General features: G+C 40.1%; 4 protein-coding genes across 10 annotated transcripts in view; 2 read left to right on the forward strand and 2 right to left on the reverse strand.

The window, feature by feature from the left end:
* Window positions 1-18,393, forward strand: part of LOC126392684 (myocyte-specific enhancer factor 2A-like) — a 56,277-nt gene extending 37,884 nt beyond the window's left edge. For all 5 annotated transcript variants that reach the window (XM_050048266.1, XM_050048241.1, XM_050048250.1 and 2 more), the window contains 7 exons: window positions 6,796-6,930; window positions 7,282-7,480; window positions 8,048-8,101; window positions 9,855-10,024; window positions 15,225-15,351; window positions 16,123-16,225; window positions 17,321-18,393. In XM_050048266.1, the coding sequence (XP_049904223.1) occupies window positions 6,796-6,930; window positions 7,282-7,480; window positions 8,048-8,101; window positions 9,855-10,024; window positions 15,225-15,351; window positions 16,123-16,225; window positions 17,321-17,642 (1,110 nt within the window). In that variant the 3' untranslated portion in view covers window positions 17,643-18,393. The remainder of the gene's footprint in view (window positions 1-6,795; window positions 6,931-7,281; window positions 7,481-8,047; window positions 8,102-9,854; window positions 10,025-15,224; window positions 15,352-16,122; window positions 16,226-17,320) is intronic.
* Window positions 18,394-21,808: 3,415 nt separating this feature from the next.
* LOC126392656 (multiple C2 and transmembrane domain-containing protein 2-like) lies at window positions 21,809-67,457 on the forward strand. 2 transcript variants are annotated; one of them, XM_050048185.1, is made up of 23 exons: window positions 21,809-21,934; window positions 32,615-33,179; window positions 37,410-37,463; window positions 40,465-40,582; window positions 43,390-43,532; window positions 43,897-43,973; window positions 45,642-45,756; window positions 45,925-45,957; window positions 48,491-48,661; window positions 49,886-50,016; window positions 50,565-50,751; window positions 53,201-53,294; window positions 53,397-53,499; window positions 53,638-53,740; window positions 53,930-54,031; window positions 54,145-54,219; window positions 55,484-55,603; window positions 59,388-59,501; window positions 62,312-62,353; window positions 64,400-64,509; window positions 64,791-64,900; window positions 65,407-65,504; window positions 66,580-67,457. In XM_050048185.1, exons 2-23 carry the CDS (start codon window positions 32,664-32,666, stop codon window positions 66,625-66,627), a joined length of 2,664 nt encoding a protein of 887 aa, XP_049904142.1. In that variant the 5' UTR covers window positions 21,809-21,934; window positions 32,615-32,663; the 3' UTR covers window positions 66,628-67,457. The 2 variants fall into 2 exon arrangements, with proteins under 2 accessions (XP_049904142.1, XP_049904152.1); XM_050048195.1 differs by lacking the exon at window positions 45,925-45,957.
* Window positions 67,458-72,106: 4,649 nt separating this feature from the next.
* Window positions 72,107-73,112, reverse strand: LOC126392735 (high choriolytic enzyme 2-like). The gene has a single exon (XM_050048334.1). The coding sequence runs from the start codon at window positions 73,037-73,039 to the stop codon at window positions 72,254-72,256; it is 786 nt and encodes a 261-aa protein (XP_049904291.1). The 5' UTR covers window positions 73,040-73,112; the 3' UTR covers window positions 72,107-72,253.
* A 22,078-nt stretch (window positions 73,113-95,190) lies between these two features.
* Window positions 95,191-102,438, reverse strand: LOC126392711 (COUP transcription factor 2-like). 2 transcript variants are annotated; one of them, XM_050048285.1, is made up of 3 exons: window positions 101,343-102,438; window positions 99,662-100,186; window positions 95,191-97,305 (listed from the first exon to the last, which is right to left on the reverse strand). In XM_050048285.1, exons 1-3 carry the CDS (start codon window positions 101,869-101,871, stop codon window positions 97,031-97,033), a joined length of 1,329 nt encoding a protein of 442 aa, XP_049904242.1. In that variant the 5' UTR covers window positions 101,872-102,438; the 3' UTR covers window positions 95,191-97,030. The 2 variants fall into 2 exon arrangements, with proteins under 2 accessions (XP_049904242.1, XP_049904251.1); XM_050048294.1 differs by having other exon boundaries at window positions 95,238-97,305; window positions 101,376-102,438.
* Between the last annotated feature and the right edge of the window lie 12,514 nt (window positions 102,439-114,952).

The following is a 114,952-nucleotide window of genomic DNA, read 5'->3' on the forward strand; positions in this document are numbered from 1 at the left end:
TAATCCCACTGACAGATTACTTTTGTCATAATAATGAGACAGGTTTGTGTGCAGCAGAGTTGAGTTTCTGCAACAACAGAGCAGCCGTCCAAGGTATGCAATGCAGTCATTTCAGCCTGCAGAGCCCAGAGATAAATGAGAACCATAACAGAAAGTGAAAACTACAATACACTGAAACCTGACACTGTGGCACACAGCAGAGCGGTTTACTTGGTTTAGGTCGAGTATGATAGGATGGTTCATAAAAAAACAATCTGTAGAAACAGAGTGGTCTTTGAGCGTGTGTGAGCTGCCACAGATGTGTCAAATTGCATCTTTAAAATGTACAACCTTTCCTATTCTTAGCCCATAGGGCAATCACCCAACTGGAAAAGACTCTCTCCAGGGAAAAAGGGAGGCCTTATTTTATCTTTGATGCAGCCCCAACAGCAACAAGACATCACCCTCACACGTTAAGATGCTTAACGTTGCAGCTCGTGCCTCATGGTGGCAATCATCCACATGCCTTTAGAGATCCACTAAAGCCGACTCTGACATTTGAGATGATAAGAAGACACACACTCTCAGATCCTCTAACAGACACTTTAAGATAGTCGTCAGTGCCCAGACATGATGTAGTGGTTTAAACCAGTGTCTGTGGAGCCACTTATAGCCTGGTGGGCCTTGGACCAAATCCTACCAGACCCTCCTCTGCTGGGTTGACTCGATGTCCATCTTTGCCCTCACACTGTCCCACTGTCCATCCTCTGACGGAAACAACTTCTGTCAAAGGAGCTGGGATGCCCTTGTATTTAAAGATAAACTGTTAATCTACCTGAAAATGGTGTGAAACATTAAAAGAAACTGGAGCGATCACATGATTGGTAACAGCTGTCCTCCTCCCTCCCCTTTGGTTGCTTGTAAGGTCAAGCAGAGTTTACACCTGAATCAGAGAAAGATTGTAGAGTAACAAACTCCTGATGCTGAGCAGAAAAAAAAACTTTCCATCTGTGGTAATTTGGCTCATTTCTCCTCACATCATTAATTATGATTGCTGAGTCATTATGTGAGGAATATGATTGCTGGAACACTGTGTTTTGCTCTGGAGCTGTGTCAACTTACTGTAATATTTACGATGTTCTTGCAGGTATTTTATGATCGCAATCAGACAGCCACATTGTGATCACTCCTGCATCTGTTTCTGTTGTAGCAGAGCGTGTGCCTCAGTTTATTTTCACATGACAGGCATAAATTTTAGCCCCTGTAAGAAGGGATGAATATTTAATCTTACTACAGCACCTCTTGTTTACACAGACACATTCCAGCTTCGGCAGACTTTGTGTGATTTCTCAGTACAGGTTATGTACTTCCCTGCTATAAACTTGTTGTGGTAGAACGGGTACTTGATAATGCAGTGCTTTAATGTAGCAGGAGCAGGGCCTTTGCTCTCACTAACCGTTACTGAAATAAGTATTGAATATTAAACAGCACAACCTTATTAGTTTATTGGAACACCACATTCTTGTGTCTGTGCTGAATTGCCATTGACATTTGATGCTGGAAAAGTATGCACAGTATGATCATTGTTGATGATAGAGCTTAAGTGTGTGTTTTGTATGGTCCTTTCAAACTGTAAAAAAAGTATTTTTTTCATTACTGAGTCTTAGAGAGTGTTACAATGAACTGATTGGTAGTCAGATGTCACTGTGACCTTGCATCTGTCTCATTCTCATGAATGCAATATCTCAAAAAGACCTTGAGGGAAAAGAAAAACTCCTGAATGCCTGGATCCTAAGTTATGAAAGAAAAAAGGTGAGCACACATTAGCAGGTGGTGGGCTAGTGGCTAGTCTGCGACATGCCAAACAGTAGGAGAAACACTGATTTACAACGTGAAACTGCTTTATTAAGTGTTTTAAGTGGTTTTAATCACCAGGTCTGTTTGCTCTAGGGAGGGAGAGACCTTTGCGGATAATTCGGCTTTCGATAAAAAATCTCCTGAACAATAAAATGGAAGGAATTCTAGCCTGGTTAAGTTTCAGCTGGTTGCAATTGCTAGATGCCACTAAATCCCCTCTAAATCCGGCTGAATCTTACACACTATTCTTTTAAATCACTGATGGATCAGTCCTTTGCCACCTGTCAACAAACTGCTGGCACTGCTATATGTAAACTCACACAATGTATCATCCCATAATTAGACAAAATGGCAGAACTGTCAAAGAGTCCACCAAACAAACTGCCAGCTTCAGGGAAAGCTTGTCCTGAGCTGACCAAGCCAAACACTGCGTGTGTCTCAATTTTAACTGGCCAGCTTGATGTTTACTGGAGTGTGGAAATAACCAGCCATTGAATTGAGCGTGTGACTTCTCTAATTGGTCACCACTTGCTAAAATGTAGTTTCAGGCCTGTGGTGAAAATAGACTTGCGAGTGTGTGTTTAAAGCTCCTAATAACTACCAGTGTCTGGGAATGCCGAGGACATGTGGTGGACAGACAGTCAGCTGGCTGCTGTGTTGGTCTGTCCTTTTCATGCTATGACGTGTAATGTAATGAGGAGCAGAGATGAGATGATGGATAACAGAGAAGTGATGTCATCTCACAGGCTCGCATGATGCCGGTATGATTTGATTCTCTTACAGTGACTCCTGTACCGAAGTCCAGGTGCTGTAAATTAACATCCATCAATTCATCCGTCCCGTTTCTAAACCTAATTATCTAAACCCAGTCTTTCTAAACCACCTCAACAATGCCAAGTCCTTGCTTGGCTTCATGGTTATTTACAATGGGAATTACATATGTTTTTTTCATATGATGCAATTTGAATATTTGAAATGTGCCATCATAAAATGTCAGTTTGTTTAGTTTAGTTTATTTGTTATGGACGTCATGTTGGCATTAGAATTGTACATTTATGCAGACGAACCAGATGCACTTTGTTTAGTGTTTGTAATGAAATGTGAATTTGCAACACCTGTCCCTAGGAGGCTTTTGAAAAAATGAAATACTTAAAAGAAAATACATGCACAAATAAACACACACAGAAATACATCCACACAAAATATAAATACAGGTATTTCATTTAAAGCTTTTGCTGTATGAATGTGCATTCCTCTCTTTGCTAAAGCTGCTGTAATCGATATTTTTATATCAACAATGGGTCACATAACTTTGTGTGATGTGATAGGTGTAGCTTGTAGTGACGAACTCACTGAGAATTATCAGCCTTCATGGAGCATTCGGTGTCTTTTAGCTCATTGTTACTGTTTTGGTTCACTCTCATCAGGCTGATTTCCTGTCTTTCCAGCAAAAAAGCTCTTAAAAACCCCACTGTACACTACCTGCTCAGCACCAAGAGATAAACAGACAAAATAAGCAAGAAGCTTGTGACCATAGTGGTGCATTTAGCAGCTGAGGAGTCAGATATTTCCCTCAGGAGCCGGCAGAGACAAAACCAAGTTAAAAGGAGAGTAAAAATAGGACTAACATTCATCAAGTGGACAGTAACACAGCCCCCAAAAGAATGCTGATGCTGCATTGTATTTCCCGGATGTGTAAATAGGTACCTGCTTGCTAACAAGTTTGTCATAGCACCTTAAAAAGTGATAATATGTCAGTGTTGTGCTTATTGTGCTACCCTCAAGTGGCCAAAAAATCTGCTCATGCAAGTTCAAATGTTGTTAACTGCCTAACACAGTACCCAAATCTGTAAGTGATGCTTCCATGCTCAAAAACTGACGAGCTCACACCTTTTAGAAGCATGTAATGTGCTTTGCGTTGTACAGCAGCTTTTATGATCCCAGTATGTTACAACAGGAGTTAGAAATCATGAAACCAAAAGCAAGATGTTGATGCAGTGATGTAAAAATGTTATGACAGAAAGTGACTAGCTGTTCACTTTCGTCAAAACCACTGTGGTGTGAAGTTCCACATACATTTGGTATCATTAGCAGAGAGATTTCTGACTATATTAACATCATTTGTTTCAGTTCCACAATATGTGTGTGTGTAATAGTTGTTTATGGTACTTGGAAACAGTGCGCACAACTCAAAATCTCAAGATAATGCTGGGTGCACAGTTGCGAATAGCCATCACAACTTAATTTTAATTTTTCCTTTACCCTAAGCCTAACCTAAATATAATGCTAACTTTAGCTGATGTTGAGATCAGATTCTGCCTTCCTCAAACAGCGTTTTCTTTACCAGCACTACGTGTCTGCAGAGCTGTGGATATTTGCCCCAGCTGTGTTGCTGACAGAAATATGATCCTCCACAGATTTGTTTGTGCTAATGAATCTCATTTGATGGCTACATCTTTGGTCATGCTCGGGGATGCATAAACAGCCAACTTTTTGCCTTTTATTTCCCTGTCTATCCACCCTACACCACTATAAACAACCAACCAAACCCAAAGTTGTTACAGGCTCGCTATAAAAAATATCTGCTTACTCCAGTCCGTAGTGTTTAAAAGGCTGCTGTGAATATAGATGAGTAGGTCTGTGATGTGGAGCAGCATCTCTCTAGAGGAAGACTACTGTTAATATGTGCACTACTCAGACCAGCTTTGTGTCTGTCACGCTGCTTTAAAGCTCATAAAGGCAAACAAACTGTCAGACACCGGAGAGAAGAATATTATATCCTCTATCAGCACATGATGTTCGGCTAAAGTATGAATGCAGTGGCTCAGCTACTGCACATGCAAAACATAAATGCATTTTTCAAAGTAGACACCAACTGAATTTGTGGAGGCCATTATTATTGTGATTCACAAAATACTGAATATGACTGACCCCACATCAGCAGCTCCCAGAGAATAATCAATAAGTAGTTCAGTGTCTTGCTTAAAAGCATTTAACCATTTGAACTTGTATATATAAATTTAACTGTACATCACACCAGCAAATCAGTCTACATACTGTGCTGGTACAGTTAGCTAGAGAGAAAATTCACTCCTCATAGCAGACTGAGTAAGAGGTCCTACATTTAATGAATTTATTCCCCCCCCCCACTAGTTTGTAGCCAAGACTGTTTATGAGCAATTTGCAAATGCATATCTTGTAAAACCCACAAATGTATTATACTAAAGGGCAATTCACTCATACCAGGCACATAGTCGTCTAACAATGAAAAGACTCTGAGTAGACATAAAGAGTCTACAGTCATGCTAGCGGCTCTGTTAGGTTGTACTTAAGGTCGGCAGTGCTTTGAGCTAAACACTAAAGTTAGCATGCTAACATGCTCACAACAACAGTTTTACCGTTTATAATTTATAATAGTTTAATAGTATAATGATAGTTTGATAATAATTTAGCGTGTTTGGCATGCCAACATTTGCTAATCAACACCAATCACAACATTTTGAGCTGGTGATGATGTTAGATAAAAAGTTAGGGGATGCAGTTTATCTTGTGGGGAACATGAATGTCTAAATCATGTTTCATCTCAGTCCATCCATTAGTTGTGGAGACAATTTGCTTGAAACCACAAATGTCAACGACATGGTGGCACTAGAGGTAAGGTAAGGGGATCACCAAAGTCAATAGGATGCATCATCTGGGAACCATGAATGTCTGTAACAAGATGTTTGCCAGTCCATTCAGTGTAGAGATGTGTCACTGAATAAGTGAAGTGTTTGACCTCCTGGTGACGCTACATAAAAAGACGGGATTACTAAAGACATTAGGGTGTGTCCTCTGTGGACCACGAATGCTTTAAAGTCATTAGCAGCTCAGGGACTGTCAAACTTCACAGACTGACTGACTGAGGAACTGACAGACAGACATGTTATTCCTAGAACCATGTTGCTATGTGGCTTAAATTGTATAACTACTGTGCTTTGTTTTCTAGATTGCTAACTCTATTTTGCAAACGTTTGGTTTATGACTGTAGCCTGTGAGCTGTCAGTCAGTCAGATGGGAACAGCTGGTAAAACATCCTGCCTTAGAAGTCCTTGTAAATATTTTTCTAGACAAAACATAAATAATATGTAATGAACCACACTAACAACTTTTGTTTAATGCTGCTGCAAAGTGATTAATGTGTTAAAGGCATTTTACGACAGGGTAAATCTATGTTTTTTCACTGTCCTACTGTATTGAGAATCACAGTAAAGAACTCAGCAGGATGTCATTTACAGACGTGCAAAAATGTAAACATGGCCTCAGGGTTTGGGAAGTGTCTTCATACTGTGCGAGCCTCTCGAGAATCAGATCTGGTTTCTAGTCTTGTTAGTGGTTGGTTGTCCTTCCTGCTCTTAAACCACATATTAGATAGGGAGCAACCAGAACCATGCACATCCTGTGTTCTGCAATGCCTCAGCTTGTGACATTGACAAATGTTATTATATAGTAATACTGGATATGTTTTAAGTTTAAACCGATCAGCTCGACTCTATTTAAATTTGTGAAGTGCTTATTTTGTTTTTATCTCTATTTCTGTGTAACGTGTTAGAAAAAACACTGAACCCATGTGTGTCAAAGCTGCATTTTGTTTCTGTAAACTCTACTGCACTTTAGACATTGTGGTCTGTGATAAAGAACTTCTCCATCAGGATGAATTCATACAGAATTAAAATAAGATATGTAAATCATTTTTAACAAACTGGTTTGCTGTGATTTATGAAGTTCTCTCTGCTCTCAGTAGTCGGCTCACCACTGTCTCTTGGGGAGATGTGGCTTTATAATGAATGTCAACTACAGGCCACTGGAAGCTGTGCCAGAGAGCTCTTGATGTTGGTACAATTTCCACTGTTTTTTTTTTAACCAGTGTTTTTAATCACTATTTCTAATGCCTCTCCCCTGTCTGTATTTCATACACAGGCCCTGAACAAGAAGGAGCACAGAGGCTGTGACAGTCCTGACGCTGACGCCTCCTACGTCCTCACCCCCAGTACTGAGGAGAAATACAAGAAGATAAATGAAGAGTTTGACAACATGATGAAGAGTCATAAAATGGTAAGCTGAACTGTAGTGGCTGATGCAGATCAAAGCCTTGTTTGATAATATCAGAAGTCTGTTAAGAGACTGCAACCCATCAGCATCTTCCCTTCTGGCTCTAAATCCTATTGGTTTTGACTGGGATTCCTCTTCCACTTTGTTTTTGTTTCCACGGCACAAAATGTGCGTCAGTTAGTTGGTGATCATATACTTACCCTATGTGGTGAGGTACCTGGTTAAAAAAACACCGAAATATAGAACACAGACAGGCAAAATAAAAGACAAATCAGATTGTTGCTAATCTATTGTGCTCTTGTATTGATCCAACTCATGCTGACATGTCTCTGTCTTCTGTCACTTCCTCTGCAGCCCACCGGTCTTCCACAGCAGAACTTCATGCATGGCAGCATGTCGTACAGCCCCGGTGCAGGAGGAGGAGGAGCGACCTCCCAAGCTTTAGCTGCAGCCACAGCAGCTCTGGCTGACAGTGGGATCCTCTCCTCACCTCACACACACCTCCACAGAAACGTTAACCCTCCACAAAGACCTCCCAGCACTGGAAACACAGGTGTGTGTGCTTAATATTCCAGGGGAGTAACTAAACGCATTGTGCACACTGAGCTGATGAAACTCAATCATAGGAAACACAACAATTTGTGCATGTAAATTTAGAGGTTTACTTTTTGTCTGGATGGTCCTGTGTGAAAACAACACAGGAGGCACATAGGACTGAATAAGTTCCCACAGAAGGAAAAGAAAAGAAACAGGAAGAACTACTGACCAGCAGATGCGGTTTTAAAATTGCCAACCTTCTCTAGAGAATAAACCCTGTCATAATGGGGCTGATGTCTACATTTAGTGTGCAGTCTTGCTTTCTCTGTGATGTGTCCCTGTTTGTTTGTAACTGCATATACTATATGTGTGAAGACATTAGAGATGACACAGGTGATGACGATTTGGAAAGACCAGCAAACAAATTCTGATGTCCATCAAAACCAGATATGTTGTACACATGTCAGTGGCTACAGAAAACAAACTGGTGGAAAATAAATCAAATAACAATCTGTGTGTGTGTGTGTGTGTGTGTGTGTGTGTGTGTGTGTGTGTGTGTGTGTGTGTGTGTGTTTATCCCCAGGTGGCCTACAGGGCAGTTCTGATATGGCTATGCAGAATGGGTCTGGACCAGTTGGTATGTATTTCCCAGGCGTCACACAGACACACCCTGACAAAACTGATCCCTCGAGCAGTACAATTGTCATAAGTACTGAAATGAGTGAAATTAACTCAATGTGGACAAAGGAAACAATTAACATTTAACACTTAACAGCAACTTTTTTTCAAAATTGTCTACAAGAACGTGTAACAATTTCATTTATGGCTTTGTAGTTTATCTTTGGAAAATTACTGAACTGAACAATGAAAGTTTGTCTATCGTGGCAAAAAGAAAAATGTTCTAAGCACGTAAGCATTTGTCTTAATACAATATATCATTAACAGTTATGATTATTCTCTAACCTTTTTACTATGGTTGCCTCAGAACATTGTCACCTAGGAAGTTAAGTTCATATTCTTTTTGATCCTTGTCAGAATCCTTATCTCTCCTCTCCTCTCCTCTCCTCTCCTCTCCTCTCCTCTCCTCTCCTCACTCTGTTCCCAGCATCCTCCCTGATGGGGGGTTTACCTGCTATAACCTCTCTCTCTTACCCTCCGTCTCTCAACCCAGTAGAATGCCTGACAGTTACCGAAATGTTTATCTGAGATCATCTAGCAGAACAAAAAAAATCATGACAAAACATTTGTAAGCCTGTGAGCATTTACTATACCATTTTAATATTAATGGGGTTTTTTTCTATTTATAGAGGAACTAAAACTTGAGGAAACGTAAAAATAGCTGTAATGACATAAACGGTCACAAAAAAAAATCCCTGTTGTGTTCATGTCTTATCAATGAGTTCAACCCACATGTACAGTTGTGCGTTAGCAGCTCAGGGTGCAGGCTGAGCACACATTTATTTTTCTGTCCCTAACTTCCTACATTATCCCTGTGCAAATTAAGAAAATTTCACACACAACAAATCCTTGCAAATTCTGTGAGCTTAAGTAAACAAAGAGGAATGCACACTGAGCCGCACCCACAGTATACATATCCTCCCAAGAGGGAGAGAGTCACACTTTGCTCAATATTTGCAATCTGCTGTTCAGATGACTGTGATTGCAGGTTGGTCATGATCCCCACTTTGGAAACCGCTAATCTAGAGGGTCTGCTCTGTACATTTAGCATAGTTTCAACCAAACACATGAGCAAGCTGATGTACTGCAGGACATTCTGTGACTACTTAACATCCGAACATTTGAATGGTTTCAGCTTCAGCGCTAGTGGAGGCATCTGTCTTATTCATCGAGTCTGGATGCACCTCAGTGTCATTTGTTACTGGTTTATGTCAGCTGTATTACATATACTGTTGGATCTTAAATCCTCATCACAAACTGTCCTCCTTGCAAACTATCCTGCCTGTCATCTTCGTGCTCTCCCTCCCAGAACAGCATGTCTCGTAAGAACACTGCCATTATGTAATGTCAAGAGCAAGAAAAGATCAATTATTCATGATTATCTCCTGTATAATATATAGTTGTACTTTCCCCATTCTCCATTCAGAGCCTGGTGGTGGATTTAATCTAACACATGGGACTGTAAACTCCCCATGTTTTTAACACATATCCAAAGCTTTGAATATTCTTAAATTTAGATTTATTGTACTTTACACTGAAAAGACTGTAAGAGGCTCTGAAAACATCCCAGCAAAATGTTTGTATGAAAAGGTCGCACATACTTAACATACTTCACTGACAGTCAACCTGTCAGTCAATTCTTAAGGGAATGGTGGTATTTACTCACCATCACATCTCACATATCCTTGTCATTTCTTTGTTTCTGTGTTCAGTGAACGGTTTTGTGGGCTCACCTGGTGGAGGCAGCATGGGAAAGATCATACCACCCAAATCTCCTCCTCCTCCTCCTCTTCCACCAACTGGGAACAGCCTGGGCCCTTCAAGCCGCAAGACAGACCTCCGAGTGGTCATCCCTCAGTCCAAAGGAATGATGCAAACACTGGTAAGTGTGTGTGTGTGGTATCTGTTTAGGGCCTTAACACAAGTCCTCACAAACATAAACAGGAATGAACAATGTCCTCTATTTTTTTGGCACTTGTTTTAAAGAATCACTCTGTTTAAGGCTGGTTGATAGTACAGTCATACTTAAAACTGCCGTATTTGATTTGTGGCCACTAGGGGGCAGTAATGAAAATTAGCCGATAGATTCACAGCTGCCAGCTTATAACCATGTCTAGATTGTTGTGCTTTTCAAAGGGTTGCACTTCCAAGCTGCTTATATACGACTCTGTAGGAACACATGCCTTAAAGGGACAGTTCCTTCTACGCAGTGATTCGGTTGATGGGTGTAATTCAGTAGAAAGAAAATAGTTTCTAAATTAAACGGCTCACAGCAAGGTCTATGGATTATCTTGAGTAAGCGGGTCATTTTTGGAAAGAGACATTACTGTTGAGTTTTTTAGAATATATGTTTTTGGCATTTTGAGCACCACAAGCCGAGTGCCATCTTTTTCCGTTATATTTGCAAGAAGGCAGACATCTCTACGACTGATACCTCCAACACTCTGCAACTCACACCAAAACTATCTATGCTGATTAATAGCCCGACAGGTTAGAGAAAAAAATATGTATTTATGATTTTGAGGTGAACTGTCCCTTTAAACCTTTCAGCACCTGAGTCTGAGGTTGATCAGGAACCAAGATGGAACACAATGTTTTTTTAAGCCTGGGGGATGTTGGACACAGACGAGAACAGGGTAAATAAATGATGCAGATTACCACAGAGTTGGTCAGCAACTTTTCAGAACAATTGGTTCGACACCATCTGGACCAGATGGTTGGTGAGTGTGCAAATGAAATCATTGTTCTCTTAAAGAGGACTGGATCTCTCTGTTCCTCACATCAATATTGGCAAAGAATTGCTCGCCTGTTTTCAGAAAGAATTGACTTCAAGGCATGAGTTGTCAGTGCCATAACCAGTAATCCTCCTCCTCATCCATAGTGCCTTTCAGTGGAGTCTGCAGTCTCTCACTTTTCATTGTGAACAGTTTTGTTTACATCCAATGTTTCTCACCCCCAATGCATTATGTGCATCCTAAAGGCCTCACAAACAGATGCATGCATTTTATATTTTTTAATTTTAATTTAATTTTTTAATTTTTTATATACTTTATTAATCCCCGAGGGGAAATTCAATTTTTCACTCTGTTTGTCAATTACACACAGGTCCGAACACACACATGCACAAACTGGACCTATACATACACTAAGTGGAGAGATGTCAGAGTGGGCTGCCCATGACAGGCGCTCCGAGCGGTTGGGGGGTTCGGTGCCTTGCTCAGGGGCACCTCGGCAGTGCCCAGGAGGTGAACTGGCACCTCTCCAGCTACCAGTCCACGCTCCATATTTTGGTCCGGACGGGGACTTGAACAGGCGACCCTCCGGTTCCCAACCCAAGTCCCTATGGACTGAGCTACTGCCTGAAACACATACATACATGAAACGACCCCATTTTGGCTGCTTAGAGTCTTGGTCTCATCTTTTATTGGTGTGTTGCTCCCTTTTACTGCACTTTACCGCCACTAACTGACAATATGTATATCATGAGCCAATGCCTTTGGGGTTATAAGACAGGATCCAAACAATTTAGGAACCTGTTCATCAAAATGTTGTTGTGATCGGAAGCTCCTCTAGAAATCACTGTGATTATCCATTTCTTCTGTCCATATACAATTCTGTCCCTACTGGAAAGCTGTGTTTTTACTTTTAATTTCAGTATTTAATTGTTGTTATTAGGTAAACACATTTTTTATCCTAGAAATCTACATGACTGATGTGACTTGATATGCTGCTCACAGCACCAAATAGCAGCCTGTTGTCCATAACATTGGACTGATAACTGCTACACATTAGCACAGACGACATCCTCTATTTTATAACCCTGGCGTTTAAAAGAAAGCAAAGTTTGAGGTCACACCTGGTAATCACATCACTTGTGTATTATCTTTTATATGTTTGAGAACTTCAGGTACCGTCTCAATAGCTCTTGCTAGCATTTGCAAAGAGACTATAAAAATCTGTATTGTTTGTGTGCTGTTTTTCTTTACACACAACGGCTCTCATTTAGGAAACAAGTATACGAAAGAAAACTGGGTGTATGGTCATTTCCACGCTAAGCTTGGCATTTATCAGTGTGAATGTGAGCGGAGGCTGCGATCAAATCTCACGTCAGGTTCCAACTCATGTACTTGCAGTGCAGCACAGCAAACGTGGCTGAGTAGGAGAATTGTTTTTGGCCCATATTCTGACTGGCATCCAAGTTTTTGCAGCTATAGATTCATCACTTTAAAAAGTGTAGACTAGCCTATAAGAAAATATAATGCTTTGTAAAAGCCTACAGTGACACGCAACTCACAGCTCACAAATTATCTTCTTGGCCGTATTACACCTCTCCATGATGTTAACTCTTAGGGTGAGGTGTCTGAACCCAGAACATATTGGGGGCTGAACATGTAAATAGCGATTGTTTACAGCTGCCTCAGTTATCAATGCCCAATCATTCCTATGCTGCTATCAGCGAGATAAGAATGTTTCATGTATCCATGAGATTTTGCCAGATTGAATTTCTCTATCTTAAAGAACCTTATAAAGTAAAATGATGCATTTCAGAGAAAGACAAACGATTCCAGTAATTTCCAGCACCTCGAGAACTAAAATGTGGAAATAATATGCTGTTGCATTCTACTCACATCTCAAATTGTGGCACAAATAAACCCTCAAAAAGTGCACTGTGCAAGACGTTTCAATGATTAGATGTATGAAATCTAACAGCGTGGTCATGTTTTGGTGAAGTGACTCTCTGCTCTGTGTAGAAGGAGTCTTCAGTCTCTCTTCCTTCAGCTTGTACATTCAGCAGCTGTGCTGGGTTATTGAAGTTATTGATTTGCCCTTAACTCCCTTACTGTTGCCCTTCCCTCCCACACTGTGCTCAAACATGATGTAACGATTAGCAAACAGAAAGTTTTTTTTCTTCTTCTTCTTCTTCTTTACTATGGTGACCAAACAGCTCCTTTACTCCTCTGGCAGTGGGATGCAGGGGATTTTCACATCTTGCAGTGATCCATCAGTAAAAGGACAGCATTTCTTATTCCTCCTGCTATCTGCTGTTAACAGCAGTCAGAAATGGATTGCAAATTTAAAGTGCTTTATAGGTTACCGTTGAAGCCTTTTGTTAAGACTCATTTAGGGATAGTTGTGAGAGTTAGAAGTAAAGTGTGACTATATTTCAAGTGTAGAAATCGTAAATGAATACACGCCATTTCATCCCACATGTGACAGTCACACTGCCTCTACAGCACTGAGTCAAATGTGATCATGCATTTGTCAATCAAATAACTTTGTCATCATGCGCAGTTAAAGATGAGCATGGTCTTTTTCAGTGGTGTGAGAGTGTTAAACACCAGTTTTTATGGGCTGACAGTGGCGTGCAGCTGAAACATGCAACAACACCATAAACAACAGCATGCTAATCTTTCCACCATGTTTAAAGCAACAGAAGAGGGCGGTAGCTGCGCAGATGATGACATGTCTCTGAGTTGCGGTCAGACAGCAACTCCTCTGATCATTTTCAAACTGCCTTTCACTTCATTCTCTATGATATGTGTGTGTGGGTGTACTGTATTTGTTTGTACAGTGTGCTTTATGTATTGCTTTGCACAAACAAACAAAAACACATCTTTTAGTTTTTATTTCTTTTATTGGATCATTGTGTTTCTTTCAAACAACATCCATAAAGAACTGAGCAAGTTTGCTTTTCTTCACTGCCCGGACTGCATGTGTTAATCATCATCATTAACAGTGTTAGCTCAAACTTGACTTCTCCACCACGGCATCTGTCACTCATAGTGACAGGGAAACCACAGACAACACATGGAAAGAGGAAGGAAGCTCTGGGTTGGCTTTCTGTTTTTGAGCACATTAGTTTTAGGCATGTATCAGTAACACTGTTTGTATGTGTGTACGTGCGCGTGTGCTTTCGGAATGACTTCATTCAGGGTGATGTCATTGCTGACATTATCAGGTTGGAACGGCAACAGCCCAGAGAGGAACAACACCGAACTTCTAATGACTGTTAGAAATGTGTCAAGTTAAACAGCCACCAGTTTTGATTACAGCAGCTTCACCAGTCAGACATGAAGTGTGCCAAACCAATTTGGTTTCTATCTTAATGTGAGACTGTGACTGATTAAGAATGAATTGCCTGCTGGTATTTAGTGGTTCTTTGATTAATTGGTTAAAACACTCAATCAAGTAAATTAGCACTGAGGTTGCAGCAGTAGGCCTGATTACAATTCCTTAATGAGACTGCTACCAGTCGAAATGCAAAACACTCAATGTGGCAAATCAGCTCAAAACTGAGTCAAGCAATTTAGGAGATGAGATAGTTTTTAGATGATATAAGGATTTGCATTTTAAGAAATGTTTTACAAGCAAGGCTCTCTGTGTTTGAAATACAGAGTAATTAATCTATCACAGATGGATTTACAGGGTTACGCACTTAACGGAAGACACCGGCAGGTTGATGAATGTTTGATTGACTTTTAGTTAAGCAAAATGTTCAACATCCATCAACAGGCTTATGCGTTGTTCAGTGTTTTCTTGAGCAGGACGCTGACACCCAGCAAGATCAGACACACTCTCTGGAAGTTGGAGGCATTTTAGGAAATGTAGTTAATTATGAAATAAAAGTAGATGTTGCAGGTTCATGAAAAGTGGACACACCAGCAGGTACATTTTTGATCATGCGTAGAATACAGAGTAAGTGTTTGAGATTTAAATTTTTGAAGGAAAATAGTTTTCAGTCGCTGTTGAAAGACACTATGAAAAAATCAGTTTATACTGACATCATGTGGTTGAAATGGGGCATCACAAGCAGCAGTGTGTCACCCAGCGTACAGTGTAACTGCATAGTCAGTAGTAGTATTAGTAATTTCTGTTCCCGTCCTTATTGAAATTTCCTAAAATGATGCACATAAAGGGAATAGATAACAATAAGGAATTAAACAAACAAATGGCTGAAGGTTAAAGCTGAAGCTTATTATTATTACTACCCTTTTCATATAGCATATTCTAATAGGCAACCCTTTCACCCCTATAATGGAAAAACTTAATGACTATGTATGTGTTTTCTTTTGTATTTTCAGAGTAACCAGAGGCTGAGCAGCAATCAGTCCAGCCAGCCTCTGTCCACCCCGGTGGTCTCCATCACCACACCCAGTCTGCCTCACCAGAGTCTGGTCTACTCCGGCATCACTTCTGCCTACAACAACGGTACCTGATGATTATGAGAATTTGAATTGTGTTGCTGTCAGCAGCATAGCCCCTGAGGACCAGAGGACATTGAAATACTGCTATTTTTCTTTATGTATTGGGCTACATTATTATTTTTGTGCTGTTAAGTTTCAAATGGGAGACCAGGAGAACCAGAATAACACACAATATCTGCCCTGTTACCCAAAGAACCCTGCAGGGCTGTGAGATCAGGTGGTTCAGACATTAAGCTACATATGGAAAGCAGCTCTTTGGGCATTTTGGTAGGGTTAGATTAGCTATGTCTGTGTTTTCAATTGACACAAAGATATATAGATGCATATAAAGATAATCTGTATCTTTAAATATGACGATTTTTATCCAGAATGATTGTCAAATGCCAAAATTCATATATCTTCAGTGTGTCACTCTTCCTAAAGTAGAGGAGCCTCTTTGGGCCATCAAAGGACACTAAAACTAAGCATGAGTGAAAGTCAAAGAGTTTCAGGTGGTTGAGTATTGCTGTAAAATATATTGTGATATATTGTGATTTATTACCTTTTTTCAGCTGCAAATTATGTCTGGACTGAAAAAGCAATTGATTATAATATTCTAGTATGCTACCTAAAGTTTAATTTGTATTTGAATATTAATAATTTGTATAATAAAAAAATCTATACTTGGCACTGTGTGACGACACGATATAGCCACACAAAAATATCGCAAGACTATGCTGTATCAATTTTTTCCCCCACCCCTATTTATGCTACATGTTGTCTCTCTCTTTGTCAGATTACTCCCTGAACAGCGCGGACCTGTCGGGCTTCAGCTCCCCTGCAGGCCCCTCTTTGGGCTCCATGGCAGCATGGCAGCAACACCAGCTGAGCTCTCTGGGGTCAGTAACTCACACAGTTCACCTTTCTCTTTAGACAGTTTGTTAACACAGTTTTGGTAGTTGACCAAGTGTAGTAATGATAAGTTAAAAATTACCTCCAAAAACAGGTAGAGTAGTAATGTATACAAGAGATGTACAATGTAACTTTTCCTGAGCAGTGGCCACTGTGGCCACAAGTGACAATTATGGGATAATGATGGTTAGTGATAAAACATAGTGAAACAGTAGCACAAGTAGATAAGAGTTGTAGAATCAGGAGTGTCCTTTATACAGCAATGCCGATCTTTATATGGCTAATTTAGATATTGTTAGTCACCATAGATCACTGCTGGTCATACCAGTGAGCAGTAGCTGGAAAACCTGAGTGTGACTTGAGCAAACTATGCTCTCTTATGAGTTCAGCTTCTCATTTGTAGGAGGAAAATACGTTATCTCTTCTTTAAAAAAGGTACATGGTGCCACATTTAAGTCCGTAATTTAAAATGTTACTTTAAGTAAACACATGTATCTCAGCTAAATATACTTAGAGTATCTAAAGTAGAAATGTACTAATGCAAAACAATGCCTCCTGCGAGTGTTTTACTCTTATAAATTACATTATTAGATTATTTTTGCTCATGCATTCATGTGTTAATAAGCATTTTATTGTTTTAGTTGGTCAAGATGGAGCTAATTTTAACTGATGTATGCACTGTTGCTGTATGTTGTTTAATTTATTAAAATATTTAATATTCTATAAGCTTATTTCATGTTTTATTTGCAAAACCTTTCATTTCTACATACTTTTAACTGTTGTTGTTACATAAATGGAGTTAAAAGTAAACTATTTGTCTCTTAATTGTAGTGAAGTTGAAAAATAAAGTAGTGCAAAATAAAATAGCATAAAATAAAAAAGCTCAAGCAAAGTACAAGTACCTCAAATTTGTGCATAAGGTGCAGCACTTGGGTAAATGCAGATATGTTCCACCACAGGACAAGTTTCAGTATCAGCCAGCCTTCCCTGTCTACAGATGTGTTAGTTTCACCACTAGGTGGCACCTTCACTCCACCATCTCAGCCTTAAACATTCCTCCTTTTCTGTCGCTCCATCTGAAGGTCAGGGAGCTCCAATCTCTCCATCAACACCAACCACAACATCAACATCAAAGCTGAGCCCATCTCCCCACCCCGCGACCACCTCAGCCAATCAGGGTATGTGACCCAGGCTCATGCCCCTCCTCATCCTCACTCATCCACCAGAGCAGAGATGGGGAGGTCTCCCGCAGACAGCGTCAGCTCCTCCTGCAGCTCCCATGAGGGTGGCAGCGACCGGGAGGAGCAGCAGCGGTTGGACTTCCACACACTCCCTCTGAGTCGCTCAGAGGGCAGGGAGAGCCCGACGGTCAAACGAATGCGAATGGGAAGCTGGGTGACATAGAGCCTACAGTCATGTGACGACACAGCACCAGGGCAAACACAGGAAGGACACTGTTATGCAAATGAAAAGTGGATTTTAATTGATGTGTTTTGTTATTTTTATTAAGTTATCTTTGTTTTTGTTTTTATTTGGTGGTCAAATTTTTCAGAAGCAAAATTAGTCTGAAAATTCTGGAAGTGCCAGAATCATTTCAATATCTTTCAGAAAGTATTCAGTGGTACTTAAGTCATAACATGCCGTCCTTTTAAAATATATAACTCATTTAAACATCACAGACTGATAGTGTGGGTCCAATTGCAGTACAATCTGTCATTTTCTTATCCAGTGGGACGCAGTACTGCAAACAGAGGAATCACAAAAGGAGAGATAAATATTGTCTGTCAGTCTCGTGGCTTCATGACTTTGGTAGTAAAGCAGTGAAAGTCCTTCTGGATGTCTCCCATTGGTTGTCACCCAATTCATTTCTGATCTACTCAGGGTTTGAAACATCAACGAGTCCAACATGAAAGCAATACTCCCTCCACATCACCCCTGTTACTCCTCTTTATAAAAACACTTATTTATATCAGCCAAAGCAGTATGCTGTTTTTATGTTTGTGTGTGTTTTTATATTGTGCACAGAATAAGACAATATTTCATTTAGATTGAAAACTCAAAGCCATGGACACTTGTTCTGTATGTACTACCAAAATATGTTGTTATTGTTTTGTATATACTATCTTTAATATATATCACTTTTGGTGTAACTCTACATTGTTGATCTGTCTCTTGTGTCTGCCAGGGTGAAATATGACACCTCCACCAGATCTGACAAAAGTATATTTTTGTGGACGATTGCCACATTTACAAGGCATTGTCCTTTCCCGTCTCATCAAGTGTCTGTTGGATACATTTGTTCTGTGAAGTACACCATGCTGCATTATGTGGAAACTGGTCTCCAAAAATATACGGAAAGGTTAATGTAGTCTAGAATTTTTTGAGGAGCTGCATGCAACATTCAGAGTGTATCTATAGTTGGGTTTCCATTTGAATGTAGTACAAATTTTAACAGATTTTTCAGAAAATCTGCAAAAGAAATTGCAAATTTATGTGCTTTTTGGTTCATCAAAATAAGCAGTGGGTGGTGCTAATGCTACAGTCAGGTGCTACTGCAGAAGAGCACCAGTCAAACTTCAAATGAAGGAAAACAATGCATGTGTAATACATAAACGTGTTAAAAGCCATCCGGATACGAAGATTCATTGCACTTAGTTGCATTTACCTTCTGTCAGTTCACCAACTTTTCTACTTCCCCAAGTGTAAAAACTTTATTGTGATATTTCTAAAAGAATTTTCTGAAATTTTGGCATTTCCGTTCATGTTTTTTTTTTTCTGCATAAAAAGGGATGAAATGGATGGATATGCACCTGACTGCCTGCACATGGCTCTCAGCATGGAGGTGGCTGAGCTGGCAGCTAGCAGCTAACAGTGCTATCACGACAGCCCACAGAGCAGCCCCTATTACAACATACAGAGATAGCGTGACTTACTTCTCTGCTCAGGACGTCATTACTCCACTACAATCTTTATATAGCAAATAGTGGTTCACTCCTATATTTAATACCCTGAATGCTGCTTACAGAACCTTCAATGAACAAAATCAATCAAGCTTTTATTGCTTTACAAACTGAAAAGACAAACATGCCAATAGATAGTAAACTGTCTGATTTTGTCTGACAGCCTCAGCGGGGCCAAATCCAGCCAAACTGATAAGATGAGAGATGAAATCTGCTTTATTAATGGCAAATATTGTGTGTTTGATTGTGCATTTATACATAAGGTCACTTCCTCTAGTGTGTATTTAAAAGGCACAATTGAAGGAACTAAACTTAAAGATGCAAACAGAATGAAATATGAGCAGAAGTTCATACCATGATGAATGTTTACAGGGTTATGATGTATTTCTGCTTTTATGACGTTAAGGCATTGTTACTATAAAAATTATGTACACATTAGTCATAACTAACCACAGATGAGCATGGTGTACAGAAATGTGTAAATGCACACAACACAGATGCTTTTGTCATACAGACCGATGCACATCAGGATGACAGTGGATCAGTTTAAACTCATAAAAGGAGAGTTAACGAGTTTCCTGAGGTTATTAGAGAAGGGAATTTACTGAATGGTTATGTGACTGAGAACTTCATGGTTAACGCTGAGAAAATGGAACGCATGGGTAAGTACAAGGCGGCATGTGGTGAGGGGTGCAAAAGCTGCAAGTAACCACAGTGTCTCCACTGAATGATCGTGTGGATGGGAAGAAAATTATCTGAGACAGAGAGACTGACAGCTGAGAGAGAGTTTTGCAACACATTTCTGGTGTACTTTTTTCTTAACAGAAGAGAGAAAACAAATCTTGGGTTGATAAATGATTACGGTGTGGAAAAGACTATCATCACAATACGTAAAAAGCAACGGAGCATTTCAATGATACCTTAAAAACAAAGGTGTCTGGAATCTGGATGGCGACCACACATGGAAAATGTGGCAAATACAGTTGTGCAAACCACAACTGTGTTGAAGTCATGGTACTTGGTTCATAGGAATGCAAAAATGAGACATGAAAGGGGAAAAAAAACAGTGTCAATTTGGCTGCTTAGAGCACAGGAAGGGTGGACTTTGATAACATCAGTATGTACTAGATTGGATTGTTGTGATTGTTAGACTACAATAGCCTGCTGCAAACAGACAGGAACTATGTAGTTCACTGAGGATGTAGTGAGTACACTAAATCTTCATAAAGCAGACCTGGCTTAAACCATGTGTGTTAAAGAACTGGAACAAGAATTGAATTACTACAACCCATCAGGAGGTAAGATATGAATCAAGGGGAGGAAGTCGGGGATCTAGAGCAGACGGCTGTTTGATGTGAGAGGTGTCGTGTATCACCTGTTGTGGCGAAACAGCTGATATTATCTGCCACGTAAAATATGATCTACTGTGTGAAAAGATAATAGTGTGTAGAGGTTACATGTGAGTCGAGCCTTAAAGCAGCTCCATTGATGAAATTAAGTCCTACACCAGGCTATGTTTTTGATACCATCTCACGTCATTTACAAATTTGGAGCTTTGGTCAGTAGATAAGAGCAACAGGATTACACTACCTCAGATAAAAAGAAAGCCATGAACACCAAGGCCTCACTCACTGAGTACACTGAGGTGGAGAACTGGGGGGTGGAGGGATTACATGTACCAAGGTTAATGGGTATGATAAGGCAAAACAGCTGTTTGAGAAAAGGATTAGGTTTATGTGAGCCACAAAAGACTGCTCTAGAAATACGTCCAACAAATATTTATTTATTTATTTAATTTAGATTGATGGTGGACATATCAGTAAGAACAACTGACTTACGATTCAGTTTTACATGCACACAGCTAAAGTTCACGGTAAACTCATACAGTAGTATGTATAGTTACACAATTTACTCCTTTTACATGAACATAAAACTACTTTGTTTTACATCTGCTCAGTCCCAAATGTGTGACATCACCCAACCATTTTTCCCACCTAAATTGAAGTAAAGTCATTTGGGGAAAGTGTCTTTAATTTGAGTAATCTTTTAGTTACTAGAAATGAGAGCAATCAAATTACTCAAAACACAACATAGGGTTCGATTTGCTATGGGATTTTTTGCCTCATGCTCCAAACACTTATACAATGCTTCCATCTCAGTCAAGTTAGCTGGAGTTATAGCTTACCGGAAACCATACATTTTACTTTCAAAATAAACTACAGCAAGGAGCGTTGAATAAACCAAATTTGTATTAAACTTACCATAAATATTGCCATAATATTATTATAATATCAAACTGATGATAACGTCTGAAAGGCTTATCCTGTTCAGGCTATTTGACGGCTAAAACTACGCCGTCTAAAGTATAACCAGCTTGCACGTTGCACTCGTAGATATGTAAATGCATTTCAAAAGTGTGTTAAAATGCTTAATTTTTCCTATTTACTATTATCTCTCTATTTTCTATTCTTTCTTTTGGTGTCTTTTGGCTCACGCGCTCGCGGGCAGGGCTTTTATTTTGAAAGTGTTAATCTAACAGAGGTTGTGTGTGGCTTGATATTTGATGTCCACACACATACACACACACACACACACACACACACTGAGGAGGAAGTCCGTGAGAACCTCACACTACGGTCGATGTTCTGAGCGAGTAGTCGTTCTTCTGGCCCCAGTGTCGAGCAGAAATGACGTGAACTGTGGAAACTCGTCGGGGGTTGTTAACAGCGGAAAAAGGTAAAACCTCACTCGTTATTGTCTTTTCTAGGGAAGAAGCAGAAAGGTACCAAGTTCAGTTAGCCTACCTGTTTGGGTCGGTGAGGTGGGGCTGGTAAGGTGAGCCCCCTCTTCCTGTCTGGAAACATTTCCTCTGGCGGACAGGTGAGAAGTGGCAGCGGCCTGGAGTCTAACATTTATATTTAAATTCATATGTATGGAAAGAGGCTGAGGTCAAACTCTGTGCTGGTAATACTTTTTTTCTGTAACACACAGACTTGCATGTCTTGTGCAGCAGCATTTAAAAAAGTTTTCATGTCGACAAGAGGCTGTCGTCAATGATATCAAACAAAACTGTTTCAGTAAGAATGCAGTCTTGGCCACCTACCTGTACAACACACTGGACGCAAAGAGGTGTTGCTACTGTGAAGCTGGGTGTCATTTTTTCTCTCCGTAACTCGTTGATCAATATGTGCTACATGCCGAATGAAAGAGCAACCCAATCGACTCGTCTGTGGTTTTGAGATTGAATATTATGATTTATGTTTTCCAATATGCAGAGAATATTATCTTATTTGCATTATTTTTAAATGGAGATTGGTCTGGTCTTTTCTTAGAGAGCGGCGGGTCACTGTAAAGCAATGCTGATGCAGTGTGTGGATGGCGTCGACGGGACTAATTTTTTGAGAGATACTATTATAAATATCATAATTTAAAGAGTCCACTGTCACTAACTCCGGATGCATTGAAACCTGTTTGAGGTTATTTCTACCTAAAGGGTATTTCCCCACAGAAATTCCAGCATCTCAGTGACCCAGGGGTCTTGCTAATGTTGTCCCAGCGTGCAAAAGCTTGTAACCACTAAACGGACAGCCATTAAGTTTGCAGTTCACTGGACCTGTAGATTTTTCACTGATGCATGGGTTATTTTAATGTTTATTGTGTGTTTTCTGCAGTAATTTCATTGTGTTCCATATCAAAGTGTAGAAACCACAAACTGTGAAATAGTTTCAGGAAATAGCTTCATGTCTAGCTCTGACAAGACAGAGCTGTGATGCTGTTGCTCAACTCAGCACACTGACTGGGTAAAAAAAACATTAAATGCCTCAGAAGACTGTTACCATTTTATTTTTATATGATTATTAGGCATTTGCTATCAGGATGAGAATTCACACAGAGGTAATTTCAAAATTGTACTAGCGCCTTTATTATCTATCTGTTTGGGCCAGACAAAATCATGGCTTGTTTATCTTTAGATCTCTAAAATCAGTCCTGTCAGGAGTGCTTTCATGTGTAAAAACAGATTAACCTCCTTTTTTAAAACACAACCTTTTGTTATTTGTCCTCTCTCAGGCGTTTTGTGAAAACACTGTCTTCGTTTATTCAAATGGAGGTGAAGTCATTTGGGAAGGAAAGTAGAAATACAGTAGAAGTGCATGGTTTTCTTACAGTCATCAGTATAGTTCATGTATCAGCTTGTTCCAGCACCTGTAATAACAGCGGCTGAGGCTCATTGCATACAGAATCTCACCATTTCCCCACTCATAGCTGTCTGATTTGTGGCAATGCAATCCCAAGTGTGTAGAGCTGGAACGATTAATCGATTTACTGTCAACAATTAAATTAATCACCAACTAGTTTGATAATCAAGTAATCGTTTTGATTAATTTTTAAAGAAAAAAAGTCAAAATTCTCTGATTCCAGCATCTTAAATATGAAGATTTTCTGGTTTCTTTACTCCTCTATGACAGTAAAATAAATATCTTTGGGCTGTGCACAAAACAAAACAGTTGAGGCTGTCATTGGCTCCATATGTATTTCTTATATTTGATGACGTTTCTGCTTTTGGGCCTTCTTCAAGATCGACAAACATCTTGAGGGAGGACCAAAGGCCAAAACATCATCGAAATAAAAGAAATACATATGGAGCCAGAGTGTGCGACACTTGTTTTCTGCAATCAAGTCTATTGCCAGTGATCAGCACCTCATTATAATTTTTGGCATGCATTACTTTTCTGTTTTAAATTTCTCGTTAATCATCTTGGTCATTTCGTGTGTCCTTTATACATTCTTTCATCCCTTATCATGTTAGGTTCACAGCCATGTTTGATAAACGCTGAGACCTTTGACATCTGCCGTGTCGGCTGCTTGTTCATGGTGATGTAGGAGTCCAGTGTGGTTTAATTCTGGCCATCTCACTGAATTTCTCTTTGCGTAAGAGAGTCAGATAAACTGAAATGTGATGCAAGTGAGGTTAGTGAGACGGGTGTCTGGACAAGGTTGTCTGGATGGATGGATGCTTTGTCATTGTTACCTTGAACTGGGCTGGCATTGCGTTACAGCCTTCACGTTTCCACAGATAGGGCTGGTGTTAGAAGTGAACTGTGAAAGAGACGTAATTTGCCATTTAAACTCAAACTTGAAATCAACATTTAATAAAAATGTAGTTCTCCCCGTTGAGAAAGTGGAATGTTGGCTGGTCTGACCGTATCTGTCCAGCTGTGGAGTCTGTGTATTCAAACTCTATCTGTTTAGTCCAGGTTAAGTCTGACTGACCCCTCTGGCTTGACTGCAGTTCGGATGAATGTCATGGCACCCTCAGCTGTGTGGCCACCTGGTTGTATATCTCAGTTACACGATTACACCCGCACCCTGTTTATCAGCGGTGGCCCGTTTTTTTGGACCACACCAACAGTAAACACACATTATTAGCTGAACTCATTTTATAGTCAAAGCAGACAGTCACGTTCAGTGACGCTTCAGTAGTAGGCTACTGTTAGTACACATGGTCGTTCTGGGCATTTTGTGCTCTGATGATGCTCTCTGCCTATCCTTGTAGTTAGTACAGGATGCGCTGGTTATTGGCACTATTCACCAGTAAAGACTGCAGTGTACAGAGCATAACTAAGATCCACCTCAGCACTACAGTTTTGATCCTAGTCTCAGTAATGTAGATGTTGGCTAGAGCTGACTATGCAGTAGGCATGCAAAATTAATTGGCTAAAACAGCTGCTAAATACCTCCAATACAAAAAAACGTTTTCTTCATGTTGCTTAGTTGCTTGACTTTTACATAGTCTTTCAGGGGTCGTAGACATATTCACTTCTACTGACCTTTGACCTCATTTCTGCAGGTTGCTTATAAAGTTGTTGGTCCTGGAAAGGTGACTGTAAGATGCTCTGACACAAGTGTAAGTTGTAAAACACTCTGCCAATACAATTCAGTGACGAGAGAGATGCATGCTATTAGACCTGTAGGCGGTGAAACAGGTTTGACTTCTGTGACCAGTAATAATGGTTGATTAATGACATTCCAGTTTCCTGTTTTCTAAGTGGAACTACAGCATGGTGCTCCCTTTAGGGCTCCTTTTTCTGATAACCGAGTCACCGTTCAATTGGGCTGAAATATTCATGCAGTCATGATTTTAGTGTCAGTTATTAGAAGAAGTAACAGAAGCATCGTCTATATTTAGAGGATCTGGAATAGTTTGGTGCAGTGGTGTAGTGGTTAGCATTGTCGCCTCACAGCAAGGGGGTTCCTGGTTCGAACTCAGGGTGGTGTGCAGAGTTTGCATGTTCTCCCGGTGTAAGAGTGGGTTTTCTCCGAGTTCTCCGGCTTCCTCCCAAAAACATGCAGGTTAATTGGTGATTCTAAATTGCCCGTAGGTGTGAATGTGAGTGTGAATGGTTGTCTGTCTATATGTGTCAGGCCTGTGGTAGTCTGGCGACCTGTCCAGGGTGCACCTTGCCTCTCGCCCAGTGTCAGCGGTGATAGGCTCCAGCCCCCCCGCGACTCTAACAGGATAAGTGGTTATGGAAGATGAATGAATGAATACTTAATCTTTATTTTAACAGGTAATCTCATTGAGACATGGAGTCTCATTCTCAAGAGAGACCTGGTCAAGTAGGGAGTGATAAGATAAAAATCTCAAACAACTGTGTGCTCCAGACATCATCACCTTAGATGCCGTCTGAACTGACTGCTATTTAACATTGTCAAAATCTAATGAAAGTTTCAACAGAAAATGACTTACTGAATACAGAAAGATGTGTATGGTGTTTTAGAGCCAGTGGATCTGACCTGCATTAATAAGCCACAAACACCTCACTGACATATTAAAATCTTCTAAAACTGAAATAGCAACAGCCACCTCCACCTAAAGGAAACTGGTATTTTTTAAAACTGGACCCTGTTTATGTGTCTGAGTGACTAATGGGGACAACAGTTTCAGAAACTGGTCCAGTATTGAGAGCGTGCTGCAGCAGGCAGCCATGAAACAGGCTGTAGCGTAACTACTCGGAGTAATTACGCTACATCAGTCAACTAAAAGTGCTTGTTTTTGCAACTGACAGACTCAGATTGTTTAATATAAGTGTTTGACAACATTATGGAAAGGACCCTACAGAGAATGTAACCAAATCTCGCTCAAGGAGAAGTCTCGTTCTGAATTTTTGCGAGGGGTGACTCATTGCAGCAAAAACAATGGTGGAGATGTCAGTGACAGTTGGAGAGAGGAGTGCTGGGAGGGGTTTGTTGTGTTGTAGTACAGAAAGTATAGCATAGTGTTATCTGAAATATTTCCAACATCAAGTTTTTGCTGATTTTGACAATGCTGAAAAGGTCTCTGAGAGTTCAGAATGAGACAGGTTGGACACCATAACAAACAGCCTGGATCAGAAAAAGGTAAAGAAAAATGTTTTACTTCTAACCCTAACCATCACTTATGATAACAATCTGAGCATGTCAGTGGTAAAAACAAGTACACTGAGTGGTGGTAAACTGATGGTGCCACATGCTTTGGGTGGACACGTTGCAGCCTGTTTTGCGGACGCTGGCTGCTGCTCTCTTTCTCAACACTGGAACACTTTAAAAAATGATTGTGTCCATAAGTTGCTTTGACACAAAACAAGAGAAAAAGGCACACAGGTTGAAAAATAATAAAATTACACCTTAAAACACAGTTATTTGATCCATTGTTAATATAAAAACATTGATCAGGGCAGCTTTTATAACAGCTATTTGTAGATTTTGACCATTTCCAACTCCAGTGGCAGTTTCAGAAAGAGACCGGTGGACAGAATGCCCTCTGTTAGAGTCAAATCCTTAAGACGTCAGTGGATCACAAAAGTAGATGAAGGGAATATGGAGAAATACAGAGCTCTGGAGCTGCAGGGGACTGTTAGTATTTATATACACCTCCCTTACCTGTGTTGTTGATCAGGAGTTGGATATGGATGAAATCAATAAATCAGACCTCAGCTATAATCTGTGCAAGTGTAAAGAAAGGTTTACCCGCTAATATATTACTCTGTGTACTACCTATGACAGGGATATTGAACTTGCATTGCATGGGGGGCCACTTTCGCAAAATGACAGGAGGCCAGGGGCCGGATGGGGCAGCCCTGTACAGCTCGTTTGAGGCATAGACCAGACCTCTGTCAGGGAGTCCAGGGTGTCCTCTCCTGCCACTTTATTTTATAAACAAGCTCTATTTTGATGCATTTTTTATGCATTCTGGCACTTTATTTATATTACAAGTGCAAAAAAACCCAGTAGGAATCATTTTATTTTTGTTGTCAAATAGAAAATGGTTGGGGGGGGCAGATTTGGCCTGCGCGCTGTAAGTTAAGTATCGCTGACCTCCAAGCCCAGTGAATTTCTTTTCTTTTTATATGATGGATGGGGTTAGCTTGTCACCCCCATTCATATTGGATTCGATAACTTTATGTAACCACCACTGTGTTTAAGATGAGTCATTGAAAAGTAGTTTGTAGCAGTAATAGGAACGAGATATTCTGATTTAAAAATACTAAAAAATATATTTTGAGATGTGGACATTGAAAAAAAAATTAATTTCACTGTGACTTAAAAGTTTTAGTCAACTCAAACCTTAACAATTTATAACTATTTCGACACAGCAAATCTGTTGAAACACTAATGGACCGGATCATGACAAAACTGTATACTTTATATAAAGGATTCGTCTCAGTCAGTCGTCACTTGAATAAATAGACAGATCCGCTGTCAGGCCGCTGTCAGACCTCTGCCTGCTGTCTCTCTCACCCTTTCAGTCATCCACCATCTAATCCTTGTATTTGGGTCAGGCTAGAGAATTCTGAATCCAGGATATCTGAGTCATTAGTTTACTCATTCTCTTCAAACTAGATATGGAGATAAGTGGTTGTAGACTAATTCCTGGCAAAACAGCTTTGGCCCTCCTCTTGCCTTAACTGTTCATTCTGAAATCCCTTTTGGGAAAAAAAAAAAATTGTGAAAACTTTGATTACCTGCTGTTATTGTTGATGTACTTTTTTTTTTTTATCAGTGTCTGACATTAGATGTTGCATTTAAAATGCTTTGACGCTAATTTCCAAGCTGTATTTTCATTTTCACTTCAGGGATGCACAATTAGTTATAATATTGTTGGAATCACAACATGGCAAGGTGAGATATCCAAAGTAAGCTTTAGTAAAAGGGAAGATGTGTCACAACATACCATTATAAATGAAATATTGTGGTGCTACAGAGATGCCCCGGCCTACAAATCATATTCCAGGTGCAAGGGAAAGTCTCTGTGGTACAGACCAGCTAAACATTTTTCACATCACTTTTATACAATTTTTTCAGTGAAGAAGAAATGCAGAACTCACCATTCCCATCAAAATTGCAACTCATATTGCAGTTGCGATATCTGTCAAAATAACCACAATATAGATAAATATTTTGCATGGCGTGCAGCCCTTTTATACTTCCTAACATCTGTCATCTTTTCTGTGGGTTCTGTAAACACTGATTCTTGTCTTATTCTTTCATCTGTCTCCTCCCCCTGTCTTCCTCCACTTCCTCCTACCAGCTGATAACATGGCAGGTCACTGGTCGCAGTTAATGACAGTACAAAGTATGAGGCCAGTAAGAGGCTTATGGGGCTGCTGCTGTACAAAATCAGGTTTTGTCAGAAGCAGCAGCGGGGCAGGTACTGTGCTGTTTGTATTACAGAGATCATTTAGAGAGATGACAGCTTAAAGCATTAATGACGCAGCACAATATGAACCGACTGCTTTGTCTTCCTCCCTGCTGTTTGTTCACTTCATTTTAAATGGTGATAGAGATGTTTTACATAATGAGAGTGACTCTACAGTGGGTAAACTGGATGACTGATGGATGACTCACCTAAACACACACACACACACACACACACACACACACACACATTTTAACTAACAAGCCATGAATGACATTGTGAAACTGCACGCCAAGGATGACATTCGACGAAAAACACACCATGTTTTTATTGATAATCACATTAGGCAAACCTCCAAAAGGTGGAGTGAATACCTGTACAGTGTAACACAAAGCAATTCAGTGGCATTACACAAAATACTTCCTCCATCACCCGGAGTCAGAGGTAGTGTTGTCAAAAATATCGCTTGATCAATACATATCAATTCTGATTATTTGAAAATGTTTCACTACTCATTTTTTGCAGTCTCATGACACACTAGTCAGAGATGTCAGAAGACACAAGTTTGTACTGTGATGTATTGTTGTATTTACTTTTATCCACCACTTTCATGCATAAAATGAAAGGAATACTTCACAGGAACACACAGCAACATAATGTAGAGACGCAACAATTAGATGATTAATCAATTAATCATTGACAGAAAATGATTCTCCAAATATTTTGATAATTGAATAACCATTTTAGTAATTTTTTAAGCAAAGAAGCCAACACTTTGCCGGTTTCATGCCACCTGTTTGTGAGAATTTGCAGCTTTTCATTGTCATACATGAAAATAATCGTGAGTGTCTTTGGATTTTTGGACTTTTTGGACACCGAACATGCCATATGAAGATGTCACCGTGGGCCCTTGGAAATTTCACTATTTTCTGACATTTTATCGACAAAATGATTAATCGAGAAAGTAATCGGCAGATCAGTCAGTATTGAAAATAACCGTTTGTTGTAGGCCTGATGTTCTGTTGCTTTAACCTGTGCCTTTAACCTGTGTGTCCCCGACTTAATTCTGGGATAAGGTTCATGTCTAGAGAGAAACGTTCTCATGTGGCCAATGAAGCAACAGTGACATTTTAAACTGGGTCTAAATAGCCCTCAGTATGCACACAGTTATTAAGCCCCACATCATATATTTGTTATGCACTGTGCTGACAGTGCATAACAAAAAGGAAGTGTCCTGTTCTTCCTCCAAATGTTTTATTTTATTGGGGTTCGTAGTGACTACTTTGAATTAAGGCACAGGCTTTATTGCATAAACAATTCAACATACTGTAATGCACAGCTTTAGTGTGAACACCACTAATAAATCAAGTCTGAAATTTAGGCAACAAAATAAATTTACATCAACCGCAATTCTCAAAATCTCATTGTCTTCTTGACTGATGCAGTGGAAAGATTTTAAGAGAAAATAGGTAGAGTTTACATTGTTTACGCAAAGGTCACCAATTTTCCTCGATACTCAAGTGTATGAAAGTAATTTCTTATGAGAGGAAGGGTGGGGAAGAAAACAATTAGCAGTGTTATTGTATCATACACACATTCTCCCATTCATGTTCACCTTGCAGTTTCTGCATAATTACAGTATGTGAATCGCACACAACACATGCCAAACTTGTTGTTTAGGGCGTTTTAGGGCGTGATAAATCTGCTGGATGATGTCATTACTTTTTGATTGATTGTAGGCAGCAGGGCCATGTCTATGTAGTGTGTAGATTTTGTGGCTGGTCTAATATTGGAGGAGTAATCTTCCATGAGGTTACGTACAGCTGGAAGAAAAAACATTTAGAGTCAAGTGTGAAAGATGCAACTGATTCTGGCATTTGCTGTCAAGATGTTGTCCTGTGTATATGTAGATATGTGGCTCACAGTAAGAATACATAGGAAAAATTTTCAACTGAACCCGACTGTTCTGGTTGAAAGACTTCTCTAAACACCAGACCATAATTTAGCCTCCTTGCTGTACTGTATGTTCTCTCTTGCTTATATGTCAGAAAGCTTATAGAGTCATGTTCAAACAGAAGCATCGCTGAGTCATGTGTTCTTTAATCTGAGACATTTCGACATGTCACAGTAGGAAAAGTACAAGTGTAAATAATTAGACTGATGATTGAATTCTAGCTGTTTCCTGGTGTTGTGCACGCTGGCTCACTTTCAAAACTACCTGCGCACTTGAATAGAACAGACACATTGTACATATAATGTGAAGCAGCCGTGCTTTTCCTTTCGTCAAAATGTCTGCTATGAAAACGAGTCTGTGTGTGAAAATATTTAATTATGTAAATTCTTATGGATTAGATCCAATTACATTAAAACAGGCATTAAGTACAATGTGTCCCAGCTCCACATGCTGTAATCTGGTGGTTGCAGGTTGTTGCATGCAATTTGTTTTTTCCTGATAAGAACTCACAGTTAGGTTTTTAAGATAATATAAAATAAAGTTGGAAGAGAACCAATTTCCTGCTAAAATCTGCTGACATTTGACTCGGACGAAAGATTTATTATTTAATGATTATCTTGTGTAACAATAGATAATCATTAGTCTCCTGACGACTGTTTACATTGATGCTTGCTAAAGATTTTTTCTTTTCTTTCTTCCTGACTTCCGTCTTTGCCGTTTTGTTTCTATTCCAAGAGCTGATAATGTGTTGTCTATACGCAATGGTCTCTGACATCACAGTATTTAGGCCTCTGTTCCTGAAGTGTGGTGTTGATTGCTTCAACAATGAGATATTTTCTGTAAATACACTGTCAGTGTAGGTATTCCAGTAAAGGTCAGCACTGTGCATTACTGAGGGTGATTGTGGTTACACATAGTGATGACTGTATGTCTTAGGGATGACTCAATAACAAAAAAAAAAGGACTTAAATGAAATTGATATATTTCTGGAAAATGCATTTGCTTTCTTGGTTGGATACTGTGCACATGTTTCTACACTAAATATGAACCCTCAGCCAACAGGTTGTAGTTATCTTACCAGGGGGAGACAGCTAGCCTGACTCCTATGGCAACCTAAAGCTGAAAAATTAACACGTCTCATTTGTTCCATCCATAAATACTGAAGTGTAAACGTGACACCTTGTTGTTTTATAGTGGGGTATTATTTCATGGCTAAGGGTATTGACAGGCAACAAGCAGAGATTCCAGGAAGTCACTACACCTAGGCAAGAATAGTCCTGCACACATGCCCTCAAGACACAACTTGTTGTTTTTACACTTTGGTTCTTTTTTTATGGATTACACAAACGAAGTATAACTTGTTAATTCTTGTTAATCTTTGGACAAAGCCAGGCTAGCTGCCTCTAGTCCTCATGCTAAGCTAAGCTAACTGGCTGCTGGCTGTAGCATCACATTTAACAGATTAATGAATTCATTTCTCAAACTATTGATGTCAGTTACTTTCAAATCAGTTTCCTCATTTGTTTTATGTCTCTCATTCCATGGAGGATAATTATTTGAGGGCTGATCGAGACCTGATGGAGCTTTATTGTATGTACTTAACAGTTCCTATCAGTTACTTGTGGCCAACAGAGGAATATTTTAGTCAGATTGAGAGTTTCTCAGCCAGTAGTGAATGTCTGGAATTGTAAAAATGCTGAGGCAGGCATTGATGAATTGCAGTTTTATGTGATAGCTGAAGATAGATATGACAGTTACTGATTCCTCTCTGTTTGTTTTACTGTAGCTGTCGGTGATGTCCAGATCTTAGACAAAGACTGAAACTCCCTCCCATCATGGACTCCAAGAAGCCGGGCATGTTGCAGCATCTCCGCCAGAAGATGCTGCCACACCTCCGGCGAGGCAAGACAAGCCCAAGAAAGCACCTCGTTCAGCTGGAACACAGCATGGACCACCGGATGAGCTCCTCTGTTCCCGACATGAGGGACATGAGGCAGGAGTACCCTCAGGTCTCCTACAAAACGCACCTCCAACAGTACAACTCTCCCAGCTACAGCAGCCCCTCCACACCACTTGTCAAACCTGCTGGAGGCCTAGGAGGAGGTAGGAGTGGCCTGGTGATGGGTGTAGTGGGTGGAGGAGCTGGGAGGAGTGTGCCTGCAGACTGCACGGACTGGGCTTCCTCTCAGGAGTCATTCAACAGTCTCTGCGAGGAGGAGGACAAGAGCTCTCTGGAGACAAACTACAGGCCTGTCGGGGGCATGGAGCCTGAGGAGCTAGCCCTGCCCGAGATGATGACCGTCTACAGCCCAGACCCTCCCTCTGTGGAGGTGTCCCAGGACAGCTCACAGGTACAGACACTGCATTTGAAATGTTAAAGCAGTATAAAAAAGAAAGGATCAGTTCTCCAGACAAAAACAAAGGTCTTTACAATGTATAAATGGTTTAACTACTTGGGTGGTAGCATTCAGAGAGAGATATTTGTTTCCAATTATTACAGTGGATTAATGTTTCATTTTTTATTTAAGTTTTTTGTACAACCATTAACAATTAGCATGACAGTAGAATACGCTTGTATTTTGTTCCCCTGTGACACACAGGTAATGCGATAAGGTACGTCTGCCTGGTTTTTGTACATTGGTGGTGTGAGGTGTATTTGCACAGGATGTACAAAGTTTAACTTGGAGGAGCTGGGTGAAGATAAGCAGTCCTTTCAAAATAAATAGTCTCCAGCAGCACTGAGCAAATGCTGTTTGAGTTTTTATACTACCAGTGCATGAGATTGAATGACTCATATTTCACAGCATGGGTGCCAAACTGGCATGTTCACATTTAGAATGTGGTACACCTTGATTTTTCACTGACAACATTTAGAGCAAACCTTTCTTCTTCCAAGACAAAGAAAGGTTGTTCAAGATGTGATGACCTGTTGCTATTTATTTATATTATTAATTTGCCAGCCATGAGGTTTAAAATCGGCAGGAATCAATAGTTTATGTCTGAAATGTTTTCATTGCTAAGGATTTGTAATTTGTCCAGAGTTCCCAGATTCTGGAAAAGTAATTTGGTAATTTCTAGGTTCTGTTTACTTTTTTTTATATACTCCAAGTGTGTCGCCAAACCTGTAAATGTTTACATATGACAAGGCATGACAAAAATGTCTGTCACAGTGTAAATATTGCAGTATTTGACGGGAGGGGGGGTTGGTAAATGTCTGGCATGTTGTTTTTGTTATCTGATAGTTAACAAACCACACCTGGTGTCAGGTAGGTACTCAGCTGACCTGTCAATCATGTTTGCTACTTCACACTGTAACAGGAGTTGAATAAGCTTGGCTTGCTAAATTTTGCAGCCATCAGGAATTTGTATATATCCCCGATTTAATCAACCACTATGACTGAGCAGTTATATGATATACACTTACTTTTTGCTTTTTCAGTGTTGCCTTGCATGATTTCTGAATTCTGTCTTTATCTGTGTTACACTGGAGACTCTTTGAGTATTAATTTCCTCAAATGTATTGTCTGGATTCTTTTACTAGTCATGCAGTTATTGGCTCCTCATAGTCACTAGATGGACTAAGGCATGAACAATTATTGCCACACAGAGACATCCTGTATGTTAATCAGGTGATTTCGTTGAGATCAAGATCTCTTTTGCACAAGAGGCCTGAGTACAGCAGAAAGAAAAATGAACATAGTCGGACAAACAGAGGCACAGATACAAACAAAACACTGCAGATGAATCGGTTACCAGTTTAATGGGAAACAGCTGTAAAAGTCCAAACGTTTAGTAGGCCTATTAACTGGACACAGGTGCAGGTGCAGCCTGCAACGTGGCTTTGTTTTGCTATTCCCTTGTTTACAAAGTAGGCGTGCAGCAGGTGAACCCAGTGATGCCACTGGTCCCCTGTTGTCATATGCAGTGACACAAACACTGGAGCGAGCATTTCAAAGACAGGCTATGTTAAATGCGGATGTACATTTAATATTGTTTTCATATGTTTACATAGGCTGAAGTATTAGCTGTGTTAATATTTTAACGTTATGCAAACTGCTTATTTGCTAATTTTATTTGTAGTTTTAAAAGCTCATTTTTACAGTACCATGATAATACTGATCACAATACTGGTCACAACATGATATGAAATATTCAGATCATTTCTTCTTTACGAACACATATCATCATAGCATCAGAGGCAATCGCAGTCATCACTAAATTGGTGTGAAGACATGCATCAAGGGCAGGCTCACAGATATCCTTCCTTGACTTCTCCTCTTGACATGTAAACTGGACAAGATTATATGGTTCAAAATGATGTTGGTAGTGTTTGCCTTAAATTATGGGTAGTGCAAAGTTCACACACTGAGTATCAACATCAACTTTTTATATGATTTATTCACATTTTTAATTCATAATTTTGCATTTTTATATAGGACTCAGGTCATTTCAAGACATTTCCACACAGTTAGTATTATAAGTAGCTGCATTACCTGGTAGTTAAGTTCTGTGTGCCTTATTTTCTAAAGCTGATTGTTACATTAAACTGCTTTAGGATTTCATTCCTGTTGGACCAATACTGGCATTTAACTGTTGCGCTATAAGGTGGCTGACTTTAGGCATCACAGCAGTCTATATTTCCCAAGTTATTAGGCAAAATTGGACACAGAGACTTAAGTACTACGGCACTCAGGGTCTGTATACTGTACCTTCATGATATAGTCTTGCCCTCGTTTACATGCAGAACAAAGTCTAGAGACATCAGTGAAATCATAATCTGACAGTCTTGCCATTTCATCATGTTTGCCACTAACATTTGCCAAAGTTCTTAGCTCAGTAAATACCTTGTTCACTGGATAATACTATGAACAAAGGTAAACAGTAGTCCCATGTCATAGATTCCAACCAGTCACTGTCAGAGCGACTGCTTCCTCTTTGGATGAAAGTGCTGAGTTGCCGTGTGCCCTCACTGTTCAGTTCAGGATGGCAGAGCTCTCCTTACTGGAGAAAATCTTTGAAGAATAATTTTAGATTTGGATTTTCTTTCTCTAGCAGTGCCTTTTTCTTATTTCAAATATTTTTGCCTAGTTTCTCCTCCTAGGGTTTAAATGAGACTGAGTGTGGCCAGAGTGCAGTAGGATAGGTGAGTGACATATTGGTCACACTGGTTTGCAACAGATGAAATTGGCTAAACCAAATATGTCGCCAAACAATAACAGCAAATAGTGAATGTTGTTTTATGACTTTGCACCAGCACCACACCCTTGATGGTCTGAGATATCATGCCATTTGGAAGGCAACAGAAAGCTCTGGATTGACTGCCATGAAGTTGGTACAACATTCATGCCCCCCTCTGGTTATCCCTTAGCTTTTCATCTTGCATCATCATCAGGTCAAAATATTTATGATTTCAATACTTTTCTTTAGATGTAGATTTGCTTGCCCCGGCGGCATATTTGTTTTCACAGCCAGTACACATACAGATATGAAAACATGTAGATAGCAACCAAGTACCTTTTTAAAACGATTGACAATCTTATCAGCCTCAGCTGCAAGTGTTAACATGCTAACATAACATGATAAACTAAGATGGTTAAAATGGTGAACATTATATCTGCTGTTATTGTTATTGTGCATGTTTGCATCACATTCTCATTGTGAGCATGTTGGCAAAGCTGACATTAGCATGTCGCACCACTGTGCCTGCAGCCCCAAAGAGCTGCTAGCTGCTGGTTGTAGACTCTTTTCAGTCCTGTCAAGATCAGTTTTAAGGTCGTCACTCGTCATTATTTTAGCTTAGAAATGTACTTACATAGCGTGCATTCCTAAATTACATTTTGTTAAAACAATTCAATACAAGCAGTGTTTTTGCAGCATAGGAATACTGCAGTTCAATGGATTTAACTTAATGTAACATACACACTAGATGTATTGTACACAACATAAAATCAACAGGATTTATCAGGTTTATTTTTGCCCCGAGACCCCAGAACATGGTCTCTTGAACTCTGTGAGAATTTCAGATACTCATGACTACAAACAGGAAAATCACCATTCTTGTCTTCATTCCTGAAACACTGATTTTTTGCACATGCAAATTTTTTTCTCCCTCCAAAACAACAACAACAACAACAACAAAAAACGGATACACTTTCTCCTAATCATATGACCAGTCACCGAGGAATAATTCTGTACCTTTTTTTGCTTTTTCAACACTACATTCTCTGAAGCAACATGAATATTGTTCCTTAGGGCAAAAAGCTCAGTCCCTTGTGGTTTCTTTGAACTGAACCACGTGGCAGAAAGAGAGCAGAAAAGCAAATTCCCTTTTTCTTCATCCCTGTGTTCTTTGGTGTAATGCTGCTCAGTCCCCAGGATACAGGAATTTTTAATAAATGCTCAGAGGATTTGTGCTGGTGGTAGAAAAGCCAAAGAGAGAGTTCAGTTCCTGAACCTTCAACTGATCAGCAGACTGAAACTTTCCTCTTTCATCAGTGGGGACTTTACTTTTTTTCAAAATCCTCTTCATATATTAGGCTACATGACAGATTCATGAAATGTATTTGTCTTTGTCTTCGCAGTATAACAATCATGATTTCAGTGGTCAAGGCTTCAAAGACGGGGGCAACCAAAATGTAAGTGCTGCTATCCAATTTGCATGTTGATTCTGTGTTGTTGAACTGATGTCATTTTACTTTTACTAAGGATTTATTCCACAAATGATAATATGCTGAGTGAATTGGTTGTTTGATCTTGAGCTACATCTCTGTGGTTAAAGGACTGTTTCTGTCAAGTGGCTGTGGTCGTGTTTTTTGTTAAGTATCGTGCCAACGGCAGCATTGTGCTTTGGCTGACACACACTCGTGTCAAAGTTTAATTCCAGATTATTGTGTTGTGTTCAGGTCATGATGGGACAGTAGGCAGTGTGTGGTTAAGCGCTCAGTGTGTGTGTCATCCTGGCTTTTGTGGCCGGGCAGGGTTTGGATGCTGAGCTGGGTGATTCCAGGCGCCCGGGGTTTTATTCTCTGAAAGATGCTTGGTTTGGTGGAGAGGCTTAAGAGTGATTAAATAATCCATTGCGTGGACAGGAAGCATAGACTGCATACATCTGTGTACAGCCTTCCATAGAGTGTGCTTTTTATATTGTATCCAAAACAATATTAAAAACATGGTCAAAACAGAACTAAAAGGTGCACAATACTGTGTAATAGACATAATGCAACAGGTGAATTCCAGAATGTGAAGAAAATGTCACTTTGAAATGAATAAGTGAAAGCAGAACAAAACAGCACAGCTTCAATCAGATGTCACAGTGTTGTAAAAAAGTCACGTAACAGCTTTTCTTTATAGGAACAGCTTGTGTAGCGAGGGACATTGTGGACACAACTAAGGCTGTACCGAATGTCTTTAAATTCAAAGCTTGTGTTGAGGTTTTTCAATAAAGCTTCAAATGTGTGTCATATTTAGGGCTGTCCTCAACTAAAGAACATCTTGGTTGAATTTCTACCTACTCTTCAACCAGTTAAATGGTCTCTGGGGGAAAAATTCTCATTATCTCTAGGTTAACTACTTCAGTCACAGCGCACTCAGTGCATTCCTCCTGGTACTGTTAAATGTCCACCAAAGCGTTGTTTTGTTTTATTTCACAGGGCTCAATATTAACACTTGTCCAGGGCAAGTAAAATCTGTGTTCAGGCAAGTGGAATGCCTCAAGTGAAAAATAAATGTGATGTCCACTTCAATATTTTCTGAAAATATACTGTGCACTGTAGCGCTTTTCCACCTGAGCTGTCTAACCAGTAACAAATGTATAGGACACACTGGACACTGTAGATGTTAATTTGGGGTTAACAATCATACAGTCATATACAACATAGCAGTATTAACATTAAACATCTCTGTAACGCTGCATGCGACTTCCTCATTAGCCATCCTGCCGCTCCAACAAGGGCTCCATTGTAATCCAGCCTTGAACTGCTGTGTCTTTTTGGAGACTTAGTCAAATAAATCCATAGTGATAAACAACACAAACAACTGTTGTCAGGATAAAAGAAAATAAACAATTATCTGAACAATGAGAATTTGGTCTGACAAGATCAAATCGACCAACCGACCAGAATGTGACAGCCCTTAGTCATATTTATGATGTCATCACCTTTAAAAAAAACCCACACAAAATCTTCAAATCCTCAGTTTAAATAAGGTGATTTTTTTTTTTAGTCTTTTTTTTTTTTTTTTTCTTCAAATAAAAATCCTCTAATAAATAAATTCAATGGTGCTGTTACATTGCCCTGTTACTACAGGTGTGTGCCTCTCTTTGTGTGCAGCACACAGGAGAGCAAGCTGTTTTTTGACCATGATGAAAATGTTTTTGAAAGGTTAAGCATAAAAAAATTGACTGAAGCAAAATATTTCATCAGAAAAGAATGTGAACCAAACAAACGTGGTTACTTTTATCTTTATCTTTTTTTTTTTTTTAAATAAATTTTGTCTTTTGGACTTCACAGCACTCTGGAGTTATTGGGAATGTTTAGATAACATGAGTCACAAAGAATCCTACACAGCCACCACTGAAATCTAATTCTACAAATCCTAATAATACTAATGATATTGATGTAGCCTAATCTTCATCGGCAACTGTGCAGAAATACCTTGTTTAACACTATGAATAGACATAAAAAAGCTGTGCAGCATTTGAATGTTGATTTAGAATTCAAATGTCAACGTTATGAATGAAGCTTTGAAGCTTTAAAGTATTTGGTACAGCCGTACAGACAACACAGTTAGTCTGACATTACTGTTATTCTGAAAATACAATAATTAGAGCTGTCACTATGTGCTTAAACCCTGAATGACAAAATACAAAAAATATGATGACACTAGTCCAAAAAGTCTAAACTTGAACTTATCATATTAGATCATTTGGAAATGAAGTATGAATACTTGTAGAGAAAATTAAGGAAACTTAGAGCTATTTCCCCGTTGGACTGGATATGAATCTCAATACTTTGCTTTACTGAGGAAGTCAGTCAAGATATTGGCCTGTTCACTAGCAATATCAAGACTGTCTCTAAAAATCTGGGTATCCTGTTTGAGCGTTTGAACTTTAGATGATATAGCAGAGATGTTGAGCCCCTGTTCCACCAGCCCCTGTTCCACAGTTGGATCATCTGCTCAAGGCCTCCTATCTGCTCCCTGTTTCTATTTTAAATCCAGATGTGACCGTGCTTTTGCCTTCCATATTTCACCAGAAGTGCTGAATCTCTCTGTATGTCATTAGTTTTGTTCATTTTAGTAATGTAACTCTTGTCTATGTGCTATCCACATGTATATATATGTATGTTTGTGTGTATATATGTGTACTTGAATATTTATGTGTGTTTCCTGCCTAAATGTGAAGCACTTTGTAACTCTATGTTTTAAAAAGTGCTATTTAAATATATTATTATTGTTTTAAAATCCCAACCAAAATGTGTCTGTAAACTGTCAAAAGCTGTGAGGCACCAAAAGCTTTGGTTTTTAGAATCTGTACTGACACCCGGGTAGCTTTGCTCAGAAAGTATAGACGTAATCAGATTAAATCTACCAGTTGTGATGACATAAATAATGATAATGTAATGGTGTGTTTGTGTTCAGTCTGAGATGGGCAACGAGGGCTTGAGGGTGTCAGAGAGCATCAGTGATCTTCCCAGGTCCTACCTGCTCACCATCAACCTGAAGGAAGGATGTAACCTTGTCATCAGGGACCGCTGTGGTAAGAAGACCTTTCTCTTACTGCTGCTACCACTACTGTACCACCATTAACACTATCAGTAACACTACCACTATAATAGTTGCATCATCTGTGTGTATGATGATGATGATGTTGCATAACAAGGAAATGCAAAAGGGACACACATTATTTTACATATGACAAACAATGTGTACAGCAGTTCGGTCTTTGTGTATTCATGTTCTTTAATGTTGTTTGCAGAAGGTGAGTTCTGCAGCTCAGAGCTATGGGGTAGTATGAATCAACACAGTGCAGGTAGATTCATAAGATGTTTGTAGTCTGATATAAAGCAAACAACACTAAATCAACAGGATCTTAAGCAACCACAGTAACATGAAACCTAACAGGTCAGAGCAAGGAAGCTGGGCCAATACAGGAGCAAATCATCCTTTAGCACATTAGGAAACACAATGAGAAGGTATATTTATTTTCTTACTTTACCCTTCTGTCCTCAATCTGAAAATGTTTGGCGAGAACTTCATCACTTTAACTTCCCTGCTACTTGATCAGCCCTTTTCTTTTAAATACAGTAAACACTGGTGCTGTCATATTGGTCTTATTCATATATTCCTGTTACTTCTGACACACTGTTTAACAGTTTGTCACCTGTGTCATCATTTGTGACACCCATGTGCTTATCTTTCCAAGTGAGTAAGTGCTACTACTGTTTTCATTTACTCCTCCTGTTCTCACACTCATGTTGTAACCACTGCTTGTATGTGTCTTATTCTTTTTCAATTCAAAATCTTGAGTTCTGTTTCACTTCTGAAATACAGAGATTATTTAGTAGACGTATTAAATCTCATCTTTCCAGTTTGGTTTCCTAAACTTATGAAACTTCAAAGACAGTTGGAACCTACCAGAAAACCTGTGTCCTTCTATGCCAGTGCGTGTTTTCACTTGCATTGGCCTCAGTTTGTGTGTGTGTGTGTTTAGCCTTAGCTGGTTAATGATGACCAGGAGTGTCTGTTTGATTACACACAGGACAGCCGAACCTCAGGTTGGCTGTGAAGCTCCTGCAACAGCCGGGGCAAGATTCCTCACAGCATATTAGAACCTGTCTGAGCCGCACCCAGCATTCATTACAGCAGGCCTTTCACTCTAGGCTTGTGTCTGGATTATTTTTCTCTTCTCGTGTGTGGCTTTGTATTTACATAACCAGACTCTGGGTAAAAACAATGCAGAATATAAAGGGGAGGATCGAGCTGTAGGAGGATTTAGTTTCTCCCGCATTATTGTTAAGAGCATAAGGTCTTTTAAAAGCAGTGCGTGAACAGCTTTTATTTTTTCTGTTTGATCAGCTTATATACACTGCATGCGTGGCTGTTTGCTGAGGGATAACTCTGGTTTGTTGTGTATTATCTTTGTTATGCAGTGCTTGTATTGTAACAGCAAAACCATACAGAACCAGGCATGATCATAGGACGTGAATGCAAAGGAGTATACATTGGTGGTCCACAATCTTTGTTTGGTGACCTGCTGCCCTCAGCTGGTCTATTGACAGCATTGCTAGAGGGCACAGAGTGTACTTTCTAAAAATGATTTAACAGAGCAGCATCAAATGTGACATGTAAAAGTATAAAAACACCCTAAATGAAACCTAATAATTAAAAAAATGAATGTTGATGTGAATCCAGGCACTTTCATCTTCACCTGTTGTTGTATCTACACGTGACACATAAGATACTAATAAACACACAAAGTTTTTAGCAGTTTTCACAAGAAGCTGGAAGCCGAAATCTGATTGGCTACCAATTCAGGAAGTTGTGGTCCTGTCAGTTGGGGAGGAAAGAAACCACATCCTCCGTACAAACACATGAGAGATGACATTACAAGTAGATCGGTCCACCCTTTAACTGGAAACCAATACACGTCCCTAGAAGTTAAGAAACAAGGTGTAACGGCTATTTAGAAACCCGGTGTGGACATTAGATGCAGAGTCATTTCAGTGTCATTTATTTCAGGCAGTCACGAGTGACGAGTCAATGCTGCTTTTGAAAGACAGCAAAAGAAGGAGTGGTGTACTCATGTCTGTCGAACTATGAATTTCAGAAGTCAAACCAATGTCCTTTCACAGCTCTGAGGAACTGTTTTATGGCTTATAAATTAAAACAAAACCTTTGGGGCGTCGGTGGCTTAGTGGGTAGAGCAGGCGCCCCATGTACAAGGCTGTTGCAGCAGCGGCCCGGGTTCAAGTCTGGCCTGTGGCCCTTTGCTGCATGTCATCCCCCCTCTCTCTCTCCCCCCTTCAAACTTACCTGTCCTGTCCATTAAAGGCAAAATGCCCTAAAAAATATCTTTAAAAACAAATCCATCAAAATCATAATATAGTATATTAATTAACTTGATTCATACAACAAAGTTATTATGTTCTTCCCATGGTTGAAACAGGAATAGAATCAGACAATTCAAGCAATTCAAATTAAAATGGAAACAGAGTACCCAAAAGTCATATATAAATAAAACCAATAACAATAAAAAGATGTGCTTGCATTAAAAAAAAGTGTTTTGAGACAATATAAAGTATGTCGCTGACTTTGCAAGCTTCATATCGCTAAATTCTCTCAGATAATAAAATTATAAAATCCTTAAGCCCAATTTTCAGTTTAATTTAAATGCTGCTTTGTCAGTGGTAAAAACTTTCTCCATCAACAGCTATGTGTCCTGGTGAGGTGTCATTTAGCAAGACAATAACCCCACTACCAGTCTGATCAGTGTGACGAATACCAGCAAATAGTATGAGTGAATAATCTGAACTGCATTGTTTTTTCTTTTATATCATTTTTCAGGTACCAGCGACCCTTATGTGAAATTTAAATTGGAGGGGAAAACATTCTACAAAAGCAAAGTGGTTTATAAAGACCTCAACCCCAAATGGAATGAGACCTTCTCCCTCCCTGTGAAGGATCTGAGCCAGAAGCTGTACATCAAGGTAACCTACCTTCACTTTTTACAACATATGTGCATTAATCTGTGAAAAAAGTTCGTTATTTTACCATAGGAGAGTATTACTGTTGTGTTTACAGCAAGAGCCCTGTAGTAAAGGTGTTAAATATGTTAGTCATGTGGTCAGTCAGAGCTTCTTTATAATACACTGTTTTTGGTGTTTCACAGGTTGGTGAGATTTTTTGCAATGAACAGTGCTTTGGGGGATTACAGTGATTGCATGTCAGGTGGTGCTGCCCCAGAGCCATGCACATAGGGGAAGTCTACTTTGAAGCAATATATCACTGTTACAATAACTGTCCCATGATGCTGTCTGTAATAACACTGCCTTGGTGTTTGATGTGACACAGGTATATGACCGTGATCTGACAACTGATGACTTCATGGGCTCTGCCAGTGTCACACTGAGTGATCTGGAGCTGGACAAGTGAGTGTCTCAGCAAGAGTATGATGGTAACTGATGGGTGTAGTATGTGCTGGAAGCAGATGGAGTGTTCACTGTTAAGGTGAAGCTTTTTAACTGTCACTGGATCCTTGAGAGTTAAAAAAAACTATTTTGATAATCTGTCAGCCTTATATATATTTTTTATATTTTTCATTTTTATATATTTTTTTATATTTTTCATTTTATAATTTTTTAAATTGTGACAGTGGTGTGGACTGAATGGTACAGTATGCAGCTGAAACATAAGCTTTCAGTGCTCTCTGGTGGACAAATGATAGAATGGAGACATTAGTGTTAAAAATGCACTCCTTTTTAATTTGTCAAATATAACCTCAAGCATATCTTTGGCATTTGTGTACTGCAATTGGCTGACACACACACTAACTATATTTCTGCAATAAGCTTTTATCGGCTAATATATCACCCTAGTGAGATCAAGAGCCAAACTCAGGTGTCCCTTGGAGTATAATCGGTTTTTTTTGGAGCAAATTTTAAGTTAACAGTTGAGGTTCCCTTTAAAAGGAACTGGTTGTCTGCTTGCAACCCTTTGTCACACATTACGTTACGTCTATGTTTGGTGGCCATTTCAATTAGAGATTCAGATTGGTTTATTTCAGCTTAAAGATGTAAAATTATCCAGTATTTCACAAGCAAAAAGCAAAGATTAAATAAAGTCTGATAAACTTATTTGCAGCAAAAATGTGCTTTTTTCCTTTCTGGTCTTGTTTATCATCTTGAAACTCTTCTGATCTATCTTGTGACACCTGGTGGAGGTCCCGACACTTGGTTGAGAACCACTGTAGTAAACTATTAATCATGCTTAGTAGTGGGGATTCTTTTCTCTACTTTTAGTATGCATAGTGTGTGCTCAAGAGTATTGCATAAACTGTTAGGGGCTGTTATATGAATGGTTTCCCTTGTGTATTTTCATTAAACCTGAGTGACATATTTTTCAAATAGCAGACTGCATTACAGTACACCATGTCCCCCTTTTCCCTCTTTCCAAAAGTCCAGCTCAATTCTTAATCAGACCATTAATGCACAATCCACCTCTTTAAGTCCATACATTGAATTACCATGTTATTGTACAGTAAACAGCACAGATGCACAATCTAATACAACAGAATGCAATAAAAGCATGGCTAAATGGTTTGTGGAGCTTATTTCGTTCATTTTTGTGTTTTAACTCAACTCTTTGGTAGTTTTGGTGACCTCTCTATTGCAAGCAAATACAAAATTAACACGTGCTGCAGCCTTTAAAATGACCTTTGAGTAGATCCGTGTCAGCAAAACTGAACCTGTTGAACTACATAATGGTAGCTTGTGTTGCAGTGTTGTTGTATATGATTTTGTTTGAACTATGCTTGACAAACTGGTTACTCCGTGTATATTTTAGAAAACTAATGTCCCTGCTTCCACTGCTTACATTAACCACGAAACCCACATCTGTACCAGTGCAGCAACTACTCCCTGTCCAACAGTAGAACACTGCTGGTTACTTTCTTCTCTCTGGTTGATGTTGTGCTGCATAGTGAAACCACATAGTGTTGCATTTTGGGTCTGAATAACCACCACGGGACATGATTGCCCATCTCTGATCTAGATCTGTTGAGCTTCAACTGAAGCTGAAATCTGCTTACTTTTTTTCAGGGTCAATGAGATGTCTTTGCCCCTGGACGATCCAAACAGCCTGGAGGAGGACATGGGGTTGGTTCTGGTGGAACTGAGTCTGTCTCTCAGAAATGGAGACAACAAGAGAGGCAACGTATGGCAGGCCCCCAGCTATATGCACTGCATGTTATCTTGCAGAAGGGATACTTGTTGTGGATTGTATTTATTGCACATGTATGGTTTCACTGAATGTTTCTCTCTATGCCCTACTAACCACAGTGTCGTTTTGTTTTGCTGCTAACATGCATGCTCCTGTCGGCAGCGGTGGCCCCAAAAAAGAAAACGAAGTATTAGGGTAAGGCATGGCGGAGGGAATGCACCGGACAGTCATTAAATTACATTTACTTTGTTTGATTTATACTCTGCAGATATCTGCTGAATGTTAAAGGGAGACCTCATCACATCAAGGATGAACTAGTAAAATGTAGAAAGAGAAACATAGAGCTTCCACTCAGGGTCTAAAATTGTGAGTCAGTGTTAACATGCCGTCATGCTGAGGGTTTGGTCTCCCGCAGTACAGTTCAAAATGGTCAGATTGGTACCACAAGTTGCAGTGATGTTGACCACTGGTGTCCGCTGGTTAACCAACAGTTTATTAAAATAGATATTTTGGTAGTTACCTGTATTTAAGTTGATCAGAATAGTTATAGTCTCTTTGCACAAGAGGGCAGCAAATCACCATGTTTTGTGATGACATTGTGTGTCTTTTGTAGCAAATGAAATCTGATAATTGTCTTTAGTAATTCTAAGATTACAATTTAGATTCATTAACAGTCACTTAGGGTTTAGGTATACCTACAGTACTGAGTAGAACCACTTCTTGACTCCAAAACAACATGAAGTACCTTATTATTAAGTACATTTCTTCATTACTTCAGAGTTGCCCTTTTACACAACACTGTTGCACTGTTGCAACACTTTAGCTCACAGAAGTCTGATGATATTCTTTGGTTTTTTTCTTATTGTCAACAAATCCCATGAAAAGGCCAATACCTGCCTGTCTATGAGTACTTCGAAATGGGCATTACACACAGTCCTGCTCCTGCTCATACTTTTATAGGAAGTTATGTTGAATTTTAGGCAGACTAAGTTTCTATTGCTAAAAAGTGCCATATATGGAAGAATAGTCACGTGTGAATACAGGCTTCTGTTTTAGATGCAACGATGAAACAAATGACTTTGACTGTGGGGGGAAAAGTTCAACTTGTCAACATTACAAACAAACAAATTTGTAAACTGATTCAGCTGACAAAGAACCAGATGAACCTGAACTAACAGATAAGATCAGATTATTAATATAATCAGATAAAACACAAACTGCAAAGAATTTTGTTCAGCTTACTGTGATAAAGCTTTTAAACATCACATTTTCATTATTAAACTGACATATAACTGTATAGTATCTTAATTACTCAATATAAAAGCTGACTAAAAATGGTAACCATGTACTCAGTTTTGGAAACCAAAAGCTAATGCCTGGTTACCAGCCTGGCAACCACTTTTAAAAGTTAGTGTTGAGCCATGTCAAAGCTAAAAGCAGTATCTATTAAAAGTTTGTTAACATTAGCTGCCACAATCTACTGATCATACCAGACCAAATCAGGTTGGAGCAGATAAACCCCTGAGTTTATTGAATACATCAAGGCTGTGTTTTTATTTATTTATTTATTTTTCCTTACAATCTAAATTTTTCATTTAGAAGAAGATTATTTTTTTCAAAGTTAGTGTCACTTTAAAGAAATGAAACAATATAGGTGTGAACTTTTCTAAGAATGTACGTTGTCAGTCAACCAGTGGGCGCAGGGCAGAGTACCACAGGGAGGGTAGGGGAATAGGACATTTTTGAGACAGATTAACACATTATTGGTTTTGTTGTAGTCATGGGATTTTTTTGACAATTAAAGAAAGAAAGAATATTTGCAGCTTTATCCATGAAATGAGTCTGGTGGTTGTGTTCTCCTCACCGATGTGGTGTTTTCACCCACAGAGCAGCTGCTGAATGCATGTTTTTTTTATTGCTCATCATGCTTATTGTCTGTACACTCGTTTCTCTGTAGTGCATGAATCTGTGAATCTGAGGATGGCAGCTCTTTCTGTGATGCTGGAACCACCACATCCTACATCTGTGTACAGTCCAGTATGGTTTATAGATCGAGTTGCAGCCACATGACTCTGTCTTAGTTGTACCTAATAAAGTGGCAACAGAGTGCATGTTCGCCTGCTACTTCAAATGGTAATTGTACTCTGCCAAGCACATTCAGTGCTAATTGATATATAATTTTCCGCCCATGCGTGTGGCAGAACAGATTCAGACAGGACGTCACTGTCAGCTTGATCTTCATGAATTGAATCTGGGTTAAATGTATCTCCCTACAGTGTCTTCATGTAAGCCCAACTAATTATCTTAGAATATGGCCTCCTATTATATATAGAAGAGAGAGACGCTGCTCTGCATTGTAGCCACTGCAGGCTTTACCTAATCTCTCTGTAAAATGAAGGGTACAATATCCATTCTCTTTTCACTGGAGAAGCGAGATAACGTTGTCTCACTCAGCTGTCTTCCAACGGTGCTTGTTGTAAAAGCACTGATTTGGAGTGTGATGCTATCTCATTTAAGCTTTGTGGTTTATAGGTTACAATTTGTAAGTAGAATCTGGTTTGTGTGTTGTTTCCATTCTTTGCATGTATGCATGCATTGTTGTTAAAGAGACCATGGGTTGGTAGATATGTAAAATGAATTTGCTTTGGTTTAAGTATTAGATATCCTGCACTTTTTCTATTTGTATTCTAAATCTCTTTCCCCTTTGTTTCAAATCCCTCTCCTGCAGTCGGGAGGCTATACTCAGAACCTTCGTCTGTCAGAGACACTGAGGAAGAATCAGCTGTGGACTTCTGTTGTGTCTGTGACTCTGGTCGGGGGTGAAGAGCTGCCGCTGGACTCTCTGGGAGGTCAGCTCTTTGTTCGCTTCAGACTTGGAGAGCAGAGATACAAAAGCAAGGTACTGGAAGGAGGACTTTTCATCTCCTCCTCTTGGATTGTCCTTATTGTTCTTACACAGTCTCTATTCCTCTTACCCACCCCTGCTCCTTTTTACCACTCTTTCCTTCTCCTCACAGAACAGACTTGCTCTGCTCATTGTCTCTTCTTCCCCTCCAATCCTGAGCATTTTTCTTTATGATTTAACCTCTCCTTCCCTAAACTCATCTTTTCTTTTCTTGTCATTTCCCCTTTCCTTTTGTGAATGTGTGATTATGCTAGTCTGAAAATGTATTTGGTTACTAAATGCAAAGTGAGTGTGATGTTTTGACTGAAGCATTAGACATGTTTATTATAAACAAGATGTTTTTTTATTTGTGTAACTGTAGGTGTGACGGTATGCATTTCAAGTGGTCAGTCATCACATATATATTGTGTATTTAATCACAATGTATTTAATTTTGCATTCACATTTACCATACTGATAGTGTTTAAAATGACTTATTATTAATACTAAATGGTAGAATAATCTGTCCAAAAGTGCTTAACAGCCCTCTGCTCAGTGATGTGGTCACAGAGCATGTCTCAGAGACAGAGCAATAGAATAAGACGAGATGGATTTTTGGTGTGTGACATGAAAAGCTCTAATCACTGCTCATCCTGGCAGCTGGATGATGTCTGGCAGTGATGCTCACTTTCTTGCGCTGCTGGAGCTGCGGCTACTGTCACTGATGATTATCTTGCTGTTCTGCAACATCATCCATTACACATCAAAGCTACATGCTAATGAGCAGCATCACGCCTTTTTCTTTTCTTATATCAATACAGGTTCAAATTGACAGTAATTACTTTTTATGCCTTCATGTGTGATGGGAATTTCCTGATGCTGATTTTTGCAGCTGCTTAAGAACCAAACACACTAATCTGTTAGAAAAACAAACTCACAGATGTGGTTAAAAAATCTGGACTTACTGCAACTGGTTATTTTTCTGAATAAGAGGTTCTAGATGAACCTTTACAGCTGGAGAACTGCAGACAAAGTTATGCTTTTCTGACATTTGACCAACGTAGAATTGACTTTTACTGCATGTAAACATGATTTATAGGGGAAATTAGGGTATCAGCATTTTCTGACTCTCTCATCTGAACTTTAATGGCTCCTCTCAGCATTTAATGTACATACATGTGAATTTGAAAAAAAAAACAAAAAAACATGTATATTTCATGGTCTGTCCTCATTTCTTAGAATCACTGCAAAGTGCCCAACCCTCAGTGGAGAGAGAGGTTCACCTTTAACCAGTTCATAGACAGGCCAGACATCCTGGAGGTGGAGCTCTGGTCCAAGGAAGGACGAAGGAGCGAGGAGTGTTTGGGAGCGTAAGTCTGCTTTCAGAACCTGTGTGTCTGTGTGCTTATGTGCTCAACCTACAAAGCCAGTACGGGAACAGTCTCAAAACTAATGATGTGATTTGCCTGCTGCAAAGCACCTAAACCTTGAGAATAGAAAAAAACAACTGACTGAGTTGTATTTTTAATAAGAGAATTGACATTTCCAGAGCAGCTGCCTTGATTTTCCACTTGACAATGTGGAAGCAGAGACCAATGTCAGCCCAGTGAGTAGTGTGTTTGTCCAGTCAGTTTAAGAAATGGTTCATTAGACATAATGTTGTTCCCAAGCAAATGCCTACTGAGCCTTAACATACAGCAATGAAAAATGTGAAATAAAGTAGGCTAGTGCTGTAAGGACATGATGTACAGGTATGTTTACCCTGTGAATGTGGCTGTCTGCACATGTGTAAACTTGCTTTTATGACCATACATGTCTGAACATGATGTATGTATATTTTTCATGTTTGCATGGCTACAACTATACCTGCATGTGCTGCAGTACATGAAGGCCTGTGTACGTGTGTTTGTGTGCACAGGTGTGAAGTTGACCTGTCCAGGATACCTTTCAATGAGAGGCAGCTGTTCACACACACCCTGGACCAGGGGAGAGGACGCTTGGTCTTCCTTCTCACTCTAAACACATGCAGCGGCGTCTCCATCTCTGACCTGTGTGCTGCACCACTCGATGAACCCCATGAACAACAGCACCAGCTGGACAACTATGTCAGTACCTGTACTGCTGTTACATTCTATCTGTGCTGAATGGTTGCATCAGTTCACCACCTCCAGTCCAGTCCAAGTGTCTGTTTATCTGACACTTTTATTGGATTGTTATAAGTAAAATCTTTTACTGGATTTTGAAATATAAAAGCAGCGTGAGAAGGAAAGATCAACTGAGCTCTAGAGAATCTGGGTCAGTCTAAAGCTAAGCTACTAAGAATGAAGAGAATATAAGGTAGTGTCTGAGATTATAAACATTCATTTCAAACTTAGTTATAGTCTGAAGCTTATAAAACATGCCTATATATTAGAGGGTTAAAAGTTAGTCAGTCGGTCGGTCGGTTAGTCAGTTAGTCAGTTAGTCAGTTAGTCAGTCAGTTAGTTAGTTAGTTAGGTCCAAACTGTTCTTGCAGTACTTTCTGTGTTGAAAGGCCAAGAGGTGGCAGTATCTGCCAGGTAATGTGCTGGAAGTCAGTAACAAAGACATCTGCTTTATTAGAGTGCTGAAGCTTTTGACATCTAGTTTTTGACATTAGCTAGGCGGCCATGTAGTGAGAAGGTCTGTAAGTGTAACCTTAAAGGAACAGTTCACCCCAAAAAACAAAAATACATATTTTTCCTCTTACCTGTAGTGCTATTTATCAATCTAGATTGTTTTGGTGTGAGTTGCAGAGTGTTGGGGATATCAGCCACAGAGATGTCTGCCTTCTCTCCAATATGATGAAACTAGATGGCACAAAATTGAAAAACAGCAATGTCTCTTTCCAGAAATCATGATCCAGTTACTCAAAATAATCCTCAGACCTTGTTGTGAGCAGTTTCATGGAGAAACTATTTTCTTTGTACCAAACTACATCTGCCAACTGTTTCACCACACAGAAGAAAGTGTGCATCTGCTCCTAGCTCACCTAGCATCACTGAGCTAGCTAATGCTACAGCTCAGCTGAGGAGGACAAGTATGTACACTTCCTTCTCAGTGTTGATACAGTTGTTAGGTGTAGTTTGGTGGAAAGAAAACGGTTCCACCATGACACTGCTCACAAGGTCTGTGGATTATCTTGAGTAACTGGGTCATGTTTATTGGAAAGAGACATTGCTTTTGAGATTTTCAAATTTTGTTTTTTGATGCTTTAAGCGCCACAAACGAGTACCATCCAGTTCCATTATACTGGAGAGAAGGCAGCTATCTCTATGGCTGATATCTCACACTTGGCAACTACCAGAACAATCTAGACTGATAAACAGCTCTACAGGTAATAGGAAAATTATATTTTTGAATTTGGGGTGAACGATTCCTTTAAGATATAGCTACGTTGCCATGAGAAAGTAGACACATCGTAAAGCAAAAAGATCCAACGTGAACCCTTCTGGGTTACTCGGTGATGTACAGAGAATAGATATTTAGCACTCAGCTGAAGATATCAGCCCATTACATTCTGCCTTAAATATTCATCAAAAGCTGCACTTAAAGTGCAATGCCTGTTTTTTAAGTGTACATTTATTAACTAAAATCCATGCATACTTTACCATCAACCATTTTCCAAGCATGACATAGGCATGTAGATATCAAATCCAGTTAAATCAGACCCGTCTGGCGGCGTCTGGTTGCAGGTCATGCCAAAAAGTATGACTTTAAATTGGCAGTGACTTGAAACATCATGGTAATACAGTTGAAGGCAAGGGCTGTTTTGAGAGTATATCTTGGTGCATTGAAGTTCTCATGGAAAATAATGACGTGAGATTTCTGAGTCAGGCGCTAAAGAAAAACCTCTCTGCTCCAGAATGAAGAAAGTCACCTTAATCACTCCCTGTCTTCATCGAGTATGTGTTTTCTGACCGGACATAGTGTGCAGCAGTCATTTCCCGGCACACTGTTTTTTTTCCAACAACATACTGTAGCTTGCAAAAGCCCTACTGCTTCCAAAAATGTATTTCATTGTTCTTACAACTTTTACGATACCTCGACAAAACTCTTTTCTTTTGTCAATAGTGGTAAAGAGCGCCACCTTTTGGCACTGAGGTGGTGAACATCTGCCTGTACAGCAAGTCTGTTGTTAATGCTGTGGATTTATTATAAAATATGCAAATAATATGGATGACATGGCTAATTTACACATATTTATAGGCAGTATGAACATGTTATGTTTTTATGATGTGGAAAATTGGGCTTAAGAACACATAATTAGAGTTTTTATATACATAGATATTTTATTCTTGTTTTTTTTTTGTATCCCCCCAAAAATTTCTATATTAATGAGATAGAGCATTTGAACATTTTTGCTATGTTTTCTGATCACTGCATTTGAATTTAAAGAAAATCTGGCTCATGTATCTTGATACATTAAAAAAATTAGAGGATTATGCAGGCTTGGTGGCAGTAGGTGCTCTTTCTCTGAGTGTTGTCATATTTAACCGTACCCACACCCTCATGCTACCCGTCTGTCCCCCACAGAGTTTGAGAAAATCCCTGAAAAACCTCCGTGATGTTGGTTTCCTTCAAATTAAAGTTGTCAAGGCAGCAGATTTGCTGGCTGCTGATTTAAACGGTGCGTCACACATTTGGATTTAAGTTCATTCTTTGTTCTGTTGTTCCATCAAAAGGGACAAAGGGAGCCCAGTGTGAAAGTGTTTTCTGTTGTGTTCTGCAGGCAAGAGTGATCCCTTCTGTGTGTTGGAAGTGGGGAACGACAGACTGCAGACCCACACAGTCTACAAGAGCCTCAACCCAGAGTGGAACAAAGTCTTCACATTGTCAGTTTGAGTCTTTTTTTCCAAGCACATTTTCTCATTAATACTATGTGATGTATTGATGCTGTATGTTGGGACATAATGCTGTAGTGTCTCTGCTGATTTGTGAGGAGTATCTGACCTCCTTGTTTGTCCCTGCAGCCCTGTCAAAGACATTCATGATGTTCTGGTGGTGACAATCTTTGATGAGGATGGAGACAAGGCGCCAGACTTCCTGGGAAAAGTTGCCATTCCGCTGCTCTCGGTACACACTACCTCACTAACAGTCCGTCATGCAGACAATACGCTCATCTATTTACACTCTGCGTCTAAATTAAAGTGAAGAGGGCAATAACACTCGAGCGCGTTGAAGACTTGCTAAGATGTAATCGAGCATGACTGATGGTCAGGTTCGTGGATGAGTTCAACACCTGATGCCCTTTCTGTCCCGCAGATCCGCAGGGGACAGCAGATCACCTTCCCACTGAAGAAAGAGGACTTAGGTGGGATGTCGAAGGGGAACATCACTCTGGAGCTGGAGGTTATTTTTAACCCTGTGAGTAAAAGTTCAGCCTGTAATGAGGACATGAGTGCATGATGGCCATGAAAGACAGGCCTGATTCTGTCTGCTTCTCACCGCTTCATGACTTTTTCTTTTCTGTAAATCAGGTAAGAGCGAGTATAAGAACCTTCCAACCAAGGGAGAGAAGATTCATGGAGGATAATCCCAAATTTTCCAAAAAGGTTTGACCCAGCTCTGATGAATTTACTGAACAATATGGAGTCTGAAAGTCATTTTGCATTGAGCCAAAAAAAAAATAAAAAATGTTGCACACAGTACATGTAGATTTTAAATGATTAATTCTTTCATCCAAGGCAGCATGTGCTAACACACAAAATCTAGAGTACTGCTTTATTAGTGCTGAATCCATTTGTAGATAAATAAATTTTCTGCAGATTTGCTGCTTTATTTTCTTTTACGAAAGCAAACTGAATATGTTTGGGTTTTAGACTGTTTGTTGGACAAAACAAGAAATTTTAAGATGTTAGATGTGAGAAAATTGTGAAAATTTGTAGCTTTTCTAAATTGTTTATTATTATTTATTAAAAAAATAATAATAATAATAATTTTTAAAAAAAAAATCTGCCCATATTTTTTTTTTAAATAAAAAATATGGGCAGATTTATTGACAATGAAAATNATATTTTTTTTTTTAAATAAAAAATATGGGCAGATTTATTGACAATGAAAATGATTGGTTGCAGCCCTAAACACCGTAGCATTAAACGTTACAAGCAACCAGCAGTAAAGAGGGCAAGGGTCAGAGGTCACTGCACTTTGGACAGTGTTTTTGTGACGCTTGGGGTAATTGATTTTTTTTTTTAAAGGCAGAAGACCAGTTGTACAAATGTTATATGTTTACTGTCAATTAGCTCTTTATAAACCAAACATGTTGATCATTATTACATATATACTATATCTCAAAACCAGCGCCTGCGAAAGCAGAGACTTTCCTTTGCCTGAATTAGTTGAATTCAGCTTTAATTGACCCCAACTGTGACTGAGTTCTTGTCCACTGTTCTGCTACATTAGTTTGATATACAGTGTGCAAGACAGGGTGCCTGACTGTCTGTACTTCCCACAAAGACTCATTGTTGTCAGACAATACATTGCTCACTAACGCCGAAATTGGCTTACACACTGAGGACCGGGGTTGTAATTTGCAGGTTTTCCTTCAGATTTAACGTTGAAAATCTTGTTTGACAAAATCAGGTCAGAATACTGAATTCTTTTGCCCCCTGACCACAATGGCTCAAGCATGAACCTACCAGCTACTCTGACTATTACACCAGCCAACTGGATGTTTCCTGTTTAGTATGAATACATTACTCATAAAATTAAACCTGTACACAATAAAAACATCATTAGGAGCTTTTTTATCTATATTTTAAGCATAACTACTGTAATATTTATATGTTTTGCATGTTTATAATCTGTATCTTTCAGGTTCTGGCCAGGAACGTGATGCGTGTTCAGACACTGTACAGGGCTATCATGTCGACTCTGCAGTACATCAAAAGCTGCTTCCAGTGGGAGAGCACTCAGAGGAGCCTGCTAGCCTTCCTGGTGAAGTGCTTTAACTGCTTATCAACACACTATCTGCATTTCCCTCTGTTTTCCCTCCAAGCTGCGGAAGACAACCGCAGTCTGGCTATCCCCTACTTGAACTCTCCCAGCGAGATTCTTAATCAATGCGGTGTTGGGCTCAGCAGAAATGCAGGCTTGGCCCTGTCTCTGTATTGGAGTGGACTCTCTCTGTGTTGTGTGTCTCGTGGATGCAGAGTTAAGCCTCAGCTGGAGAGAGTAGAGTCCCAGTGGAGTCGAGATAGAGTCTATTTTTGTTCTACTTCCCTGACAACTCATTAACCCTCTGTCCAATCTGTGCTCGGTTTGATTTAGACCCCATTATGCAGACAGAAGTCCAATTAAAAGGCTCTTCAGAGATAAGGCTTATTCTCCATCCTCCCATTGTTGAGTACAAGTGTTAAGCAAGTGTGAAGACAGAAACACGGGAGAAGCCTCTCAGCACTTGTCTTTAAACTGCAAAGTGGAGTGGGTGCTGATCTTTCTGACATTATTCTCTCCCAGATCTCGCTCGATTGAAATGGCATACAGCAAGTTGTGCATTAACTATGCAGGCAATCAAGGTCATGGAAAGTTCTTTTTGTTTTTGCGGCGCACGCCCTGTAGATGGCACTAAAGTTTTGCTCAGCATCTAAAGACTTTCCTAAAAGACTTGCTAAGAGATACTGTACGCCGGCCAATAGTACAGTTTGTTCAATTTGCTGTGAAAAATGGGAGCTGCAACAGAGAGCTGTTATCTGAACACAAGCCACTATTAAGCTCTGAGTCGTGCTTCTAGTTTTGTAATTTCAGACCACTTGGACATGTAGAAACTGTGTCGTCCAGCATGGGGTCAGGGGTCAGTGTGTTTATATCAGAAAGTGGTTGCAATAGAAATATTTACAGCACAGTCAATGCACAGCTACTCACATTGGATCATAAATGCCTAAGAATACACCCCCCTCCCCTTTTATATATCAATTTAATTATTGGGGATAATATTGTTGTTTTGCCTGACAGATCAGACACACACACTCAAGCACTAATCATACAAGCATGAACAAGCGCACAATGTACACACTCATCCTCCCACTGTATCTCAGCGTTTGAAAGACAGTACCATCTGTACTCATGTTTTCACACTAACGCTCCCTGCCATTTCAAGCCTCAGTGAGAAGGAATAAATGCCTGTTTAATACAGCCACATGAGAGAAATGAATCAAAGCTTCACTCTGCATGACAGAGTGACAAACTACCTGCAACATCTGCCGGTTGTCAGACACCTTCCTGCAGAGTGCTGTAGTCAGTGCAGCGTAGTTTAAATGTATGGGTTATCCCAGTGAGAAGCCTAAATCCTGGCAGTGTTAGTGCCTTGCTCTACTCATTGAACCCTAGCAGGTCACATACAGAAGCCACTCTACTTTATTTGTAAGAGGTGGTGAGAGGTGCTGTTGAGATTTTATTTTTTATGATTTGCTCTTTTCTTTTGAAATATAACATCAGTATTGTAAATCATAAAATTTTTAGTTTCCCATTCCACCTGTCTCAAACATAGAAACAAGGGGGCTCACCCATGGGCAAAATCTTCAGACATTTAGGGGGTTCAACAACAACAACAACAATATACATATATATATATATATATATATATATATTCACTGTTTACAGTCTGTTAAGGTTCAAGTAATTGCCTATGTTGCTCCTTTTGGTATCCCAATGCACACACACCTGACACTGTCTTTATATTAAGATGTTTTGTACAAACAACAAACACTAAGTATTTCTCTGTATTTTCAGTATTACCTCTTTAACCAGCAGCTACGTGTGGATGTTCAGTAAAACAAATACACACACACACACACACACACACATACACACACAGTAGAACGAGTCATGCATCGCAGACAGTGTGTGCTCCTGTGCACAGAATTGCCGCCCATGAGCTTGTGTGCGTTTTGACGATGAAGGTGGTTGGTTCACAATGATACAAATCAACTACACACCCAGTTTTCAAAAGCCAATTGACAGTATGAAACTCAAATCATTTTCCAGCTTCATAAACTGAAAAACACTGACCAGATGTGTTCATCAGCAACAGTAACACACCGGTTTATATTCAACATGTGCATCAGAGATGCAGCGATATAAACAGACAAAGTTTTGTGACTGTGCATGGCCAAAACGTTGGCTGACACCAACATGATGCAGGAGGAGTTCAGTGACCATCCAGTGTGTTTAGAGTCAGTTAAACCCTGAAGATTGAGGGAAGAAAATGACCTTTTGGAGGCATTTGATGACTGGTGATTACAAGTATTGAGGAGAAAACATTTCCATAATTCATATATGAGGGGGACATAACCCCAATTAAAAGCACTATTGCTCAGTTCAACACGCTCAGCCTTACTTGGCCCAGTATGACCAGTAGCTTGTGCAGGCTAATGTTTATAAACTTTGTGTAGATATTATGGTTCACTGACTTTATGACTTTTGACTTATCCACTTTTAGTATTATCCCATAATTATCCGTAATAATCAGTAGCTGCTGCTGAGCAAAAGTTATCCAGTCCAGCTTTAATACAACGAATGTTGTCAATGATGTCAGTGATTTCTGTGCTCTTGGGTTACTGCTGTGCCATGCAAACCCTTCCCTGAGCATTAGTGTGGAAATCCTGCTGCATTCTGAAAATGTGTTACCCTCCAGTTCAGTAGCTCTCCCAACATTAGGTAGCTTTTCTTTCTTTATTCTTTTTTTCTTTTTTGTCTCTGATCTGGATTGTATTTCCAGAGCGCTTTTTGCTGTCGAAGACTATGTAATGCCTCTCAAGCTGAAATGGGCTGCAATTATCACAATCTTTATGGGCTGGGTATACGTTTCCACCAAAGCGTGACTTGGCTCTCCCCCTGTCCCGGCTCTTGCAGTCATTACAAAGTCCTCTCTAATAAAACATAACCCTTTCAGTGAGGAACTGGTTTCATCTCCTCTCCCAGGCCCTGTTTTGGCTTGTGATAACACAGACAAGAGTATGCTTGGCTTTTTGCACATTAAAGCTGACGGAGGTGGTGGTGGTGCAGGGGGGTGGGTGGGGGGATGGGATCTGCCATCTTTTATGTCAGTTGGTGCCTCAGAGGAGAGTGATGTCTTTACCAGATGTTCACTTCTATTTTTATTAGCATATAAAAACCTGTAAACCCTTCCCCACGCCTTGTGGCTCGCTGCCATTTTGGCCGGCGCTGCCTCTCCAACAGGATTATTTTATCGTTCCATTTAGCCGTGCAATTGAGACATCACAAGCCATATTTCTTTATCCTCTTATCCCTTTTACCTGAGCCACGCACAGGTGGAATGTCCATCACAAGTGCCATTATGGATGCTAATGACATATTCACACACGGACTCCCTGTGGCTGCAGTGAATCGCGTGGTCGGCTTTAATGTACACAAGAGAAGAGACGCAGATCAATTAGACTTATGTGGTTAATGTCAATGCATATACAGGGGGTGGAGGGAGAGTCAGGTCCAGCTGAGCAGAGTGGCCGCCCTGCACAGCGTATGCAGAATAACCGCACATAGGAAGCAAGCCTTTGATAGTGGCAGGGTAGCCTTCATCAGCTTGACCACAGCTAATTAAATCAATAGCCGAATGGATCAACCTTTAGCTAGCAGGGATTCAGGAACTATTGAAAATGTCTTTGGATGTGACTTAATGAAGAGCAGTTTGTTTCATATTCTCACCCCCCCTTGCGTCTGACCCCACAGATATCTGACCTGTGTGCCCTTCTGCCTGCAGGTGTTTGTGGTGACAGTGTGGTACTGGGAGTTTTACATGCTGCCATTCTTCCTGGTCCTGCTTATCTCATGGAACTACCTCCAGATCCGGTCCGGTCGGGTCAGTCAGGACCTGGTGAGTCCAGAGTAGCTCCGTCATCCTCGTTCATCTTCTTCTCCTTCAGCCAAATGACCTCCTGGCTCCCGTTCACACTGTTTTTTTTGTTTTTTTTTTGTGCAAAAACAGCTCCCTCAACCACATTTTGTGCTCTTAATTAAAAGATGGTTTGTTTCCATAGCAACCAGCTGCACCTAGCTACATAATAATAAAATAACACATAATACATAAGCATAGAAAACTGACTGAATAGACTAATGCAACATATTATTATAGCCTAAGCTAATTTGCAGTGTTTGTCCCTTTCTAACACTGCTCTCTGTGTTCTTTTTTTTTCCAGTCGGCTTCTTGTTATTTTTCCGAAACCTTCCTCTTCTTCTGTAATTGGTCTGTTGGCCTCCTCTCGTTGTGACTGGTCAAATTAGACAAAGTTTTTAGCACTCTGCTCTGAAAAGGTCACAATTCACAGTGTTATTTTTCCACTGCGTCCACGCTTAGTTTCTCAGATAAAAGGCTGTGTATCTTGTCTGTGCTCAGTGAGGAGTATCAGCTGTATTTACTGTATACGCTTCAACACAGACTACAGGTTACAGCAAATTACATACACAGAGCACTGTCCAGACAATAATGTGCTTTATTATATATTAAAACCAGTGAAATATGTGCTGATATACAACCATGCAGCTAAAGATTATTTTTTATTATTGAGTAATCTGCTTATTATTTTTATACTTATTAATAATTGTTCAGTCTCTGGTGGTCATAAATTGTGGAAAATAGCTGGTCACTAGTTTCCAGAGCCCAAGCTGACATTCTCTTAATTTATTTTTTTTCCTGTTTTTAATCTAACAGTTTAAAACACAAAGATATTACAAAAGAGGAGTAAGCCACTCGGGCTTTCCTCAGGCACACTACGCACCGAGACAAGGAATAATATTAAAAAGCCTTTATTTTAATCGGGCATGTCAGAGATTAAAATATATACGTCCAAATGCCAAAAACGCAGACCGGTTTCGACCAACAGGTCTTCTTCAGGGTGTTCAAAGGCTTTTTAATATTATTCCTTGTCTTGGTGCGTAGTGTGCCTGAAGAAAGCCCAAGTGGCTTACTCCTCTTTTGAACAGTTAATATTTTACTTCAAGAGCACCTCGCGTTTACCTGGAGTTTACCTGAGAGCACCCGGTAATTTTTCTTCTTTTTATGGCTACAAAGATATTACATTTCCAATTATTTAAGATAATGATAAATAACTGAAGCAATTAATCTATTTAAATAGTTGCCTGTTAATTTTGCCAATCCACTAATCAGTTAATTGACTTGTCATGTCAACTCAACAACAGTGTTAATGAATTTACTGTACAGGCATTACTACAGAATATTGCACCAAACTATTTACAATAACAAACAGATCCATCATGTAACACTAAAATCATCTTACACCCGTGACAGATAATGGGAGAAGAAAGCTGATGCTCATGTTAAAGGAATACGTTGCCCACTCAAAATGACCATTTGTATGTCTATTACTCTGCCCACGTTATGTCAAATTCATGTAGAAATCTTCTCACATGCCTCCATGGTGAACGAAGAATCCAAAAACAGAAAAATTCTTGGTGGATTGAAGTAAAAGGGCACTACGTTTAACAATAGCAAAACTATATCAAGACAGCCGTTTACAAACTCATACACAACTTGTGCAGTATAATCCAAGTCTCATTTATCCAGTCGTGTGCTCAGTACTTCCAAAAAACAAGCATTTTTGCTAAAACTTTACTTGCCCAAGCGCTTTACTCGTATGTGGAAGTGTTTTTAAATCATAAGGTTTCAGCGAAAATGCACGTTTCCGAAATACTGAGCATACAACTTTATAAATGACACTTGAGTTATATTGCACAAGTTTGTAAACAGATATTTAATATAGTTTTGCTGTTGTTAAACGCAGTCCCCTTTCACTCCAGCTCTTCAAGAATGCTCACCATTTTTGGATTCTTTGTTCACTGTGGAAGCATCCGAGAAAAAGCTTTCTTCACAAATTTAAGGGTATCACAGGGTGAGTAATTGACATACAAATTATAATTTTTTGGGTTAAGTATTCCTTTAATAACTAAATGGTCAACAGAGTTAAATTTGTGAGATATTATTTATCAAGAGTTTAACGCTGTGCTCACAGTGATGAAGCAGATTAGCCAACAACCTATCAAGTGTAATCAGATTTTGATTTAAATGTTGCTCCATCCAGATTGGTGCACAGAAAAAGTGTAACATCACCTTTTTTCACTACAAGTTTGACCCACTTTAAACCAGAGCAAACAAAAATGAGAGAAAGATCTTTCATATGAAACAACCTAAACTGTTTGAACTTTTGAAAAATGTGCGTTCATGTAGGATGAACATTACTCACAGCTGGAGTCAGGTTGAAACAAAAAGTGTTCTCAAGGCCGAAACTCAAGCTGAAAATGCTTAATCGTCAATAGAGCTGAGGGGAACTGCTGAGTCTGGTTATTATCCAACTCTTTTCATAAACAAGTAATCATGTAATTGATGGCAAATATTGATTAATGCCACTTTAATATATTCTGGTGTAGAGTGTGAGTTGTCTCACCTTCAGTTGCCTTGGTTTCTTGTGAACGAAGCGAACATGGCCCGTCAGTCAGCTGTCCTGCACTGCTGAGTGTTTTTGGAGGCTGACCTCAGGGTCACCGCTGATCCCTGCACTTTGTCAGATGACGACTCCATGTGCACACTGGAGTTAATACGAGAGTCGAAATGAGACGAAGTTTATATTGTAGAAAATCTCAACTCTATAACACAGTTCTCTTTTTTTCCAGGACAGTATGGATTTGGCAGATGAGGAGGAGGATGAGGAGAAGGTATGTACCTGTGGTTTTTTGTTTGCAGTTCTTTGTTGACAAAGCTTCTGTATTTCTATATGCTGATGAATAGAAAAGATGTTAGCTTTATTTTTACATGTTGACAAAGGTATCCGTCTATGATCTATCATTTAATGTCGTTAAGCTCTTTATTCAGGACTAAATCTTCCGATGCATTTTGATTCCTGCCAACCACGAGTTGCATTTCTTTTTTTTAAACTTACCAAAAGACATTTGGGCTTAATGAAGACCTCACCAACCCGTTTCCACATGTCACAACACATTCATATGCTAATAGAGGGGCGGGGGAAAAGGTTCTGCTGCATTTGGGAAAGTCCCTGAGCTTAACACACCATATAATACCATCAATATGGAACTAATGACAGCACTTAGACATGCTTTTTCAAAGCTCATTTTAGAAGTTGGCGTTGAAAGTGTTACAATGCTTTTAGGCAATGAAATATTCCTCCAGAATGACAGCAGTTTATTGTAGATGTTTTGAATGGTCTGCTGCGGCACCATGTAAAGTGGTTCTCATACTGGTTTTAGTGGGAATATGACCCTAAAATGGCTGAAGTGGTTTAGTGCAATGAGGGGGGTTTGATGGATATTTGACTGAGGTGAAAGTAAATTGTCTTACATGTGGGTTTTGAGACTGATAAGTCACTGTGCATGTGGAACATCCCAGGTTTCATCCCCTTTTCCCAGGCTCATCCCCAATGTCTGGGTGGAACTGAGCCAGCAATCCTTCGCTGTGTTTCTGAGCAAAGCACTCGTATATCACAGAGATCACATAGTGACAAAGACCATGGCTTTGGCCAGTAAACAGTCCCCTGATAACCACCACCCCACCAACACCGGCTCCTCTCTTCAGTCCTCTAACCCTCCCTCAGCCTCCCTGTGTTTGATGTGGACATGTGGCCGTGTCTCTGTCTGAAGTCTGGCTCTCACTCCAGAGATCTTCAGAGAGTCTGGTCTTCTCTGTTTACTTTAAAGCCAGCCTTCCCTCCTGGGATCTGGACGAGCCTGAGAAAGAGCCTCGTCTCTTTCATAATGTAAAGTCCAGTCCCATTCTGAAGAGCTCGCACTTTAAAAAGCCACTTTCAAACCTGCTTGTTTAGTATCTACCTTTATTTTTGCATTTTGCAGATGCAGAGTGGCGGTGAATGAGTCTGATTCAGTGTTCCGGTGTCTTTCTTAGTGACATTTTGATAGACATTATTATTAAGTCAGGTAGGGATGAAATCTGTGGCCTTGAGAATGCGATACGTCGGACCACATAAAGCTGTTAAAGCTTTGTTACTGTATAATTGAGCTGACAAAGCACCCCCCATCTTTTGATTTTTTTTTAATCCATTTTTTTTCTTTGTTAAGCAAACTAAAATTAAGATATTCATGATATTCAGATTTAGTCTACTTCAGAAGAGCTCTGTTTTAATTAATCATGTAATAAATAATACTTTAACCTTTTTTATTTTCAGCAGTTTACTTTTTTTTCTTTAGCCTTTCTTTAACCAGGAAACATTTTGTGATATATATAATCTAATTTAGAAAGTCAGGTTGAAACTGTTTACACAAAACCACATCATAACACATATACACATACAGCTCAATAAACCTTGGCCAAAACATCTTTGTAAAACACTTTAATGTAAATTAACAAATTACAAATTATTTGGTTTTTTTTTAATTATTTGTGCTTGTATTGGAGTTTCACCTCCTTTTCAGCCATGGATTTAATCAGTGTTATTTGATGCTGATAGTAATTTCAGGAGTAATTTAATGAGCTGCATGTCTGACAGTCTGTCACTATGTATTATAGCAAACACCTCTTTCAACCAGCACAAACTTTTTGTTTGATTCACGAAGGCAGTCTTTTCTTTCATAAATGTGCACTTGTGTTGAAATTCTAATATAATTAGCTGCTGAAAATGATCCACTTTCCTCTCAATTAAATTCCGCACTAGTACAAACCATCATGAGTTAACACACCCTTCTGAACCGTATGAAGACTTTGTGTCTTGTTTGTTCTGTTTTCTGCTGTAGGAGTCGGAGAGAAAAGGGCTGATGGAGAAAATCCACATGGTCCAAGACACCATCATCACCCTTCAGAACCTGTTGGAGGAGATCGCCTGTTTTGGGGAGAGGATTAAAAAGTAAGAACTGAAGATCCATTGTCAATTACAGCTCAGTGTGTTTGTATTTCAGCCAGAGGCATCTCAAATGTGTATGATTGCAGTATGAAATGGATAAGACTGTCATGAAATATCTGAAATTGTCTTGTCCCGTAATTAACCAGTAAAAAAAATCTGCATTAGAGTGGCCTCACATACATTTTCATTACCTCAACAAGCACTGTATTTTATGACCTGTCAGTGAATTAATCTGATACATTCTTCCTCGATACTTACTGATATTTATGATCTTAACTTGGCAGCACTTTCAACTGGTCAGTGCCGTTCCTGTCTGGCCTGGCATTCCTGATCTTTGTCATCGCAACCATCCTTACATACTACATCCCAATACGCTACGTGGTTTTAATATGGGGTGAGTCTCAAGCACTGTTTACTGTGTCATCTGTTTTGTGTTGATGCCTGTTTGCCTTTATTTTAGCTGAGTACCGAACTAGTCTTAATTTGCCGTGATAGTAAAAATTCTCCTTCCTCTTTCCTGTTATTTTCATTTATTTCCATTTGATCTTTCTATTATTCATAAGATTTACAAGGTTGCAGGAGTATTTGCTTTTTATATTTTCTGGCTGCTGAGAGTTCTTCCCCATTATCTTTTTAACATTAATGTGCTGTATGAATTGAAGCGTATCTTATTCTTAAAAAGTCAAGGTTATTGTCTGAATGACTAGAGTGTACAACACTGCAAGTCTTCCAGCCTATAAAGTGAAAGTAAAAGAAGAAAAAGCCACATACTGTTGTACTCGCAGCAATAGTTCTTGGACAGCGAGAGTCTCCTCTGCAGGTATTTGTTTGTGTGGAAACAAAGAGCGCAGCCACAAGAGACTAGTGTTAATGATATGTTGGTGTGAATTTCTGTTTTAGGTATCAATAAATTCACCAAGAAATTACGGAACCCGTACAGCATTGACAACAATGAAGTGCTTGATTTCCTGTCGAGGGTGCCTTCAGATGTGCAGAAGGTAAGCCCCACTGGATCAGCCGGCCAGGAAGCCCAAAATCCCAGAGCCCGCTTGCTTTGCATTTTACTACAACAACTCCCAGGCATTCTTCCCTCTTGTCTGTATAATTAGCTTCATCTGTATAATTATGAAGCCCTGTATAATTTCTGTTGTGTTTTGGTCATGATACATCCCTGGTGGAGGTCTGCTGTTTAGCTGCTTTGCAGGGCAGGCTGTTCCCAGGCTGAGATAGGAGACGCTGCTGCTGCTGGTGTCTCCTGCATGAACCCCCTGACCTCAGCAAGAGCAAAACATCAGTCTGAACACATACATCAACCAAAAAGAAACAAAATAAGTTTGAGCTAAGGCTGGGCGACACAATGTTTTTGACCAAATATCTTTGGAGTTGACTATTGGTGCTTTCACCAAATATTTACACAATGAGATTTATGATAAGTTATCATCAGTAATGTGAATAACATGACAAACATTACTATCATTTTAATAGAAAAAAAAAAAAAAACTTAGTGATAATACTCTTTTGACAAAAGTTATAAGGGTTGCAGTATTTTGCAGTGATGGCCCAAAATGGCTACCTTATGTCCTTAAACCAGACACCTTTAAAAGGTTAAGCTTTTCACAAGAAATCTACTGGCTTCGCTCTTTTTTCCCTGTCTCTCCTCTTCCCTGTGTGTCCCCTCTCCTTCCTTTATTTCCTCTCTGTCTTCTCTGTTTTTACCCACCGTATCTCTCTTTCTCTGTCCTTTTGTCTCTAAGCTGTTTGACCCCATTTGCCTCCTCCCTCTCCTTCTGCGATGCCCCTGGGCCTCTGGGTTTAGTGACGGTGACTCTCTCTAGTTTCTCAGCTGACCACTGCTGTTTTGTCTGTACCACAACCACAGTCAACCTGCTCAGTCGCTGTAGTCCTTGGTCATACGCTTCGTCTGTGAAAATGTTTATTTTAAATGGTGGTTGAATGGTCTCATAAAAGCACTACGAGATGGACAAAGCGTAAGCGTAATGTGTCAGTGGTGAAAGGTCTAATAGCTTCACATGTATGTTTCTCTGACTCTAATGTGACTCTTTTTTCCTGCAGGTTCAGTACAGTGAGATGAGAGGCAGCAAGAAGAAGAAACTCTTGTAGGCTTCCTACTTAGAAACTGTTTCCAGAGGAAATGCTTGTCTCGGGGTGCGTGGTAGGTTTGAATCTTAAGTTGCTGTGGTGATTCACAGCTCGGCACCGCTCACATCAACCAGCACCTTTCAACCAAAGACGTCCATACTGAGGACCCCACACTGGAGGAGTTTGTGAAATTATTTCCAGTGATTGTAGGTGTTTTATTGTATGTACAGTTTATTCTTTAAGATAATCAATCAGAAGCTGTTTGTTTCATATTTCCTGGCTGCTGGTTGTGTCCTAAAACCAGCTGAGATGTCACTTTGTATTATATTGAATGTATATGCTTGGTTTGTAATATTTGTGTGTATATTTTTACATAATTTACATTGATAGATGTGCAGACTCCAAAATGGATTATAAACCATTTCAAAAAAATAACAAAATTGTTGCTGGGATGACAGTAAAGTACATCAGTCAAAAGACATTATAAGACACTTTTTCAAAATTGAGCCTCTTGTATGTCCACATACAGCAACATAAGTAAGTAGCAAATATTCTGCATCATATCCCTTTGTTTCTTACATTTAAGATATACAGAGTGATGTTCATACAATATTGACTGATTTTACTTCAACGTGCGGACTTATTTTTATATGCAAATATGAGTGCCTGCATTATGTGTTTATTCATCCTACATAGAGGATGCCCTGTACTCTGTTATGTTTTACTCTTTGCTTGTGAATGGGATGGGGCCAGATCTGTACACACTTTATTTATTAATGACAATCAGTGATGAAGACTTTGTGTCTCATTTCTAACAGCAATAAATGCACACAATCACAGTTTAGTATATATTCTGCCTCTCTGTCTCAGCTCTGTGCTGCGTCTCTTTGAATTCCCCTGCATTCATCCTCTCCGTGCTCCCGTGCTGCAGGATTGTGGGCGTCTAACAGCACAGTTTGCAAGCCCCCCTCTCTTCATTAGGCTTTCATGAAGCGAGGCGAAGCTGTGCGAGACCTCACCGGCACCCGGGCTCCCCGCTGTGTTGATGGCCCTTGGGCGTCGCCATGAGCAGGAGGACCTCAGCGACCTCCTCTCAGCTGCTGTGACGGGATGCCTGCAGCCAGCATCCTATCAAGCACAGCAGCCACACAAACCTCTGGTACTGGGCTGCACGCCGCTCAGGAGCAGGAGGAGGATTTTAAAACCAGCCACAAGCAACAACAGCCGCACCAATTTAGGGATTGGAGAATTGGAATAGCTAAGATGTTGGCGTTCAGAGTAATACCCCGGGATTTATGGCTTTTAAGTCAGAGCGCGTGGGCTCGAAGTCAGCAGCCTCTTAAATGAGAAATGAGTCAAATTAGAGGAAAAGTGCTTTAATGAAATACAATAAGAAATCCCATAATTTTGGTGTCAAATGCTAAACAACTGTGTTGCATCTGAAAGTATTTGATGATTGACCAGATTAGATACTTCAGATGTCGGCATTTGGAGTGTAATTGATGTCTGTTAACACTGGATTGTTTGAGAAATAATAATAACACCTCCTCTAAAGAAGTAATCTATAACTGCTCCATACAACATACACATCATATCCTACACAATGCTGCACCATAGAAAATAATTTGATGATTTGTCCAATTGTCTTGAGGACAGAGGGTGTGGAGAATGTGGCAGATGATGACCTGTATATCTCTTCATCTAGTTATAATGTTGACTTAGGTATTCAATATTAATAACCCGCTGTCAAGGACACTGGAAGGACATCTCAATTTGACACTTATAGGCTCAGCATGAATATGTATAGGCAGCGAGACGCTTCAAAATTACCAAGTAAAATCACGGTTCACACGTGGGGACTAATGTGATGTGGCACACGCATTCTGATGAGCCACAAATACAGCGGCTGATCGGTCTCAAAAGACTTGTTATAACTCAATATCGGACCTGAGAACACTCAGCTGTGTCTGACTCAGTGTGTGTGTCTGTGTGTCTGTGTGTGTGCAGTCAGAGGCACTGCATATAAAGCTTTGTAGAGGGTGTGAATGTCTGTTATTGTCCATTAACAGTCTTTACTAATGCATTAATAACTATGTCCAGCATGGACCATTTGTGTGTGGAGACGGCATGAAGGGGTCAAATGGGCAATACAGTGTTTTAACTGCTTCTCACCATCAAATAATTCCACTGAGCAACAACAACTGACAGCAAGCCTGGTTGGTTGGTTTGTGGCTCATTTTGTCTCTATTTCTGTAACACTACACCCTCACACTCTATGTTGTTGTATTGGCATTAAATTCTAATTATGATTATAATTTTCTTGAGCATCTGAAAAAGAATCATATCTGTTTATTTTATTTGTCATATCATCACTCAAATTAAAGGACTGCTTCACACACAAATGACCATTTGTGTATCAGTTAGTCACACCATGTTCCACTGAATTCATGAAGAAAACCTTGTTTTTCTCGCCTGCCTCTACTGTGAACGAAGAATCCAAAAACAAAGAAACGTCTAGATGAATTAAAGTAAATGGGGGCCACTTTTAACAACAGCAAATCATCTGTTTACAAACACTCACACAACTCGTGCAGTATAATCCAAGTCTTGTTTATCCAGCCCCTCGTTTGTGGAAGTGTTTTAATTACAGTAGTAAGGTTTTAGGGAAAATGCATGTGTCTGAATGTGTTACTGAGCATACAACTGGAGACTTGGATTGTACTGCAGAAGTTGTGTGACAGTTTGTAAATTAATGTTTTGATATAGTTCTGCTGTTGTTAAAGAATTTTTGGATTCTTCGTTCACCAGGGAGACGTGCCAGAAAAACAGTTTTTCTCACAAATTTTAGGTAAGGCAGGGTGAGTAATTGATATACAGTGATCATTTTGTCAGTGAAATATTACTTTGAGAGATGTATAATTATCATGAAATTGCTCTGACAATAAGAAATCATTATTATTATCACTGCTGTCGATCGTTTGCTAGCAACTATTAATCTGCTGATGGGTTTGTAAAGTAGGGCTTTTTAAACTGCTGGGTTGGAATTGGCAAGAAACTGAATAAGTAAGAAATAAGTAGGTAAGATCAGTATGTAAAATTCATTGTCTCAAATGCGTTCAACCATTTTGTATTAAGTTTCTTTCTTTTTTTAATGTTTGGCTTCTCACGGTTGTTTTATCCTCATTCAACAATCATTACTCTCAGTAATGAGCTTGATTTTGGCCATGTGGACAGCTCACATGCCCCCCACCACTCCCGTAGTGTTAACAATCCTTGAGGGAGTCTGGGTCCAGGTAAATCACAGGCGGAGTGTGTACTAGCTGAGCTGCTGCCCAGAGGCTGTGGGGCGACGGTGTCGTCCCGGAGCAGGCCAACATCAAAGCCTTTGATCCAGAAGAGCCTGAGGCTACCAACAGCTGACAGCTCTGATTGACAGAGGAGATGCAAAATTATTTTATGACAGAGACCAACACGCTGATATTAAGTTGGCCTTTTGTTCGTGCTTTGTCTTAGTATCTGTTTTGCTTCAGACAGTTCTTGAATAGTACCCATTTTTATCAACGATCTTTTCCTCAAAATTGTGTTCGGATCACACAGTGCCAGGTGTAAATGAATAGAAGGTTCACAGAGATACACAGTGTGTATTGACTTACTTAGTAAAAGTCTGTACGGGGCAACAGACCTCAAACTGCCCTCCAAGAAACTGCAACAATCACAGTCATATTTTTGTGTTTATTGTCATTTTTAAATCTTTTGAAGGGTTTGTTTTTCTCTAAAGCGTTTGCTCTTTTCAACAGGCGAGATCCACTGATCTGCAGGATGTGTGTGATTCACCCATTCTTCTGCGTAACTATTTAAATTAATTACACGTTCCTACTGAGGATGCAGACCTTCAAAAACTGGTGTTTTTATACATAGTTATATGTTTTTCGAAAGCAGCTGGGCACAGTTTGTAGCAAACACTACTCAAACAGGCGTAAATATAGTCCATTTGTTGGGGAATATTTTCAGCTATGGACAAATGAGTGTATGCATTGCTCCTGTGGTGTAGTCGCTTATTCACTTTTCAATTTTCAGTTAAATTAAATAAATAAATATATATACACACACTTAATTTCAGTGACTTGTCATTTTTTTTTCTTTCAGTTTGGTGAAGTTTTTAAGCTACCCCTTTGAATGGCCTAACACTGTAGAAATAAACTCTTTGTTTCAACTTAAAAAAGTTAGTGTCCGGACTGCCTTAAAAATTGAAGTCAACTGAATTTTAAAAGACAAGTTGAATCAGTAAGAAATAACCTCAACTTGTCTCAAATTAAGTCAACTTCAAATTTTAAAGCAGCCCCAACAACAAGTATTTTAAGTTAAAACAAATAGTTTCTCTTTACAGTGAAGCTGGAAGCTTCAACTATTCATAATATTTGTACCTTTCTATGTAATTCTTTATTAGGCCTACTTTTAGCTAACTGTTACAACCATTTATCCATTACATTTAGCTATTTAAATCTATTAATTTATCAATTACTAGTTTTACCACGCTATTAGGCTACTACCATTTATCCATGAATTTGCGATATACAGTATTTTCAAATATTTATCCTTTACAAGTAACAGCTAGCTGTTTGACCAATTTATCAATTAATTTAAACTATCTATTTATTCCAACCAGTTATCCATTACTTTTAGCAAGATAGTTAAATCTTTTTCCATTACTAGTTTTAGCTAGCTCCTGGACTACTACCATTTACTTGTGAATTTTAGATAAATATGCAAATCAGTACTAATTACTATTTGAACAATTTATCAATTACTGTAGCTAGCAGTTACAACCATTTATCCATTAATTTGAGCTATCCATTTTAGTCTTTATCCATTACTAGTTTTAGCTGGCTAGTACAACCATTTATCCATTACTTTCAGCTTAGCCTACTGTTTTAACTTTCTGCATGCTCGCTATAATTTTCACACATTCTTAACTGCAACACATAGGCATAGGTGTTGTAGTGGACACTATGTGCTGATATATTTATATTTTCTATGTAGGCCTCATCATTGTTTCTATTTTGTCAGATCATTTGAGCCACTCTCAGTCTTTTCACCTACCTCCTGGCAACAGCAGAGGTACCTCAGATCCTGTTTGGGAATCACTGATGTAGCATTCACGGCAGCAGGACAAGTGGGACTGAGTTAAAATAAACCACAGTGTCCATGCTCATGGTAATGAAGGAAGGATAACTATGGAGGTTTATAACAGAGTGGAATGAGCTACATAAGGCTTTGGATACACAGACAACACTTGTTGGTAGGATCAATTCATTGTTGGTTTTGGTCTTTTCATGGGATTTGTTGACAACAAGAAAAATATATAATAGAAGCTGACTAATCCTTTAAATGAAAACCTGGTGAGATTAGATGGTGGATGTTTCAAGTTTGCAATTTTGCTAGTGTATATGTGAGCTTAGTTTCCTGAGTAGAAATAGATAAATGATACATGAAACAAAAATTGAATGTTAGCTTTAATTTTATTAAGTACGGTATCAGACGCTTCACAGATTCATGACTAAATCTGAGATTTTGCTGTCTGCTCATGAAAGAATATTCTAAGACAAACTTGTTTTCAGAAATGACAACTTTGATCAGTACATTGTTATCAGCAGCTATAGAGTGCGTTGATCCTTGCGATGTCCCAGTAGGACAGGCCCTGCCTCTGGCCGATCTGGACGTTGGGGTCGGGGATGGGGGTGATGGTGTCCTTCCCGTACTGGATGGTGAAGGCTGTTCTTCCATAGTGCATGATGGAGGAGTAGTCGTAGGGAGTGTTGAGGTTGTTGGTGGCCTGCTTGTAGAAGTTGTAGGCCATCTGCGGGTTGATGTTCTCCCAGTTGATCCTGACGTAGTAGTCGCGGTCGCTCCTGGTCTGTTCGTGCTGGAAGCCCAGAGCGTGGTTGATCTCGTGCTGGATGATGCCGTGGTAGAGGCAGCCCTGCCTGTTGAGAGAGAGCACCTGTTTGCCTCCTGCTCTGCCCAGAGCGGAGAAACATCCGGCTTTGTTCTCAATGCTGATGTAGTCGTACTCGCTCTGACGGGGGACGAAGCGGAGGCAGGTGCTGCTGTGGAAGGCATTCATGGCGTAGTCGATCTTCTGTCTCTCCCAGCTGCTGAACTCACTGCTCACGGTGAAGGGGATCATCACCATGCCGTTGGAGGCTTTCTTCCACAGGCAGCTATTGTACCAGCACGTCATGGCGTTTCTGGTTGTGGGAAGCAGCAGGTCTCCTTCCAGCAGCATCTCATTGGTGCCGTTGTTGGTGGTCAGAATCCTGGTGGTGATGTCCACGGTGTCTGGGACTTCTTCTTCTCCTCCTTCCTCCTGGAGAGGAAGTGCCTGAGAGAGGCCGAGCAGCAGCAGCAGCAGCAGGCTGGCAGAGAGAGTCATCTTCAGGGTCGGTCTGGAGGCTGTGGGGCTTCTGTGGAGAGCTGCTGTGGAGAGACTCCTTGAAGGTTGATGTCTGACTCAGTTCAGTCCAGGGTCTTTATACTCTCCTCTACAGGTGTGTCTGCAGGAGGATTATGGGTTGGGGTCTACACTGCTAGGCCTGAACAAACCTCTGAAGGGAGGACTCCACAGACAAGCCTACTTTTTAAACATAGCATTTAATCCCCCAAAAGTTTCTGTGTCCATTTTGTCCCCTCTGCGTACCACATGGCTCCTTAGCCACACCAAGCTTAGCTGGTTTTATTTTTCTTTGGTTTAACAAATGGCTTTTTAGCAACCTTTACCAAAGTATATATGTTCAAATTAAACATGTGTGACCCAAATACAGTTTCTTCACTCTCTGATGACCTGCGTAATTGAAATCCCCTGTGCGCCTCTTATGACAAGCTGTTAAAGTTGTAGCAAAAGCTGCGTGTCCCTCTGTGAGGATGATAGACGGCCTATTGGAACTCTTGCATATGTAGAAGATGGTAATAGGCTCCTGTGGGACATGTTGCTGTGGCCGTGCCCGAGACAGCTCTCTAGTCAAAAAAATGAATACTAAATTGTATGAAACAGTCGAACCTATTGTACAAAACCATCATGGCTGCCCCTCCATCAGGGAAGTAACATCTGTTTACTGATGCACACATGCTAATTTATTATGCACTTTCATTGAATTAGTTTGAAGCAACTTTAGCACTTTTTCTACTTTTCTGTATATTTTCTTTATTCTGAAATTAATGGGCAAGGCTAGATACATGGTTTTCATATCAGCCCAGCTATTGAAAACAGTTTTATTGTATAATACATCTTAAAAATCAATGATGGATGGTAGTTTATTTGTGTTTAACATTATCGCAGGATGCAATATATCCTCCTGTCTCATGAAAATATGGACTCTAATTTGTTCAATTTAATTATCACATATAAACCGACTACACCTCCCTTGAATCCTGGCCTCATATAAAGTGTAAAGATGAATTGTGAAAAGAATGTGTGTTTTCTCTCAAACGCCCCCCCCCCCCCCCCTCCCTCAATCTCATCAGCCACCGTGATTAAGGTTTGGCATTGGGGATTGTGCTGTCTTTTTGGAGAGATATTTCAGCTGCATTTCTGACACTCTGAAAGGAGAGGAAGATAAAGGAGGCGTCGGGGAAAAAACTCCTTCCCGTTGTGTGAGTCCTAGAGAGGGCCTTGAACCCTGCCATTCACGCCTTTCTCTCCATCAGCTGAGTCTAATTGCCAGAGAGGACAGGAGACCCCAGGCCCGATCGTTCCTTATCCTCTTTAGCGCTTTCAGGCGAGTGAAAGGCGAGCTTCTGCTTTTGATCTTTTCTCTGATTCGCTTTTTCTTCTCTGTCATCCCTACCATCCTCTCCTCAGGAGTGACACCAGCTCCTTTCACTGCCTGCCCCCGTCTCCATCTGCCCAAAATAATGACCAAGGCCCAGGCATTATTAAACAGAGGTGGAGAAGGGAGGTCAGCACTGGGAGAGGGAGAGGGAGGTCTGGATGGGGACTCCAAACTCGTCTAAGGAGGGGTGCCCCTATTCCAAATCTACTCCGTAGCCTCTCTGTGTTCCCCTAGATTCATCCCTTACAGTTTTCATGGCCGTAGCCAGGAGAAAGCCCATTCTTTAACAGACTACGGACGTGAAGGCTCGTCCTTTCCCAGAGGCGCTGCTACAATAAGACCCCGGGCTGCTTGAGACAATGGGGCCTGTGTGATCTCTCAGCCAGACTCGGGATGAGACGATGCCTTGCTTGCCAGTCCCATGGGAGGGTAGACCCAGTGGTCATTGTTGACAGCTAATGGACAGCATCTTTCCACTGGCAGGCCCCCCTGCAGACTGTGTCATTTTAGGTTGCTTAATAACAACACTCAGGCTGGAGCGACTGAGGAATTCTATCAAGACCAGCAGTTTGTTTGCAGATGAAAATCATTCCCCTCACAAATCTCAAAAGCTAACACTGGGGGGTTATTGGATGAATGCAGCCGGCGAGCAAAGACAGCATTCAGCCGGGGAAATTCAATATAACTTATGAAAAGGGAAACTGGTCATATGTCTGAAAAGCCCAGAATTAGAATCTCTTCATCCAGCGGGAACAAAAAATTACAGGCATTTGTTTTTCTTAAACCAGTGCAGAGACATACTGATCGCTAAGAATAGCGCTGTACATGCTGAAGGTGCAGGACAATGCAAGACTTCAGGAGGAAAAGACTCTACATATCACATATACGGCAGTTTAAAATGGAGACCTTGAGTTTGGCGTGAGTCCGATCAGTGTTAGAGATTCTGGAAGAGCCGTCTCTTCTCTCTCTCTCTCTCTGATGGCTCCCTCTGGGTTCCCATAGTGATGAAGTACAGGCTGTCGCAGTGAATGTATACTATACTGTATAGATACATTTCATATTGTTAAGATTTATATGTATGAGCACTCTCACAGTACAAGTACACTTATGATGATATTAAAGCCGTTGTGAGGAATACACACAGTGGTGTTGTCCTTGCTGTGCTTTTCAGACTGTTCGTCATTAACACTGAGGGGCTGTGAGCTGAAAAGGACATATAACAAGTCTGAAGGGCAAATATGTGGCTTTGTTTCCATTATACATGGCCAAATTCCCAATAAAACAGAAAACATCCAACGTTTTGCAATCAGCATCGGCATTATATATCATATCATTTGTTAACTTGTTGCTTGAAGCTTCCGTTGTAACATTGTAAGATGATAGCCAATAACGTGTGCAGTGATCAGACTAAATGACTGTTTTCATCCTCTGCATGAAATCACCAGGCATGCTCTGTGATTTTCCCCCTGTTTCTGCTCTGAGCAGAAAATCTGGTCTGTAAACAATTTTACATCTGTTGCTATATCGATTTCGCTTTGTCACACTGGTGGTCAAAAAGTAAGCCATATTTTCTCAAAATGCGTGTAAAACTCCATAAAATCATTCTTACATATCCTCTTCTCTTGTTTACACCTCGTACAGCATCACATTAAGTGTGCAGACGCCAGAAACTCTTGTTCTTTGGCCCTTAGCTTTCAAATCGTATTATAATCTAATTTTCTACGTGAACGTGGCAATGTAATTATATTTTAAAGTTGTTTAATTCATAATGCATTTTAAGGACCAGTGAAAAATCAGAAATGCACATTTCATTTTATTTTTTACAAAGCTGTTTTTAGAGTACACAGCCAGCCTTCTTAGTTTGTACTGAGGCACAGTCTTGTTCTGAGCGAAATGTAACTTGCTAACATGCACGCCAGAGCTGAGTGTGTTAGCATGGCTGGCACTAAAGCTAATAATGGCACAAAATGACGAGTTGGAGGATCAAAGTTATTACCATTTATCATGAGTGGGGCGTGCATGTGTGTTCCAGACAGTGTTGCCAGATGGGAAACTATGATACCAGAGGCTTATAATTATAGTATCTTGAAAATTATTGTGTGCGAGTCATAACACAGCAATTAATAGTCGTAAATGTGTAATTTTACAAAACACATATTTAAACAACTTTTTGATGCACCGACAAATCTACCCACATCGTTTTTTCAAAGCAAGAAAATATAGCTATGATGCGTGGAAAGTAGTATCCATAAGTCTATCAGTCTGACAATTTTTGTGAAGCCTACTAATACAAAATTTAATTACATGGCTGGAAGCCTGCTCATACTCTGCATGAAAACAGTGAAGGCCATAAGCTAAGCTAATTTGATAAATAACTGGGCTTACTGGTGCATTCATAACAATTCAACTCGTAGCGTACCTTTAATGAGGGAGTTCAAGCTCCACAACAGCAGCTGTGCTTGCGAGTAGACCAAGTATGATTTGCTGGAAAGAAGTCACATGACAAGAGATGCGCAAACACAGATGTAGGATCTGTATTAAAATGAGACAGCACAGACTAAAACCAGTCACTATGATAATTAGAAGCATCACAGTATGGTCAAATTATCATACTTCATGGCACTTTTTGGCATTACTGATAGTACATTGTACAGAGGGCAAAATAATTATACACATATAATAATTATTGTACTTTTGGCAACACTGGATCCAGATTTCATGGCAAAACATCCAACAGTTGTTGAGACACAAAACCAAAAGTATCAGCCTCTTGGTGGCAGTAGAGGAAAAGTCTGAGGTTCACCAAAGTTATTAGGATTCATCCTCTGGGGACCATCAATGTTGTAACAAAATGTCAGTGAATAGTTGTAGAGATATTTCAGTTTGACTGACAGACCAACTTTGCCATCCACTGGGTAACACTGCTATAATGCAGCAAAAAAACATTTAAGAAAGAATTCTGTGGAAGTGTTTTTAAAAGTAGATTTTTATTTCTATCATATTGCACACCTTAAAAAAGAAATGGATGGATGGGTGGGAAGGAGCATGATATGAGTTAAAGGTCCCTAATTTAAACACATCACAGCTATGTAGTTGATAACACTTTAGCCGACTAAACCACAGGGATGCCCCTCTGGAAATACCTCCCAGAAATGTCTCTGAGTTGAAAAAGAGAGCAGTCTTATCAAAATGACTGTGGAGTGCTGGAGGCAGGGAAGTGTTTATTTCATGTGCTGCCTGTTGGAGAGGGAAAACTTAGTTGTATTTTTCTTTTTGTGTTTTTGTTTTCCCCTTTTATTTTTTTTTTAATGTGAGGTAGCGAGCGGCTCAGGCCAGAGTGTGATGGATCCTGGAGTGTTGGAGGAGGGGAGGAGAGGAGAGGGAGGGAGGAAAAGGGCAGAGTGTTAGGTCAGGCTGATAGAGATGTCAGCACTGCTTCAGTAATCTTGTGACGCCTAAGAGAGCGGCAAAAAAAAAAAAAAAAAACAGGGAGGGAGCGGGACGGCTGAAAGACCGGCGGCTTGGTGACAGCAGAAGCAGAGACCACCCCAACAACAGCAGCAGGGGATGCTGGGAGGGGGAGGGAGGGCTGGGATGGGGGTGGAGGGTGGAGGGTGCAGCGGGAGGGGTGTGGGGGGAGTGTGAGGAGTGAAGCCGGAGGGGGAAGCTGATCTTCAGTTACACATTATGGCTGATAGTTAACCCTCCTGCTCGCAGCAGTGTGTTAGAAAGAGAGAGTGCTGAGCCAGTTATCAACGCAGTGGAGGATTTAAGCCTTGTCTACCTCATTTAACATCTCCAACAGGCTGGAGTTATTTGTTGTGCTGCCAAATGTAATGTACCTAATGTGAGACACTGGTACACACGCCGGGAGGGATGCCACAGGAGACCCTTTAAAATAAGTGAAAACGGATTAATATGTAATAATACTGGAACTTAAATACAGCCTGTCTTTTATTTTCTTACCTTCTACATCTGGAATTTGAATACATTTTATCAGGTTTTTATACAGCACATTTATACACATGCTTACGCACATTGTCTAACTCACTGCTCTCCCCTGATACACACACACACACACACACACACACACACACTGTACCTATGTTGCCTATGTCATCTTACAGACATTAAATCTACAAACTGAAACAATGCCATGTTGTGTATCAGGCCGTAAAAGTGAACTTCTGGAGTCTGGCGTCCCCTTTAATGGCTGACCCAGTAATGAAATGTGATTCAGGTGGTAGATGGATATCTGCAGTGAAATATCCCTCCCTGCTCACTGGCTGCAGCCCAGACGTCGCCTTCTGCTCACTCCTGCTGTAAAGTGTGATTTGCGGTGTTTGGCCTTTTGTCTGGGACAATTATGCTCACCATTAACAAGCTTTCTTCTGTTATTGTTCATATCAATTAGAGGTGGACGGTAATTCGAGCTGATGGTGGAGATGGTGCTAAGAGATTTAGTGGTGATATTGTGGGCTGTATGGAGGGCGATTAATGCCACAAAGGAGGAGAATTTGGAAACCACTGAGCTTGATCGTCTATTAATAATTCCTGTTTATTTAACTATATATTTGTAAATACTATTGTTTAAATTTCTTATATTTTCACATATCTTTCCTCTCTTGCAAGGAGCACCTGTAACATGAATAATTTCCCCTCTGGGATCAATAAAGTATTTCTGATTCTGATTCTGATTTGTTCTTTCATTTTTGTTTTAATTTTTTTTAAGCTATTTTGTGGCAGCATGTAGAGCGCAGCAACAATCATCTGTATGTTCTTCCTCACTTAGTCCAGACTGTGTCAGAGCGAGAGTTCCTCATTTATTTCAGTGACACTACCGCACTTTCACACAAGGACACTGTTAACAATTCTTACAGTTGACCCTTGCTAACCTTTTGTTGCAGAGATACAGTGTCATCCGCTAACATGCTGCATGGACCAGTCAAACACATGCAAGCCCTATTCCTGATAGATAACTTGTAACTTGAACAGGGTACTTCTACTGTTTATCTAGTGATCATAGAGATGGATGATAGCACAATCCCATGCTTGTGAAAATACTGCCTCATAGTATTATTAAGGACTGTGAAGTGTTTTGGTGTCTGATAACACCTCAAAGTCATGAATGTATTCCACTAACTGGACTTCCTGCATTGAGAGCATAGATTTAGTTTCAGAGGTGGGAATTGAAACAATGAACTCAGTAGCGCCTTAACCAAAATATTTAAACAAATGGATAAAGTCAAATCCTGCATTTATATACGTTTATAGCAATCTAGTAAATAATTTTGATGACATTAATTACTATTCTTTAAAAAAATTATAGTATTTGAAAAATGTTTATTGCACTAACCTTATAATCACATCTACTTTCCTTGATAAGAGACCTGATACTTTGTTTTAAATAATGTTGTATTTTCATCTTTACAGTCAAAAGCCTCTTTCACACATAATTTGTGATAAATTACTGAGATAACTTCTTAGGCACAGCTAGTGATTTCTACTCTGTTGCTGTGTTTCTGTATTTTGTTAGTTTCTTTTATGCTTGTGAAGCACTTTGGTCTACTCTGGTTGTTTTTAAATGTGCCATATAAATAAATTTGACCTTGACCTTACTATTCACATGTGCATTACATTCAGGAACATTACCGTAATGCACCCTTTCACACATGCCATGGCAATGCTGGAATGGATGGGGCAAGGGATGGTCCAGCAGATGGCGTAATTCAACACTTAAATGCGCCAACCACCATAAAATTTAATAGAGGAAGATGATGGGGTAAGGCTGGATGAACGTGTATGTGGCCAAAGACATCTCTCGTTATTTTCAGTAACATGCCAGGTGAGAAGCTGTTTTTGCCCAGTGTTCCTGCAATGTATTTAAAATTCAACGAGTTTGTGAGACATTACATTTGCAACATAATGATAAGCTAAGCCGTAAACAAGTTGCACATTTAAAAATATCATCAGCTCTGTAACCCTTTATGTGTCTCTTCCTGCAATGTTACTGCTTTTTTCCCCAACACAGATGTACCAGCATTTTCCCCAAAATTTCACTAGGTCTTGCGGAGGGAATAGGTAGTACAGATTTTCCTGAATATCCCTGCTCCCATTTTAGGGATAGACTGCATGTGTGAAAGAGGCTTGAGGAAAAAATCTAGGGCAAGAAGATTTGTAAAGCATGAAACACTTGTAAAGCTTATTTCTGTTAACTCATTGTAATATTTGGTTTCGCCCCAAATGAATGTGTCAACATTTTAATCAACACAGAGCTTCTCTCCTCTAAATAATAGTGACAGTGTTCAGATTATTTAGTGAGTAAATAAGTCTGAACCTGCGAAAGTGTGAGGGGACCTAAATACAGTCTGAACACCCGTTTATGTTGTGGTGGTGTTCATGCTCTTTTTGTGGCATGATTCACACCTCATACATGGGCAGAATTCCAACATTCCCTCGATCCTCTTTGTCTGAGCTGCAGAGAGGCCTGCAGGATGCCCATCAGTAGCATGGCTCAGATAATGACTTATTGATAGGAAAGGATGACGGGTGCCCCGTGCATATTAGCATGACGCCAACTGGTCGCAGCACTGCTGCTTCAGCACCAGGAGTATTGCTAAGGCAATTACCTGCACAGGGCCCGTACACAGAGGTTGCTTTGCTGTCAGCCTATGTCTCCATTTATACATCTTAGTGTTGGCTTGCAGTGGTTCGGTCAGTTTGGTCATCAATTACTAAAACTGTGAGGAAAAAGTGCATCTTATGTGCTGCAAAAAAGAAAAAAAATGTAATTAATTAAAGAAAGGTTGCACATAAAAAAAGTGCAGATTTTCTACTTAAAGCTGACATTATACTGTTTGTGTTTATATCTTTGTGTGTCAGGGTTCCTCAGTGTGCAGCCAACCAACATTCAAACAACAGCTTATTTACATGTCAGGATGTTATTATTTGGTCAGTGTGACGGATTGATTTACTGTAATTAGACAACGCTCCCAAAACAAATACCAGCTTAGAGAGAACATTGATTTATCTGCAGATGATATATATTTATACTTACATGTACTTATATCTCTACATATAAATGTATTTAGGCATGATGGACACATACATTTCTGCTTGATCTTTTCCCTCCTTCATATTGATAAAACCAACAAAAGCATGGACTCCCTCTGAGCAACGGAGAGTTCCCACATGTTACCCAGTTGACATCCTTGTACCCTGAGATGAAAAACATTTCTAACAGGGCCAAAAAAATAATTCTGGCATATCAAGGGAGCTTGGGAGAGGGGAGGGAGGGGACATGGTTGCGAGATTCCCAGCATGTCCACAGATGACAGTCCTTCGCCCAGGGCTGGCCGACGCAGCGACATTGTGCGCCTGTCATAGCTGCCCTTCAACAGCAGATGAAGCTGTCAGCAGGACGATGACTTTATTCTGACAGCCGCTCCACCCTCTCTCTTCAGAGCGTTGCAAATAAATATGTTGGGTTTCAAAGCTGCCAAGGCAGACGTTGGACAGTGGGTCAGGGGGCCAAACGCAGAGCAAAAGCATTCCCTTCCCCTCGTAACCTGTTCTCAATGAGCCTGGTCACCTCGCCAGGGCAGCCATTCAGCGTGAGCCATCCAAAGGGCCCCAGGGCCCCAGATCTCACACACTGCCTGCCGGGGGAGTTCTGTGAGCCTCTGACAGCCATCACTCTATCTCTCTCTCTCTTTCTCTGTGCATCTCTGTGTTTGCCACATTGGAGAGCCAAAAATATCCTCAGCACAGAGAAATAGCGAGTACACCAGCAGTTCAAACCATTTATGACAGAATGTGATTCAATGTGATGAGGACGAGATGACTTCTCCCCACCGACTCAGTCTGAAAAGGAATATCTATTCATAAACTTCCTCTTGATGATGAAGTGAAAATTTCATCATCAGAGCAATGTGCAGGTAAAAGTGAAGCGCTGATTGTATTTAGTTGTTTGAATGGAGCTGACAGACCATCTGCAGGATCGGAGGCCTCTCTTCCTTCTCCTCTCATCTACTTTTTTCTCCCTTCTTGTGTAATGCAGAAAATTATGACTCATTTCAGCTTCCTTCATCCTCATTTTGCAAACTAACTAGACCTCATAGGTGGAGATTTTCGGGGGGATGCAGGGGACATGTCCCCCTGAATATTAAGAACATACAAACATGAAAGTAGCAGAGGGCTTTTAATTTGACAAAATTAAAGACATTTCCACTTGAGACTGATGCAGGAAAGGCACAAATTGGTGCATAGAAAAATCAGTAAATGTAGTAAATTAAATGTTTGACTCTCAGTATTTCCTGGGGGAGGACCTCCAACCTTCCCTGTTTCTTACGTGTCCCTCCAATTTTGAAGCAAAATCTACGCCCCTGCTAAATGTAATGTAATTAGTTGAAGTGGTCAATGGGGGGTTTCACATATACTGGCAACCTTCTGGTGCTGATAATCAGTATATAACGTAATAGATATACAGCTCATGAGAGATGTTCAGTTCTAAAATGCCTGTCTGCCTTATCAGAATACAGCTGAAACCATTCACATTTTTAATTTCTTTTGGTCAATTACCCAAGCAATCTGACGCTGTCCCATTGGACTCTGGGAAATGTAATAAGAACTTTCACATTTTATAGACCTAAAGGTTAATAAAAAATATTTATGCCAGATTAACAGGACCTTTAAATGGCAACCCTATGTCTGAGCAAACCTGATGTTAGTGTATCCCTAAAATTCATCAGTTACACCAACAATCTCACACTTTTTCTGTGGGAATCGGCCTTTGGCACACAGGAAGCATCATTTCACATTTCTTACTATAGCAGATAATTGAAAAAAAGTTACATTATCTGTCAATAATAAATGACATATTCTATGTTCCTGTGTCCTGTATGTGTGGATCTGTATGTCCTGTGCAGTGCATTACTGTGTCAGTGTTACACAGGTTGAGAAGGAAAGTACACAGCACCCAGTGAGTTGCAGACTGAGGAGGAAAACAAAAGTGGAAAAAGCCATCCTGACAAAGAAAAAAAAAATGATTAAAGTTTCTCTGAAACACATTTCAGTCATTCTATCCGCAGCTGCAAATACACATTCTGCTTTTTTTTTCTTAAATCTCAACCCAAACCACATTCCCTAACTGTATTAGGTCAACCATGTCATATTCTGTTTAATAAGCCTGTTGTGTCCTCTGAAAAACATTCCTTCACACATGGCCACCAAGACCTTTGAGAAAAGAACAAGGTATGTGAAGGTCCAATTCAAAGAAAACTGGATGAAAAAAATATATTTCTGGCTCAGAGCAAAAATAAATCTGAAACAAAATTCTTAATTTTTTCCCCAAAGATTATTTTTTGGTTATTTTTTGTCTTTATTTGAAACAACACAACAACACTGTGAGAGCTGTGTCAAGATAAAAAATGTGACCCATATCTCACACTGTGTCCTCTGCTGCACCTAAGAGCCGAAGCCAGGCTGAGAGGGTTAATTTAACATTATGTAAGCAATATTTTAACTTTAATTTTTGCTATCTTACAGATGTTAAAGAGAACAAACAATTTGGGCTGTGAGATAAAAACAAATCCTGGAGCCCACCAATGTAAGCGCGGCACATTTCACTTACTCTGTTATTATATAACAGATTACAGCCTCCCATTACATAACACATCTAAATGGAGAGACTCTCTTTGCACGCAACCCAAATGCAAAACTGATGCTAGTTTTTTGATTAAGATTCATTTCCTCCATTTGTTTCGAATCATGTACTTAAAAATGGGACAAGATTATGAATGTACTGTTTTTCCACAATTGAATGAAACACTGTAAGTATGATGTGCAATCATAGAAAGTGAGTCATGGCAACACAGACACTCAAAATCCAGATGTACTTTTAGCACAGAGACAGACAATAATCCTGACCTACACAGGCTTTTCAATTTATTAACATGTAGAAGGAAAGATTTTCATATGTCATCTGCTTTACGTGAAATAGATGCTTTTATTAAAGTTCCCTCGACAGCACTCTGAATAAGGCCCACAAAGCTAATTTCATGTATGTAAACTAATGCAATTACAACTCAGCTCAATAGACGAATGCCTCGGTTTGCACTCAGACACATTTGGAGTTGCAAACTTTTGAGTTTTGAGCTGATATACCTTGCTTGCTAAAGTGACCATTACATTTCCCCTCAAGGCTGCACTGAACAAGAATTTTCTTTCGGAATCCAAATGTCTCATTAGATAGGCCTACATTTAAACAAGTACCTGCAGCAGAGTGGAGAGCCCCACCCCCACTGTAAACTCTCCCTATTTATCCAAATAACAGTCTGATATCAACATGGACACCAGTGGTGACACCTCTCCACATGTCAGGTGACAACTTCAAATTTAGAGTATATAACAGTATCATTTAGACAGTTTTGGCCAATTTACTTGCCATTATATTTGGTGCACAAGTTCCAAATAGTTTTTAAATGCAAGTGCATGTCATTACATTATAGTGAACTGGAGCTTACTACCTTTTCACATAATTTATGCACATAACAAACTGTCATTTAAAAAACAATTAAAACTTCATTATATTTGTAGCCTTCTGATCCTTCTTTGAAGAACTTGTGAACGCAATGACCAATTTATAGTGTATCTTGTTTGTATTAATATTATACATCTAAGTTTCTGACTGCACTATATATTTGACTGCACTATTTTAACTGTATGTTTATGTAAATTATTATATATACTGTATTATGTCTTAAGTCCTTGATGATTAGTGGTCACTAAAGTGCCAGCTAATGGGGATCCAGTAAATAAACAAATTAACAGATTTCATTTTCCATTGCTTTTTAATTGAAAGAAATATGGTGACAAATGTAGTTTCAGATTTAAAAGTTGTCCTGATGCCTGAATAAAAAGACGTGGATTTGTTTTGTCACATTTTACAGATCTCATTCATCCAATCCCAGTCTGAGGTTTTCTCCCATCCACTGAGACGTTTCAGACGCAGTCAAGTAATGAGAAAAACGGGAACACTGACTGAACTAAATGAGGGCTCCATACTCATACATGATGGATATAACCTTTGTGAAAGATTCATGCTCTATGAGAATGAATAGCTGCAAATGGCTTCCTGTGAATGGAGGAATGAGCCATGATATCTGTGTCCATGTGGGCTGCTTGTCAGGGAAAATGTAAAAGCAGAGGGACAGTCTGATCCATTGACTCAGACTCTGAGTAGAACAGTTGGAATCCTTTATGATCAAAATTCAGAGGAGTGTCCCAGTGAGCTGGATTCATTATTGTGATGTCTTTTGGGTTTTTTTAAAAGCATCAGAGAACAGCTGAGGCTGTGACAGTATATTATTACAAACACATTTTATAAAATTCAAGCTGCATCTGTTTCCTGCAGTTTTTTTAGTCTGCTATATGCCAAGTCACACATTGCACAGTGTTACCTATTGCTTTAAAATCAACCCATTTCCAGCTTGCTGCTCGTGGCTTCCAGAGCCCCAACCCCCGCCCCACATGTCTCAGCATTATCGCCATACAATCCTTACAAAAGAGACAGAAAAACAAAAGTGACACCTATCAAGTTAACCTAGAGGAATTTCAGTGATTTTCTGAGCCACTGACATCCAGTCTCCTAGATCTGCAAGATTACAAACAACCAGTAGTCAGGAGATCAAGAGGTCAAAGGTCACAGCACGCAGACAATATTCCCGTGACCCATGAATGATCACTGATGATTAAGAAGTGCTGAGGAGAAAATCAACGTCTTTCTGTCTTTGTTGAGGACAATGCTACATAATAGGCAACAGCAAACACAGGAGACAAGTGTCCACTAGAAATCCTCTGTGATATCACTCATCCCTTTGTGCGATGCTACCTTATATCATTGCCCACGAATGTCTGCATGCATCACTGTCCCCTGTCAACGAGATGTTTCTTTGATAGTTTCATGTCCAACATTGCCCCAAGGTACCTTGTACCGTTTTTTTCTTGTAACATCAGTTGGCTTCTGTCCGTCTTCATAGGTCCCTAAAACAAAAACAAAAAAGCAGAGCTCGAGCATGTTTTATCTTTTTTTTCTTTACTTTTTAAAATTATTCAGTTAGAGCATTACTTTTGTAAGACTGTTGTATAAGACTACATTCATTTTGGCTAGGTGTACCTAATAAACTGGCAAATAAGTGTGATTGAAACAGACGTTTTTTTAATGTTCAGTTTATCTTGGTGACCAAGTATGCTGACGGATTGTGGTAATTCAGATCATTGCTCCTACCTGATCACCAGACCATCTCAACCTCATCTCCATTCTCCAGAGGGTCACTAGATAAATCTGAGGGGTCATCAGACAATTCATTGGGCAGAAAAGAAGAAAAACTAAGTTCCGATACACAATTTCAAAAAAGTGACTTTTTTTCTAACCTTTTTGTGAAATATTGGATAATTTTACTTATTTGTGCCTCAAACAGCTCTTAAAAAGAAACCATGAGAAAATTTTTTGTTGGAAAATGTGTCTTTGCTGCTCACAACTCAGTCATCTGAAACATGTCAAGGAGCTAGACACAGTTTTTTATGATGAGGCTGGAAGCTGATTTAAAGGGGAGCTATTATGCTATTTTTAGGTTCATACCATAGACTGGAAAAATACTGGAAGTAGCTACTGTAACGTCACCCATTGGTTTGTAGAATCCCATTTCGAAGCATGGAGTTTGGCATTATAGCCGTGGCCATCTTGTTTTTATGGAGCCAGAAGTGACCTTATTTGGACGAGAGGGTAGAGCTGTGGAGGAGTGATCGGTGGATCTGAGCTAAGGACACTACAGGCAGCCTGTCACTCAAAGCAGCCCGCCCTCAAGTCTATGGGGACTGACTGGTGTCCAGAGCCAGTCATGGTGGCCGTTCAAATCGCAGTTTTTGGCACTTCCATAATGGCTTCATTTTTCAGCCCTGTACTTTGGATTTCTACTCAAACATATTTGCATGCTTTAATGTTTAAAGGCATTTATTTTCCTAGTACTATCTGTGCTGGAACACTTATGTTCACCCTCTTTCTGAGACACTCTGGTTTAGGTCTGTATCTAACAAAGCCCAGTCTAATCTAATCGGTCAGCGTTTCAAGGTGCTCCATCTCTGCGCCTGGGCATGGTCATTACAGCTGGGGAAATAACTGTTTAGTGACAGTTTCTCCCATTAAAAATCATCAGTTAAAGTTTCTAAACATGACTGGACATGATACAGCAGGAATATGATCTGAAATCGGGGAAATTCACTCTTGTTGGCTTTGCATTTTTTTGGCAATTAGTTGCTACCTTTTTATAAAGTCCTGACCTCACCTGAGCACTGTGCCCAGGAACATCCTAAACACAGCAAAATAGGAATAAAATAAGAAAATATCGGCAGAGGGCAGAGGGCAGAGGGCAGAGTCTCTGCAGATAAATACAGTTCCACACACTTACAGCAGTTCTTACGTGATGATTGAGAGGGATTACTTTAGTATGAGTCTTAAATGTTTCCCTGATGTTAGCATGTAGCTACATGTAGCGGCATATGTTATGTAAACACATGCAGTAGCCTGGAGCAGATGACCATATAAAGATATGTGTCATGATCTGACCTCATCTTGTAGCCAAAATAGAAAAAACTCAGAGAATGGTTTGAAGCCTGAGATTTTTGTTCACAGGGATAACATTTACGTACGTTTACCTCATTATTTAAAACTTTGACCACATTTAACATGAACTTTCAAAACTGTAGCATTATATGACAGAAAACAATTTTTAACAGTGCATCATATTTTATTAGATGATTGTGCAATCACTTACTATAACTGTCAGATAAATGTAGCAGAGTAAAAAGCAACAATATTTCCCTCTGAACTGCACTGGAATTGTATGTGAAATGACAGAAAATTAATATACTCAAGTGAAATACATACCACAAAATTGTATTTCAAGTGTAAGTTAAGTATTTTTCTAGATGAACCATATCTACACATTTATGCATCCAAGTGATTAAAACAAGCAACAATTTTTGAAGTTGGTCCAATATTGAGTAAGACTGCTACAGTCAGCAACAGCAAACCCAGCTGCAATGTAAACAGTCGGGGCATTTGTGCACGGTCAACAAGTGCTCAGATTATTAAGTGTTTGTCAATCTATGGACAGGATCTCTACAAAGATAGACCTCTTAGTTAAAGAGTAAGATCCTTTTTGTTTAAGCAGAAACAGCCCTGAAGTCACCATTGCCAACCACACCAGACTCTATTTAAATAAACTGTAATTTTAGTGTCTATAGAGCCAGCGTGTTTTAACAGCTAACTTTGTAAATTAGGGGTTTATTTCGAACAAAGCAGAGCTGGTGATTGTTTGAACAGTGGAAAGACAAACCATTTTTTTGAGTTTATTTTGTTTTTCCATTGACTTTTAATGATGTTTGTTTTATCATGATAAAATTACTGTTTATTTAAATGGAGGCTGGTGGGTTTGGCGATAGCAACTTGAGGGCTGTTTCTGGTTTAACCTAAAGGATCTTACTCTTTAACGAAAAGGTCGTCTCTGTAGGCATCCTATCCATAATGTTGTCAGACACTTAGAATAACAACCTGAGCATTTCAGGGGCAAAAACAAGCACTTCTAGTTGACGTAAACTGATGATGCACAAATGCCCCGAGTGGGTTACATTGCAGCCTGTTTTGCTGCTGACTGCAGTGTTCTTGCTCAATACTGGGCGGACTTAAACAAATGTTGTTTCCATTAGTCACTTAGACATTTTTATATTAATAAAGTATATAAAAAATTAATTAAAATAAAAGCTTGGGAAAATAGGGTGCAGGTTGAAAAACACAGGAGGTACCCTTTAAGTATGTACTTGAACTTAGTTTCTTTTCACCACTTGAAGAGAGTGTCAACAACAAAACCATACAGTGAACCTGATACTCCAGGTACCTCTTTTATATAAAAGTAGATAAGTTTTAAGCCAATGAGCTGCTTGTTATGACATGAAACAACCCTGATTGCTTTAATTGTTACAATCTGACTGTATCTTGGACATTCTGGACGGCTGACATTTCATTTGACTCTTCCATGTATCACTACATGCACAGAGAAGTTTCACGTGACCCACTTTTGTCACTGCTCTCATCTGACTTTGGCCATGATGTCTAGATTTAAGTCTTGGCATTATTTTCTTCATCCCAGTATGATTTTTCCTTTTGCCCCAGTTGCCTTTTCAATTTAAAAAAAAGGGAAGATTTGCATCTTAATGGATCTTAGCAACAGCAGAGGCCCTCTCAAGACTGTGCTTTTCACATGCACTGCTGCAACAGTAGACCTTCATATTAAAAAAACAACAACAACCACAACAACAAAAAGTACTATTTCACATGGGCCCAAAAATCTATTGTGCCTTTGGTCAGATTAATACCAGTTCCAGGAAGCTTGTTTGGATCGTGTTGTAAAAACAGATCACTGATAGCAATGTATTAGTGGGGGATTAACATGACTTTCGCCCTGCTTTCTGTGCACAATAAAGCTTTAATCTAGGCTCTGACTGGGAGGCAGGGCTGCAGAGCCAGTCCAATGAGGTGCCTCCGTGTCTGCAGCATATCCCCGCCCATGGGTGTCTCCTGTGGTGGCGGTGGTGGTGGTTGTGGGCCCGGCCTGGCAGCAGACGCAGTGACAGACGTACCCCTGGGATTCCACCTGTCAGCCACAAACGCACTAATCGACAGGCCTCATATAAGCTGAACTCTCGGCCACCTCTCTGTCAAATCTTCATCTTCTCATTCGCCTGACAGACTCCCTCTGCCCATCCCCACCCGCTTCTTATCCATCCCAAACTCCGCCCATCCACCAGCCTGCATAAAACACACCACCACCCCTTCATGCCTGCTGCACCCAAAACAGATTCATTCTCCCGTGTAAAAAAAAAAGCTTTATTTTTGCTGTAAGGAATAATCCAAAATCTTGTGTGCAGCTTCTTACCACTCTTTAACAAACCCCACCCCTCCTCCACCTCCCTGCCTTTCAGCTTTAATGTGACAGAGGTGGGCTTTAATGTTCAGTAGTAATTGGGTAGGAGAGGGAGAGACTGTTTGGGAGGAGGAGGAGGAGGAGGAAGGGTCATGGTCAGGTTTCTCATGGAGGTTATTCTGCATCTGTCTCTTAGCAACGACAGACCGCTCTTTGTACAGTCCTTGAGTTGATTGGTGCGTTTTTTTTTTCCTCCTTGGTCGCTGAAATGTTTTGCGAGGGGGCTCCTCGGCAGACAGCCTTCCTCCCACATTCACTGCTTTTAAGAATTTGTTTTCATGAGCATCAGATGGGCTCGCTGAGGCGTGGCACTTGCCTTAGCTTTGCCTTCCCTGAGTGTAAATGTGCATTATTCACGTGAGGGGGAGAAAAATGACAGGAATAAAGCCAAATTTAAAACAAAACCAAAACCATCATCTTTGCCAGAGAGCAACTGAGATCAGTGTTCCTTTAATGATGATTGCTCTGTGATTAATAATCACCTTTTTAGCCAAGTTTAGATACATTACATTAAATCCAGAGACTGTAGCAGTGTTTGACAGCTTCATGCTGCAGCTCATCATCCCTGAGCATCTCAGCACCATCATATCCCCCTTCTCTTGAGCCAGTGTCAGGAAAAGGGCAGCCAGGGGTCAAAGGTCACTGCAAGGAGCCAGGGGAACCTCTTGATTCACAGTGTCAGCTTGGAGACATCAGAGCAGGGAGCCAGAGTGGCATGATGTCAGTCTTACACATGGAACAGGATTAAAAGGGCAATTTGGGGACAAGGAAGGGAAATAATGGAAGAAGAAGAAAAGAGCCTGTTCTCTTTTCCCAGCAGCTTGGATGTGCCCACATAGATAGATAGATAGATAGATAGATAGATAGATAGATGGTCTGAGTTGGACTTCACCTATTTCACAGAGCAAAGTGGAAAACACATGATGAAAGAAGTGTGGACAAACGCATTTCACACAGTGTAATGTATTTCCAGCATGTAATTAAATGACAAAAATGTATTTAGTATGTCAAGCGGAGCTACTGATCACCTGTAAAAGATTAAAGGAGATCTTCCTCTGATGTGATGAGGTTTCCATGTTAAATGTGTCCCACAGATATTGCTTTTGAACAGGCTTTCCGCACAAAATGTGAAATTACTTCTCAGATGTTTTAGCCTGCAGGTCCGTTTAATGCCAGCTTCAGACAGATGGAGCTTCATTCCAGCCATGAAAGTGTTTTTTTTTATCTTCTCCTGAACGTACAGCATCTCACAACAACACCAAACTCAAATCAAAGAAGTCGCTCAGAGCTGCATACCTCAACTTTTATCGACTTATATTCAATAGACCTACTGAGGGCCGCTGTTACGACCATTGGTGGTACAGATCTGTCGATAGGGCGACAGGAAAACAGGATTCTGCTTGTTTCAGCTTCAGTCTAAAATAAGTCAGATTAAAGGCGTTAAATTAAATCCTTGTACAGGCCTGTGTATGCACCTATTTCCTGCAGGACAAAGTTCAACACTGCGGCGCTTTGTAACCTTTACATTAACCACAATACAAGCTCAAAATAACCTAATAATAACCAAGGGGAAATAAATAAAATAAAGACTGTAGGAGACATTAAAAAGGTGTGTAATCAAATACAATTCAGCGGAATTATCCATAGACCTCCATAAATCATTTGCAGTGTATAAATATCAAAAGATTTATGGAGATAAAATACCATTAAGTAAGATAAAGCCTAATTCTATCGGCCCAGACTCTCACACACAACCTGTGTGGAATATTTACTGTCTTTTGTTTTATCGTTTTTTTGTTTTTCCACTCTGAAACTAAAATGCTCCGTTTAATCATCGTTCATTTCCAACACTGCGCTTTGTGGTGAGCAGTGAGTGAAAATGATCTAACCCTCGAAATGATGCTTTTAATGTAATTAGAAGGTATTTTATTATGGAAATAGGATGATTTTTCTCCCCATTCACACTTGATTTTCACAACAGAAACTACAAAGAAACATGTTAAAATCAGTGTTTAAAAATCGATGGAAATAATTACAATAAAATAAAATAAAATAAAATAAAATAAAAATATAAAAATGAAAAAAAAAATGCTGTTTTTTGTACAATATTCAATGGCAGACGGTTGAGTGAAGATGTTAATATATCGGAACTGGAGGTGTATGCAGTGTGCTACGTTTTCCGATGAAATCTTGGAGAAAAAATGCATCTAAATATTAAGTGTAAAACTTCTATCAGTATATTCGGTTATAAAATATATTATCCGATGGCCCTAAATTATTAAATATTACCTAGGCTACATTTCAATAGAACTATTTCAACTATTTACACAATGATTCAACAGTTTATTCAGCATTATTTTTATCAGGCTATAGTTATTAACACACGTGAATCCCATAGTGAGCCTTTCGCCTTGAAGCAAACCAGTGAAACACATTAAAAAAGTAACAGGAACACAGGAGAAAAATGCGACTGACGAGGTGGATTTTCATCATCATCTTCATCATCATCTATCGACTGCTTCTCAAAGAAAAGTTCATCTGCAACAACAGATGATATTCAGGATGATTTAAAGTCTTCTCAGACTGTAAAGCTGCGTCGTCGCTGTGCAAAAGACAAAGAAGAACTTTATAAAAGTTACGTGTTTTTCTTTTGTCTTTCCCTTTTCTTTTTTTCCAGGACGGACTGTCGATATTCCAGATTAAAAAAAACCTGAGCCGCTTTTTCTTTCACTTCGATCCAAAAATGATCTCTTTCAAAAACCCCTCTACATTATAATCCGATTTTTATTACATCAAAGTTATTTCTACACATTTAAAAAAAGAAAAATACACGCAGGCAACATAATGGTGTTGAGATGAGATTTTGTGGAGGATTATGAACCAGTTCGGCATCATTATAGATTTAGGAGTGATCGGCCTAATTATTGGTTTGAAGCACGTCATTGAGAAGCTGCAGTCAGCACTTATATTCTCACATCACAAATAAACTCAGCCACGTCTCAGTAAACAATGGCTCATTTATTAACATTCAGTTGTAGGCTAATTGCCATAATTATATTGAATGGGGGATTTTATTTCACAATTGTAGTCTACTGTAAAAGCTGAAACTTATAAAATGGTAAAATAATGGCTCCACTTTGGTCCCTGCTCAGGAGCTGTGAGAAATACACAGCACAATAATGTACGTTTGGTGTCATATAATTTGTTGTTTAATTCTAAAACATAGTTTTCCTCAGAACTAGTGGGTGAAAATATTTTTACTTTTTTTTTAAAGAACATTTAACGCTTTCAATAATTTCCCCAGACGCTTCTACATCACAACAGATTTTTATTTTATTTTATTTATTTATTTAGTTTTTTAGAAATTATAATACTTTTTAATGGATGCTGCCTTCAAGAACAGAAGTTTGACTTGCATCAAGATTAATTTCATCACTCATCCATAAAACAAACAAACATCTGGGTGGCACATTATCAGAGAAATATTATTATATTTACTAATTTGCAAGCCTTAAAATCTCTTAACATTCTGATGCGTGGGCCTCAGTCTCTTCAATAGTTAGTCCTCACTTGAAATTATGAATATTAACATTTTCAAAAATATATTTATTTTAAGAGCGATCTGATTGGCTGCTCCCTTTCACTCCTAAAAGCTGATTGGCTGAGTCCAAACCACACTGCGTAATGACTGATCCAGCCTCAGTTCCTAAAAGCAGCAGAGACGCGGTGCTCTCTTATTTATGACTTGGACCAACCTCAGAAAAGTGACGTAAATACGGAAGCAAATAAAACTCCAGTGCTGCTATTTCTCCTGCTCACAGCCGATCTGATTTTCCTCCTCCATCGCACTCTACAGACTCCTTGGCATTTTCTTGTTTTGGACCTGTACGTGTGTGGGAAAATGCTCCATTGTTTTATGTTGGCCCTTTGGCCCAGAACACCCAGGGGCTGAGGAGCGCCCAGCTTCATCCTCCTCAGGGTAAACTGTTGTGACAGAGCACTCAGGGGCCCCTCATTAGCTCTCTGTCCACTAAGAAGCAAAGAAGCTGCCTTAATCCTCTCTGTCCTCCCCAATCTGGCAACACAGAAATGATTATTATTCCATTTTCATTCTGCTCACTTGTCTTATGCAGAGTTCAGCACCTTTATGAATTAATACAAGCCTTTATAACAAAGGTGCACGTTTGTTAAGAGGTGTTAAGTTAGTGTCAAAAACTGGTTTAACTTAGATGAAATTCTATAACTGGAGGCTACAGAGCTACATCACTGTATGTGTATTACTGGTCTACTCCTCCCTATAAGCACATGTTCATTTTTGTGAGTTTTCATGGTTGTTATGCTCTTTTTTTTTACATTTCAGGTGTTGATTTATGCAAATAATTGGTCCACTATTTCTTAAACAATGTCACACTCCAATATAAAATCCATACCCTGCTTCTGCTTTAAAAATTATATACATCTCGCCTGCAGGGTTAATATGTGTGTGTGCATTATTTGAAATATTTCAAATATGTTTTAGAGTTGTTTAAGCGCCTGATCAAACCCAGTGCAGCATAACTGCAGGAGAAAAGTTAAATGTTTCCCTGCAGCAGGCCTTTAAATAAACGTTGACACGTACATTTGGCCTGTCAATGGGAAGCACTCAGTCTGATTCTAATGTGTGATTAGTGGCAGTATTACAGTCAGAAACAGGCTCCACACAGCTCAGCTTGGCTTTCATTTTCTTACTCCATTTCAGCACACAAACTCGTGCTCGCTCACACACACACATAGACACACACATTTTTTTTCCTCATTTGGGAGTGGCGGCAGTCATAAACAACATAGAATTAAAATGGCAAAATAAACCAAATACACTTTATTTATAAATCTTGAGTTATAATTTAATACGGTACCAATATGTTAACCAATATGCTTTCACAGTACATCAGAGTGGTTGTCAAAAAGAAGTAAACACAAATACACACACTCTCTCTCTCACACACACACACACACACACACACACACACACACACACACACACACACACACACACACACACAGCATAGACACATGCATGCGCACATACACACACACTTTCAGTTCAGCAATACCCTGCAGTGGTCTATTGTGCCATTAAGCGGCCTGGGCTCATAAATGCATGAATTATAATGAAATAGATTTGTTACTTTGAGCTGGGAAGTAGTGTACAGTTCATTTCTCCCATTAACAGACTGTAGTTATACATCAGGCCCAGTGCTCTTTAAATCTCTCGGAGACAATCAGTGTAAAAGACCTGGAAACATAAATGAATCAGGAGTGTTCGGTAATGCATTAATCATTAATCCAGCAAAGTAATGTCATTACTTTTCCCTGTAACAAGTTACATGTCAAAAGAATACAGTTTTGACTTAAACCCTCTAATTATGAAAATATCAGATTAACGCACAGCTAGCTAACATTCAGCTTCCTTCCCTTTATTTATTTTGCCATAACTGGCCTTGTCATCATCTCTCAGTGTGGATTAGAAATAACAGAAAAATTTCTCTGAGTGGCAAAATTCACTAATTTGATGAGAAACAAACATGATCTCGAGTATCTGATGAATTAAAGAGGAAAAGCAGTGTTTAAATATTGATTTTAGAAGGCAAAAAGAGAAGAAATTAAGCATTATGGCAAGAGGAAATAATTACATCTGCCAGGAACTAAAATATTTAAGGAAATACTAATGTAAGAAAGTAATGACATTAACTAAGGAGTAATGCATTACTGGGCGCAACCTAACACTGATCATGAGAAGTGCATTTTCCAAATATTTTTTGATCTCTGTCTCTTTATCTTTGTATTGTTGATAATGTAAATAGAATAAGACTCCAAAGTAACTAAAACATTAATCTCACTGTTCAGTCTGAATTTAGCAAACAGATTAAAGTCAGATGATGTTGGGTTTGCAAACACCTGCATCAAATCTTTCTGAAATGTTCCTTTAGACCAAAGTGCCATGTCTGGAAGGTATGAAACAAACAAACAAACAAAAAAAGAAACAGATCAACACAAGACAATCCCTGCAGTTTTCTCACTTGCTGGGGCAAAAATACGTAAAACATTTAAAAAAGGAGCCAAAAACATAATTTACAAGCACGATAAATATACACACAGGGTCCAATAAATATTGTTTGTTATCCCAAAAACCATAGACTGTGAGCGGTCGCCACACTGCAAAAAAAATGTCCATCATAACCAGTCATTTTATCTCAGGAAATACTGTTTGTCTTCAAACAAGTAAAAAAATCCAGCCAGTGGGGTCACATTGTTTAACGGCAAAATGGTTCATTTAGTTCAGGGACTGTTCTCGTCACACAGGGACACAACGCAGCATAAGGCAGCTCATTCCTCTGGGATCAAAAAAATGGCAGTTGGTGTAAGAAAATCATGAATTAGGATATTTTGTAATTATCACTCCACTGGCAGTTTTTCCCTTGTTCGAAGCAACAGACATCTGACGCTGACTGAAATGACTCGATTTGATCTGTGGGACCCTTCCTGACCTTAGAAGCACCACTGTAGCTTTCTCCCCTACTGAATAGGCATGTAAGGCCAGTTGAAGCTGCTTCCAGACAGCAGCATGTCCCTTATCAGAGTTTCTATGGGCGTTTTCCCCACCAGACGGACGAAGAAAAGCTGCTCTATGACAGAAGAAGAGACGGTGCGGAGGGAAGGCAAGCGGAGCAGCAGCTTCCCAAACCTGTTAGGCTGGTTGGGATACTGGCTCCTCACATACTCCTCTAAAGCACACTGGGATTTCTCCTGCAGACCCTCCACATGCGCCACGTCCGACAGACCACAAGCATCTACAGATAGAGAGAACGACAGCCAAACAAAAAAAAAAAAGAAAAGGCAGGAGAAGAAGCGGTCAAGACCAGGTTCAATCAGGCATCGGAATGAATACCAGTAAAATGATTTTCACTATGTTAGCAAAGAGAGACTACAAAACACAACAGCACAGGAAAGACAGAACAAATCAGTGGCTGATGTAGTGTAAGTGAACTATGATTATCATAAGGCAAAAGACCACCAGAAACAAAAAGCAACTATATTTTCAGACGGTTCTGCTCTTGAAGTGTTACTGTTTTTCACTTGAGACTATTTATTATATGTCACTGATCAAGGTGTTAAAGGAACGCAGGATTGCAGACTGCTGAGCTTTTGTAGCTGGCTTCAAATAGTTTATTTTATAATAAGCAGATCTGAGGGTGACAGAATAGTAAAACAGGTATACGCAAATATGGAAAATCTTTATATTTACACTCAGGATCTGTACTGTGGTGAAAACACACCAGCTTGAGGCAAATAAGCCATTATTTACGCCTGTCATTAAGACAAATGGTTTTCTCATCAGTCTCATGCTATCAGGGATCAAAGATGGCGCTATTGCTCCCATCGAATCTAAAAAATAATGGTCAGGACAAGAAATACGGTAACAGTGCTGATGTGTATCAGACCACAGGCAGAATGTGACTGTATAGACCTTTACGTACTGTACGTGTACTGTTTGTACACACACAGCAGACCCCTGTGTTTGTACTGTAACGCTGCAGGCCTGATGGCAGCAGGGGTTAAAGAACGGTTTCTGTGTCCCAGTTTAAAGACACGTGTTCAGATGTGCTCATGGGGACTAAAATAGACCTACACAGGAGACCTTTTTTTATTTTTTACTCGGCTGCTACTCATCCTTTTGATACTGTTCATGACCCAGCCATCAAACATCACTCTGACTCTTATTAAAAGGCTCTGAAAGAACCAGAATGCATTTTGCCATGTAGTGCAAACCAACAGTTTCACTTAATTCAGTAAAACCTGTTTATGTATGATTAGTTTCAAGCTAAATTCAAAGGTGTAAGAATTTAATCAAACATATGATTAAAATGAAATACACCCATTTATATCTATATTTTGTAATTTACATTTAAAGCAATGGAAAAAAATAGATTTTTAGAAAATTAAATTTCTCCAACTTACTTCTTTTAATTTATTATTTGACAAATAAATTAACGCCAAATATGAAGCCTACAAATTATTTTCAGTTAATTTAACTGTTTCCTATTTGGGGCTTAAAATAAATGAATAACAAACTGATCAATAATAGGAAACAGTCTACTGATACAAAACTTTGCTGATGCGTCTTTCGTGTGAAGCAACAATGAAATACAATATCACATGCTGTCAAATGTTAAACACTCAGCCTTGTTTTCATTCATTTGCATAGCCTACTGTATGATTCATGCAGGGTGTTTTATATCTTAGGGGCTGCAGGGATTTGATGGAGTTTGCAAACCTGACCAAATTCATTCACAGCCTTTTAAAATCTCATCATAAAAAATGCACTTCATAATACTGATATAATTTGCTGTTTTGCTTGTTCCTTTAAGGGCTGACGAACAAAGGTCATACGAGTTCATAGGAATTATATAACTTGTGTGATGAAAAAAACTTTTTAAAGCACATAATTTTTTTCATTTCTTCCTCTCTTTTTTGGCTTTATAATAATTTTGGGATCCAACTGAAATTTATAGGAAAATAAATAAATAAACAAATGTTGTGCACGTGTACGTTTTATTTTATTTATTTTTTGGTAAAATAAGGAATGTAATCAAAGCTGAGTTTACTCTAGCTTTAATGAAATATATCCTCAAACCCCCCAAAACACATTTTATTCTCATTTTACATTTTATACATTTTCAATGGTGCGCATTACCTACACGAAAATACACATTTAAGTGCATTCACGATTTTCCTAGAAAAATAAATATTTTCTGTGGAGTTTAAACAAGATTTTATTTTTCACTAAGCTAATGTTCAGGCCGTCAACATTATCATATTTATATTTTGTAGGTTATTTACGCCTAATTGCTGGCCATTTTCTTAAAAACAAAAAGGCGGTCTTTTATAAGAATTTATTTTTCTTAAAAATCAAAATGGTCACTTTTCAACCATCTTTAATTACACATTGCATGCACGATGCAGTCTGCTATAGAGTGATGTTTTTATTTGTATAAACAGATTCTTATTTTGTTTATTCTGGTGGTAGTTTGACTGGATATTATTTTATTTCCTACATCACACCACTGGCCGCTCTGCAGTGTACAAAGATGGAAGCTTTGCAGCCATCCAGGCCGCCATGTTTGGATGTAGAGACAGAGGGTGTACCTGTGGTGAACAGCACGATGGCCTTGATGCAGCTGTATTCTGCTGAATCCACGTGCAGCACTTTGAGCTTCTCCACCTGCTCCTGGAAGACCCGGATGTGGTCCATGAAGGCCACCACCCGGTCCGCGGACATCGGGGAGGCGTGCAGGCCGGCGGCGGCCAGCAGCGGGGCGACGTGGACTGGCATGGAGCACTGTGCGGCGTTCAAGACGAACAGTTCGCTCCAGGTGAGGCGCAACAGGGCCACCTGGTCCGTCACCTGCAGGTCCGGGAAGAAAGGGATGTTGCGGGCCCACTCCACGGCGCTGAACAGCATCCGGGCCGCCAGCTCGCAGATGTTCTCGATGCCCATGATGTTGTTGCTCTGCAGGCACTGGGAGCCAAACCTGGAGGTGGGGTAGGGCTCGGCCCGCAGCAGGAGGGAGATGTATCCCGATAGGTAGGAGTGACACTGCAGAGGGTCTCCGTTGGTCAGAGCAAACTGACCGTGATAAGACTGTGTGGGAAGTCTGCCTCTCTGGACAGCTGTGAAGACAGACAGCACACGTGTCAAATCAAGCTACAAGGCGATCAATACACATAACATTTAAAGTAACATGATAAAGCATCAGAGATGTCAGTAAAACAATAAAACACCTTGTAGACAAACACAGAGCTCATTTACAGGACCAGTGTAAGCCTATGGTGGACTAGCTCCTCACAAATGGACATGAATAAGCGTTTAAGACAGCTCCTGGAAAGAAATGTCACATTCAGCTCGTTGCTCGGAAATCTAGCCTATTTGTAGGCCACGACCTGCAAATAATGTCGGTCGAGAGAAAAAAGAGTTTGTGTCTTAATTTTTTTCAAATTGTTTGAATTCAAGGCCCAAACTGAGCACCATGAACTCAACACTTCCAATATTAGCTACTTTACGCCGACTAACTTCGCTCGTGCCACTTTGACAGTAGTCTACTAGGCCTGTTTAATTTCTCCTTGATTTCTGGTGCTCAAATCTGTTTTCAACTTTATTCAAATTTACAATAAAGCTGTTTTTATAACTCTCAAATGTCAGTCATTTATTTTGGGAGCAGGGATAGTAGGCTAGCCTACAGTCGGCTGCGTTGGGCCTGTTCGACCAGCATGCATAATGAATAGCCTACGAGCATACACACACACACACACACACACACACCGACACACACTCCACGCTTAATCAACCAAAAACGTCAGGCTACAATTTCAACGAAAAATCATCGAAATTTGACAAAAATATAGCGAAATTATTGTCGAATATGAACATGTGACATTTGAGGCGGCTCCGGGCTGTTTATGCCACACAATGGCCGTGAAGGACGCACAGCGCGGTAGCAACAATAATATAACATGCTACAAGATGCTAACACTAATCTGTGTGATATTACAGGCGAGACAGTGAACGCAGCACAGAGACCAGTGTCCGAGACAAATAGTCTGATATGATCACAGTGTGAATAGGCGGGGGGGGGGGATATATCACGGAGGAGACAAAGGCAACACAAATGGCTGTGTGCATGAAATTATTATGCAGCTACACAAATGAAGCGTGTGTAAAATATCAGTTTAGAGGACAGACATGGTGACAGAAAATAATGTCGGTAACTGGGATGTGAAGGAACAGCGTCCTGGAGCGTGTGGTGCTGAGAATACGATGTGATAATACCGAGAGCAACAACAGGAGGACGCCAGCCCGTACCTTCCCTCCTCATGCCGACTTTGAGGCATTTCTTGAGGCGACAGTACTGGCACTGGTTGCGGTGGTGCTGGTCTACGGGACAGTTCCTGTTGGCCCTGCAGGTGTAGGACAGGTTCCTCCTGACGCTGCGTTTAAAGAAGCTCTTACATCCCTCACATGTGAACTGTCCGTAGTGCTTCCCGCTGGATTTATCCCCGCACACGATGCACTCGATCTGCTGGCTCTGCTGCTTGTCCATGGACGAGGAGGAGGAAGAGGAAGAGGAGGTGTTGTTGTTATTTGTGGCGGCGGTGGTGGTGGTGCTGGATGGATTGGGCGGCGGTGCGCCCTGGGGTGCTGCTGCTGCTGCCGGGGGTATTTCCAGAGAGGACGCCGGGTTCATGTGTCCCGTCAGCTCCCCGGGCAGAGACAGAGATGCGACCTGGGACACAGAGGAGGAGAGGGTCCCCTGTGTGTCCCCGACGCCCTCGGTGTTTCTCCACGCCACCATAGCCATATCGATAGTCTCCAAAACTTTGAGCGCCCAACTTTCCTCTTTTTACGCGATAATTAACGCACACTATTTGTCCTCATGAATTACTAACACACGTTCAAGAAAAACGCGGCATTGTTTGACAAATTACAGACAAGTTACGCTTTAAAATGTGAAAAGAGCTCATAAGATAACGGCAATATAATTATAACGCGCGACTTGTCAAGTAAAGAAAGGGCAGTCACCCAGAAACAGCTTCGGCGCGGTGCAAATCCAAAAAGAAAGCTTCATTCAGACCGAGATAATGCACTATAACATCCACAGAGGGAAACATAAAGACAGACAACACTGAGGCAAATCCACGGAGCAAAGCAACGTTATCCCCCAAAAAATACACAATCTGATCCTTTCTGTCCTGTGTGTCCAGCTTTAAACACAACACCGCGCAAGCAGATCCTTCAGCAGAGATAGAGGCGCCGCACCAGGCTCTCCAGACGCTCCCTGTTCTCCCGATCAGTCAGAAGTTAACATTAAAAAAGACAACGGAGAGGAGAGACAGAGAGAGGAGGTGATGGATGATGATTTTGATGATGCTTTGCTCCGGGACGGAGGAAGAGAGTGGTGCGTCCACGCGTCACGGGCTGTGACTCCGGTGACGTCTGTGTTTGGGGCGGAGTTAACGCGAGGAGACGCTGGTCTGGGATCAGCAGCTGTGCGGCTCCGGTTGGATCTCTGTTGATACACACTGCTGAGTGTAGTGTGGATTCTTAGCTTCCCCTGATCTGTCTTGGTTGTCTACTCTCTGTCTGTCTGTCTGTGTGTGTGTTGCACTTGCTTAACTCCAGTGTTTGCATTGATTCTGTCAGACCACTGTCAAGTGGTGACATACAGGCCTACTGTGAAATATAACAAGAGGACATACTTCAGTTAACACTTAGTTTAGTCTCATGAAGATTTCAACAGACGCAGAAGAAGCAGATCCTAACTGCAGTAATTTGATGCCACCTAGTGTCATCAGTAAATTACACAGGGATACTAGCTATAGGATGCACTGTCACAGCTAGAGGAGATGCATCTTTTGCATTTCTAATGCCTGTTATTTAATGTGTTTATCAGACATACAGTATGTTTAGTTCACTTTTCTCCTTCCATCTCTGTTGCAGTACATCAACCCGACTAATTTATTTGGGTAATTTGACTTTTCTAAGTATATTTTTGTCTTTTTTTTTAAAGATTTTTTTATGGGCATTTTTTGCCTTTAATTGATAGGATAGTGAAGTGTGAAGGGGGGGGGAGAGAGAGAGAGGGAGAGACATGCAGCAAAGGGCCACAGGCCGGAGTCGAACCCGGGCCGCTGCGGCAACAGCCCTGTACATGGGGCGCCTGCTCTACCACTAAGCCACCGACGCCCCATTTTTGTCTTTTTTAAATGTATTTATAGGGATGTATTCTGAACATAGTCCTTTTTCGTTTTACATGTAAAAAAAAATCAATATGTAGCTGAAATAAAATAAAAAAATAACTTTAATTTCTTCTTAATGAGAAAGTTATTTTTTACACTTACAGTGATTTTCATACTGTTAAATCTTACCAAAAAGTGAAAACTTCTACTGCACTCTAAAGAGAAACTATTTGTCTTAACTTAAAAAATTATACGTTGACTAAATTTGAGAAAATAAGTTGAGGTAATTTTGTAATGATTCAACTTGTCTTTTCAAATTCAGTCAACTTCAGTTTTTAAGGCAGCATGGACACTACTTTTTTCAGTAAAAACAAATAGTTTATTTGAAGAGTGTGTAAGCAGCACTGTCAAAGGGTGGTTGGTTGTTGCCACTCTGGTACAACTGCTGACCACCCTCCTTGAAAATGACTGAAAATAATTGAGGCTTAAAGGGATAGTGCACCCAAAAATGAAAATTCAGCCATTATCTACTCACCCATATGCTGACGGAGGCTCAGGTGAAGTTTTAGAGTCCTCACATCCCTTGCGGAGATCGGCGGGGGGAGTGGCTAGCACACCTAATGGCTGACAGCACCCCAGACTAACGTCCAAGAACACAAAATTGAAACCACAAAGTATCTCCATACTGCTCATCCGTAGTGATCCAAGTGTGCTGCAGCCCCGACATAAAAAGTTGTTTCGAAAATGTCATATGAACTCTGTTTTTAGCCTCACTGTAGCCTTTAGCTCTGACTGCTTCTCTGTGCTCCATGCTCACGTACGCGCGCACTTGCGCGAGACCAGCGAAAGCATGAGCTTTGCTTACCCGTGTTTACATCACGTGACACGTGCACCAGAGGGGGAGACAGCAGTAACCACAGTAGCTAAAAGCTAATTTGCACTACGGTCTTTTTAGCAAAGGACAGCCCAACATGTCTGAAGACTTTGAAATTGAGGAGAAACAGCATTTCTTTGTTGAGCCGTATTTGTTTGAGCCCGAGTATACGCACGGAACTCAGGCTACTGGACGAAGCATCCGCCGCAGCCCATGAGCCTCAACCTGCCGCAGAATACCGGAGTCGAGCACTGGAAACCTGGTGGTGTAGTTGTTTCAAATGCAAAGCAATGCCAACGGATGAGGAAAGTCTTTGCTGCTCAGGCTGGGAATTGGCGGTGCCTGCACTTGAGAATCTGGACATCAGTACTGACGAGACTGCTGCTCTTCAGAGACCGTGCATCACTGATCACCCTGAGCGCGCACACGTGAACGCGGAGCACAGAGAAGCAGTCAGAGCTAAAGGCTACAGTGAGGCTAAAAACATATGACGTTTTTCAAAACAACTTTTTATGTCTGGGCTGCAGCACACTTGGATCACTACGGATGAGCATGTTGGAGATATTTTGTGGTTTTAATTTTGTGTTCTTGGACGTTAGTCTGGGGCGCCGTCAGCCATTAGGTGTGCTAGCTGCTCCCCCCGCCAATCTCTGCAAGGGATGTGAGGACTCTAAAACTTCACCAGGGCCTCCGTCGGCATATGGGTGAATAGATAATGGCTGAATTTTCATTTTTGGGTGCACTATCCCTTTAAGTCTCGTTCCTTACAATCAATGTCCTCCTTCAAATCAAAGCTGCATATTGTTTTTTTTAAGAAAAAGGACAACCAGCCTATTTGAAGAACAATGAATCAGCCAACACATGTTTACACCAAACATTAAAACTTGAATGTTTGGACTCAAGTTTTTAACTGTACCAGTTCCCACATCAGATCATAAGTAACATTAACTGTAAAATAAGAAAAGTACATCAGCGTGCAATTCCTTATAACAGCATAATAATAATACAACTCCTGAAATTCATTTGGGGCTTTTGGTTTTAGTGTGCCTCCCAAAGATTCCCCCCCACCTGGCCACACCTATGAACAATATCTGCCGGTGCCACTGTCCACAGTAGGATATTGTGTTAATGTTTTTCAACTCCCACCTTACTGTAAAAATAAATTGTTTTTTTAACTTAAAGAAAAGGGGTGTCAGGGCTGCCTTAAAAAATTTAACTGGATTGAATTTGAAAAGACAAGTTGAATCATTACAAAATTACTTCAACTTCTTTTCTCAGATTTACTCAACTTAAAATTTCAAGGCAGCCTGGACAGTGGACACTGACTTTTTTTTTTAAAGTTAAAACAAGTAGTTTCAGCGTACAAAGGTATACTTTTTAGATTTTTATAATCCCCAAATACACTGGATTCACATGTCAAACACAAAGACCAAAGATAATCAGTGTTATAGATACATGTCATACAAACTATATGAATATTAGTCTGATCTTATTCCATCCCATCAACAAGTTAAATACATAAAATCTATCAGAATCAGCTTTACTGGCCAAATATGTGAGCAAGAAATTTGACTCAGTTATTTTGTTGCTGTCAGTCTACACACAAAGGAGGAGCAAGATAAATATAAACATCTGACTAGGTATAGATATAAATAAACAACAAGCACAGAGGTGCAGAGTGCAAAGGGTGCTGGAATAAATGTTATTAATGTACACAGAGACGGCCATTTGCAGTGTCATCTTGGATATATAAGATACAAAACTAAAGTCACTTCCATTCCTTTACTGTCACATAGACAATGTTCTCCTACTGATTCAGCATATGCGTCATGTTTAGGATTTAATATGTGTGTACGTGTCCCACTAGTTGATATGATCATAATTAGTACAATGTCTATTTTGTAGTATGCTATGCTGCACTCATTTACAGATGCAACACACTGCATGCCATAATGCATGATTGCACCTATAAAGCACTAAGGTCATGTTTACAGTGTTGTCCTCTTGTCCCTGTGCCATCTGTGTCTCCACACACTGTGCTACTTTTAGCCCCTGATGTGTTTCTGCGCCAGGGTCACTAAGACCGATTCCTGTCCATTTTTTTGTATTCAGAGACTAAATTATCTTGATGTTCATGGAGGCTCTTGGAAGCAAGTCATCGCCATGTGAAAATGTCTGCATGGCCATTTCACTGTTGACTCATGCTCCATGACTCCCGAGGCTGAGTGTGCCGTCACGTTCTTCCAGACGGCCAGCTTTGCAGTCATCCAGTGACTGCACACAAACAAAACAAGCTCTGCTCTGCCTGCTAACAAAACACATGGCTGACGTCCAAGACCAATCAACAGTGGAAGGTCAAGGCTAAAGTGTTTACCACACTGGATGGGGATGATGCATTCCTCCACGTTTAATTCACTGAACTCTCCCCTCCCCGCGCTATCCAGCGACAAGTCCAGTTAACATTAATCACAGATTTGGGAGTTTAAAGATGATAAATCCGCCCTGTTTTTGGTGATCTGGTGCCCTTTAAGACTTATCACATGTGGGGAGCTGAAAGCTGGCTAATTGGAGACAAATTGAGGCAGAGCATGGCCAGGAGAGACCTGCTGTGTGTGCAAAACCACCAGGATGTGACCGTTTACAGCACAGCGGGAGGCAGCGGCGGGCTTGCTGCTCTGAAATCTGCAGCACTTTTTTAGGCTTCAAGGTGGCTGCGTAAATATATAATGTTGAATTATAGCTCCCTGTTAAGCTCTTAACCCCCTCAAACCAACCAGTGGTACCATATGGTTATATAGTTTGTAGAAATGTGTACATTATAGTCTTCTGGGGAAAAGCAATAGTATTCTTGGTATTTAGAGTCATTAAGTGAAGTGTAAGCTCATTATGTTAATGAGATAAATGGTTGTGATCTAAAAGTACACCGTGACCTCTCTCACATCCTCCAGCAATGTCTCCTACGAGTGTTATGGCAAATCTCATTGAGCGTGCAGATCCAGGAATATCACAATCTGGACTGAAAGCCTCAACAGAGTAAAGGAAAGTATGGCAAAATCACACAACAGCAAACACTCTTTGATTGTGGATGTGTGGATATGCTGTGTTGTATGGTGTAAAAAAATAACTAGTACAAAGCCAGCAAGGGAGAGAGACAGAAAAAGCTGGTGGACTGCTAATCTTAAATACATGCTGAGAAATGGCCAGTGCAGAAATACATGAGACTATGACCCTGCCGCCACACAACCTACAGGCTGAGCCAAGCCAGGAGGGTTTCACCACCCTTGAGAACAAGATGTAAAGCCCCTGAAACCTACTTAGCCAGTGCCAGGCTTTTTATATTTTACACTCATAATAATCACCAATGACATTAAAGCAGCACTTCACCCACAAAATGCTAATTTGTATTTCAGTTACTCACCCTGTGTTACCTTGAATTTGTGAAGAAACTTTGTTTTCTCTCATGCCTCTAAGGTGAACGAGGAATTCAAACACAGAATTTTCCTGATGAATTGAAGAAAGGTCAACTGCAGTTAACAACAGCAAACTATATCAAAACACCCATTTACAAACTTTAACACAACTCGTGCAGTATAATCCAAGTCTCATTTATCCCTTACATGTTCAATACTTCCCAAACACATGCTTTTCACTGAAACCACAATATTTCAGTTTCAAGATGAGTAGCACACCTAGACAACTGCATCAATCAGTTCAATGGAATACACAAGCCGAGTTTAAATACACCGCCCAGGTGCACAATTTATAATCAGAAGTGTTTCAAATAGTAAGGTTTTAGACAGAAAATGTTTGGGATGTACCGAGTCTACAACTGGATAAATGAGAATAGGATTATACTGCACAAGGTGTTTGAGAGTCAACGGATGTTGTTGTCAAACGTGGTCCCCATTAACTACAATCATCAAGACTTTTCCTTGTTTTGGATTCTTCGTTCAGCATGGAGGCATGCCTGAAAAATGTTTTCTAATGATCTCAGTGTAACGAGGGATGAGTGGGCCTAATTGATATACACATTTTGTGGGAAAAGTATTCCTTTAATTCATTTATGACATTACTGTAAATCGTGTGGGTGGGGTTCTAGCAAAGATAATCTCTTTGACCCAGCAGACATAAATTAAATTTGTCTAAATAACTTGGCAATGATGTCATTCTCCTTATGGGTTAAGAGGATTATGACACCCACACAGGTGCTTTCATTGACCCTGGCTGATGACACCTCTAGTCAGGTGGACATTGGATGGAGCAATTCTGGAATTTATATGATGTCACTAAATTAATCATTATTACTGACATTTCTGTCGCCCATCCACTTCAGTGTCCAGCTGGCTGCAACAGATTCATAGGTCAGAGTTTACCTTTGTTCTAATTTGACTGAGCAGATACAAAAACTGAGTGGTTGAAATTATTCTAGCGTCTTTAATCAATTTATTTAGTATATTATTACACTACCACACACTTTCATACATTGTGTACAGTCTGTGATTGTTTTTCAGGGCTGAGTGCAGTTAAATGTCTTTGAATGGAAATGTAATGCAACCATTCCTCAAAGGAATACTCCCCCTCCTAAAGGACCATTTGTTACCATGAATTTGTGAGGGAAACTTTGTCTTTTTCAGGCAATAAAGAATCCAAAACTGAGGATTCCTGATGACATAAAATCATGAGCCCCATTTCCACCGAGCAGTACGTTTTTTTTTCCGTTTCCATTGTGAAGTTGTGGATGGTACCAATGCCCATTTTTGGTACCCCCTCTGTTGGGGTACATAGCACACAGATCTGGTACTAAAAGGTGGAGCTGTTAACAATGCAGTCCGCTGCTCAGGGCTGAGTTGTGGCTGGTTTTGAGGCCACTGTTCATAATGTGGAGAGTCTTACATATATCAGTAAACTATAACTATAAAATGAAAAGATGTTTTGCTGCCTCTTGCAACAGCTGTAGTCTGAGAAAAAAAAAATTAATTCACTGAGCTGACTGCCGGCGACTTTTAAGGTGGAACGTTTACTTATAATGTAACTCAATGCATGAGCTGATGACGTGAATCCATCAGCATACCTTAAATTTCAATATGACAACTTTGACCATTACTTAGGGCGGCACGGTGGTGTGGTGGTTAGCACTGTCGCCTCACAGCAAGAGGGTTGCTGGTTCAATCCCGGGTGTGGGAGCCCCTCTGTGCAGAGTTTGCATGTTCTCCCCGTGTCAGCGTGGGTTCTCTCCGGGCACTCCGGCTTCCTCCCACAGTCCAAAGACATGCAGATTGGGGACTAGGTTAATTGATAACTCTAAATTGTCTGTAGGTGTGAATGTGAGCGTGAATGGTTGTTTGTCTCTATGTGTCAGCCCTGCGATAGTCTGGCAACCTGTCCAGGGTGTACCCTGCCTCTCGCCCGATGTCAGCTGGGATAGGCTCCAGCCCCCCCGCGACCCTCAAGAGGATGAAGCGGTTAGAAGATGAATGAATGAATGACCATTACTTAAGTTTTTATTGTCTCTCATGGATGACATACACTTTTAGTAATGAGTGTATCTTCAATCATTTAAAAATATATATCAATTTCGACCAGATTATGTTAACTGCATATATTCTAATCCTCACCAAAAAAAGCACTGCAGAGCGACATTCCTGTGGGCTCCAGCCGGCTGTGCTTGTTTGAGGAGGACTGAATTCACAAACCCACTATTTCTGAATATCCCACGGAGAGAGAGTCTCACTGCAACCTGTTGTATTATGTTCTGAAAATGTCTGTGTGCAACCTCATTTTGCGGACAATAAAGGAGGAGCAGATGTTCCATCTGTGTCACCAGTGATGAGGAAATACAGCGAGTGCTGGATGGAGCAGCGCGTGACAACAACCCCGCCCACATTTAAGGGTACTGTTTGTGGTGAAAAGAATAAGGTCTAGGTACCATGTCTGAAGGGTTACTTCTGGTTCCAAAGGAACCATACCGAAAGTCTTTGGTGGAAACAGGGCTATAGGGGTCCTCATTTAACAACAACAAAACTGTATTAAAACATTGGTTTACAAATTGTTACACAACTCATGCAGTATAATGCAAGTCTGATTTATCCAGCTGTACATTCACAATAACATCATAACGTCATTTTACCTGCTGAACACGAGAGCTGTTGATCTACCGCTGCATCGATTCATCTTATCATGTTCAAAGATCTGACTTTGGCTGCTGAACAGTAAACAGAGCAGGTAGATTGTCTCCTTGTTTTTAACCTTGTCAGCCACTGAAACAAAGCTGGAATCTCTCAGGCTGCTCAGCAGGGTCAGAAAGGCAACAAGAAGTTCCACCTTGGCCACTGCTTCACCTGTGACCGCTGGACCTTCTCCCACCTGTCATTAACCCCAGACCACTGACCTCTGACTCTGCTGCCGCATTCACCATGAGGTGAATTACATGCTTGAGAGACAATGATAGCGCAACGCTAACAAACAGAACCATCCTGGCAAAGTGCAGGGATCCTCATTAGGACTTGTACAAAGCCCTACTTAACCTTTGACCTCACTCGGACCAGAACTCATTATCTGGCACAAGATTAACCCACATAGCTGAGTCAATTATTAAAATACATACAGAACAACTCTAAGTAGAAGTGACACAATCTGTAGACTGAAATCATGTTTGTACATATAGATACATGAAAATGACAGACTTGTGTTGCCTCCTGTCTCTAATAAAGCATCAGCAGTAATTAAAATGTTTTTCTGTGTTAACAGTTTGTTTCACTTTTTTTCCTATCCAGTAGTGTGTTATATTTTGTCCTTTTTTTACTGATACATTGGAGGAAATGTGTTAACGTTTTTTTCATTACACATTTCCAATACAGCTGTTTACATAAAAGTTGCATGCAATAAAGTGGAATGAAAGGAAAAGAGTACTAAACATGCCAACTGCAATGTATTTAATAATTGGTGGAGAAGCAGTTGTTTGCAATGCCAGCTTTTAAGATGTTTCCCGTATGAGGAAATGGGTCTCACAGTGTTCAGATGGGATTTTGGTCCATTTTTCCACACAAACAGTCTTTAAATCTCGCATCTAAGATTCTGTGGGGCCCACTGGTGAATCTTAATGTCTTGGATTTTATCCTGCTGAAGTTCCACGTGTCTCATCCTCACCGTTCTGGTGGATGGCAACAGATTCTTTTCAAGAACTTCCCGGTACATGGCTCCATTTAGCTTTCCTTTCATAATCTGCATTCTGCTGGTGCCGTGAGAAGAGAGACAGACCCATACCATAATGCTTCTACCTCCAAACTACACTGTGAGTGTGGTGATTTTAAGATCATAAGCAGAGCCATTTCTCTGCCAAACATGACATGTCATACTATTTGCAGAGAAGCACTTCTCAAAATGTTGTGTAACAAACTTAAAACAAGCTTTTGGGCAACAATACTGTGTGCCATGTTTGGAGGAGAAATGTCTCTGCATCTGACCTTATAAATAATGGAGATGGGAGCATTATAGTATGGGCCTTTTTTGCTGCTGTGTTTACAGTGTGGACCACATTAGCATCACCATTCACCTACATTATTTTATACAGCCAAAATTGCTTTTAAATACATAAATTATTACCTCAGAAAAACTGATATTACAAAGGTGACAGCTTTGTTTATAATTACTTTATAATAACTTTTACAATTATGTGAAGGCGTATCTGCTGTTAAAATTAGCTTGACACCTTATAACTGTCGATGCGGATATACTGTTGTCATAACTGTTGTTTGGTAGCTTAGCTTGCTTAGTAGCTAAATACTGACTCAAGCAAGATAGATGATTTAGTAACAGAAATTACAAATAAACTTTACAAAATTTGAATTATGCAGGTACTGAACTCAAATAATTACTTTGGGCAAAATTATTCAGATCTGTTTTATGAAAAAAAACCAATAATCATAATAATTATTTTATTTTATTTTATACATGTAATTTTTGAGCAACCTAATAAAGTGTGGTTCCAATGGCCGGTGCATCTAAGGGGTTAATAGAGTGTTTCAACAATTGCTAAGTGTCATTTACTCCAGTGATTTTTCCTCCCTGGTTGGTGAGCAGCAGTGGAACTCTTTAAGTGTGACTGTAAGGGCTGAGGTCATGATTTGGTGCTTCCAGGAAGTTTCTGTGTCCTTGATCTGTTGGTCTGTGGCCACTGCGGGGAGGTGATGCTGGGAAGTTGTGATGTACTTGCTGTTACATTGGTTCAGACGGCTGTGTGAAGGCCAGGAGGGACGCAGACAGTTGGAGGCTTGTCTGAATGGCACGGAATCTCAAAAAACACAAGATTTTCTCAGTGATTTTCAAGGTCAGGTGGCCAAAATGACTACAATTCAGAGAGACTGTCACTTTACATCTGTCTGCATTTGGGAAACAGTTATTTTTTCAAGAGGATGGGAGGCAAGCTGCATAGGAACAGGTGTTATAAATGAAAATTTGAGTAAAATGGTTTTAATTTGGCATTTAAAGGATGAAATGGTGAGAATTTGCAAGCACTTTTCTTTGCACTGCCCTCGTAGCAGTGACTTGCTTTCACATTTTCACAGGCAAAAACACAACAAAGACACAAACCCTCCCTCTCACTTTCCTACCAAAGGACTAAATGTCATTCAAAGCAAATACACTTCTTTTGTCCTTCACAGCAGCACATTTCCTCAGACTGAGAACACTGTCCTGTATTTTGATTGATCATGCATTTGTATCTATTCATAGAGGCCAGATTCATCATTCCAATTTGTCAAGTTGCTGGAGTGCTGAGTTAATTATGTGCAGGAGAGACAGAAAAAGAGGACAGCCTCCTGTTTAGACTCATCTGAGGTTTCTCTGCCTCACCTCGGCTCCAAACGAGCAGCCAAAGCTTCACCGGGCTACAGGAGCTGCTTGGCACCATGGGTAATTAGTGTGATGAATGCTTTAGTGGAACAAATAGTGTCAGTCGCCTGTCTCGCTCATCGTGTGGCTGTGCTGTCGTAGCTCAGAGGCTGTGGGCTCATCAGGGTAATGGATGATTCTGCAACAGGACCATCCCTCAACCAACAGCACCACAACTACTGAGCAGGAAACACTGAGGTTTACAGGTTTGTTTGTTTTTTCACCCAGCTGAAACAGTGCTTCTTACTTTCCTAAAGGCATCTGGTTATGGATGTCAAATGCATGTTTGGAAGGTTACTGACAACCAGTGACAGTTTAGTCAGGAAATATGTGATGAAAATTTAGCTTTTTCAGCCTTGAACATATAAAATGCAAAGGGATGATGTGAGACGTTATTATAAACATGTTTTTATCATTTTTTTCCACACAGCCTCTCAGGACTGCATATATGGATATGCAAACATGCTCATACTAATCCTCTGTGGGATTCTTTTCCATGCCTAGGGTGTAGAGCCGGTGCTGCTGAAATGATGGATCACATTATTAGATTAGAGGAGAGCAAGGACAGCCAGCAGCTGGATTTGCAATTCACAGCCTCTTTTGTATATGGACTTTTTCTGCATGAAAGGGATAATTGGGCCGTTGTCACTGAGTCAGAGATTGTTTTTTAACAATGCAGGGAACCTTGCAATAAATCAGGTCAGCTGTCGGAGCCATGTCACAAGACAAGGCATTAGTCCAATATGCAGAATAATCCTTTTGCATACAATGTGAAGAGGAATATATCATCATTTATTCACGGCGAGGCAAGTCCAGATATCCTCATTCCTCCAACAAATGAAGGGCATATGGTGATTTTGTCTTGTGGATGAACCTGAGGGCAGTGGCAGCCATGAAGGTCTGGCTCTTTGAGCTGTCATTTCAGTACCAGCTAATGGCCTGTGCTTACTCTGTGCCTTGACTTTTCAACCCAATGTGACAGCGAATAATATGCGGCACATAAGGCTGAATTGTCAGCCATGTCATCCATGTAGCGGAAGCTGAATAGGTTGACTGTCACAGACAGGTAATCCATAGCTATATCAGTAAAAAAAAAACAAAAAAAACCCCTAAAACACAAGTTCAGTGAATTGTTTGATAGCAGCCAGACCTACGGCTAACAGAGCGTGAAAGACAGGCGAGGTCGTGGAAAGGTTACTTCTGGGTCCAGGAGGTGAGACTTTGGGGATGTGGACACGTCAGTTCAGCAGAGTCCTCGGGTCAATGTGAAGACAAGTGGAAGACACATTTCTCTGTCAGCACGCAGAGAGCCCGCACGGGTTCAGGCTTTCGTCGTGAAGTCCCAAGTCATTGAGTCAATAGCCAAGGAACATGACACAACCTCTCACAGTCACTCGGCATCAAGCGGAACAGGGAATGGCATGCTTTCCATTTCACTGCACCGTGGCCTCAGCAAGACCCCGTCTGCACTCGAGAAACAGGAGAGCTCTCAGCCCCGGCTCTCGCACAAAAGCAACGCACCGACCTGGCCCCGAACACGTACATCGCTCCCTCAAAGCTGCGGTACAAGGTGATCCACCGGTCAATCCATAACCCCGGTTATTATCTTCACTGCTGCTCCGTAGCGCAGCAGGGAGGCCTGGGGATAACCACAGGGCTTGGATGACAGGAAATTAGATCATGGCAAAGCACAAGCACATTTCAATTAAACTGATGTCAGGATTTATCTTCTTCTGTCAGTGCGTTTAGACGAGAGAATAAAATGTGACCTTTCACCCAATCTGAACAGGCATTCACCAAATGGATACAGCCCTTTATCACAAGCATGGCTCTACATGTCACACAGCGAACTATGTCATATTGTCCTGGCATGGAAAAATAAAACACAATGAGTATCTTTTATCTTCCATATCATCACCTCATACAGGGGTTCCAAACCT

Source organism: Epinephelus moara, chromosome 1, assembly GCF_006386435.1.
Source record: "Epinephelus moara isolate mb chromosome 1, YSFRI_EMoa_1.0, whole genome shotgun sequence".
Classification (NCBI taxonomy): Eukaryota; Metazoa; Chordata; class Actinopteri; order Perciformes; family Serranidae; genus Epinephelus; species Epinephelus moara.

What these genes read in the sequence shown, in the direction of transcription:
- LOC126392656 (XM_050048185.1), top strand. Translation starts at nt 32,664, where the DNA reads ATGGACTCCAAGAAGCCGGGCATGTTGCAGCATCTCCGCCAGAAGATG. An exon ending in AAGACGGGGGCAACCAAAAT is followed by an intron (nt 37,464 to 40,464) that starts GTAAGTGCTGCT and finishes GTTTGTGTTCAG; the next exon opens with TCTGAGATGGGCAACGAGGG. An exon ending in TGGAGGTTATTTTTAACCCT is followed by an intron (nt 54,032 to 54,144) that starts GTGAGTAAAAGT and finishes TCTGTAAATCAG; the next exon opens with GTAAGAGCGAGTATAAGAAC.
- LOC126392735 (XM_050048334.1), bottom strand. Translation starts at nt 73,039, where the DNA reads ATGACTCTCTCTGCCAGCCTGCTGCTGCTGCTGCTGCTCGGCCTCTCT.
- LOC126392711 (XM_050048285.1), bottom strand. Translation starts at nt 101,871, where the DNA reads ATGGCTATGGTGGCGTGGAGAAACACCGAGGGCGTCGGGGACACACAG. An exon ending in TCCTCCTGTTGTTGCTCTCG is followed by an intron (nt 100,187 to 101,342) that starts GTATTATCACAT and finishes CTGTCTTCACAG; the next exon opens with CTGTCCAGAGAGGCAGACTT. An exon ending in CATCGTGCTGTTCACCACAG is followed by an intron (nt 97,306 to 99,661) that starts GTACACCCTCTG and finishes CTCTATCTGTAG; the next exon opens with ATGCTTGTGGTCTGTCGGAC.